The sequence below is a fragment of the Pristiophorus japonicus genome, chromosome 4 (genome assembly GCF_044704955.1).
Source record: "Pristiophorus japonicus isolate sPriJap1 chromosome 4, sPriJap1.hap1, whole genome shotgun sequence".
Classification (NCBI taxonomy): Eukaryota; Metazoa; Chordata; class Chondrichthyes; family Pristiophoridae; genus Pristiophorus; species Pristiophorus japonicus.
The window spans coordinates 174,427,937-174,559,570 of NC_091980.1; the positions used below are offsets into that span (position 1 = coordinate 174,427,937).

Here is a 131,634-nt window from a genome sequence, read left to right on the forward strand (position 1 = left end):
GAAATTATTTTACTCAGCGAGTTGTTATGATCTGGAAGGCACTGCCTGAAAGGGCGGTGGAAACAGGTTCAATAATAACTATCAAAAGGGAATTGGATATATACTTGAAGGGGGAAAACAATTGCTGGGCTATGGGGAAAGGGCATGGGAGTGGGGCTAATTAGATAGCTCTTTCCCACAAAAGGTTGTGGATGTGGGAGGGGGGGGGTCAATTGAAATTTTCAAGACTGAGATCGGTAGATTTTCATTAGGTAAGGGTAATAAGCGATATGGAGCAAAGGTGGGCAAATGGAGTTGATGTACAGATCGGCCATGATCTAACTGAATGGCGGGAGCAGCTAGAGGGGTTGACTGGCCTCCTCCTGTTTCTATGTTTCTTCTTCTCCTCCTTAGGCTGAGGATGACCCACTTCCATTAAAATGAGTTCTAAGGTGACTGATGAGACCAATGCAGGCCAGGTCCCGAACGGCATTTTAAAGAGTGGAAGATGCCTGTGCGTGAATTCTTTTATCGTGGGGTGGCCATTGCACACCAGCCACCACACGGGCTTGACAGGGCAATGACAAGGGGATCCAAGACAACTGGAGACCGGGCTCTGCTGCATGGGCCTAGCGCACACATGCACACACACACATACATATTCCTACTGAGCCCCTCCCTCCCTCCCTCTTCAGGTCCTCTCTCCCTGCTTTTCATGTTCTTCTTCTGATGTTTCTGCCCCGCACAGTTCCCCATATTGGAGGTGTTATACATTGGAGGACGTGTCCCAATGAGCAGAAGGAAATCTCCCGTCAAGAGTGACATTAATTAATGCCACAGAGGCCCATGTCTCCTGGCCGCCTGACTAAACGTGTCTGCGGAGGAGCAAAACGTGGGAGAAGGGGAAACGCAACACGTGAATGTTATGTGGCACGCATGCCTCATGAACTGAAAGTTATTGTGCTCCACACATAACGCATACGGTGGAAACTACCAGGCATGAGCTATGCGCACAGCCCAACTCAAAAAAGAATCCCCCGATCTTGGCAGTAAACTGTTCAGAACCAGAGGGCTGGGAAACTACTTCTTGCTGTTTTGAAACTGGCCTCTGGGTGGTGCAAGAGAGCAGCCCCGTGGTGGGGGAGGGAAGCATCTGTCATGGTTATTGGTGTTGCATTATTATTGGCCATTAGAAAAATCTATTTGTCATGGTTTTTAAAATATACTTCAAAATGAAGCCTAGAATAATCATTCGAAACTGCTCCGCAGTGATAGCAACCAAATCTCCCGCTTGACAAGTGTATCATCTCCACCATTTTGTGTTCATGTTCCTCTGCGTGTCCCATTCACTGTGCGGGTCCAATTTAATCCCAGGGTGACTCAGGAAAGGACCGATGGTCAGTGGAGAAACCCGCATTTTGTTTCCTCTCTTTCATTGTCCGATCTCCCACTACCTCGAACAGTAGTGCTGCATCCACATTCCCCCCCCAAAAAAGAGGTCGGGATAATATTCCTGGTGCCCAATGGGAAAACCCACGGCAACGAAGCTTGCCCCGGGGATCACAGCTGGACTGCCAAGATGTCGGTTGTAATGTCAATCAAGTTGTCAAGTCCCAAGAGGTAGCCGTCCTCCCTGTTGCCTTCCTGCCAGGGTAGCCGGTGGTTAAGAGTCTGTCCGTTTGGTAGCTTGGTGGTTTTGCCGAAGTCGATCAGCCACACCTTCGCCAGCTCGTTCTTGTCGTGAATGAAGAGCAAGGAGCTCCCGATGACCTGCGTCAAGGAGGGGAAGGTCGAAAGTCAAAAATCATGTCGACAAGGGTTGAGAAAATAACCGAGCTATTTCCGCGCCGAGATCAAATGTATTTTCACCAGGATGATACCAGGGGGCTTCGGGGATTAAATTATGAGGACAGGCTGCATAAACTTTTTTATACCCTTGAGTATAGAAGATTGAGGGGTGATCTATTTGAGGTCTGAGAAACTATTTCCTCCGGTGGGGGAAATCAAGAACGAGGAGACATAATCTTAAAATTGGAGCCAGGCTGGTCAGGAGGGAAATCAGGAAGCACTTTGTCACTCAAAGGGTGCTGGAAATTTGGAATTCTCTCCCCAAAAGGCTGTGGGTGCTGGGGGTCAATTGGAGCTTTCAAGACTGAGGTCGATAGATTTTTATTGGGTAAGGGTATCAAGGGATAGGGAGCAAAGTGGGCAAAATGGAGTTCAAGTAGTGAGCCATGATCTAATTGAATGGCGGAACAGGCTCGAGGGGCTGAATGGCCTCTTCCTGTTCCTATAAATGAAGGCTGAAGTTATAAGAATGTTGTCAACACCGGATATTAGCAGAGGGAATTACCACAAGTGATTGTTGAGGCAAAAGATTGTAATGTCATTCAATATGGAACTGGAAAAGCATTTGAAAAGGAAGATTATAAAAAGGGAAATGGGACTGGAGTAGGGAGGACCAGCTGAAGAGCTAGCCAGCAGTGCAATGGGGCTGAATGGCCTCCATCTGTGCTGTAAATTCTGTAAATCGAAGTGAATCACCTTAAACATATATTTCCTGGACTGTAAGGAGTCCTGGTTAGGAAATTGGCAGGAGACAGGTAGTAGGGATAATGGGCAGGTACTCAAAGTGGCAGGATGTGACTAGTGGTGTCCCGCAGGAATCTGTGTTGGGACCTCAACTATTCACAGTATTTATTGATGACTTAGATGATGGCGTTGAAAGCCATAATTCCAAATTTGCCGATGATACAAAGATAGGCGGCATTGTAAATACTGCATGCGCAATTTTCCAATCTAAAGAAACAGTTCCTGAATTGAGGGAACTTTGGAAGATTATAGTTGGGGCTTCTGCAATGTGCTCACTGACTTCCTTTAAAACCCACATCCCAAGATTTTGCATCCAATAAAATTGATGGATTGCTAACATCACGGGCTAGAGGTGTGCAGTCACCCAATATTCGCTCCACTCACATCAAGCGGAAATTTTCCCCTAAAGAACCCACCCGCCTCAAGATGTTCCTCTGCCTGGCATTAGGAAGCCATCCTCCCTTTTCTCTCTCTTCCTTTGCCTTTGTCTATATGGGAGATGCTCGGGGTTTCTCACTCCACTCTCAAGGGGTCCTTGTATCCTGACCAATCAGGAATGACAGGTTAAAAAGGGAAAGACTTGCATTTCTATAGTGCCTTTCACGACTTCAGGACATCCCAAAGCACTTCACATCCAATGAAGTACTTTTGGAGTGTAGTCACTGTTTTAATGTAGCAAATGCAGCAGCCAATTTGCACACAGCAAGCTCCCACAAACAGCAATGAGATAAATGACTAGAACATCTGTTTTTGTGATATTGGTTGAGAGTTAAATATTGGCCAGGGCATTGGGGAGAACGCTCCTGCTTTTCTTCAAAATAGTTCCGTGAAATCTTTTACACCCAGGGCAGACAGGGCCTCGGTTTAACGTCTCATCTGAAAGACGCCACCTCTGACAGTGCAGTTAATTTTTTGTAAAAGCTAGAATCAGTAATGGTGATCATGAAACTACCGGATTGTACCAACCTGACCCACTAATGTCCTTCAGGGAAGGAAATCTGCCGTCCTTGCCCAGTCTGGCCTACAGGTGTCGCCAGACCCACAGCAATGTGGTTGACTCTTAACTGCCCTCTGAAATGGTCCACTCAGGTTGTAACAAACCACTGCGACAAAGTCAGCACTGTGGGAATATCATCGCCACATGGACTGCAGCCCTTCAAGAAGGAGACTCACCATCATCTTCTCGAGGGCAGCTGGGGGGTGGGCAATAAATGCCAGCCGTGCCAGCCACGCCCACATCCTGTAAACTAATAAATAATTATTTTTTTTAAAACTCAATGCCAGGCTGGCTTATGTGCTCAAGTTCCTGGAGTGGAGCTTGAATCTACAACCTACTGACTCGGAGGCGAGAGTGCTACTCACTGAGCCACAGCTGACACCTAGGTTAGCTGTCTCTTGCTTGGGGTACTGACACAACACTAAGAGCCTACAAAGGTACCGACATAGAATGGCGGATAGCCCTACCCCCATCATGCCCTCACCGCGGAGCTGGAAACACGGGTTGGGAAAATCACAGGCCCACAGCTCCCGATACAATTAAATGGACAAGACGTCCAGGGAATTACAGGCCCGTGAATTGTCCACTGGTGCTTCCCGAGAGCTGGCAGAGCTTGCTCAGGGAATCGTCCCCATCCGCCACTCCCCTCAGGAACACCAGCCCCGTCAGTCGCCTGCGACCTACCTCATGCCTTTTGAAGAACTCCGATGATTCCAGGGTTTTCCGGATCTTCACCAGTCGCGTCTGGTAGGTTTTCTTCGGATTCAAGCAAACCAGAAGTTTAGGTGAGCTGTACGTCAACATAGTTTGAGCTCAAATAGACACAAAGCCTGCTCTGTTCTGGCCTGAGCTGCTCTCAGCACAAGGGAGATGGGGTGCTGCATGTGTCCCCTGCTCCCATGGACAAGGGATTGGGAATCAGGCAGAGTTCCTGCTCCTGATCCACTAGCCCCACCCTTTCTGGAAATTAGGGAATCGGTTGTGATGCTTTCCGCAGTCAAACAGCTTGGCCGTGCGAACATCCACAGCTGACATATAAAGCCACTTGCGAACATAGGAATAGAAGAAATATACTGGGTGGTAAAGGACCAGCAGGAGCCATCGCTCTCTACAGGCACGGATGGATGTGCTGTGCAACTTATTCCCATGTGTGTGTGTTTATTGGAGGTCGAAATTGCCCCTTTCTGCGATACCCGGTAGCGCCTCCGGGGGTGCTAACGGGGCGCGAAACACTTTTCGCCCGGGGGAAGGGCACTCCCGACTCCCGCCACATTGCACGGGAGTTAGCAGAGGCTCTGCTCCAGTAGCGCTGCGCCCCACCAGTAGTGCTCAGCGATGCTGCCGCGAGCAGTGTCAGCACCAGCCTCGCGGCTTGTGAACCAGGCCGACATCCGCTCGCGGGGCGGAAGTTAAAGGGGAGGATGCCAGCGGCCCGTGCTGCCATCTTGGTGGTCCAGCTGATCACCGGTCGGCTCCAACACTTGTACCCTAGCGCGGTCCGGGCCGCCATCGTGCAGCTCCGCATTCCGTTTGGGTGCCTGGCTGCGGCCTCAGCACCACACTGCCCTGGTGGCCCAGTGGAGGGCATCAGAGGCCCTCCCCTTTAACCGAAGGGGAGGGGCGTTGAACCGGGTTGGTGCTATGTGGATGCGCCCCAGCATCGCCCCAGGACCCGCCCCAAGAGGAAGTGCAATGCGCGAGCTTACGTCCACTTCCTCTGAGGGGCGGTAATTGCAATTTTGCGGCCGGGGCGGGTACCGCTGCCAATCAGAGCACTGGGGAATTCCCCTCCCACCCCCCCCCCCCCCCCCCCCCCGGGTGCTTTAGTCCTTACACTGGTCCTTTCACCCCTATATTGCTCCCTTAACCCGTTATATTGGTGCTGTAGTCCTTTTATTGATGATACGTTACCATGATATTCTTGTTTCCATCGACAAAGTCGTCAAAGACCTGAAGAATCTGTTCCTTCGTGTTGGTCCTTTTGAAGTTTGTGCTGCCCGTCCCATCTGCTTTCTGTAACAGAGAGGGAGAACATGAAGACCATTACGGCCTGGAAGGAGCACAGAAACTAGACAACACTCAAGGTCTCAATTAAATAATAGAAGCTAAGGTATAAAAGGCCAGACTTTATTTCACGACTGCACTGGAGATGTAGCAGACAGCCCCTACTCGTAACATCACACACCCCGAAACAGTTTCCCTCCAATAATGTCCTGTATTTTAATAACTCCTGCTGTGTAATTCTCCCTTGCAATGCTTCTCGTGTGTCAACATAAGAACCTAAGAAATAGGAGCAGGAGGGGGCCATTCGGCCCATCGAGCCTGCTCCACCATTCAATAAGATCATGGACTCAGCTCCACTTCCCTGCCCGCTCCCCATAACCCTTTACTCCCTTATCACTCAAAAATCTGTCTATCTCCGCCTTAAATATAATCAATGACCCAGCCTCCACAGCTCTCTGTGGCAGAGAATTGCATAGATTTACAACCCTCAGAGAAGAAATTCCTCCTCATCTCAGTTTTAAATGGGAGGCACCTTATTCTATGTCCCGTAGTTTTAATTTCCCCTATGAGTGAAATATCCTCTCTGCATCCACCTTGTTGAGCCCCCTCATTATCAATAAGATCACCTCTCATTCTTCTGAACTCCAATGAATATAGGCCCAACCTACTCAACTTATCTTCATAAGTCAACCTCCTCATCTCCGGAATCAATCTAGTGAACCTTCTCTGAACAGCCTCCAATGCAAGTATATCCTTCCTTAAATACGGAGACCAAAACTGTACGCAGTACTCCAGGTGTGACCTCACTAATACCCTGTACAATTGTAGCAGGACTTCTCTGCTTTTATACTCTATCCCCCCTTGCAATAAAGGCCAACATTCCATTTGCCTTCCTAATTACTTGCTGTACCTGTATACTAACTGCATACACTTTCCCTGTCTTGTAGTCTTGCTGTAAAACGATCTTTTGTAACACTCGTGGCCTGTTAAACACCTCTCTCTCTGCCTTGGAACATTTTCACCTCTTAACCTCTTATCTCCCTTGTGCCACTCCTTGCCTCTCAAAATCTGTAGCTCTCCCACTCCTCCTGCCTGGCCGTCCCATCTCTGTTCCTCCTGTAACACCCCATGCCCCTTGAAGATGTCCTCTCCCTGCTGACTGGAAGGCTGGTCTTTCAGCTGCGCATTTAGAATTGTGTACACCCTTCCCCAATTCTGTCCTCCCTCCGCCCCCCCCCCCCCCTGCACGCTTTGACATGGATTCTTCCAGAAGGTCCAAACATCAGGTTGCCCTGGACAACTTAAATTAAGAATGCTGCATTTTGGTTACTTTTATACACATTCTCTTGCTTTGCAGTTCGTACATTTTTAATCTTAGAAAAAGGATTGAATAAACAAGAGATGATTGGGTTTATTCATATTCAACAGACCAACCTGACCATCAACCTGACCATCACTTTCTCAAAAGCTATCTAAACTCCCCACCCCAGTTCAGAGTGGCCACTCCGGGGACTTGATCACATAATTCTAGGCTGACAGTACAGTGCTGAGGGAATGCTGCACTGTCGGAGGTGCCGTCTTTCAGATGAGACGTTAAACCAAGGCCCCGTCGGCTCTCTCAGGTGGACGTAAAAGATCTCATGGCACTATTTCGAAGAAGAGCAGGGGAGTTATCCCCGGTATCCTGGCCAATATTTATCCCTCAATCAACGTAACTAAAACAGATTATCTGGTCATTATCACATTGCTGTTTGTGGGAGCTTGCTGTGCACAAATTGGCTGCTGCATGTCTCACATTCCAACATTGACTACACTCCAAAAGTACTTAATTGGCTGTAAAACGCTTTGAGATGTCCGGTGGTCGTGAAAGGCACTATATAAATCTTTCAAAGCTCTTCTTCCTGTATCCTAGACAACACCAAATCCCATTGATCCATCACCCTGTCCACCCCAGTTCCTCAATGTCTCAAATTTAAAATTCTTGAGCTTGCATTTAAATCCATTCATGGCCTCTCCTCTTCCAACTCTGTAACCCCCCTCCCAAGCTCTCCATTCCTCCAATTCTGGCTCCTGGGCTACCCCTTCCCTTTGCCCCACCATTGGCGGCCGTGCCTTCAGCTGTCTGGGGCCCACTCTCTGGAATTCCCTCCCTAAACCTCTCTGCCTCCCCACCTTCCTCTCCTCCTTAAAACCCACCTCTTTGAGCAAGATTAATCTCTTAGTCCTAATCGCTCCTTCTTTGGCTTGCCATCCATTTTCCTTCTGCTCCATTAAAGGTGTTACACAAAATGTATCTATCTATCTATCGCGAGACTGGGAATTACCAATCGTGGCACCCAGCGCAAGATGGAGTCAAGTAGCAACATCACATTGAGAGCAGGGGCAGTGGGGCCGAGAGTGAGAGGTTTGACAGGTGACGTGCGGCTACAATATTGCCAGCTAGTTCCCTGGTGGCAACGAATCAGCCACTGATCCCTGAACTTGCCATTTTGGCACCTTAGAAGATAGTAAGTGTACATGTCTTCATGCGGTAAATAGGCCTGGCTACATCCTCACTGTAAGAATCCTGTGTGAAATGAGTCTGGGACCGTTTGAACCCATTTCCTAGTGGGTGCAGGCTGACAGCACCAAACTGCCCTGAATTCGCATCACGCGATGTCACATGGATCGTTGGTGTATTAAATAGTCCGGTGCAGAGGGTCAGGTGCTCATGGTGGGCATTAAAACACACTGGCACAGAGAAGTGGTGGTGTTATCTGAATCCAACATTTACTATACCTGATGTGGGAATGCTGGGAGCTATCACTGGGCACCTGAAATCTGCAAAGTGTTTAATTTCTGAGCAATAACATCCCTCACCTTAGCTGCAAGCAGTAAAGTTCACCGTGTGTGTGTGGTGTCCATGTGTATGTGTATATATATATATATATATACTTCTTAGGCAGTCCCTCAGAGTCGAGGGTGACTAATATGAGTTCTCAGGTGACTGATGAGACCAATGCGGGACCTACAGTTTCTGTCACAGGTGATATATACATACATACACACATATATATAAATCACTAAACTTTGCTACACAGGTTAGAAAGGCCATAAAAAAGGCAAACCAAGCACTATGGTTTATTTCTAGAGGTATAGAATTGAAAGGTGGGGAAGTTATGCTAAACCTGTATCAAACTACTGCGTACAGTTGTGGTCACCATATTATAAAAAGGATATAGAGTCACTGGAGAGGGTGCAGAGAAGATTTACAAGGATGTTACCAGAAGTGCGAGGGTATATATATATCAGGAAAGGATGAACAGGCTCAGTCACTTTTTTCTTGAAAAAAGACTGAGGGGTGACCTAATAGAGGTCTTTAAAATTATGAAAGGTTTTGATAGCGTGGATAGAGAGAGAATGTTTCCACTTGTGGGGAAGAGCATAACTTGAGGCCATCAACATAAGATAGTCACCAAGAAATCCAATAGAGAATTCAGAAGAAACTTCTTTACCCAAAGAGTGGTGAGAATGTGGAACTCACTTCGTATGGACCCGGCAAGGCCGGGATTTTCGGCCCGTTATATAAAACTCTATCACTCCTGATAACATGCTGTTTTCTAAAATGCCTGTGATGAGCTGCTGCTCTCCCTCTCACCACCAGGTGGCGGAACGCTCCAACATTTTTCCGGGCATCACAGAGTGTTCTGCTGCAGGTTATGACAGTTCCGGTTTTTCTGACAAATGGAAAGATCTGCTTGTACTGTCCTACAGTTCACACTCACCTGCTGCCGCTCCCGGGAAATGTCGCAACAAACTCTGCACACCAGACTCCTGTCCCCTTGATACTTGTCTGGTAATTGCAAAATCTGTAGAGGCAGCAGCTCTTCGAGGGCTGAGTGCAGGCAGCAGTATAACTCAGTGCTGGCAATACAGACTGTTACCGGTGTTAAAGCAGTACCTGCAGAGTCACTGCAGCATTATAGCACTCAGTTAGACCATGCCAATCCTCACTAGTACATAGGATTACATTACATCGGATTATATAGGATAAACGGCACAGAAACAGGCCATTCGGCCCAACCAGTCCATGCCGGCGTTTATGCTCCACTCGAGCCTCCTCCCATCTTTCCTCATCTAACCCTATCATAGCCCTCTATTCCCTTCTCCCTCATATGCTTATCTAGCCTCCGCTATGAGGGACTGCCTATGATGATGATGCATCTATATTATTCACTTCAACCACTCCCTGTGGTAGTGAGTTCCACATTCTCACCACTCTCTGGGTAAATAAGTTTCTTCTGAATTCAGTATTGGATTTCTTGGTGACTGTCTTATATTGATGGCCTCTAGTTATGCTCTTCCCCACAAGTGGAAACATTCTCTTTGTACCCACTCTATCAAAACCTTTCATAATCTTAAAGACCTCTATCACCCCTCAGCCTTCTGTTGTTCAAGAGAAAAGTGACTCAGCCTGTTCATCCTTTCCTGATATGTATACCCTCGCATTTCTGGTATCATCCTTGTAAATCTTCACTGCACCCTCTCCAGTGCCTCTATATCCTTTTTATAATACGGCAACCAGAACAGTACGCAGTACTCCAAGTGTGGCCTAACCAAGGATCGATGCAGGTTTAACATAACTTCCCTACTTTTCAATTCTATAGTACCTTCAGGATAGGCACAGAACTCAGGTAGAACATACCAGCTCGTCGCGAGCCACATTCCTAACTTACTGAGCCACGAGTCAGCAGTGAACAGCTGTGGGTTGTCTTTGACAATGTGTCACATGCAACACTTGCGATGGTTTTATCTTGGCACCAACAGACGTGATATTAGGAGGCGGGCGGATATTTCCTGATTTCCAGATCTGAGTTGCAATTTTATTTTCCATGCCCTTATTGCACCAATATTAGCATTACCTTCTGTGAGACAAGGTTCAGGACATGGAGCTACACTCGATGAGAGCAATGTTTTGGGGTAGAAGATAGTGTGCCCGATTCATTCTGCTTAAACTGAATACATGGGAGCATCTGGAATTGGGCACAGGGACCTCAACGGCCAATTCTCCGAGCTGAGCTCCCATTGGGCAGTGCTCCTTACCCAGAGCAGAGCCGTGCGATAATAGTAACTTACATTTATATAGCGCCTTTAACATAGTAAAATGTCCCAAGGTGCTTCACAGGAGCGTTATCAAACTTTGAGACCAAGCCACATGAGGAGAGATTAGGACAGATGGCCAGAAGCTTGGTCAAAGAGGAAGGTTTTAAGGAGGGTCTTAAAGGAGGAGAGTGAGGTAGAGAGGTGGAGAGGTTTAGGGAGGGAATTCCAGAGCTTGGGCCTAGACAGCTGAAGGCTCGGCCGCCAATGGCGGAGCAAAGAGAATGGGGCACACACAAGAGGCCAAAATTGGAGGAGCGCAGAGTTCTTAGAGGGTTGTGGGGCTGGAGGAGATTAGAGAGACAGGGAGGGACGAGGCCATGAGGGATTTGAACACGAGGATGAGAATTTTAAAATTGGAGGCGTTGGCGAACCGGGAGCCAATGTACACTGGCGAGCACAGAGGGTGATAGGTAAACCGGACCTGTGTGGGTTAGACTAAGGGCAGCAGAGTTTTGGATGAACTCAAGTTTACAGAGGATGGAATGCAGGAGGCTAGCCAGGAGAACGTTGGAATAGTCAAGTCTCGAGGTAACAAAAGCATGGATGAGGGTTTCAGCAGAGGTTGAGGCAGGGATGTAGATGGGTGATATTACAGAGGTGGAAGAAGGTGGTATTTATGATAGAGAGGAGAAAGTTTTGGATACTCAGCTCAGGGTCAAATAGGATGCCAAGATTATGAACAGCCTGAGACAGTGGTCAGGAAGGGGGATGGACTCGGTGGTGGGTGAATGGAGTTTGTGGCGGGGGCGAAGACAATGGCTTCAGTCTTCCCATAATTTAACTGGAGAAAATTGTGGCTTATCCAGGACTGGAAGTCGGACAAGCAGACTGACAACTCAGAGGCAGTGGAGGGGTCGAGAGAAGTGGTGATGAGGCAGAACTGGGTGCCATCAGCGTACGTGTGGAACTTGATATGTGTTATTGAATAATGTCACTGAGGGGCAGTGTGGAGATGAGACATAGGAGGGGCCAAGGATAGATCCTTGGGGAACTCCAGAGATAATGATGCGGGAGCCGTTGCAGATGATTCACCGGCTACGACTGGATAGATAGGAATGTAACAAGGCAATGGCAGTCCCACCCAGCTGGATGACCGCAGAGGCGTCGGAGAGGATGGTGTGGTCAACCATGTCAAAGGCTGCAGACAGGTCAAGAAGGATGATTGAGGGATAGTTTACCACAGTCACAGTCACATAGGATGTGATTGGTGACGGTGATAGGAGCCATTTCAGTGCAGTGGTGGGGCAGAAACATGGCTGGAGCGTTTCAAAAATGGAGTTGTGGGAAGGATATGCACGGATTTGGGAGCGGAAAGGGAGATTGGAGATGGGGCAGTAGTTTGCAAGGACAGAGGGATTCAATGTGTTCTTTTGAAGGAGGGGTGTGATGACGGCAGATTTGAAAGGGAGGGGGTAAAGTACCTGAGGAGAGCGGACCATTAACAATATCAGCTAACATGGGGTGGCCAGGAAGGGAAGTTGGGTGTTCAATGGTTTGATGGGAATAGGGTCAAGGGAGCAGGAGGTGGATGTCATGGACAAGATGAGCTCGGAGAGGACATGACAGGAGATCGGAGAGAGACTGGAGAAAGAATCCCTTCGATTTTTCCGTAAGCGGAACAATGGCTCACTGCCCGGCAGTAGCTCCTCCAGATGGACTGAGTCAAGCTGACGTACCTTCACCCCTTCAATGCGAAACCCGAGGGTTGCTGTGGAACTGAGCGTTTCCCTCCACTGCATGTAACGTGGTTTGATGACCGCCTGGAGAGTGTGCTCCTGAGGTGTTGGGGCCTGAGGGTCAACCTCCACCATCTTCTTGTACATGTCCTTCCGTAACTTTGGCTTCTCTCGGGCTTTCATCAGCTCTTCTTCCAGATACGTCCTGTGAAGGGGAAAAGATGGAGACATTGGAGAATGGGAACATTTCTTTTGTTAACTTCATCCCCCTTCCCCGAGGCTGATAGAACAGCGATCTTACCGCTGGAGCACTGTGACTGCAGTACGTACGATCCACAGGAGGAACTGCAGCAACACACAAACATGGTCCCTGCCCGCGCCCCACCGCTCCCGCCCACTGTGTTCTCTACCACTGACAGGGACATCAGCAACAATGTTCAAGAGGCACCAACACCTCCAAGGCCTCCTTCAAGCTGTAGGCCACATAGATCTCCATTCCATTATCACCACTAGGTCAATATCCTGGATTGCTCTACTTAATACCATCATGGTAATACCTTCATCACACAGACTGCAGCTTGTTCAGTGAGAGGGTCCTACACCTTCTCAGGCAATGAGGATGGACAATAAATGTCGGTCTTGCCAGTAGCGGCCATATCGCACGTTATAAGAACATAAGAACATAAGAAATAGGAGCAGGAGTACGCCATATGGCCCCTCGAGCCTGCTCCGCCATTCAATAAGATCATGGCTGATCTGATCATGGACTCAGCTCCACTTCCCCACCCGCTCCCCATAACCCCTTATCCCCTTATCATTTAAGAAACTGTCTATTTCTGTCTTAAAGTTATTCAATGTCCCAGCTTCCACAGCTCTCTGAGGCAGCGAATTCCACAGATTTACAATCCTCTGAGAGAAGAAATGTCTCCTCATCTCAGTTTTAAATGGGAGGCCCCTTATTCTAAGATCATGCCCTCTAGTTCTAGTCTCCCCCATCAGTGGAAACATTCTCTCTGCATCCACCTTGTCAAGCCCCTTCATAATCTTACACATTTCGATAAGATCACCTCTCATTCTTCTGAACTCGAATGAGTAGAGGCCCAACCTACTCAACCTTTCCTCATAAGTCAAGCCCCTCTTCCCCGGAATCAACGTAGTGAACCTTCTCTGAACTGCCTCCAAAGCAAGTATATCCTTTCATAAATATGGAAACCAAAACTGCACGCAGTATTCCAGGTGTGGCCTCACCAATACCCTGTGGAACTGTAGCAAGACTTCCCTGCTTTTATACTCCATCCCCTTTGCAATAAAGGCCAAGATACCATTGGCCTTCCTGATCACTTGCTGTACCTGCATACTAACCTTTTGTGTTTCATGCACAAGTACCCCCAGGTCCCGCTGTACTGCGGCACTTTGCAATCTTTCGCCATTTAAATAATAACTTGTTCTTTGATTTTTTTTCTGCCAAAGTGCATGACCTCACACTTTACAACATTATACTCCATCTGACAAATTTTTGCCCACTCTCTTAGCCTGTCTATGTCCTTCTGAAGATTTTTTGTGTCCTCCTCACATATTACTTTTCCTCCCATCTTTGTATCATCAGCAAACTTGGCTACATTACAGTCAGTCCTTTATTCCAAGTCGTTAATATAGATTGTAAATAGTTGGTGTCCCAGCACTGATCCCTACGGCACCCCACTAGTTACTGGTTGCCAACCAGAGAATGAACCATTTATCCCAATTCTCTGTTCTATTAGTTAGCCTATCCTCTATCCACGCTAATATATTAGCTCCAACCCCATGAACTTTTATCTTATGCAGTAACTTTTTATGTGGCACCTTATCAAATGCCTTCTGGAAGTCCACACCCCTTCACTGTAACACTGATATACCCCACACCCCTCACTGTAACACTGATATATCCCACACCCCTCACTGTAACACTGATTTACATCACACCCCTCACTGTAACACAATGATATACCCCACACCCTCACTGTAACAATCTGATATACCCTACATCCCTCACTGTAATATTGATATACGCCACACACCTCACTGTAACACTGATATACCCCATATCCCTCACTGTAACACACTGATATACCCCACACCCCTCACTGTAACACTGATATACCCCACAGCCCTCACTGTAACACTGATATACCCTCACTGCAACAATCTGATATACCCCACACCCCTCACTGTAACACACTGTATCAGTGTGTTACAGTGAGGGATGTGGTGTATATCAGATTGTTACAGTGAGGGTGTGGGGTATATCAGTATTACAGCGAGGAGTGAGGGGTATATCAATGTTACAGTGAAGATTGTGGGGTATATCATTGTTACAGTGAGGGGTGTGGGGTATATCAGTGTGTTACAGTGAGGGATGTGGGGTATATCAGATTGTTACAGTGAGGGTGTGGGTATATCAGTATTACAGCGAGGAGTGTGGGGTATATCAATGTTACAGTGAGGGGTGTGGGGTATGATATACCCCACACTCCTCGCTGTAATAGTGATATACCATATATCCCTCACTGTAACACTGATATATCCCACATCCCTCACTGTAACACTGATGTACCCCACACCACTCACTGTAACACTCTGATATACCCCACAGCCCTCACTGTAACTCTGATAACCCCATATCCCCCACTGTAACACTATCTGATATACTCCACACCCCTCACTGTAAAACTGATATACCCTATACCCCTCACTGTAACACTGATATAACCCACACCCCTCACTGTAATGTTGATATACTCCACACCCCTCACTGTAACACTGATATACCCCACACTCCTCACTGTAATACTGATATACCCCACACCCCTCACTATAACACGGATATACCCCGCACCCCTCACTGTAACACGGATATACCCCACACCCCTCACTGTAACTCTGATAACCCCATATCCCCCACTGTAACAATACTCTGATATACCCCACAACCCTCACTGTAACACTGATATACCGCACTCCCCTCACTGTAAAACTGATATACCCTATACCCCTCACTCGAACAATGATTAACCCACACCTCTCACCGAAACATTGATGTACCCCGCACTCCTCACTGTAATACTAATATACCCCACACCCCTCACTGTAACACAGATATACCCCCCACCCCTCACTGTAACACTGATATACCCCACATCCCTCACTGTGACACTGATATATCCCAAAACCCCCACTGTAATACTGTAATATCTAACACTTCTCACTGTAATACTCTCTAATACAGCCAACATCATGAAAACTGTTTATCTGGTTATGATCGCTTTGCTATTTGTGGGAACTTGCTTTGCGCAATTAGGGTGTTTCTATTCCCTCCAGTACAACAGTGACTACACTTAAAAAGTAGTACATTGGCTGTAAAGCTCTTTGGGACGTGTTGAGGTTGTGAAATGTGCTCTATATAATCAAGTTTTTTCTCACTCGTGTTTTCACTCGATTTCACAGCTGTTGAGTTCTAAATGTCATCTTGATTTAGAGTGTCTTTATAGCTCGGTGCCGGAAACCTGTGGTTTGGTGTCAAGGTGTTGCACAGCCTGCAGTTCACACCCAAGAAGTCAGGCCCCAATCATATCAGCAAAAATGGGCAGTGCCATCCCTCTCGTGAGGCAGCCCCTGTGTTGAGCCGGTGAAGAACTTAGCTCCAGGACCTGAATGGAATGAGTGTGGTCCCCATCCAGGCCTGGGACGGTGAGACTCCAGCACCACCCATAGGCCTCCCACCTCAAGTAGCAGATGAGGTCATGGAACATGGACGGAGCCTTTCGGTGCACAAGAATCTGTTTGACTAACTGAAGGATGGGGCAGGCTGCGAAAGGTCCCACCTAATGGAGCTGTGAGTGAGAGCCATGAAGCCATTGGAGGTCGGTTCCCTTTGGGTGCAGGGCTCAATCCCATTTGCACCGCTAGTGTTGTGACAATGTGGCAAGGTTAGGTGTCAGCCGTGGCTCAGGGGGTAACATTCTCACCTCTGAGTCAGAAGGTTGTGGGTTCAAACCCCACTCCAGGGCCTTGAGCACTTCAGTGCAGTGCTCAGTGAGTGCCGCACTGTCTTTGGGGTGAGATGTTAAATCGAGGCCCCGACTGCCCTTGCCAGTGGATGGAAAAGAACCCATGGTACTATTTGAAAAAGAGCGGGAGAGTTCTCCTGGTATCCTGGCCAACATTTATCCCTCAACTAACCTTATTAAAACAGATCGTCTGGTCATTTATTTCATAGCTGTTATTTGTGGGAACTTGCTGTGCACAAATTGGCTGCCACCTTTCCCTACAGTGACTATGCTTCAAAAGTACTTCATAGGCTGTGAAGCTAAAAATTGGCCAGGACACTGGCCTTGCTCCTCTTCAAAATAGTGCTCTGGGATCTTTTACATCCACCTAAGAGGGCAGAAAGGGCTTGGGTTCAGCCTCTCCTCCGAAAGACAGTAGAGCACTCACTCAGCGCTGCACTAGAGTATCAGCCCTGGATTGCATGCTCGTCTCTGGAGTCTACTCGAACCTTTGACGTTCTGACTCAGAGGCGAGAGTGCTCCCACTGAGCTATGGCTGACAGTGGCAAGGATGAAAGACGAGGCAGAAGAGCAGGTGTACTGCTTATTTTGTGTATTGTACTGCTGAAGGTGCAGTGTTGATTGGACTTTGTGGAATCTAGCACGGCGAATGGACACTCCTGTCTCCACATGTTCCACTCGGACCACATTTTTATGGAGGCACTTCAGATGCTGGCCATCTTGAAGATGGGACTGTTCTAGTACTTGTACTGTGCCTTGATGGACAGTTGCTGCAACATAAAATGTCAAAACTCAAAAATAACTCCGACACAATAGGGAGATTTGATGAGATCAGTAAAAGCAAACAGGCTCAACAAGACTCTTGTGGTTTCCAAGCAGTGGAGTCCTAAAGGGGAAACACAGATCCGGTGCCGATAAGGATCTACGTGGCTGTCAGCTAGACTTCTTATCTCGACTTGTGAGCTAGCATTCTACAAACCGGCCAATCAGAGAGAGAGACTGGAAGCTGCGCCACAAAAACAAACAGTGCTGGTTGCCTGTTGTGTGTGTGGGACGGTCTCAGATTCAAGAGACTCAACCATTAGTGATTTCTGCATCAGTTCTGTTTCAGTACAGTGAGTGCACTCATCAATACTCCAATCAGCTTCCAAACACTGCAAACTCAACTGACTCCGGGATTTGGAGTAAATGGAAAGCTCTCTGCATTAGATTGAATAGTATGTTCAGCAGTAGGCCGCTGTGATAATCATATTCCCCCTTGCCCATGTACCATTCCCAGCCCACTGAACTATACTGGTCCCAACCCACTTAACTATACTGGTCCCAGTCCAGTTAGTCACTATATTGGTCCTGGTCCAATTGCACACTATACTGGTCCCGGTCCAGTTAGTCACTATACTGGTCCTGGTCCAGTTAGTCACTATACTGGTCCCAGTCCAGTTAGTCACTATACTGGTCGTGGTCCAGTTAGTCACTATACTGGTCTTGCTCCAATTGGTCACTATACTAGTCCCAGTCCAGTTGGTCACTATACTGATCCTGGTCCAGTTAGTTATTATACTGGTCCCACTCCGGTTAGTCACTATACTGATCCTGGCCCAGTTAGTCACTATACTGGTCCCTTACCAGTTACTCACTGTACTGATCCTGGTCCAGTTAGTCACTATACTGATCCTGGTCCAGTTGGTCACTATACTGATCCTGGTCCAGTTAATCACTATACTGATCCTGGTCCAGTTGGTCACTATACTGATCCTGATCCAGTTGGTCACTATACTGGTCCCGGTCCAGTTGGTCACTATACTGGTCCCGGTCCAGTTGGTCATTATACTGATCCTGGTCCAGTTAGTCACTATACTGATCCTGGTCCAGTTAGTCACTATACTGATCCTGGTCCAGTTGATCATTATACTGATCCTGGTCCAGTTGGTCACTATACTGATCCTGGTCCAGTTGGTCACTATACTGGTCCCGGTCCAGTTGGTCACTATACTGATCCTGGTCCAGTTGATCATTATACTGATCCTGGTCCAGTTGGTCACTATACTGATCCTGATCCAGTTGGTCACTATACTGATCCTGGTCCAGTTGGTCATTATACTGATCCTGGTCCAGTTGGTCACTATACTGGTCCCGGTCCAGTTGGTCACTATACTGGTCCCGGTCCAGTTGGTCATTATACTGATCCTGGTCCAGTTAGTCACTATACTGATCCTGGTCCAGTTAGTCACTATACTGATCCTGGTCCAGTTGATCATTATACTGATCCTGGTCCAGTTGGTCACTATACTGATCCTGGTCCAACTGGTCACTATACTGGTCCCGGTCCAGTTGGTCACTATACTGGTCCCGGTCCAGTTGGTCATTATACTGATCCTGGTCCAGTTAGTCACTATACTGATCCTGGTCCAGTTAGTCACTATACTGATCCTGGTCCAGTTGATCATTATACTGATCCTGGTCCAGTTGGTCACTATACTGATCCTGGTCCAGTTGGTCACTATACTGGTCCCGGTCCAGTTGGTCACTATACTGATCCTGGTCCAGTTGATCATTATACTGATCCTGGTCCAGTTGGTCACTATACTGATCCTGATCCAGTTGATCACTATACTGATCCTGGTCCAGTTGGTCATTATACTGATCCTGGTCCAGTTGGTCACTATACTGGTCCCGGTCCAGTTGGTCACTATACTGGTCCCGGTCCAGTTGGTCATTATACTGATCCTGGTCCAGTTAGTCACTATACTGATCCTGGTCCAGTTAGTCACTATACTGATCCTGGTCCAGTTGGTCACTATACTGATCCTGGTCCAGTTAATCACTATACTGATCCTGGTCCAGTTAGTCACTATACTGATCCTGGTCCAGTTAGTCACTATACTGATCCTGGTCCAGTTGGTCACTATACTGATCCTGGTCCAGTTAATCACTATACTGATCCTGGTCCAGTTGGTCACTATACTGATCCTGATCCAGTTGGTCACTATACTGATCCTGGTCCAGTTGGTCATTATACTGATCCCGGTCCAGTTGGTCACTATACTGGTCCCAGTCCAGTTGGTCATTATACTGATCCTGGTCCAGTTAGTCACTATACTGATCCTGGTCCAGTTAGTCACTATACTGATCCTGTCCAGTTGATCATTATACTGATCCTGGTCCAGTTGATCATTATACTGATCCTGTTCCAGTTGGTCACTATACTGATCCTGGTCCAGCTGGTCACTATACTGGTCCCGGTCCAGTTGGTCACTATACTGATCCTGGTCCAGTTGGTCATTATACTGATCCTGGTCCAGTTAGTCACTATACTGATCCTGGTCCAGTTAGTCACTATACTGATCCTGGTCCAGTTGGTCACTATACTGATCCTGGTCCAGTTAATCACTATACTGATCCTGGTCCAGTTGGTCACTATACTGATCCTGATCCAGTTGGTCACTATACTGATCCTGGTCCAGTTGGTCATTATACTGATCCTGGTCCAGTTGGTCACTATACTGGTCCCGGTCCAGTTGGTCACTATACTGGTCCCGGTCCAGTTGGTCATTATACTGATCCTGGTCCAGTTAGTCACTATACTGATCCTGGTCCAGTTAGTCACTATACTGATCCTGGTCCAGTTGATCATTATACTGATCCTGGTCCAGTTGGTCACTATACTGATCCTGGTCCAGTTGGTCACTATACTGATCCTGGTCCAGCTGGTCACTATACTGGTCCCGGTCCAGTTGGTCACTATACTGATCCTGGTCCAGTTGATCATTATACTGATCCTGGTCCAGTTAGTCACTATACTGATCCTGGTCCAGTTGGTCATTATACTGATCCTGGTCCAGTTGGTCACTATACTGATCCTGGTCCAGTTGGTCACTATACTGGTCCCGGTCCAGTTGGTCACTGATCCTGGTCCAGTTGCTCATTGGGCTTGGCCGAGTTTAACAACAACAACTTGCATTTATATAGCGCCTTTACATAGTCAAATGTCGCAAGGTGCTTCACAGGAGTGTATTCGGACAAAACTTGACACCAAACTTGGTAGGTTTTGAGAAGCGTCAGAAAGCAGGGGAGAAGTAGAGAAGCGGAGAGGTTTAGGGGGAATCCCAGAGCTTAGGGCCCAAGCAGCTGAAGGTACGGCCGCCAATGATGGAGTGATGGAAATTGGAGATGTGCAAAAGGCCAGAATTGGAGGAGTGCAGAGATCTCGGAGGGCTGTAGGGCTGGAGGAGGGCCGTAGCCGTGGAATTTGAAAACAAAGATGACAACTTTTAAATCGAGGATTTGCCAGACCAATGTAGGTCAGTGAGCACAGTGGTAATGGGTGAACGGGACTTGGTGTGAGTTAGAATACGGGCAGCAGAGTTTTGGTTGAGCTCAAGTTTATGGTGGGTGCAAGATGGGAGGCCAGCCAGGAGAGCATTGGAACATTCAATTTTCAATAATCAGTTCAGATGGTCTCTGCTTTGTTCCCAGCACAATCGGTCACCATGCTGTGTTAAGAATGAAGGAGAACATGGGTACACATTTGCTGTTGCATTGTGAGGAGGCAGAGAGAAAAGGTGGTTTCCTGTGAACCTTGACCTTTCACCTCAATGTGTTGATGTATAAAAACCCTGGTGCTTGGTCAGGTGTGCTCCTCCCTCTAAATCAGCAAATTGACTGTCACATTTCCTACATTACAACGAGATGAGGAGTGGTGAATCTTTGGAATTCTCTACCCCAGAGGGCTGTGGGGGTCAGTCATTGAGTATATTCAAGACAGAGATCGATAGATTTTTGGATATTAAGGGAATCAAGGGATATGGGGACAGTGCAGGAAAGTGGAGTTGAGGTAGAAGATCAGCTATGATCTCATTGAATGACGGAGCAGGCTCGAGGGGCCGAAAGGTCTACTTCTGCTCCTAATTCTTATATTCTTTGGCTACAAAGTGCAATGAAAAGCATTGTATACATGCAAATCTTTCTTCCTTTTCCTTCAATGCATGATGGTCAACCCCAGTTCATCAGAAACGCCTGTGCTAAATATACAAAGACTGTCACATACCTCATTCCCATCTTACAGTCCATGACGCACGGGCTGTCAAACTCAGCCAACAAGTCATCCAGCTGAATGTACAGCTCTCCCTCTTCATCAGTAATGCCATGGTAACAAGGTACGAAGGGAGCGAGCGAATCCATTTTTAGTTGCTCAAAGCACAGCTTCTCATTCTCACAGTACTTCTTCAGGATCTTCCCACCATCCCCGGCTTTGAAACTACCTAAGTGATGAACAGAACAATGTACGTGAGTATTAGTGGCATTGCCCTGCAACGTGCTCCCTGCTTGCTTGCCATCCTCTTATGGGCGATTAGCAGAACCTCCTTGTTTCCCAGGGATCATGTTCCTTCAAGTTGATCAATGACCAACTCATCTCCGGTTTCATTCATGACAATTAGCCCACATTGGAGCAGTTTGCTCTGCAATTCACCAGATTGATACCAGGGCAAAAAGCGTTAAATTCTGGAGGACAGGCTGCATAGACTAAAAGAAAGACTTACATTTATATAGAGCCTTTCACGACCACCGGATATCTCAAAGCGCTTGACAGTCAATGAAGTGCTTTTGGAGTGTAGTCTCTGTTGTAATATGGGAAATGTCTAGGCTTGTACTGTCTTGAGTCTCGATGGTTAAGGGGTGGTCTAACTGAGGTGTTTGAGATGATTAAAGGAGTTGATAGGGCAGATAGAGAGGGACTATTTAATGATCTAATAAAGAAAAGTGTTGAGAGAGAATTATTTTTTTAATGCCCCTATGGTTTTCTCCTGGTTTGCTCCCAGCATGTCCTGGAGATTAATGTTCAATTCCTGGAGACCCCAGGGCAGCCCTGGAGGGTTGGCGACCCTACTCACAGAGCTGGCAATCACAAGCGTCGTCAGCAATGGGGGTTAATAGTGTTCATCATTCCTTAAACCTCCAGATCACCCTCAGCTCAATTTTGTCTTTGCCTCGACACACCAACTGGGACACTGATTTGTGACTGTGGGGGTTATCAGTGCTGTGCCCACACTGTCATCAGTCATTACATGGGGAGGGGGGGGGCGGGCTGGGTGGGAAGGGTGCTGGTGGGGGGGGGCAGGGTGGCTGCGTGGGAGGGGTGCTAGTGGGGGCGGCTGGATGGGAAGGGTGGGGGGGAACTCAATAGCAGGTGTCGAACCAAGGAGGTGGGGTACATGCAGGCCTTGCAGATCCTCAGGGCAGGGCCTCATTAAAATAAATATTGGCAGAGTCCCGCCTCGCCAGATTAGCAGCGGCTCAGTGGGTGGGAATAGGCAGCAGGAGGCACAGCTGGTACCCACGGCATTGGTCTTCGGCCGTCAGTGGGGGGGGGGCGTTCTAGAGAGGATTGCGGGGGGGGGTGGAGGGGAGAAGATTCTGGGGGGAGGGAAGAGGGGGCTTGGACAGGATAAGGAGGGGAAGCTCTGGGCAGGATCGGGAGCGGGGTAGTGGGGGGGAAATGAGAGAAGGGACTGGGCAGGAGCAGGGGAAGGGGGACTGGTAGGATCAGGAGCGGGGGGGGGCGGGGAGGGATTAGGCAGAATCAAGGGAAGAGGGCTCTGGGCAGGATCGGGAGTGGGGGGGGGGGCAGTGGGAGAGACTGGGCAGGAGCAGGGGAAGGGGGCTCTGAGCAGGATCGAGAGGAAGGGGTTTTCAGCGCAAGCACTCCAGTCCAACCTGATCGGTGGGAGTAAGTGACTGGCCTTATTTTAACTGCCAGATGGAGGCTGTTAACCTGGAGGCTGCTGTCAAGTGTCAATCTTAGCTCAGTGGGTAGCACTCCCGCCTCTGAGTCAGAAGGCTGTGGGTTCTGTTATGTCTGTAATGCAGTTATGAATGACTCCATGAGGCAATGTGTTGTACTCAAATGTAGTGACCTTGGTCCTTTATTCGTGGCTCCCAGAATGAGGCACAAGCATGGTGGGCAGCCTTTTATACTGGGCCCTGCACACCAATGCAGGTGACCCTCAGCTCTCCCACCGCAGTGCCCTCTGGTGGACAGCCTCTGCCACAGGGGCAGGAAACCCCGGTCTCCACCAGTTGCACCCTTTAGTGGTGCCAGCATAGTATATACACAGTGTAAACCTTTTTGATAGTACATCAGATAACTAAGTCTCCATCTTATGCAACTATACTGTGACTACACAGAGAGTATATCTATAGTCTGCATATAAAACAGGTTCAAGTCCCATTCCAGGGACTTGGGCACAAAAATCTAGGGTGACACTCCAGTGCAGTACTGAGGGAGTGCTGCACTGTTGGAGGTGCCATCTTGTGGACGAGACATTAAACCGAGGCCCTGTCTACTCTCTCAGGTGGACGTAAAAGATCCCATGAAGAAGAGCAGGAGAGTTATCCCTGGTGCCCTGGCCAATAATTTTCCCTCAATCAACATAACAAAAACAGGTTTGCTTTTCATTATGGCATTGCTGTTTGTGGGAGCTTGCTGTGCGCAAATTGATTGCCGCATTTCCCATATTACAACAGTGACTACACTCCAAAAGTACTTCATTGTCTGTAAAGTGCTTTGGGACATCTGGTAGTCGTGAAAGGCGCTATATGAATGCAAGTCTTTCTTTATCTCTGAGCACTCGACAGATCGTAGCAAGCTAGTAGGGGACATTTGAGCTGAGTTTCAGAAACTGACCTCAGTTAATGACGCTTGAATGTGAGGACAGTTTGTCCTCCGCACATCTGAAAATAACCGCTCATACCACAGACACCAGAGAAAACTGTAACCAGGAAGTGAGGCCCTGACCAAAGAGTACACAACTCTCACAATGGGAACCACTACCACATCTACCATAACAGTACGAGATGGGGATCCTACACACACAACCATTAGTTACACGCCAAAACAAACTGAGAATTTAACGTGAAGATTTTTGATCATTGTTAGCGCAACACAATTTTATGAAATTTCTGGGCGCAGTATATTATCATTGAAATCACTTTGCAATTGTTCAAGAAACTGGCCATTTTATACGGATGCGTCTATTTGTACTGTCAAAATGGCTGCCTTGTCTCTAATTGGCTCTCCAATTTCACTGCACCTATTGCTGATTGGTCCCCTTTGGAAGATATGTCACACCTTGAATTTTCTGTGGATCCATTTTGATTTCAGAAGCCAGAGGATAGATCTCCCCAAAGGCCATCAAGTGCCAACTGAAGTCCCTTGCCCCAGCGACCTTACCCCTCACCCCCCTCAATGCCCGCCCCCCCCGCCATAGATAAGCATTGTGTGCGGATTGTTAACAGGTTTATTGGGTATGAAGTGAATAGTGACAGTGTTGCGACTTCTGGATTTTATCCACTCCAACGATGTCCCTTGTAACACACACACCGAGCTTTCCAAGAAATCGGGTGTAGGTGTAAAGGGGGTTGGAAGGACCTCTCTCCCGTCAGATCCCTCCCCCCACCCCCATGTCTCTCTCCCCCCTCCCCCCCCACCCCAGGTCTCTCTCCCCACCACCCCCCACCCCAGGTCTCTCTCTCTGCCCCCGGCACCGGCTTGGGGCCCGGTCGGAGGTTCGGGGCTCGCGGCGGGGTCGAACAACCCATGGAGCAACAACGTCGGACTGATTGCAGGGCCCCACTTCCGGTTCCGGTTCCGGGCAGGAGGCATTGGGGGCGGAGTCTCGAGAGGATGCAGACACAGAAGGACAGAAAAAGCGCAGTGCAAATAGTCAGTCCCATTTTATAGAGTGTTTTCTGCAAGACACTGTCGCAGAAATGCACCAATTATTGTGGCTCAGTCAATTGTGCTCTCACCTCTGAGTCAGAAGGTCGTGGGTTCAACTCCCCACTCCAGAGACTTGAGCATGTAATCCAGGCCGGCACTCCTCTGCAGTACTGAGGAAGTGCTGCACTGTCAGAGGCGCTGTCTTTTGGGTGAGAGATTAAGCTGAGGTCTGCCTGTGGATGTAATAGATCCCAGGGCTCTATTTTGAAGAAGACCAGGGGACTTCTCCCCAGTGTCCTGGACAATATTGATCCCTCAACCAGCATCACTAAAACAGATTATCTCGCCATTATCACATTGCTGTTTATGGGAGCTTTGTGCACAAATTCCCACATTTCCCACATTACAACAATTCAAAAGTACTTCATTGACTGTGAAGCACTTTGGGACATCCAGAGGTGACGAAAGGCACTAGGGAAATGCAAGTCTTTCTTTAATTACAACAGAATGTTAGAAGGAGGCAACAAGAACAATAGAATTCTCAAATGAACGTTACTTTGGGATTAAGGTGGGTCAGAGGTCAGTTACCTGAATGGCCAGCCAATTGAATCCACGAATATCGTTTCTTGAAGGAGATCACGAAGGGTGACCAGTGCACTATCGTTTTAGCTTTTCTCCAGGGTTTATTCTGCAAAAACAAGATGAGAGAAATTGAGACCTCTCTACTGTCAGAGTTCTCAGTATTATGTTAGACTAAAGCACCAATCACATAGCAAGAGCATCCATCCGTCACAACATAAGAACATAAGAAATAGGAGCAGGAGTGGGCCAACTGGCTGAGCCTGCTCTGCCATTCAATAAGATCATGGCTGATCTGATGTTGGCCTCAACTCCACTTCCCCACCCGCTCTCCATAATCCTTGACTCCCTTATCATTCAAAAATCTGTCTATCTCCACCTTAAATATATTCAATGGCCCAGCCTCCACAGCTCTCTGGAGCAGTGAATTCCAAAGATTCACGACTCTCAGAGAAGAAATTCCTCCATATCTCCGTTTTAAATGGGTGGCCCCTTATTCTGAGACTACGCCGCCTAGTTCTAGATTCCTCCACGAGGGGAAACATTCTCTCTGCATCTACCTTGTCAAGCCCCCTCAGAATCTTATACATTTCAATAAGATCATCTCTCATTCTTCTAAATTGCAATGAGTCTTGGCCCAACCTGCTCAACCTTTCTTCATAAGGTAACCCCTTCATCTCAGGAATCAACCTAGTGAACCTTCTCTGAACTGTCTCCAATGCAAGTACGTCCCTCCTTAAATAAGGAGACCAAAACTGTACACTTATCTGCTGCTCTTAACATGCAAAACAGCTCTTTTACGTATCCCTTTAGACAAGAGTAGATTTGGTAAGCAATCTGATTGAGACAGTTGACATTGATTCATGGTCAACATCCATCCTGTCAGGTTTTAATTTTGAGGCCAAGTACAGGAAGGATGATGAATAAAGTCTCTTCACCATTGCTTCCAACAACATATCTGAAGTCCAATGTCAGAATGGCACACACTACTTTACCAGAAATACTTGAGCATTTTGCAGTGAGACAGTATAGTGCCAGTTGATGGGCAGCTTTAGATTGAGAGTGCTCAAACAATGTACTCGCCACCCTTATACTCAGGAGGTGTCCTCTGGAGGAGGTATGCTCAGGAGGAGAGGACACCACCATAGGTCGGGAGTATAAAGAGCTGGAGCATGCCACTACAGCTTCCAGCACGAGTCGACCCAAGTGTGCGCCAACTTTGAGGTAGGCGACTGGGTGACATCATCAAGGCCCAGATCACCGGTTAGAGCATGGGCTGGAACATCGGTGAGGCCCAGGTACAGCGGAGGAGCGGGAAGGTCGTAGCAGAGGTGCGGTAAATGAGGGTACGGGGCCCAGAAGAGCCGAGGGCCCAGGGGCAGCACGGGCCTGCCCACACTGCGATATGTGTGTGCACTAGGTCCGTGCAGCAGAGCAGGTCTCCAGTCGTCCTGGTTAACCCTTGCCACTGAATAAAGGCTTAGCTCTGTCAAGCCCGTGTGGTGGCTGGTGTGCAACGGTCACCACACGTTAAAAAAATCCACGCACAGGCATCTTCCGCCTCTGGAGTTCAGAACTGGAATATCGGGTTCTTCATTGAAACATCTGTGAACTCATCCCTTTTGGTGTGGAAGCAAGTCATCCTCGTTCGAGGGACCGCCTATGATGATGATGATGACTCAGGAGGAGGGAGGATTTCATCCCTTTAGCCTGGGGAAGATTGAAACACCAAAAGTCCCATAGTTATAATCGACTTCAAGTCTGGCTTTTGCTGTCAATGGTTAGAAAGTTTTGGAATGGGTTGAAGTTATGTTACCGTTGTATACCATTATATAAAGCACTGGTTAGATCCCATTTAGAGTACTGGGCATCGCAACTCAGGAGGAAGTAGTTTTTCTGAATCTACCCTACTGAATTTCTTCATCATTTTAAACCACTGGAAGAGATCATCCCTCAACCTCTGTGGAGCAAACTCCTGAACACTCTCTCCCAACACTGTCACTAACCTGTCTATATACTGTATATTAATCATATTCATCAACTGACCACATGCAATTTACCAGTTTCCACAAACTATATGGCCCTGAAATAATGCCGTGGGATATTAGCGGAGAAATTACGTCATGCTTTCATCTGGAATTCCGCTCCCCATTATTTTAAAATCACCAGGATAACATCCCTGTAAAAATCGTAGAGACAGGTACTTCAAAATTAATGTGGCCAAAATTGTCCCTTTTTATAGCGCCGCTCATGCCTCCAGAGGCAGAAGTGACCCGCCAGAAATTACCCCCGGAATGCCTCAGGGGAAAATGGGTTTGCGCCACACCCTTTACTTTCCGTCCAGGGTAGGGGCGCACACGGTGATAGCGTCACCGCCGTGAGCGCCGATCCCTTTACGCCCCATGGGGGAAATTGCCCCGCAGGAGCGAGATTGGCATGGGGCGATGCCAACGACAGCTTTGCAGGTTGCGTAGCTGTCATGGCTGGGGAGCCCCCTCCGTCCATAAAGGGGAGGGCCTTGGACTGGGGCCGCCATCTTTTTCTTGTCGGCTTTCTTTTGCAGTCGACCCGGCAATGGCAGCTGTTGGTTCAGCCGGACAGACAATTTTCAGCCCGGTGTCCCCTCCTGGGTGCCAGACCGCTGGCCAGGCCGGAACCCTCCCTGGTGGCCCAGCGGGCGCCAGGAATCCGCTGAAGAGTTCTCAGCGGCCCCTCCTTTAAAAGAATGGGAGGGACATTGTGACGCGGCCATCTTGGCGCTGAGGCTCACGTCCCGCTAATGTCGCCTCCATTACCGCCCCGCACATTTTTTAAAACAAAGACCCCAATTCCACAACATGTAACTGCCCATCTTGCCGGGCGCTAAATAATTATATCATTCAAATTATGCACGCAGGGCACGGGGCAATTCTGCCCCCAATGCAATTAGACTTCGTGTGCAAGTGTCTCTAGATGTAATTTTTAGGAGTTACGATTTATAGAATTGTTAAACAAATAGGTGCTTATGGTATTGACTCCACTGCACTGCCTTTGGGCATGAAATGCATAGTAATTCCCAAATTAAAGCAGAACGCAGCATCTTTAAATGCAGCTGCATTAGTGGTCTCGCAAAGTTAACCAGGCGCTCAGTCAGTAGGTGGAATACATGCACGCTCTGTTGCCACCTGAGGCTCGAGCTGTCAGTTTGTTTTTCTGCTATAACTTCCTCCAGACATTTTAAATGCAAATGCTGTGGTAGCGCAGTAGCTGAGCTCCACAAATGTCAGTCCATTCAAAACAGGAACTCGCTGTGCGATTGTTTCAGAACTAAACAGAAAAGGACATGTATGTTTTAGTTGTGAAACAGTTGCCTGAGGTGCTACACAAGTGCATCCAACTGAGCGAGTAGGCCTCTGTTTGACTGGTCTTCAGTTTAATGGACGATTGTGGAGGAAATAGCAATAATAGAGGCGTTTTTTCCATCACTCTACTGAACAAGCAGTAGCTCTTTGCAGCCTCACTGTATATAATGCTTACCCTGCTGAAAAAAGCTGTTCTGTATGTAATAACTTGATAGACTGAATACTGTAAACTAACACAGGTACAAACCTGGCTCTGCTTTATTAGGGCCCAAAGTGATTACATTACATGACGGCTTGCATTTTATACCTGGGCCGCGCACACGTGTGTATAGCCCAATGGCCTCCGACAGTGGCGCCACCTGGTGGCTAGTAACCCCAAGCATACATACATGATAATATCCCCCTTTAAGATATTAGTAACAGTCTTTTTACAAATTGAGACGGTCCGGGGCTTTCCGTTCCCCAGTTAATCGTCTCAGTTCAACTCCAGCCTTGGGCGAGCGTTCTGGGTCTGTTATGACTGGGGGCTGGGTAGCCGATCTGATGGGAGTGGCAATGACCATGTCAGAGATTGAAAGTCCAGATTCACTGATGACAGCGGACTCCTCTGATGACTGAGGATAGGTTGGTTGGTCACTGATTGTGTCTTCCTCAGACTGTTCCACTTCATCCGTGTGCCGCAGCTTTATCTGATCAACATGTTTCCTGCATGTTTGTCCATTCTTGAGCTTGACGGTAAACACTCACTTACCCTCCTTGGCCATAACAGTACAGGCGATCCACTTGGGACCTTGACCACAATTTAGTACATACACAGGTTCGTTAACAGAAATGTCGTGTGACACAGCAGCGCGATCATGATAACACTGCTGACTTTGACATCTGTATTCAACATGATCATTCAAGTCAGGGTGGACAAGAGAGAACTTGGTCTTGAGACCGCTCTTCATCAATAGTTCAGCAGGGGGGACCCCGGTAAGCATGTGGGGTCTTATCCTGTAACTAAGCAATATGCATGACAAGCGAGTCTGCAGTGAACCTTGAGTTACACGTTTCATACTCTGCTTGATGGTTTGGACAGCATTCTCTGCTTGACCATTAGATGTGGGTTTGAATGGTGTTGACCTCACATGTTTGATACCAGTGAGTTTCATGAACTCTTAAAACTCCAGACTAGTGAAGCAAGGTCTGTTGTCGCTTATAACGATGTCGGGCAGACCATGAGTAACAAACATGACACGAAGGCTCTCAATGGTAGCTATGGATGTACTGGGTGACATGATTATACACACTATCCACTTGGAATATGCATCCACCCCACAACTAAAATCATCTTTTCCAGGAAGGGACCTGTAAAGTTGATGTGGATCCTGGACCATGGTTTAGATGGCCACGACCACAGACTCAGTGGCGATTCCGCTGGTGCTTTACTTAGCTGCATGCAAGTGTTGCACTGATGCACACATGATTCCAGATCAGAGTCAATTCCAGGCCACCATACATGAGACCTGGCAATGGCTTTCATCATGACAATACGGGGATGAGTGCTATGTAGATCATGTACAAATTTCTCTCTGCCTTTCTTAGGCATAATACCACGATTAACCCACAACAAACAATCTGACTGAATGGATAGTTCATCTTTGCAACGGTTGTAAGGTTTGGTCTCATCACCCATTTGCTTGGGTATGGCAGACCAATCATCACTAAGGACATAACATTTCACAACCGATAATATCGGGTCCTGGCGGGTCCAGGTCTTAACTTGTTGAGCCGTGACAGGGGTTCCTTCACTTTCAAAATCATTCATAACTAACAGTAGGTCTGCAGGTGGGCAACGGCAGATGGCTCAGTGCATCGGCACAATTCTCGGTGCCAGGTCTATGATGAACGACATAATCATAGGCAGATAATGTCAGCGCCCACCTCTGGATGGGGACGATGCATTGGTATTTATACCTTTGTTTTCCGAAAGCAATGAAATGAGTGGCTTGTTGTGTTTCCAGTTCAAACCGAAGACCAAACAGGTACTGATGCATCATTTTAACCCCATACACACAGGCTAATACTTCTTTTTCAACCGTGCTGTAAGCTCTTTCCACCTTTGACAAGCTTTTAGAAGCATACGCAACAGGTTGTAGTTTACCCGACTTATTAGCTTGTTGAAACACTCAAGCAACTCCATATGTCGAAGCATCACAGGCCAATACTAGACGCTTACATGGATCATAATGTACCAGCAGCTTGTTAGAGCAAAGCAGATTAGTAGCTTTCTCAAAAGCTCTATCTTGAGACGCACCCCAAACCCAGTTGTCGCCTTTTCTTAGCAGCACGTGCAGTAAAGTGCTCAATCTAGGTAGGAAATTATCAAAGTAGTTAAGTAGACCAAGGAACGAACGCAGCTCCATCACATTCTGAGGCTTGGATGCATTTTTGATGGCCTTGGTTTTTGAGTCCGTAGGCCTGATGCCGTCAGCAGCAATTTTCCTCCCCAAGAATTCGACTTCCGGTGCCATGAAGACGCACTTTGAATGTTTCAGTCTGAGTCCCACTTTGTCCAGACGATGTAGAACCTCTTCCAGGTTGTTCAGATGTTCGGGGGTGTCACAACCTGTGACCAGGATGTCATCTTGGAACACAACGGTTCTAGGGACGGACTTCAGTAGACTCTCCATGTTCCTCTGAAATATGGCTGCAGCCGAGCGAATTCTGAAAGGACACCGGTTGTAGATTAAACAGTCCTTTATGAGTGTTGATGCACGTAAGTTTCTTCGATATCTCGACCAGCTCTTGTGTCATGTAGGTCGATGTCAGATCCAGTTTAGTGAACGACTACCCCCCAGCTAGCGTTGCAAACAGGTCATCAGCCTTCGGTAATGGGTATTGATCCTGTTTCGAAACTCGGTTGATTGTAACCTTGTAGTCTCCACAAATCTTGACAGTGCCATCACTCTTCAACACAGGAACAATGGGGCTGGCCCATTCGTTAAATTTGACCAGTGATATGACCCCTTCACGCTAGAGTCTGTCCAGTTCTATTTCGATCTTCTCCCTCATCATGTACGGAACTGCCCAAGATTTATGATGGACGGGCCTTGCATCTGGGTCCACGTGGATCTGCACCTTGGCTCCCGTGAAATTGCCAATGCCTGGTTCAAACAGCAAGGGGAACTTGCTCAGCACTTGAGCACATGGAGTATCATCCTCCGACGACAACGCTTTGATATCATTCCAATTCCATTTGATTTTTTTCTAGCCAATTCCTGCCGAGCAGCGTTGGACCATTGCCTGGAACAATCCATAACAGTAAGTCGTGAACCACACCATCATACGACACCTTGACTACTGCACTGCCAATCACCATTATGAGTTCTTTAGTGTACGTATGCAACTTGGCATTGACTGGACTCAGCTTAGGCCTCACAGCCTTAGTATCCCACAGTTTGTCGAATGTCCTCTGGCTCATTATTGATTGACTCGCACCCGTGTCCAATTCCATCGGTACCAGCACACCGTTACGTTTCATATTAATCATTATCGGTTGGCTCTTTGTTAGGAACAAATACAGTCCATACACTTCCTCCTCTGGTATCTCAGATTGCATATCCGAATTAGCGCTATACTCCACGTGGTCATCATCCTCCACGTGGTGTGTCGCAGCACGCTTGCTCAGTTGCGGACACATGAGATGCCCCAGTCTCAAACAGCCTTTACAAATGCACTGTTTAAACCAACACTGATGAGGCTGATGATTGCCCCCACAATGCCAACATGTTGAAATCTGATTCATTCCCATTGGTGGACTTTGGGCAGCCACAGGTTTCGCATACGCAGTCGTGTAGGCCTTGCCATATGCAGCTCTGCCAAATGACGATACAATCTTGTTTACAGTACTTGCCGAATTCCAATTTTTTAATGATATCTGCTTTAAGTTTTTGTCCATCATCATGCATGCCTGGGCAATCGTGATAGCCTTGCTCAAATCCAGCGTCTCCGTCGCCAGTAGCATATGCAGGATCACTTCGTGGTTGATGCAGATTACAAAGAAGTCACGCAGCATATCTCCCAATGCGTTTTTGAACTTACACAGTCCAGCTAGACGTCTTAGGTCGGCAACGAATTCCGACACATCCTGGCCCTCAGAACGAACGTGCGTACACAATCGATATCGTGAGATGATGATGCCTTCTTCTGGTTTGAAATGGTCACGTACCAGAGCACACAATTCCTCATAGTCCTTGTCCGTTGGACTTGCAGGTGAGAAGATTCTTTATGAGTCCATAGATTTTCGGACCGCGAACCGTGAGGAAGACCACCCTGCGTCTAACTGCGTCAGTGGGTCCCCCCATTTTGTTGGCCATGAAGTACTGGTCCAGACAAACTACAAAATCTGCCCAGTCCTCTCCCTCCACGAATCTCTCCAGAATTCTAATTGTGCTCATTTTTGCATGCGAAGGTTCTTAAGTTACCTCGTCACCAAATGTTATGTATGTAATAACTCGATAGACTGAATACTGTAAACTAACACAGGGACAAACCTGACTCTGCTTTATTAAGGCCCAAAGTGATTACATTACATGATGGCTTGCCTTTTATACCTGGGCCGCACACACAGCCCGATGACCTCCGACAGTGGCGCCACCTGGTGGCTAGTGACTCCAAGCATACATACATGACAAAAGCGACCGTCACTCAGTCGCATACTGAGCAGCTCTTGTCCTCCTGAATGGACAGAAAGTCACTCCATACAGCTACATAACCCACAATCCACTGAACAAATAAAAACTCTGCAAGCCTCCCAAACCCGCAATGTCTACCACCTGAAAGGACAAGGGCAGCAGGTGCATGGGAACACCATTGCCTCCGCGTTCCCCTCCAAGTTATACACCATCCTGACTTGGAAATATATCACCGTACCTTCATCGTCACTGGATCAAAATCAAAATCCCTAACAGCACTGTGGGAGAACCTTCACCACACGGACTGCAGCGGTTCAAGAAGGCGGCTCACCACCACCTTCTCAAGGGCAGTTAGGAATGGGCAATAAATGCTGGCCTTGTCAGCGATGCCCACATCCTATGAATGAATTTGTAAAAAACACAGGGTGGGGTAAAAGCCTTCACCATTAATTTCCATTGGGGCGCGGGGTCTTTTTATTCAGCAGTAAACAATCCTAAACCTGCTGACCACACAGTAACGCCATAGAGTTAGATTGTGAGTGATCCTTACCCTGTTGAACTTTAAAAAAAAATGGCGGGTTAAATTTTGGGGGGTGGAATTTCTGTGGGGACTGTTTACACCATTTCTCCAGAGGTTTTACAGATCCCCTGTCAAAGTTACAGCATGAAATTGGGAAAGAGAGAGAAAACAGCAGAAAATTCATTTTATTTGTGAAGCAGCAGATTTCTTTCCCCTGTAGTATATTTTTGCCGCTTGCCTCATTTCCTGCCTGTGCGCAGACGCTGCAATGCAGCGTGAGGTCACAGTTTCCAGCGTGACCCTGCTGTGGTTCTTGTGGGAACTTTTTTGACGTTCCACACAAAGCAACTCCTCCCTTTCGCGTGATTATCTGTAAGACCACCCGCCTTGCACAATCTCGAGCACAACGCACCTGCAGCAAGGCACATGGGCAGAAATGCTGAGGCCTTTAAATATTTCACAACGTGTTTGTGAGTAAACACACACCCGCCATTGTGTGGCTGGCTTTCTTGCTGAGCAGAGACGGGGCTGAAATTGTATGATATGCAATTATATTGAATGTACAGCACAGAAACAGCCATTCGGCTCAACTATGCAAGTGTTTATGCTCCACATGAGCCTCCTCCCACTCCTCTTCCCCGCACCCTATCAGAATACCCTTCTACTCCTTTCTCCCTTATGTACTTTATCCAGCTTCCACATACCATTCGCCTCAACTACTCCATGTGGTAGATTGTGGGTTCAAAGTCCCACTCCAGAGACTTAAGCACATAAATCAGGGCTGACACTCCAGTGCAGTGATGAGTGAGGGTTGCATTGTTGGAGATAGACGTAAAAGATCCCATGGCACTATTTCGAAGAAGAGCAGTGGAATTATCCCCGGTGCCCTGGCCAATATTTATCCCTCAATCAACATCACTGAAACAGATTATCTGGTCATTATCACATTGCTGTTTGTGGGAGCTTGCTGTGCGCAAATTGGCTGCACGTTTCCCACATTACAATAGTGACTACACGCCAAAAGTATTTCATTGGCTGTATAGCACTTTGGGATGTCCGGTGGTCGTGAAAGGTGCTATATAAATGCAAGTCTTTCTTTCTTTCAGTAAGTTTCACATTCTCCCCACTCTCTGGGTAAAGAAGTTTCTCCTGAATTCCCTATTGAATTTATTCGTGACGGTCTTATATTTATGGCCCCGAGTTTGGGACTCCCACCTCAAGTGGAAACATTTTCTCTATGTCTATTTCATTCTGATATTAAAATTTGTATTTTGAAATACTTGCTTAACCTGCAGCTTGATTATTTTAGCAATTAATACTGGATACAACAACTTGCATTCACCTTTAACATAGGCAAACATCCCAAGGAACTTCAAAGGAGCACTTACGGACAAAACTTTACACTGAGCCAAAGAAGCAGACATGGGGTCAGGTGACCAAAAGCTTGGTCAAGGAGGTAGGATTCAAGGAAGAGACAGAGGTAGAGAGGGGAGAGTTCCCTCTTCTTCGCAGTGTACATAGATTAAGAGTCCATCATCATAGGCAGTCCCTAGAAATCGAGGAAGACTTGCTTCCACTCTAAAAGTGAGTTCCCAGATGACTGTACAATCCAATATGGGAATTACAGTCTCTGTCACAGGTGGGATAGACAGTGGTTGGAGGAAAGGGTGGGTGGGGAGTCTGGTTTGCCGCACGCTCCTTCCGCTGTCTGTGCTTTATTTCTGCATGCTCTCGGCGATGAGACTCAAGGCGTTCAGCGCCCTCCTGGATGCTCTTCCTCCACTTCGGGCGGTCTTTGGCCAGCAACTCCCAGATGTTGCATTTTATCAAGGAGGCTTTGAGGGTGTCCTTGAAATGTTTCTTCTGCCCACCTGGGGCTTGCTTGCCGTGTAGGAGTTCCGAGTAGAGCGCTTGCTTAGGGAGTCTCGTGTCCGGCATGCGGACAATGTGGCCCGCCCAACGGAGCTGGTCGAGTGTGTCAGTGCTTCGATGCTGGGGATGTTGGCCTGATTGAGAACACTGATGTTGGTGCATCTATCCTCCCAAGGGATTTGCAGGATTATGTGGAGACATCATTGGTGGTATTTATCCAGTGATTTGAGGTGCCTACTTTATATGGCCCACGTCTCTGAACCATACAGGAGGGCAAGTATCACTACAGCCCTGTCGACCATAAGCTTGGTGCCAGATTCTCAAACACTCTCTTTCTCAGGTGGCCAAAGGCTGCACTAGTGCACTGGAGGCTCGTCTTCGATGTTTGCCCTTGTTGATAGTAGGCTCCCTAGATATGGAAAGTGGTCCATGTTGTCCAAGGCCATGCTGTGGACTTTGATGACCGGGGGGCAGTGCTGTGTGGTGGGGTCAGGTTGGTGGAGGACCTTTGTCTTACGGATGTTTAGTGTAAGGCTCATGCTTTCGTAATCCTCGGTGAAGATGTTGACGATGACTTGGAGTTCAGCCTCTGAATATGCGCAGACGCAAGCATCGTCCGCGTACTGTAGAGGCCAGAGGATGGGACGGTCTTGGATCTAGCCTGGAGGTGACGAAGGTTGAACAGGTTTCCACTGGTTCTATAGTTTAGTTCCACTCCAGCGGAGAGCTTGTTGAGCGTGAGATGGAGCACTGCAGCGAGGAAGATCGAGAAGAGGGTTGGCGCAATGACCCAGCCTTGCTTGACCCCGGTCCGGACGTGGATTGGGTCTGTGGTGGATCCGTTGGTCAGGATCACGGCTTGCATGTTGTCGTGGAGCAAGCAGAGGATGGTGACAAACTTTTGGGGGCAACCGAAAGGGAGGAGGACGCTCCACAGTCCCTCGCGGTTAACAGTGTCAAAGCCCTTTGTATGGTCAAAGAAGGCCATGTACATGGGTTGGTGCTGTTCCCTGCATTTCTCTAACAGTTGTCGCGCCATGAAGATCATGTCCATTGTACCCCATAGCAGACAGAATCTGCACTGTGACTCCGGGAGGAGCTCCTCAGCCACAGGGAGAAGACGGTTGAGGAGGATTCTAGCAATGACTTTTCCAGTGGCCAACAACAGGGAGATTCCTCTGTAGTTGCCGCAGTCGGACTTGTCCCCTTTTTTATGGCATCTCTGAGATCTCCCGGCATGTTCTCCTCCTTCCAGATGAGCGAGATGAGGTCATGCATTCGAGCCAATAGTGCCTCTCCACCATACTTTAGTGCCTAAGTGGAGATTCCATCCGTTCCTGTTGCCTTGTTGTTCTTGATCTGATGGACGGCTTTTTCTACCTCATGCAGGGCTGGGGTTTTGCTGAGATGGTGGCGGGTAGCATGCTGTGGGTTGGAGTCGAGGACATTCGTGTCAAAGGCAGAGTCTCGATTAAGGAGACCTTCGAAGTGTTCCTTCCAGTGGTCCCTGACTGCCTTGGTGTCCTTGATGAGTGTTTTCCCTTCTTGGTCAGCAGTGGGGTGGGGCGTTGGGTGCTTGGGCCGTAGGTGGACTTGACTGCGCTGAAGAATCCTCACACATCATGGCAGCTGCTGAATCTCCTGTGCTTTCTTCATCCACCATCTATTCTTTAGGTCGCGGGTTTTTTGTTGGACCTCGGCTTTCAGCCGTCTGTAGAGCTGGTTTGCTGCTCCCAAGTTGGATTGGTGCTTTAAGTTCAGAAATGCCCTGCGCTTGACGCAGAATGCCCACAGCGCTTGGTCTGCCCTCCAGGCCACCATAACCAGTGCCTATGAAGAGACGCTCGGTCACTCAACCAGGAAACACCAGGATTGGTTTAATGAGAATGACCAGGAAATCCGGGAGCTAATAATAAGAGTTCAGTGCCGAGTACTCTGACGATCGAGTATTCAATCATGTGAAATGATGAGAACCGATGTACTGAGTACAGTGCAGGAATCGGGAGTCAAGCACTCAACATGGTATATGGGTTGACAACTTAATACTAATAAGAACACATGGAACAACAACTTGTTACTCAAAATAATGGCCACGAGTTTCCGCTTAGGGCACAATTGACGACCCGGCCGAAAATTGCTCTTAAAATGTTCCCAGAGCAGAGAAGTTGGAGCATTGGTCAATTTGGCCAGTTTTATGTACCTACAAATGGCTGGATATAGATTGAAATTGGGAAATGTTCCTGTCAGCGAGCTAAATTGATAAGAGGACTACAACCAAAAAGAACTGGATCAAAAATCTAAAATGAATTGTAATGTAATTTGTAAGCAATGTGACATAATTACATCATTGCATCAATGTTCGTTTTGCAAAATGATTATTTTGCTCAAGTTTCCACTCAAATTCATTGGCATATCAGCAAACGTAAAATCTGCTGTTGTCCAGAGCAACCGGGCAGCGTTTTAGAAGGTAATATTTTGTTTTAAATTTGCACTAAAAACTATTCCTATGTATATTTAAGAGTGGCAACCTGGTACAGTTTTGTGAATACAGTGGAAAATGAGTTTACCACAAAAAAATGAGCATTTTTAATCAGAGTGTCTGGTCCACCTGTGAGTAACCAGTTTTTCAATAACTGAAAATGACTTTTAAAATGTGCCTATTGCCTATGTGCCTAAGAAAAAAGCTTAATTTTAAGAGCCTCCTTGAAGGCCCGTAAACGGACACAATTATCAGAAACTCCCAATGGTGATTAAAATGAGCTGGAGGAGTGGGCAGTTTTGTGAGCAACTCACCACAAAGCTATTCCAGAGGTTCAGAGCAGGGTAGATCTTGCCATAATATAAAAACAGAAAATGTTGGAAATCTCGGCAGGTCAGGAAACTCTGCTTCCTCTCCACAGATGCTGCCTGACCTGCCGAGATTTCCAGCATTTTCTGTTTTTATTACAGATTCCAGCACCCACAGTATTTTGCTTTTGTCGATCATGCCCCACATTACATCACCGTTGTTACCAAACCCCATGTTGCAACATGACTTGAAATATGTCTTTCATTTCCATTAGCACGCAGGTTGTAGGACTGACACAGCTCACAGCTATAATAAGCAGAGGCCAATGCTGGCAGGGTGTGTGGAGTCATGTCATTGCTGGTCCTCACTGCTGGTCTGACCCAAGTATGATGATTCCTCCAAAGCAGCAAGCAGAGCAGAAAGGAAAAAAAGCCTTCCATTTATATGGCACTGTTTGAAGAAGGAGGTGCCATCCTTCGGATGAGACATTAAACCGAGGCCCCGTCTGCGCTCTCAGGTAGATGTAAAAGATCCCATGGCACTATTTTGAAGAAGAGCAGGGGAGTTATCCCGGTGTCCTGGCCAATATTTATCCCTCAGTCAGCATCACTAAAACAGATTATTACATTATCACATTGCTGCTTGTGGAACTTTGCTGTGCATAAATTGGCTGCCACATTTCCTACATTACAACAGTGACTACACTCCAAAAGTACTTTATTGGCTTTAAAGCACTTTCGGATGCACTGAGGTCATGAGAGGTGCCATAGATATGCAAGTCTATTCCTTCCTTCCTTCCTTCCAACTCCACTTCTCCCACTGCTATGTGCTCTGGGTTCTTTCCGTAGTGAAGACCCCTTTTATGTAGACAGGTCGTTAGCCTGATGCACAAATCCTGACCAGAAAGACCGGCTAGATGCGATGGGAGAGTCAGCACTCCGCTTCTGTCAGACGCCACCAACCCCGCTGAATGTCGACCCAGTACTTCCAACGTTTGTTTGAGTAAGAAAAATGCCTGGGAAGCCCAGAATCAGGCACAGTAACAGTGGAGACAGGTAACCGACCTCTGGCCAAATGATGGAGTGCAACACACCAAGCTCTTGTTTGATGGCTGGGGAAGTGGAAATGGTTTTGATGGGCAGTTCACACTCTAAAATATGTAAGTAAAAGGGAATTTCCACTGTCACTATATTATGGACAACCCTTGAATGTTATGTACATTACTAACCAGGCCATTCCAAATGATATACAGAGTGCCGCAGATGCAACACAGGGGATTTTATTGTATATATTAGGATGGAAGGTATAATTTTTATCACTTCTTTGTGTGAGCGTGCGTTAGTGAATTTGTGCGAGTGTGTGTGTGAGCGCGTGTGTGTGAGAGCGCAAGCGTGTGCGTGTGAGCGCGTGTGCACATGAGTGTGTGTGTGTGTGTGTGTGTGTGCCGAATCTCTCAGAGAGATTGCCTGACCTACTGAACAATCCCAGCATTCTCTGTCTTTGAATTGGATTTTCAACACCTGTGGTATTTTGCTTTTTGTCTCTGATGTTTCGAACTCCAGCTTCGAATGCACTTTGACTGATGCAGCATTGCTTCGCAAAGCCCTGTCTTAGAGTGGAAAGCATCGAGGACATTACAAAGCGAGTTCTAATGCCACATTTACAAATTTAAAAAATTCAGCACAAGAAATAAAGCAGGAAATTTCTCACCATTGGTTCCTCATCTCCTTATGAAACCTATAATGAAAATCTTGTGACGAGATTTCAAGTATGCGAGGTAGCAGAGGCCCTGCGTTGCCCGAAGCAGCGTGTAAACATGTGTGCAAGGCCGGGTCACTACGCTGTGTGGCTGCACCAGGATTGAAATGCATTTACACCGCACCGTGATTTACACAACTACAGCACAACCCTGTCTGTGTGGAGCCCGAAAACCACCTGTACCACAGTGAACGTGCAGACAACAACAACTGATATTTAACGTAGTAAAACGTCCCAAGGTGCTTCACAGGAGAATAATCAGACAAAATTTGACCAAGCCACATAAAAAGATATTAGGATAAGTAACCAATTCAAAGAGGTAGTGTTTAAGGAGCGTCGTAAAGGAAAAGAGAAGTGGAGAGGTTTAGGGAGGGAATTCCAGAGTTTAGGGCCTAGGCAGCTGAAGGTACGGCCACCAATGGTGGAGTGATTATACTCAGGGATGTTCAACAGGCTAGTATTGGAGGAGCGCAGATATCTCGGGGGGGTTGTGGGGGTGGAGGAGATTACAGCGATAGGGAGGGGCGAAGCCACGGAGGGATTTGAACATGAGGATGAGAATTTTAAAATCGAAGCGTTGCCGTACCGGGAGCCAATGTAGGTCAGTGAGCACAAGGGTAATGGGTGAGCGGGACTTGGTGTGAGTTAGGATATAGGCAGCAACGATTTGAACGAGCTCAGGTTTACGGATGGTGGCTGATGGGGGAGGCGGAGTGGGAACGGTTCCAAGGAAACTCCCGGCCATGGCACCACTCGTGGCGCCTCCCCCCGAGTTACTGGCATCACCACACGCACTCTATGCTGAACATCCGACTGTCAATTCAACACCCTCTGCAGATTCCCGCTCTAGTTTCCCCTCCCTTCTTTTTCCGCTTGCACTTCCTGAAATATGATTTCCAAGAAACCTTTTGGAGTGTTACTCAGCTCTTCTGGAAACTCAGAAGCCTGGAGCAATGCAAGACACCTTCCTGTACAAGTGTCCACTCCAGACTCAGGGAGCAGCCAGCACCTCTCACTCTGCAACATTGGCTTCAGCCATTGCCTCCCCAAGCTGTACTTAACTCAGCTATTTACTTTTAAAAGTTTAAATAAAACCAAATAAAATTCTGTGATTGAACCCCCTCAAATATAATAACTAACTATAAAAAAATGTAAAACTTATAATTCAATATACAATTATATATTATTTCTTTACACCTTCAATCTTTCTCTGTCACTGATCCGTGAATCTCTCTCTCTGTCTCTGATCCGTGAATCTCTCTCTCTGTCTCTGATCCGTCACTGAATCTCTGTCTCTCATCCTTCAGTTAATCTCTCTGTCTCTGATCTTCTAATTACTTAAATATCAAAAATTAGGAAGCATGTCAGGCAAAACAGTTTTGGGACCCAGGATAAAGGATTTAGGACTAAAGAAGAACAATGAAGCAGACAGCGTAAAGGGGTTTGTGGGCAATGAGATCAAATTGTGACGAGAGGAATGATAGAGGCAAGTAGTGAGATGGCAGGTAGGTGGGGTCGATCTACGAGAAAGCAGACAGCTTTAGTGATTGTTGATTGTCAATCCGTGTTCCTGAAACATAATTTATTCTTAAGTCATTGCCTAGTGCATTAATGATTCATTCCTTCAGGCCCCCGAGGTACCAGATGGTAACTGAAAACAGGGATGGGCTCTTGCACCCTTTGTGTAAAGAGACAAGTGGGCTGTGCTTCTCCTGCAGGGTTGTCTGCACCGTACAAATTGACATGTTGTGGGGAAGTTACCGGATTCTATCATCTAACACATAGTGACTGAATATTTGAGAAGTATGAGCTAATCAGAGAGTCAACATGGATTTGTGAAGGGTAGGTCACGTCTGACTAATCTAGTGCAATGTTTTGAGGCAATCATTAAGAAGGTGAACAGGGGGAGTGTATTTGGATGTTGTCTATATGAACTTCCAGAAGGCATTTGATAAGGTTCCACAAAAGAGATTGGCCCTCAAACTACTATACGCAAAGGATTACAACACAAGTTTATGCAGGCTGCCCTCAATATTTAACCCCATACGCCCTGGTATTTGATTTTGTTTTTTTAGGATTTTGAAAGGAATTGATAGGGTAGATAAGAAACCTTTTCCGCTGGTGGGGGAGTCTCAGACAAGGGGACAGAAAATCAGAGCCGGGCCATTCAGGAGAGAGGTTAGGAAACACTTCTTCATGTAAAAGGTGGTAGAGGTGTGGAACAGCCTCCCACGAAAAGCCGTAGATGCTAGCTCAATTATTAATTTTAAATCTGGGATCAATAGATTTTTGCCAGCCCAGGGTACAAAAGGATATGGAGTCAAGCTGGGCGGATGGAGTTGAGATGCAGATCAGCCATAATTTCATTGACAACATTTACTGGAGAACCATCTCAATTCAACTTTGAAGTCTCCTCTATTAGGTTCCCAAGAAATAAATACACCAACCCCTCATACATTGCTTCACCATCATCCCTTCATCTGCTCCAGAAATGTGGCCCAGGAGAAATGAACTCCCAAAAATCCAAACCTAATTCCCCACATTTATTAGTGACACAGTGATTTTTTTTGTGTGCTATCAATATGTATCTCGGCCCATAAGAACATTAGAAATAGGAGCAGGAGTTCTGGTAACCACATTACAGGAAAGATGTTATTGCACTAGAGAGGGTACAGAAGGTGATTGCACTAGAGAGGGTACAGAGGATGATTGTACTGGAGAGGGTACAGAGGGTGATTGTACTGAATAGGGTACAGAGGGTAATTGTACTAGAGAGGGTACAGAGGGTGATTGTACGAGAGAGGGTACAGAGGGTGATTGTACTAGAGAGGGTACAGAGGGTGATTGTACTAGAGAGAGTACAGAGGGTGATTGTACTAGAGAGGGTACAGAGGGTGATTGTACTAGAGAGGGTACAGAGGGTGATTGTACTAGAGAGGGTACAGAGGGTGATTGTACTAGAGAGGGTACAGAGGGTGATTGTACTGGATAGGGTACAGAGGGTAATTGTACTAGAGAGGGTACAGAGGGTGATTGTACTAGAGAGGGTGCAGAGGGTGATTGTACTAGAGAGGGTACAGAGGGTGATTGTACTAGAGAGGGTACAGAGGGTGATTGCACTGGAGCGGGTACAGAGGATGATTGTATTGAGGGGGTAAAGAGGAGATTTACGAGGATGTTGCCTGGACTGGAGAAGTTTAGCTATGAGGTAAGATTGGATAGGCTGGGTTTGTTTGGAACAGAGGAAGCTGAGGGGAGACCTTATTGAGGTGTATAAAATTATAGGGGCCTAGATAGAGTGGATAGGACAGACCTATTTCCCTTAGCAGAGGAGTCAACAACCAGCGGTCATAAATTTAAAGTAATTGGTAGAAGGTTTAAAGGGGATTTGAGGGGAAATTTCTTCACGCAGAGGGTGTTGGGGGTCTGGAACTCACGGCCTGAAAGGGTGGTAGAGGCAGAAACCCTCATCACATTTAAAAACTACTTGGATTTGCACTTAAAGTGCCGTAACGTACAGGGCTACGGACTAAGAGCTGGAAAGTGAGATTAGGCTGGATAGCTCTTTGTCGGCTGGCGCGGACACAATGGGCCGAAATGGCCTCCTCATGCTGTATGATTCTATGAGGAGTAGACCATTTGGCCCTTTGAGTCTGCTCTGCCATTCAGTAAGATCACGGCTGATTTTCTGCCTCAATTCCATTTTCTTGCACTATCCCCATATCCCTCAATTCCTTTAAAATCCAAAAAGCTTAGCCCAGTACCTTCCCTTTGTGACATGTACCGACAGCCTAGTCTAATGCTCCTTCCAGGGGCTACCCTGGTGAGAGAGCATAGAAACATAGAAAATAGGTGCAGGAGTAGGCCATTCGGCCCTTCGAGCCTGCACCACCATTCAATATGATCATGGCTGATCATGCAACCTCAGTACCCCATTCCTGCTTTCTCTCCATATCCCCTGATCCCTTTAGCTGTAAGGGCCACATCTAACTCCATTTTGAATACATCCAACGAACTGAACTCAACAACTTTCTGTGGTAGAGAATTCTACAGATTCACAACTCTCTGGGTGAAAAAATTTCTCCTCATCTTGGTCCTGTATGGCTTACCCCTTATCTTTAGAAAAGGATGGAGGTGGCTGCTCTGTACCTCCTTCACCAGCTGAACCTTTGGTGTTGTGCCTGCTACCAAACAGTATTGAGGGAAAGCTGTATTCTTGCATTAATAATCGGAGGTTACAATATATTTATGGTTGAGGAAGGCCATTCAGCCCACCAGTTCATCCAAGGAGAAAATGCCTAAAGTCCCTTCCAATGCAACATCCAATTGTTCCTTAAACGATTCCAGGGTTTCACCTCCACTGCTCACCTGGAAGTTCATTCCATCTATTGATTACTCAGTGTGAAAAATGTCTTTATCAGTCTTAAATTCACCTATTACATGTGGCTGCTTGGCCTAATCTTGCGGTTTATTTTCAAATAATTTTCCAAACTTGCCTTTTTCTGCACCATTTAGTATCTTCTATATTTCTACATGATCATCTCTAAAGTCCGTCCTTTCCTGGATGAAAATTCCAAGTCTCTCCAGCTTTTCCTCATAACTCAGACCTTTGATACCATCAGTCTGATGACTCATCTCTTCACTACCTCCAAATGCTTGAATGTCTTACTATGTCTCCATGAACATATCTGGACAATACTCAAGTTGTGGTTAGACCAGAGCGCTGTGTAGTTTGATCAGGTTTTCACCTGACTCATAGTCTACTATTTTGGCTACATAGTTCAATATTCTATTGAATGAATATTGACTCCCGGTTAAGCAACGCCTTGATTTCAAAATTCTCATCCTTGTTTTTTAAACCTCTCCATGGCCTCGCCCCTCCCTATCTCTGTAACCTGCTCCAGCCCCACAACCCCCTGAGATGTCTGCGCTCCTCTAATTCTGCCCTCTTGAGCCCTGATTGTAATTGCTCAACCATTGGTAGCCGTGCCTTCTGTTGCCTAGGCCAGAAGCTCTAGAATTCCCTCCCGAAACTTCTTCGCCTCTCTCTCCTCATTTAAGATGCTCCTTAAAATCTACCGCTTTGACCAAGCTTTTGGTCACCTGCCCTAATTTCTCCTTATGTGGCTCGGTGTCAAATTTTTGTCTTATAACACTCCTATGAAGCGCCTTGGGATGTTTTACTACGTTAAAGGTGCTATATAAATAAGTTGTTGCTGTTGTTCTATTAGTTTTATTGATTGGCTGCTCTGTATTGCTTGAATATGTTGAGTGTTGCATCTGCTAAGACCCCTTAGTCCCTTACAACTTCATCCTTAGTGGTTGAAGAATGTGCATCTCCCACTTTCCCTTCCGATGTGCAGTTCCTCACAAGTATTCATATTAAATTTCATCAGCCATTTTCGGCTCTCTTGCATGCTTTGTCCAACCCCTTTCGTAATTTCTAAGCTGCATCAAATTCCATTGCTTCTCCTAGTTGGGTGTCATCTGCAAATTCGACCAATCAGTTGAGATGTTACATCAAGCCCCTATCTACCTGTTCGGTTGGATGTAAAAGATCCCATGGTACTAATTCAAAAACAGCACAGGAATGATCCCGTTCTCCTGACCAATATTTATCTCTCAACTAATATCACTAAAACAGATTACCTGGTCATTACCTCATTGCTGTTTGTGGGAGCTTGCTGTGCGCAAGTTGGCTGCTAGGTTTCTCACATTACGACAATGATTACATTTCAAAAGTATTTGTGTGGCTGTAAAGTGCTATGGGACATCCCGAGGGGGAGAGAGACGCTGTATAAATCCAAGTCTTTCGTTCTTTCTTAGCCCTGCAAATGTTTTCTTTTCAAGTATGTATCTTCCATACCAGCTTCAGGTGCTCTTCAGAGATTCACTGAATTGACAGTGCTCTGAAAGCTGTATTCTTTTGTACACAACTCCTGTGTAGTGCCAATCCTGGAACTTGGCAGCTGAAGATGGCCTCAAGCTGACCCTACAGCTAATTCCTTACTCTTACTCCGCTCGCACCTGCACTTGGCTCTTCTTCCTTGTGATACATGCCTCACCTGACACTGGTCTGACACTTGTGGGATAGGTGTTCCTGAGCCAATGCTTGCTGCAGATGCAGTATGTGCCACTGTGCATTGTGATAGAAAGAACAAACTTGCATTGGAGTTGTTCCTTTCACAATATCCCGGCAGGTGGAATCCAACGTGTGATCTTATCGTGCAAATTGTTCCAAATGGGTTTGATCAGTTTGGAGTTGCCTGGAAATTTCTAAAATGTGGGTTGTTTTGAGTTTTAAAACAGAACTTCATCATCCCCTTTATTTCTGTGTCTCTCGATGGGAGGTATGACCAGTTATTAAGGTGTTTAATAACTTTTCAGCTAAGGATATAATGCAACTCAAGCCATGATCCCACTTCCTGCCCCACTCCGACCCTGCCCCACTCCTAGCCTGCCCCATGTATAGTTGTGAAACTGGCCAAAGAAAGCTACCCAATATGCACATCTCATAGAAACATAGAAACGTAGAAAATAGGTGCAGGAGTAGGCCATTCGGCCCTTCGAGCCTGCACCACCATTGAATAAGATCATGGCTGATCATTCACCTCAGTACCCCTTTCCTGCTTTCTCTCCATACCCCTTGATCCCTTTAGCCGTAAGGGCCATATCTAACTCCCTCTTGAATATATCCAATGAACTGACATCAACAACTCTCTGCGGTCGAGAATTCCACAGGTTAACAACTCTGAGTGAAGAAGTTTCTCCTCATCTCAGTCCAACATGGCTTACCACTTATCCTTAGACTGTGACTCCTAGTTCTGGACTCCCCCAACATCGGGAACATTCTTCCTACATCTAACCTGTCCAATTCCGTCAGAATTTTATATGTTTCTATGAGATCCCCTCACATTCTTCTAAATTCCAGTGAATACAGGCCCAGTCGATCCAGTCTCTCCTCATATGTCAGTCCTGCCATCCCGGGAATCAATCTGGTGAACCTTCGCTGCACTCTCTCAATAGCAAGAACGTTCTTCCTCAGATTAGGAGACCAAAACTGAACACAATATTCCAGGTGAGGCCTCACTAAGGCCCTGTACAACTGCAGTAGGACCTCCCTGCTCCTATACTCAAATCCCCTAGCTATGAAGGCCACCATGCCATTTGCCTTCTTCGCCGCCTGCTGTACCTGCATGCCAACCTTCAATGACTAATGTACCATGACACCCAGGTCTCATTGCACCTCCCCTTTTCCTAATCTGCTGCCATTCAGATAATATTCTGCCTTCATATTTTTGCCCCCAAAGTGGATAACCTCACATTTATCCACATTATACTGCACCTGTCATCACAGGCCCACCAGGGTTGGCCTTCATCTCTTTGACCTAACAGGTCCATGCCGGTGTTTATGCTCCGCACGAGCCTCCTCCCATCTTATTTCATCTCACCCTTTCAACATATCCTCCTATTCCCTTCTCCTTCATGTACTTGTCTAGCTTACCCTTAAATGCATCTATGAAATTCCCCTCTACCACTGCATGTGGTAGCACATGGGTAAAGAAGTTTCTCCAGAATTCCCTATAGGATTTATTGCTGACTATCTTATATTTATGACCCCTAATTTTGGTCTCCCCCACAAGCAGAAACATCTTCTCTACATATACCCTATCATTTTAAAGGCCTCCATCAGGTCATCCCTCAGCCTTCTCTTCTAGAGAAAAGAGCCCCAGCCTGTTCAGTGTTTCCTGATAGTTAGAATCTCTCAGTTCTGGTATCATCCTTAGAAATCATTTCTTCACTTTCCCCAGTACCTCTATATTCCTTTTGTAATTATGGAGACCAGAACTGTGCACTGTAGCCCAACCCTGTTCCAACCATGGTTCTATGCAAGTTTAACATAACTATTTTGCTTTTCAATTCTATCCCCCTAGTTTTGAAATGAAACCTTACAGGATTTTCACTTACAGTAAGCTCACCTGTCTTGGCCCAAGCTCTGGAAGCCCTTCACTAAACCTCTCCATATCTCTCTCCGCCTTAAGATACTCCTGAAAACCTCTTTGACCGTGCTTTTAGTCACCTGTCCTAATGACTCCTTCTTTGGCTCAGTGTCAATGTTTTGCCTGATTACACTCCTGTGAAGCGCCTTGGGACGTTTTACTATGTTAAAGGTGATACACAAATACAAATGTTGTTGTTGTTGTACCTAACCCGTGCTGTAGCTGTCCTGGGAGTGTTTGATGGGACAGTGTGGAGGGAGCTTTACTCTGTATCTAACCCATGCTGTAGCTGTCCTGGGAGTGTGTGATGGGGCAGTGTAGAGGGGGCTTTACTCTGTATCTAACCCATGCTGTAGCTGCCCTGGGAGTGTTTGATGGGACAGTATAGAGGGAGCTTTACTCTGTATCTAACCCATGCTGTAGCTGCCCTGGGAGTGTTTGATGGGACAGTGTGGAGGGGGCTTTACTCTGTATCTAACCCATGCTGTAGCTGTCCTGGGAGTGTTTGATGGGACAGTGTGGAGGGGGCTTTACTCTGTATCTAACCCATGCTGTAGCTGTCCTGGGAGTGTTTGATGGGACAGTATAGAGGGAGCTTTACTCTGTATCTAACCCATGCTGTAGCTGCCCTGGGAGTGTTTGATGGGACAGTGTGGAGGGGGCTTTACTCTGTATCTAACCCATGCTGTAGCTGTCCTGGGAGTGTTTGATGGGACAGTATAGAGGGAGCTTTACTCTGTATCTAACCCATGCTGAAGCTGCCCTGGGAGTGTTTGATGGGACAGTGTGGAGGGGGCTTTACTCTGTATCTAACCCATGCTGTAACTGTCCTGGGAGTGTTTGATGGGACAGTATAGAGGGAGCTTTACTCTGTATCTAACCCATGCTGAAGCTGCCCTGGGAGTGTTTGATGGGACAGTGTGGAGGGGGCTTTACTCTGTATCTAACCCATGCTATAGCTGTCCTGGGAGTGTTTGATGGGACAGTATAGAGGGAGCTTTACTCTGTATCTAACCCATGCTGTAGCTGTCCTGGGAGTGTTTGATGGGACAGTGTAACCTGCCCAATAACTGACCTCGGAATGTTAGATGCTGACACTGGTGCCTATAATGTAAAGTTTTCCAATCCCGAGCACTAACATCCCTCACTTTGATGAGCACAATGCTCATGAGAAAGGGAAAAAAAACATGAAAGTAAAAACAGTGGTGATGTGAACACTGTGTGTGTCAGAACCGCTTAACTCAAGATCAGCTCTGTACTGATCAATATCTCTGCTCCTCCACACACCCAACGAAAGACAGATCATGAAATCAAAATGATGTAGTATTTTTTTTAATTCCCACACGATTAATTTGCAGGTTTACCCGTGGCTTAGTTGGTAGCACTCTTGCCTTTGAGTCAGAAGATTGTGGGTTCAAATCCCACTGCAGGGACTTGACCATATAATAAAGAATAAAGAAATACTTGCATCTATATAGCACCTTTCACGGACACCAAACGTCTCAAAGCACTTTACAGCCAATGAAGTACTTTTGGAGTGTAGTCACTGTTGCAATGTAGGAATATGTAATCCAGGCTGACACTCCAGTGCAGTACTGAGGAGCGCTGCACTGTCGGAGGTGACACCTTTTGGATAAGAAGTTAAACCGAGGCCCTGTCTGCCCTCTCAGATGGGCATAAGAGATCTCACAGCACTATTTTGAAGAAGAGCAGGGAGTTCTCCCCGGTGCCCTGACCAATATTTATCCCTCAATCAACATCACTGAAACAGATTATCTGGTCATTATCACATTGCTGTTTGTGGGAGCTTGCTGTGTGCAACTTGACTGCCACGTTTCCTGCATTACAACAATGACTACACTCCAAAAAGTACTTGATTGGCTGTAAAGCGCTTTGGGACCTCTTGAGGTCGTGAAAGGCGCTACATAAATGCAAGTTCTTTCCTTTTTTTCTTCTTTAATGCAGAACAGAAATAAGTCAAATGACTGTCTCGAATGTAATCCTTGTCACTTGGGGTTGGTGAGTTGCAACACACTTTGGCTGCTTGCCAGTCCTTGTTTATTTTCCACGCACTGGAATTTTTACACATGAATGATAGGCCGTGGGCGTCAGTTTTATTTAGTTGTGCATATGATTCGGGAACTGGGCAGTGACATTTCGAAAGCAATGTGCTGCACCCTGAGAACATAAGAAATGGGAGCAGCAATTGGTCATACGGCCCCTTGAGCCTGCTCTGCCATTCAATAAGATCATGGCTGATCTTCAACCTCAAATCCACCTTCCCCCTCAAATCCACCTTCCCACATGTCCTTTGATTCCCTTAGAGCCCTCGAACCACAGTGTGGTGCTAACACTGGAAAATTTAAAGCAGCCTCAGCAATCAGGACTTGAAGTTTGGTGTCAAAGAGTAAATGAATAGAGGATAAACAATCACACCAAAAATAAACTGTTGCACTAACTGTGAGGAGCTCACATTGCAGAGGGAACCACTACCATGGTTAAGATAGACGGTTTAAAAGAAAGAACTTGCATCTATATAGCACCTTTCACAGCCTCAGGATGTCTCTAAGCACATTACAGCCAATGAAATACTTTTGAAATGTAGTCACTAATATAATGTAGGAAATGTGGCTGCCAATTTGCACACAAGGTCCCGCAGACTGCAGTGTGATAATGACCAGATCATCTGTTTTAGTGATATTGGTTGAGGGATAAATATTGGTCAGGGCACCAGGGAGAAATTCTTCAAAACAGTGCCGTGGGATCTTTTATGCCCATCTTATTAACGTCTTATCCAAAAGGTGGCACCTCCGACAATGAAGCACTCCCTCAGTACTGCACTGGGAGTATCAGCCTGTACTCAATTCTTTCTAAAGGACTGCGTTTATTGTACGAGGGAGCGATGGATGCTGTGGTGATGCAGTGCTTTGTAGTTCAGTGAGCAGTTCAATGCAGACCATGACAAGGTTCACCTCCTTCAGAACAGTAGAACCAAAACACACAGCCTGCACTTGAAGGGACATAAATTCAAAACTAATCTAAGGAAACAGTATTTCAGTGAGCGAGTGGTTAATCTATGGAACAATCTAGGGAGACAGTGGAAGTCTATAGTATTGATTCATTTAAATACAAATTCATTGGATTTTTTTTAGAAAATAACACTTTGGGATAAAGTATGTGTAAATGAGACGTGACATGTTCCGGTAGGAGGAACCGGTCACTTTGGACCTCTGGTTCCGAAAGTGCCACCACTGGGAAGTCCTTCGCCACATTTCTGAGTCTAATTGATAGAGATTAATTAAGGTAATTGGAAAAAGAGCTAGGGGACGAACCAGGTACGCAATTCCACCCCCTCTGTCTTCATTTATAGCCATGGATTCCAAATGCATTTTTAACAGCCTTCTCAACTTGTCCTACCCCCTTCAAAGACTAGAGTTCGTACACAACCAGGTCGCTTTATTCCTGCACCCCCTTTAAAATTGTACCATTTAATTTATATTGCCTCTCCTCATTCTTCCTACCAAAATGAATCATTTCACACTTCTCTGCATTAAATTTCATCTGCCACGTGTCTGCCCATTTCACCAGTCTATGTTCACCTGTTGCTGCCTCCTCACTATTTACTACAATGCTGAGTTTCGTATCATCTGCAAACTTTGAAATGATGCCCTGTATACCCAAATCCAGGTCATTAATATATATCAAAAAGAGCAGTGGTCCCAACACCGACCCCTGGGGACACCACTGTATACTTCCCTCTAGTCTGAAGAAAAATGTTCAACACTACTCCGTTTTCTGACCCTTAGCCAATTTTGTATCCATACAGTTTTTGCCCCCTTTTAATCCCATGGACTTCAATTTTGCTAACAAGTCTATTATGTGGCACTTTATCAAATGCCTTTTGAGTGTCCATATACACAAAGTTAATTACATTACCTCATCAACACTCTCCCTTACTTCATCCAGGAACTTATTCAAGTTAGTCAAACACGATTTGCATTTAACAAATCTGGGCTAGATTTCATTTATCAACCCATATTTTTTCAAGCGCCAATTAATTTTGTCGTGGATTAATGTCTCCAAATGTTTCCCCACGTAAGGCTGACTGGCCTATAGTTGCCAGGTTTAGCCCTCTCCCATTTTTACCTCCTTTTGTTTCCTACATAACAACAGCAACTACACTTCAAACGTATTTCATTTGCTGTAAAGCACTTTGGGACATCCTTCGGTCGTAAAAGGCGCTATATAAAGGCAAGTTCTTTCCTTTCTTGAAGGTGCCACTCTCGCTGCATTGAAGTGACCATTTCTCAGCAGGCTGTTCAACCATGGGAGCATCACAGTCGGAGCCTGATCATGATCCTTCCTCAATGCCAAGGTATATGGGCTATCCAGCAGGCATCCCTGGATAATTGTCAGGAGTGAGAATCCTCCCTCATCAAGGGAATATGACTAATTTAATTAGCTTCTTCATCCAGAGAATGGTTAGAATTGAAGCTTGTTACTACCTGTAGTAGTTACGGGGAATAGCTTAGACACATTTGTGAGGAAGCTAAATAAGCACATGAGGGAGAAAGGAATGGGAAGTAGGTGGGAGGAGGTTCGTGTGGAGCATAAACACTGGCATTGACCAATTGGGGCAAACAGCCTGTTCCTGTGCTGTAAATTCTATGTAATTATGGAGAAACAGCTTTGAAAGTAACTGAGAGATACTCCATTGAGCAGGCAGTAGGTTGCATGGCAAGGGAACAGCTGTTAAACATGCCACTTCAGTCATGAAGCAAAATGGCATCTCCAGTCAGCAGGGAGAACTTCATTTAAATCCATCTCATGTCAGCTGTTAAGTAAAGTAGCCTTCTACAAGGACACACGGAGGCATTGTTGAAAATGGGAAATCAAGACATTTTTCCAGAATGTTTATCGGAAAGTCGGCCGGGGAACGATGACAGTAATGAGGCGGAATAACTCTAATCAGTGCGTTGTTGATCTAAGATGGCAGCACAGATAGAATGGCATTTGTGGTTAACTTAATCATGTCGTAAGAGTTGCTGTTACTCATGATCTGATTCATAGAGCCTCCATTGACACAGCTGAGGGTGTCTTTGACTAATTGCAGATAGAATGTCCACGTGCAAAATTACTCATTAACTGTTTGTTGACACAAATGTCAAATTCATTATCGCTGGTTATTTAGTAACAAGTAAAAGAACATGATTCAACAGGGAGATGGTGGTAAGTTAGGCACAGGGGGATCGTGTCGAGACCTTTGGCCTGTGCCTCCTATGAGGGTCTCTGAACTGGTAACACTCACAGTATAAGTCTGTAGACACTGAAAGGGTTCAGTCACTTTGGTGAAGGTTGGGTTATAGACACAACAATGGTGACTACATTGTTTCATGCAGTGACAGAGTAGGGAGATGGATCACAAAGTGGCAGAGTATCTGGCAGGGGGGCGGGGGGAGGGGGTGGTCTGTTCCAATGCTGGGCTGTATACCACAAGAAGGCGCTCTCTAATCCTTCACTCACTGCTAATCTCCGATCTCTCGCCCCAACCCCACATTGTCTCTCTATTTTAGTGATACGATTGCAGTGTCGGCCATGGCTCAGTGGATAGCACTTTCGCCTCTGAGTCAGAAGATCCTGGGTTCATGTCCACTCCAGAGACTTGAGCACATAATCCAGGCTGACACTCCCAGCGCAGTACTGAGCAAGCGCTGCACTGTTGGAGCTGCCGTCTTTCGGATGAGACGTTAAACTGAGGCCCCGACTGCCCTCTCGGGTGGACGCAAAACATGCCATGGCACTAGAATCATAGAATGGTTACAGCACAGAAGGAGGCCATTTGGCCCGTCGAGCCTGTGTCGGCTCTCTGCAAGAGCACTTCAGCTAGTCCCACTCCCCCATCATTTCCCCCTAGCCTTAGACATAGACATAGAAAATAGGTGCAGGAGTAGGCCATTCGGCCCTTCTAGCCTGCACCGCCATTCAATTAGTTCATGGCTGAACATGCAACTTCAGTACCCCATTCCTGCTTTCTCGCCATACCCCTTGATCCCCCTAGTAGTAAGGACTTCATCTAACTCTTTTTTGAATATATTTAATGAATTGGCCTCAACAACTTTCTGTGGTAGAGAATTCAACAGGTTCACCACTCTCTGGGTGAAGAAGTTTCTCCTCATCTCGGTCCTAAATGGCTTTCCCCTTATCCTTAGACTGTGACCCCTGGTTCTGGACTTCCCCAACATTGGGAACATTCTTCCTGCATCTAACCTGTCTAAACCCATCAGAATTTTAAACGTTTTTATGAGGTCCCCTCTCATTCTTCTGAACTCCAGTGAATACAAGCCCAGTTGATCCAGTCTTTCTTGACATGTCAGTCCCGCCATCCCGGGAATCAGTCTGGTGAACCTTCGCTGCGCTCCCTCAATAGCAAGAATGTCCTTCCTCAGGTTAGGAGACCAAAACTGTACACAATACTCCAGGTGTGGCCTCACCAAGGCCCTGTACAACTGCAGCAACACCTCCCTGCCCCTGTACTCAAATCCCCTCACTATGAAGGCCAACATGCCATTTGCTTTCTTAACCGCCTGCTGTACCTGCATGCCAACCTTCAATGACTGATGTACCATGACACCCAGGTCTCGTTGCACCTCCCCTTTTCCTAATCTGTCACCATTCAGATAATAGTCTGTCTCTCTGTTTTTACCACCAAGGTGAATAACCTCACATTTATCCACATTATACTTCATCTGCCATGCATTTGCCCACTCACCTAACCTATCCAAGTCGCTCTGCAGCCTCATAGCATCCTCCTCACAGCTCACACTGCCACCCAACTTAGTGTCATCCGCAAATTTGGAGATATTACATTTAATCCCCTCGTCCAAATCATTAATGTACAATGTAAACAGCTGGGGCCCCAGCACAGAACCTTGCGGTACCCCACTAGTCACCGCCTGCCATTCTGAAAAGTACCCATTTACTCCTATTCTTTGCTTCCTGTCTGACAACCAGTTCTCAATCCATGTCAGCACACTACCCCCAATCCCATGTGCTTTAACTTTGCACATTAATCTCTTGTGTGGGACCTTGTCGAAAGCCTTCTGAAAGTCCAAATATACCACATCAACTGGTTCTCCCTTGTCCACTCTACTGGAAACATCCTCAAAAAATTCCAGAAGATTTGTCAAGCATGATTTCCCTTTCACAAATCCATGCTGACTTGGACCTATCATGTCACCTCTTTCCAAATGCGCTGTTATGACATCCTTAATAATTGATTCCATCATTTTACCCACTACCGATGTCAGGCTGACCGGTCTATAATTCCCTGTTTTCTCTCTCCCTCCTTTTTTAAAAAGTGGGGTTACATTGGCTACTCTCCACTCGATAGGAACTGATCCAGAGTCAATGCAATGTTGGAAAATGATTGTCAATGCATCCGCTATTTCCAAGGCCACCTCCTTAAGTACTCTGGGATGCAGTCCATCAGGCCCTGGGGATTTATCGGCCTTCAATCCCATCAATTTCCCCAACACAATTTCCCGACTAATAAGGATTTCCCTCAGTTCCTCCCCCTTACTAGACCCTCTGACCCCTTTTATAACCGGAAGGTTGTTTGTGTCCTCCTTAGTGAATACCGAAACAAAGTACTTGTTCAATTGGTCTGCCATTTCTTTGTTCCCAGTTATGACTTCCCCTGATTCTGACTGCAGGGGACCTACGTTTGTCTTTACTAACCTTTTTCTCTGAAAATATTTTTCCTTCAGGTACTTATCCAATTCCCTTTTGCAAACCACGATTGAATCTGCCTCCACCACCACGTCAGGCAGTGCATTCCAGATCCTAACCACTCGCTGAGTGAAAAGGTTTCCCTCACTATTCGCAGAAGAGCAGGGGACCTCTCCCTGTTATCCCCCAATCAGCATCACTAAAAACAGATGATCTGGTTATGATCTCAATGATTTGCGTGGAAGCTTGTGTGCAAATTGTCTGCCGCGTTTCCTGCATTGCAACAGTGACTACACTTTATGTGCTTTGGGACAGCCTAAGGTCATGATAGGAGCTATGTAAATGGAAGTCTTTCTTTCTTTACATTGATCAGTACTACTCTGAACTTTCCACTTGTTCCTTCCAAGCATTTAAATACTCTTTCTCTTCCCGAGATCTTCATTGTGATCAAATCAAGACCCATCACAAGAGTCCAATAGTATTATTGATGATTACTGAAACCCTTCAAGGAGTACCAAGGTTCTCCATTCTTACCTGGTTGCCAGGCCTGGCTGTTGCTTAATGATTGTAACAGGAAGCTTGGGGGTCCTTCAGGAACAAACTGTGCTCCTTAAAACCTACTGCTTTGCCTATCCTAATGTCTCTTTCTTTGGTTCGTGTCATGGTTTATCTGATTACGTTCTTGTAAAGCGCCTTAAGAACATATGAAATAGGAGCAGGAGTCGGCCATATGGCCCCTCGAGCCTGCTCCGCCATTCAATAAGATCATGGCTGATCTTCGACCTCAACTTCACTTTCCTGCCCGATCTCCATATCCCTTGATTCCCCTAGACTCCAAAAATCTATCTATCTCAGCCTTGAATATACTAAACGACTGAGCATCCGCAGCCCTTTGGGGTAGAGAATTCCAAAGATTCACAACTGCTGAGTGAGGAAATTCCTCCTCATCTCAGTCTTAAATGGCCGACGCCTTATCCTAAGTCTGTGCCCCCTAGTTCTAGCCTTGTGATATTAAAGGCGCTATATAAATGTAAGTTGTTGTGCTGCTCTAGACCCTCTCATTTCCTACAGTTTGAACTATTCCCTGGTGTGTTTTCCAAAATATTTTCCTTGATTTGCAACTAATGGTTGACGTAACTGTCCTGATCAGTATAGAAGTACATTCAACAATCCCACACTCCCAGTGGGCGGCCACATTCGAAGGGGGGGAGTGGTTTGGATGTATAGCAATAGTGAGCACTCTTCGACCGGTGCTCCCTAAAAACTTGGGTCCCGACTGGGAGCGTGTGAACTTACCCTGCATGGAAATGATGCAGAGATTTTGATCTTATACAAGTTTCTTCAAGATGATATAGTCTCTTTTAAATAGATTCAATGAGTGCATTTTGAGTGATCACATCAGCTTAAGATCAATAAGTGACAATTGTGTGTTCCAGATTAAGGCCCATATCTACAAAGACTATAAGAACATAAGAAATAGGATCAGGAGTAGGCCATTTGGCCCCTCGAGCCTGCTCCATTCAATACGATCATGGCTGATCTGATCTTGGCCTCCACTCCAATTCCCTGCCCGCTCCCATAACCCTTGACTCCCTTATCATTCAAAAATCTGTCTATCTCCACCTTAAATATATTCAATGATCCAGCCTCCACAGCTCTCTCGGGTAGAGAATTCCACAGATTCACGACCCTCTGAGAGAAGAAATTCCTCCTCATCTGCGTTTTAAATGGGCAACGCCTTATTCTGAAACTATGCCCCCTAGTTTTAGATTCCCCCATGAGGGGAAATATCCTCTTTGCATCTACCTTGTCAAGCCCCCTCAGAATCTTATACGTTTCAATAAGATCAGCTCTCAATTTTCTAATCTCCAATGAGTATCGGCCCAACCTGCTCAACCTTTCTTCATAAGACAAAAACTTGGTTGAAATTCACCCAAAGTCATTTCACAGAGGACCCTTGTGCCCAACAATAAGATAAGGCTTCCAGCCCATCAATCTGGACTGGATTTGTACCCATATTACAGCAATGAAAGGACAACAACCAAACCGTATCATGACACCCAGATGGTCCCGTAGTACTAGGCTTCTTGAATTACAGACGCTCACTCGAATCGGAACTGAATGTATCCCATTGGGTCGCCATCTTGATGGTTTATCTGCTTTGCTCACATTCGTGGCAATTTCACATTTCAAAGTGCTGGGATCGCACTGCCCCATTAGATAGTGCATAAATAATTCGCCTGGAGGCAGGTTCCCACGTTTGATCCCTGGCCCGTTCTGATCACTCCCAATAGGGTATGCAATGATTGGCTTCTGAGCTAGGAAGAGAGAACTTCACTGTCTAGGCTCACGCCTGGGTGAGATAGGAATATAGGAATAGGTGAAGGTCATTCAGCCCCTACAGCCTGTTCCGCCATTCAATGAGGTCATGACTGATCTGTATCTTAACTCCATCCACCCACCTCGGCTCCATATACGTTCATACCCTCGGTTAACAAAAATCTAGCGATCTCAGTTTAAATTAATTAATTGGGCCAGCATCTACTGCTTTTTGTGGGAGAGTTCCACACTTCTATCACTTTTTGCGTGAAAAAGTATTTCCTAACTTCTTTCCTGATGTCCTGGCTCTGATTTTAAAGTTATCCCCCCTTGTCCTAGACTCCCCCACCAGTGGAGAATGTTTCTCTCTCTTTATCCCATCAATTCCTTCCAAAATGCTAAAAACCTTAATCAAATCACCCATAACCTTCTATATTGCAGGGAATGCAAGCTGAGTTTATGTAATCTCTCCTTATAATCTAACCCTTGGAGCACTGGTAACATTCTGGTGAATCTGAGCTACACTCTTTCCAAGGCCACTATATCCTTTCTAAGGTGTAGTGCCCAGTACTGTATACAGTACTCCAGATGTAGTCTGACCAAGGCTTTGTATAGCTGCAGCAAAACATTTCGATTTCAGCCCTCGAGTTATAAAGGCTACCATTGCATTAGCCTTTTTGATTATTTTTTTACCTGACTACTATATTTTAATGATCTGTGTACATGGACCTCTAAATCTCTTTGGACCTCCACTGTTCTTAGCTTTTCACCATTTAAATAATATATCTTTTTTTGGTCCAAAGTGGATGACCTCACACTTACCTGTGTTGAAATTCATCTGCCGTTGTTCCACCCATTCACTTAATCTATTAATGTCTCTTTATAATTTTATGCTCCCATCAGCACTACTTACTATACCATCAATCATTGTGTTATTGGCACACTTGGATATATATCTCTCTATTATATTATCTAAATCATTAATATAGTGAATAGTTAAGGTCCCAGCACAGATCCTTGTGGGACACCATTAGTCACTTCCTTCCAATTCGAGGACATACCCATTATCCCTACTCTGTCTTCTACTGCCTAACCAATCTCCTAACTAGGTCAATAAGTTATCTTCAATTCCACGAGCTTTCATTTTAGCGACCAGCCCCTTATATGGAACCTTATCGAATGCCTTCTGGAAGTCCATATATAGACATCCATTCCTGTCGACTACTTTAGTTACTTCCTCGAAAAATTCTGGTTTGTTAGATAGCAGAAATGTGTCAGCGCCCATGGAACTATACTACAGGAGAAGGGGGCCAGACAATTGTGGAGTTAAAAAACCAACAGGTGCTACTAGGAGAATTTAGGAAGTGAAATTACTGGAATTCTTTGAGGATATAACGAGCATGGTGGATAGAGGTGTACCGATGGATGTGGTGTATTTAGATTTCCAAAAGGCATTCGATAAGGTGCCACACAAAAGGTTACTGCAGAAGATAAAGGTACGCGGAGTCAGAGGAAATGTATTAGCATGGATAGAGAATTGGCTGGCGAACAGAAAGCAGAGAGTCGGGATAAATGGGTCCTTTTCCGGTTGGAAATCAGTGGTTAGTGGTGTGCCACAGGGATCAGTGCTGGGACCACAACTGTTTACAATATACATAGATGACCTAGAGGAGGGGACAGAGTGTAGTGCAACAAAATTTGCAGATGACACTAAGATTAGTGGGAAAGCGGGTTGTGTAGAGGACTCAGAGAGGCTACAAGGAGATTTGGATAGGTTAAGCGAATGGGCTAAGGTTTGGCAGATGGAATACAATGTCGGAAAGTGTGAGGTCATCCACCTTGGGAAAAAAAAAACCGTAAAAGGGAATATTATTTGAATGGGGAGAAATTACAACATGCTGTGGTGCAGAGGGACCTGGGGATCCTTGTGCATGAATCCCAAAAGATTAGTTTGCAGGTGCAGCAGGTAATCAGGAAGGCAAATGGAATGTTGGCCTTCATTGCGAAAGGGATGGAGTACAAAAGCAGGGAGGTGTTGCTGCAACTGTATAGGGTATTGGTAAGGCCGCACCTGGAGTACTGCGTGCAGTTTTGGTCACCTTACTTAAGGAAGGATATACTAGCTTTGGAAGGGGTACAGAGACGATTCACTAGGCTGATTCCAGAAATGAGGGGGTTAACTTATGATGATAGATTGAGTAGACTGGGTCTTTACTCGTTGGAGTTCAGAAGGATGAGGGGTGATCTTCTCGAAACATTTAAAATCATGAAAGGGATAGACAAGATAGAGGCAGAGAGGTTGTTTCCACTGGTCGGGGAGACTAGAACTAGGGGGCACAGCCTCAAAATACGGAGGAGCCAATTTATAACCGAGTTGAGAAAGAATTTCTTCTCCCAGAGGGTTGTGAATCTGTGGAATTCTCTGCCCAAGGAAGCAGTTGAGGCTGACTCATTGAATGTTTTCAAGTCAAAGATAGATAGATTTTTAAGCAATAAGGGAATTAAGGGTTACGGGGAGAGGGCGGGTAAATGGAGCTGAATCCACGACCAGATCAGCCATGATCTTATTGAATGGCGGAGCAGGCTCGAGGGGCTAGATGGCCTACTCCTGTTCCTAATTCTTATGTTCTTATGTTCTTATGAAAGACAAGCAAGTGTCTGCGAAACTCTGAACTACTGATTTGAAGGGCGGCTAAGTGTGGGACAAGCCACATTTTATGCAAGCACCTGGTTAGTTCACTCATGAAGAATATGTTTCTAGGAGTGGTAATCAACAAATACCATCTGTAAGCAGTGGCTGACATTTCAAGGTGTGTCACACGGTAAACAGACAGCACTCGCCAAGTCAGAGTGAAAGAAATGTTACTCATCGTTCTTAAATTGGCATAAAAATCCCAGGGTTGGCAGGGAGGAGGCTTCCTCCCGCAGATACCAGAGTTTATATCTGGCAAACAGAAATAACTAGACATTGCCAACTTAGTGCCCAAATGGGAGAGGGAAGGTGAGGATTCTGTATAAGAAATGGTGGCCACTATTTAGATAGCTAAGGACTGCCTTGGAACGTCGATAGTCTTGAAATGAGGTGAAGCAAATTCAGCTAAATTTCTGGTAGTTGTTAGGTTTGTATATCATGGGAACAGCCTGGGACAGTGTAAGGGCCAGGGTAAGAGTTAGTGCTCTCTCCTAGTGAGTGTGGGGACACTCTGGGGTAGTGAGAGAGGCAGCGTTCTCTCCTAGAGAGAGCGAGGCCACAGGAGCAGCCTGGGGCAGTTTAAACTAATCCCCCAAACGGTGATAGGTAACAACACAGAAACACACGGCAAGCGAATCACCTTTTTTTACTTCGAGCTATCTTGCAACATTTAAAACAATTCCAAAGGAAGATTTAGCCTTGAAGCGCTTAGCACCAGCTGTGGAATGATGATCTGTGGCTGGTGAGCAATGCTGTTTAATTAGCATTATTTGCCCTTGGGTGTGATGATTATGATGCCAGCGTTAACTGTTGGGAACTAAGGTAGACACTCTGATACAGGATACTGAGCCTTTTAGAGCAAGCGCAAAGGTAAATGTTTAATCTAGGTGTTCCGTTTACCTTTCTAGGCACTGCAGAGGAGAGTCCACTGTCACTAGAAACTAATAATAGTCTTAATTGTTAGCTGTGTTGACATTTTCACTGTCGAGGCTACTGTGGTGGAAATCCTGGCTTGGTATAAAGTTGAGGGGGAGTAAGATTCAACAAGGCTTTGGGGGAGGTTGTTTCTCGAATGAAACAGAACCAGACAGAATAGAAAGAAAGACCTTGCATTTATATAGCGCCTTTCACTACCTCAGGACATCCCCATCACCTACGTTAATGCCGCTATATAAATGCAAGTTGTTGCCCAAACCAGGCTCCTCGATGTACCTCGCCTTCAGAAGGAGATTCCCCCACATATGTAATAGTCCAGAGACTCCAGACTGAGTCTCCACAAGGGCAGTCGGCAGTAAAGTCTACAGGAACTCTCTGGACAGATTTGAGTCCGCCACTGTGAAACCTGAGCTCGGCACAGTATACAGCAGGGAAAACTCTTTCAGATACTGAGACACTCCTGGGAATTCCCCCTTCCTAATATCTGACAGACACAGTCAGCTTGCGTCTTCACACATTCAGAGGCTGAACTCCAAGTCATAGTCGACGTATTTACTGAGGTGTACGAAAGTATGGGCCTTACACTAAACGTCCACAAGACAAAGGTCCTCCATCAGCCTCGCTGCACAGCACTGCCCCCCCCCCACCCCAGGTCATCAAGGTCCACGGCACGGCCATGGACAACGTGGACCATACCTCGGGAGCCTCTTATCAACAAGGGCAGACATTGATGATGAGATTCAGCACTGCCTCCAGTGTGCTAGTCCAGCCTTTGGCTGCCTGAGGAAAAGAGTGTTTGAAGATCAGGCCCTCAAATCTGCCACCAAGCTCATAGTCTACAGGGCTGAAGTGATACCTGCCCTCTTGAATGGCTCAGAGACGTGGACCATGTACAGTAGACACCTCAAATCACTGGAGAAATACCACCAACGATTCTCTGCAAGATCCTGCAAATCCCCTGGGAGGACAGATGCACCAACGTTAGCGTCCTCGATCAGGCTAACATCCCCAGTGTTGAAGCACTGACCAGCTCCTCTGGGCAGGCCACATTGTTCGCATGCCTGACACAAGACTCCCAAAGCAAGCGCTCTACTCGGAACTCCTTCACGGCGAACGAGCCCAAGGTGGGCAGAGGAAATGTTTCAAGGACACCCTCAAAGCCTCCTTGATAAAATGCAACATCCCCACCGAAATCTGGGAGTCCCTGACCAAAGACCGCCCAAGTGGAGGAAATGCAGCTGGGAGGGCGCTGAGCGCCTTGAGTCTCATCGCCGAGAGCATGCAGAAAACAAGCGCAGGCAGTGGAAGGAGCTTGCGGCAAACCAGACTCCCCACCCACCCTTTCCTTCAATGACTGTCTGTCCCACCTGTGACAGAGACTGTGGTTCTCACATTAGACTGTTCAGTCACCTGAGAACTCACTTTTAGAGTGGAAGCAAGTCTTCCTCGATTCCGAGGGACTGTCTATGATGATGGCTTCCCACAGATAAACCAGTACAGTATTCTCTTTATATAAGAACATAAGAAATAGGAACAGGAGTAGGCTATACGGCCCCTCGAGCCTGCTCAGCCATTCAATACGATCATGGCTGATCTGATCATGGACTCAGGTCCACTTCCCCGCCCATTCCCCATAACCCCTTATCGTTTAAGAAACTATCTATTTCTGTCTTAAATTTATTCAATGTCCCAGCTTTCACAGCTCTCTGGGGCAGCAAATTCCACAGATTTACAATCCTCAGAGAAGAAATTTCTCCTCATCTCTGTTTTAAATGGGCAGCCCCGTATTCTAAGATCATGCCCTCTAGTTCTAGTCTCTCCCATCAGTTTACCCGGAGAGTGGTTGGAATGTGGAACTCAGTACCACAGGGAGTGGTTGAGGCGACTAGCACAGATGCCTTTAAGGGGAAGCTAGATAAGTGCATAAGGGAGAAAAGAATAGAAGGATATGCTGATACTGTGAGATGAAGTCGAGTGGGATGAGGCTCATACCGGCATAAACCAGTTGGATCGATATAGAAAACGACTTTATTTGCATACAAGAAAGGAAATAACCTATCAAAAGATGCAGGAAAATCCCGAAATCAAGTCACGGTGGAGATCCTCTGGTATCCCCAAGTGGATTCCTGGGTTTGAGGACACCGGATTTAAAGCCTACTCTGTACAGTAATTTAAGGGTAACCTGGAGTTATATGGACCACAAAGCCACAGCCTATTCTGAAATAAAGAAAACTTTTATAGCACCTTTCCCGACCTCGGAACGTCCCAAAGTGTTTTACAGCCAATGAAGTACTTTTGAAGTGTAGTCACTTTTGTAGTGTAGGACACACGGCAGCAAATTTGCACAGCAAGATCCCACAAACAGCTGTGTTAAATGCCCAGATTATCTGATTTGTAGAGATGTTGCTTGAGGGCTAAATATTGTCCAGGACACCGGGGAGAACTTACCTATTCTTCTTCGAAATAACAGCATCGGTTCTTTTATGTCCACATGAGATAGCAGACGGGGCCTCAGTTTAACGTCGCATCCAAAAGGCGGCACCTCCAACAGTGAGATACTCCCTCAGTGCTGCACAGGAGTGTCAGACTGGATTATGTGCTCAAGTCTCTGTTACAACAATGACTACACTTCAGTCGTACTTAATTGGCTGTAAGGCACTTTAGGATGTCCTGAGGTTGTGAAAGGCCCGATAGAAATTCAATTCTTTCTTCCTATAATGCAACTTTTTTCATTAAAAATTATGTTTACATGAATGCAAGTGGCCAAGTACCCTTCTATCCAAAGTTTGAGGATGGCAACGACTTTGAAAACGGATCTACACCATGTGGGATGAGTCACATACGATGTGACTGTTTGAATGCACTTGAGGCAAAGTCAACAGCAAATACAGATTCTTAAGAAATAGGCTAACAGTGAATTATATTTTTCTAAGGATATTATATCAGGCCAAAGGACTTTTGAAAATACCTTTTCTTTTAATCTGCAAATGTATCATTGCATCCTAAAGAACGCATGAAATGTACAGGAGGGTTTATTTTGCTGGAAGTATATTCAAATATTAAAAAGTCAAAAAATAACAACACTAATTTGACCAGATTGCAATGAAGAAATTGCTACCGGGATCAGAAATGATAACCTGCTTCACCAATGCTTTCTTAAGCACTTCAATTCTTTCTTCATCCAAAACTCTGCTGTCCCATGTCTTAACTCACACCAAGTCCCGTTCACCCATCACCCCTGTGCTCACTGACCCATTGGCTCCCAGTCTGGCAATGGCGTGATTTCAAAGTTATCATTCTTGTTTTCAAATCCCTCCATGGCCTCCTTGTCTCTGTAAGCCTTCACCAGCCCTACAACCCTCTCTGCGCTCCTCCAATTCTGGCCTCTTACAGATCCCTGATTCCCTTCACGTCACCATTGGTGGGTGTGCCTTCATCTGCCTAGACCTTAAGCTTTGGAATTCCATCCCTGAACCTCTCCCCTTCGTTCCTTCTCCTTCTTTAAGACGCTCCTTAAAACCTATCTCTTTGATCAAGCTTTTGGTCACCTGTCCAAATACTCCTGCTGAGTATTTCCAGCATTTTCTGCTAATAGCTTATGTGGCCCTGTGTCAAATTGTGTCTGGTGAAGCACCTTGGGACGTTTTACTACGTTAAAGACGCTATATAAATACAAGTTGTATTGTTGTTAAGTTGTTCAATGCTTTATTAAGTGCAAAGCTTTATTAAGTACTTCAAAGCTTACTTAAGTATTTCAATGCTTTCTGAAGTACTTCAAAGCTTACTTAAGCATGTCAATGCTTTCCTAAGGAGAAACGTAAGAATGGCCACCTGGGTACTCAGCAAGTCGCTACCTTGAGCAAGGCAGGATGTTCTCTGCTGGCGTTCAACCATTGCTGGTGACAACTGTTACATCAGCACGATTTGGGGACATTTATATTGGTTGGCTATGTGAAAAAAAGTTAAAGATGAATTGTGGCTGACTCATTCTTATTATTAACAAATAAACTTTCCTACAAACTGTTAGTTTCAATCAGTGATCAAAAATAAAGGACTCTCCCCCCCACTTATCGCCAAAAGAGAAACTAACAGCGTCCAGGTGAGGGAAGAGCAGAGTCTGCTGTGATGCCCAACATGGTAGAATAACCAGGTGCCGCTCACTGACTAAGGTTTGGAAAAGACGCATAGCCACTTGGACAAGCTAGCGAAGGGTTGCTTGCCGCCTGTGGAGCTGCACTGCAGCATCATTCACTGCCTTTAGCAAGGAAAGGGAAGAAAATAAAATAGGGAGATGCCAGCTTACTGTGTCTCATTTTGAAGTATAAACCTTCATTATATGTACTTGTGTTTCTGTGTTTGTGTGTGTCTGCATGTGTGTGCCTGTGTTTGTGTGTCTGTGTTTGTGTGACTGTGTTTGTGTGTGTCTGTATTTGTGTGTGTCTGTGTTTAGAAACATAGAAACTTAGAAAATAGGAGCAGTAGTAGGCCATTCGACCCTTCGAGTCTGCACCGCCATTCAATATGATCATGGCTGATCCTCTATCTCAACATCATATTCACGCTTTTTTTCCATACCCCTTGATGCCTTTTGCGTCTAGAAATCTATCCATCTCCCTCTTAAATATATTCAGTGACTTGGCCTCCACCGCCTTCTGTGTTTGTGTGTGTCTGCATGTGTATTTGTTTATTTGAGTGTGTGTGTGTCTGTTTGTGCGTGCTTTTTTGTGTCTGTGTATGTGTGTGTCTGTGTAAGTTTGTGTGTGTGTGTTTGTGTATGTCAATGTCTGTTTGCACGTTTGTTTGTCAGTGTGTCTGTATGTGTGTGTCTCTTTGTGTGCCAGTATGTGTTTGTGTTAGTGTCTGTGTGTTTGTTTGTTGTGTCTGTACACGTGTCCTCTGTGTGTGTGCTGTGTGTTTGTATGTGTGTGTTTGTGTGTTAGTGTCTGTGTGTCAGTGTTTGTGTGTGTTGTGTGTCAGTGTGTGTGTTTGTGTGTCAGTGCCTGTGTGGGTTTGTGTTAGTGTCTGTGTCTTCAGTGTGTGCTCTGTGTGTGTGTGTGTGTGTGTGTGTGTGTCAGTGCCTGCGTGTGTCAGTATGTGTGTGTGTGCCTGTCTGTCTGTCTGTGTTGTGCGTTGATGTCTGTATGTGCATGTGTGTCAGTGTGTGTGTGTGTGTGTCAGTGTGAGCATCCCTGAGTATAACTGCTCAACCATTGGTGGCCGTGCCTGCCTGGGACCAAACCTCTGGAACTCCCTGTCTAAACCTCTCCACCTCTTTCCTCCCTTTAAGACACCCTTAAAACCTACCTCTTTGTCCAAGCTTTTGATCATCTGTCATAATTTCTTCTTATGTGGCACGGTGTCAAATTTATTGTTTTGTCTTAGAACACTCCTGTGAAGCACCTTGGGACATTTTACTACATTAAAGGTGCTATATAAATACATGTTGTTATGTGTCAATGTGTGTGTGTGTGTGTGTGTGTGAGTGGTGTGTATGTGTGTGGTGTGTGTGTGCGCAAGTGGTGTGTGCGAGTGTGTCAGTATCTGTGTGTTGTGTGTGTGTGTCAGTATCTGTGTGTTGTATGTGTGTCAGTGCCTGTGGTTTGTGTGTGTGTGTGTCAGTGTGTGTGTGTATCAGTGTGTGTGTGTCAGTGTGTGTGTGTGTCAGTATGTGTGTGTGTGTGTGTCAGTATGAGTGTGTGTCAGTGTGTGTGTCAGTGTCTGTGTGCGTGTGTGTCAGTATGTGTGTGTGTCAGTGCCTGTGTTTTGTGTGTGTCAGTGGTGTGTGTGTGTGTCAGTGACTATGTTTTGTGTATGTGTCAGTGGTGTGTGTGTGTCAGTATGCGTGTATGTCAGTGTGTATGTGTGTGTCAGTGTGTGTGTGTGTGTCAGTATGTGTGTGTGTCAGTGTCTGTGTGTGTGTGTCAGTGTGTCAGTGCCTGTGTTTTGTGTGTATGTCAGTGGTGTGTGTGTGTCAGTGCCTGTGTTTTGTGTGTGTCAGTGGTGTGTGTGTGTCAGTGTCTGTGTTTTGTGTGTGTCAGTGGTGTGTGTGTGTGTCAGTATATGTGTGTGTGTGTCAGTGCCTGTGTTTTGTGTGTGTCAGTGTATGTGTGTGTGTATGTCAGTGTGTGTGTCAGTGGGTGTGTGTGTGTGTGGGTGTCAGTGGGTGTGTGTGTGTGTGTGTGTGGTGGTTGTTCTGCCTGCAGTAAACAAAACAGACCAGATCTGCCTGTAAACCACGTAACAACAGTTACTCACTCACACCTACTCCTCCCACTTTGCGAACAATTTTCGTTCATTTATTTCACATTGCACCTAACCAGGCAAAAGTGCTTCTCACAGCATTTGTGTGGATAATAAACACAAATTCACAGTTTGCTGTTCTGTTAAAAAAACAAAAACAGAAATGTCTGGAAATACTCAGCAGGTCAGACAGCGTCTGTGGAGAAACATGAGTCAGTCACACTTTGAGTTCTTAAGACCTGAAACATGGATAGGTCACAGAGGCTGCCTGAGCTGCTGAGTATTTGAAGATGTTTGTCCTCAGTTTTGCAGTATAGATTCATACAGCACAGGAGGAGCCCATTCCACCCATCACGCCTGTTCTGGCTCTTCCAATTAGCCCCACTCCCCCCTCGCTCTTTCTCCATATCCCTGCACATTTTTCATTTTCAAGTATTTCTCCAATTCCCTTTTGAAAGTTACTATTGAATCTACTTCCACCACCCTTTCAGGCAGTGTATTCCGGATCATAACTCGCTGCATAAAATATAAGTTCTCCTTATCTCCCCTCTTCTGCCAATTAATGTAAATTGAAGTCTAGTTATCATTCCTTCCGCTGGTGGAAATAATGTCACCCTATGTACTCTATCAAAACCCATCATCATTGTGAACACCTCCATGAAATCTCCCCACCAGGGGAGTGGAGGTAATTGGATTGTTCTTTCCTCTATGGAGAACTACCCAGCTTCTCCACATAACTGAAGTCCCTCATCCCTTGTATCATTCTGGTGAACCTCCTCTGCAGCCTCTCCAAAGCCTTGCTTGACTTTTTGGGGTCCTGCTGGGGGCGTCTTGCCATTCTCCCTGCGGCAGAGGTGGAAGTTTGATGCACTTGTACTCACCAGATTGAGGTCCTCTTGCTGCACATCGCCGTGGCCTTTGATGTGGTTGTCACTGTCGGCGAGGAGGTCATCCTCAGACTCTTCGAAGAGCGAGGAGCCGGTGGACGAGAGAGACGAGTTGGAGAGCTTGCGGCACACTTTGATGTTGGAGTTCGGGTCCAGGTCCATCTCCAGCTCCAGGCTGTCCTGGGTTGTCCCTTCGTCCGAGGTGATGGTGAGCTGGGGGACATTGGGGAGCAGGTGGAGCCGGGGCTCCAAGTCAACGTGCTCCGGCTCTCCGCGGGACGGTCGAAGTCTGCAGACGGAGTTTTCACCCTGCTCGCTTGCGGGACTGGCGGAAGTCTGAGCGGCGGAGCTCAGCTCCAGCATGCTGAACCTGCCTTGCGGCGCACCGTGAGGGCTGCAGTTCCTCTTCGCCCTGGAGGACTCGGTGATGGTGTAGGACTTTCGGTGGAGCATCGCACGATGCTTCTCATGGGTGACCTGCGAGGTTATAAGACCCAGGCAACTCTGCATGGAGATCCTGCTGTGTGAGCCACTTTGAATCGGTCTCTCCCTCGATCTCCGCCCAGCGCTGCAACTGCTGTCACATGCGGAAGTTGGCTGTCAGCAAACAGCTCGCAACTCGCACTGAGACGGGGCAGCCACCCAGCTGACTCAGTCGCTCACAGCTCTTGCCCGTCCCAACCAAAAGCAAACGTCAGCTTCATCACCGGCTGGGAAATAAGGCGTTTGGAATCCTCATTCTGCGTATTACCCTTTAAAAAATGTATATATCTGACAATTATTTAAAGATCCATTTAGTGTAATGTTTACTTATTTCTATGTATTCAGACCAAAAGAAGTTCACTAAGTTAAATTGTTTATTGCAGGTTTAAAAAAATCATTCTGGAGGATGACATTATTAAGACCAGCATTTATTGCCCATCCCTTGTTGCCCTTGAGAAGGTGGTGGTGAGCCTCCGCCTTGAACCGCTGCAGTCCGTGTGGTGAAGGTTCTCCCACAGTGCTGTTAGGTAGCGAAATTCAGGATTTTGACCCAGCGACAATGAGGCAACAATATATGTCGAAGTCAGGGTATTGTGTGATTTGGAGAGCAAAATTGGAGGTGATAGTGTGTCCATGTGCCTGATGCCCTTGTACTTCTAGGTAGTGGAGTTGTAGATTTGGGAATTAAATCCAGTATAAATGTCCTCCCCCACCACAAACACACACAATGCAATTCCAATATCAAAATATCAACCCCAAGATTCGCTCATAAAGACTGGCACAATAGGACACATTCTGTGAAGGACAGAGCTAGGGTCAATTGGACAAGTGGAATTTAAATTACAAGGCCAGTCGGTCTTGGGTGTTTTGCTCGCCCAAAGCGTCCCACCATCCATTATATGTTCAAGGAGTGGGAAACAAAGATGAGGAGTCATCTTCAATCTCGCAGACTGCCTATCTCCGATGGTTGAATTACCGGTTGATGATGTGTGGCATCAGCAGGCTGGGGCCATTACAGGGAGCAGCGTGTGGCGGCCCGTAAATCGGCGCGGTCCCGGCCTGCAAGACCATCAGCAGGCCGGGGCCATTACAGGGAGCAACATGCGGTGGTCCGGCACAGAAATCGGTGCGGTCCCGGCCTGCAAGACCATCAGCAGGCTGGGGCCATTGGAGGGAGCAGTGTGCGGCAGCATGCCACTGCAGGGAGCAGCGCGTGCTGCTGCAGGAGGGCGACGGCTGCGAAGCCAGGTCGCTGATTGCAGTGCGGGCAGGCACAGCAGGAGGGGCGCAGGAATGGCAAGAGTTTGTAGATGGAAGTAACCAGGGCCCAGGAGAGGCGTGAGTCTGGGGCCCAGAAACAGCGAGAGCCCAGGGGCAGCACGGGCCAGCCCACACTGCGATGTGTGTGCGCACTAAGTCTATGCAGCAGAGCTGGTCTCCAGTCGTCTTGGGTAATCCTTGCCACTGGACCAAGACCTAGCTCTGTCAAGCCCGTGTGGTGGCTGGTGTGCAACGGCCACCACACGTTAAAAAAATCCACGCACAGGCATCTTCCACCCTTCAAGATGTAGTTCAGGACCTGGAATATTAGGTCCTTCATTGAAACACCCGTGTACTCATCCTTTTTTGGCATGGAAGCAAGTCATCCTCGTTTCGAGGGTCTGCCTATGATGATGATGATATGTCTAGGCAGTGACGTGGGAGCTAAGTGCTGTGACCCTTCGTCTGTGATCTGTGCACTAAAAACATTCAGAATTCTTATAAAATGGGTGCTCCTTTGAACATTTTGGTGATTGTTCTCTTAAAAAAGGAAAAACGAAACACCTGGATTTTATATGGTGCCTTTCAGGACGTCCCAAAGTGCTTTACAGCCAATAAAATACTTTCGAAATGTAGTTACTGTTGCAAAATACTAAAGTCAATTTGTACACAGCAAGGTCCCACAAATAGCAATAGTAATGACCAGTTAATCTGTTTTAGTGGCATTGGCTGAGGGATAAATGTTGGCCAGAATAATGTAAAAGATCCCATGGCACTATTTCAAAGAAGGGCAGTGAGTTCTCCCGGGTGTCCTGGCCAATATTTATCCTTCAACCAATATCACTAAAACAGATGATCTTTTTCATTATCTTATTGTTGTTTGTGGGATCTTGCTGTGTGCAAATTGGCTGATGTGTTTCCTACATTACAACAGGGACTACACTTCAAAAGTACTTCATTGGTTGTAAAGTACTTGGGGACATCCTGAAGTTGTAAAAAGTGCTATATAAATGCAAGTTTTTCTTTTTTCTCTCCATTCACTTGGAATCCTATTAGGTATGGGTTCTATTTGCTGTTTCTGAAGGAGGAAGGCTTCCTTTACATCTTAGGCGGTCATCTATCGGCCATGGCACAACCACCCATTTGCACAGACCAAAGCCTGGTATCCCTAAACACTCCACTCAACTGTGGCTTGATCTATAAATTGCCAAAGAGATTTATTAAAGTAAAGTGAACTGAAAATATGAGATGTTGCAGATTTAAAGTAGTTACGAACTTATTTATCTCTATTTAGAAGATAGGAAATAATAAAGTCATGCTCGATTGCAATGTAAACGGGACTGGATATAAGGTTCTATACATGGTGGTTTGCTGCTGACTGTCCATGAAATGTCTCACTGAATTGCCCATCTCCCTTTGATGGCTTTAGACAGACTTAGACAATTTGAACAGGCTGAGAAATGCTTTTCACACTTTGACTGGGACGAAGAATTTTAAATTTGTATCTCTTCAACTCAAAAATAGCTACTATTATATAAATATTTAAGTATTTATTTTAAACGTATAGATATTATATTTACTCCAATTGGCAGGATGTGACTAATGATGTCCCCCCAGGGAATCTGTCCTGGGGCCTGAGCTTTTCACTATATTAATCAATGACTTAGATGAAGGGATAGAGTGTCATATAACCAAGTTTATCGACAACACTAGGTAAGTTGTGTAGATTGGAGCAGAAAATTGCAAACGGACTTAAACAAATTAAGTGAGTGGGCAAAACTGTAGCAGATGTAGTTCAATATGGAGAAGTGTGAAGTCATCCACTTTGGACCCAATGACAGTAGATCAGAGTATTTTCTAAATGGCAAGAAGCTGGGAACTGTGGAGGAGCAGAGAGATTTAGAGCTCCATGTACACAAATCACTCAAAATTAACGGATAGGTATACAAACTTATTTAAAAGGCTAATTGAATGTTGGCCTTTCTCTCAAGAGGTCTGGAATACAAAGAGGTGTAAGTTATATTACAGCTGCACAGAGTCCTGGTCCAACCCCATCTGGAGCACGGCATTCAGTTCTGGGCACCGCATCTCAGGAAGGGTATTTTATAAGAGTTCTAAATGTTTTTAGTGCACTGATCACAGACAAAGGGGCACAGCACATGGGATCACCCTTAGCCTTGAAGGGGATGCAGTGCAGATTCACCAGAATGATACCGGGGCTTAAAGGTTTAAATTATGAGAACAGGGTGCATAGACTAGGCTTGTATTCCTTCAGGTATAAAAGATTAAGGGGGTGAATAATAGTGATGTTTAAGATGATTAAAAGATTTAATAGGCTAGAGAGAAACTATTTCTTCTGATAGGGGAGTCCAGAACAAGGGGGGCATAACCTTAATATTAGAGCTAGGCCGTTAAGAAGTGATGTTAGGAAGCAGGTCTTCACACAAAGGGGTAAAGGGAGTTAAGATACATATCAGCAATTAACTTATTAAATGGCTTGAGAGGCTGAATGGCCTCTTCCTATTCCTATGGTAGCATCATCGTTCTATTAGTCTGTTCCATCATGATGCTAGTGGCAGCATTTTACTCTTTTTGCTATTCTATGGGGGTCAATGCAATGGAAACATCACCAGACAGATTACCATTCTAATAATGTGTATTGATCAATCTTGGATTATGTTATGTCCTAAGCATCAAATGTGATTCTCAGTAGGACAAATAACTGATTATATGAGTGCTAGGAAAACACAAGTGTCTTGCTTTATGCTTCTTCAGCTTCAGACCAGGTGAGAATTTGACACAGGATCTGGATGTTTGATTTGTGTTAAATTTGCCTTTCACCCATCCCTTATCATAACACTCTGAATTATTCTTGTATCGATTAAGGTAAAAAGAAGCTGTGAATAAGGTGCCACTTGCAGTCCGGCTCTTAACAATAATTAACGTCAACTGTATGTGACAGGGATTGACTGCTGTCTCAACAGCTTCTCTAATCAGGACAGCCTATCTTAATGCCCATTATAACAAGTTATCAAGTTCAGAAAGAGTCCTTAAACAGTTGTAACATGAAAAGAGACAGTTTATTAGAACTCAAGGACAAGGAGACGATTTACCTCTAAAACACCTCAGCACACAGTTCATAGCAGAGTTTATTTTACTGTCTCTATCTGGCGAGCAACCAGTCTGGGCTGATTACATAAATGGATACTCTGTCCTTGTGAGAACAACAATCAGTATCATTACTCAGATCACTCTACATAACATCTTTGTCACAAAGAGGATTGGCTACATATTGTGGGAAAGAATATGTCATGCATTACATCCATTCCTGCAATTTAATAATTCCCAATAAAATGCCCATAAAAGTAACATTGCAATAATGGCTACATGTGAACTAATTCTTATGCATTCGCACTTATTTAACTTGGCCACAAGGCAGAGAAGAAAAGCTCATAGTTTCAGTGTAGATGGCATAAGGCATTACAAGTAGCAACACTCAACATAGCCTTAAATCCAGCACCTAACATGGCATCTTCACAGTGAGTGCTTACTCGTGGTCAGGTCTAATATTATATCAGCCTCTAACTGAGAGAAAACATATTGTGCAGTTTCATCAGTGCTTATTTCATCCTTTCCAGAGAAAACACTGAACAGTATTGATTGGGTAAAGTTAACTGATTAAATCTGGTGTGGATATGCTTGTTGTGCCCTGCTCTCAAGCACCTGTGGCATCCTTTCATCTAGAAAACGAGATGTTTCACTCCTGAATCCAATATTATTACAATTAGTTTTTGTGTTATGTTGGCTCAGTTGAAAGCACTCTTCCTTCTGAGTCAGAAGGCTTTACGTTGAAGTCTCGGACCATAACTTGAGCATCTAATCTGGACTGACACTTCAGTGCAGTACGTATTTTTTGGATAAGGCCCTGTCTTGATGTTGAAGAACAATACTTGATGATAGTCATCAGGGAAACCTGTATATCCGGAGCCTCTGTGTGAATGCGTACACCTATACAGACTATAAGGGTAGATCTTGACTGGGGGACAGTATAAAACGGATGATAGCAACTCAGCAGTCTGTTTTACATCTGTCCTGATTTTTCCGTTCATTGTGGAGAGCTGTAAAACAGGCTGCTGACTCGCTATCACCCATTTTACACTATCGCACAAAGTCAAGATCTACCCCACATTTGTTAAAAAAACTCAGAATCCTATCACTACTGACAGATTTAATATCAGAATATGTTTTAAAGAAAGACTGGATTTAATAGTGCCTCAAAGCACTTCACATACAATGAATTATTTTGAAATGCATGACTGTTATGGAGGCAATCACAGCAAGCTTCCACAAAAAGCAATGAGAACCGCCATTTCATCTGTTTTGGTGATGTTGGCTTGGTTCAATATTGGCCAGGATACTTGGAGAAGTCTTGCTCATCTTCAAGTATTGTTCTTCAACATCAAGACAGGGCCTTATCCAAAAAATACGTACTGCACTGAAGTGTCAGTCCAGATTAGATGCTCAAGTTATGGTCCGAGACTTCAACGTAAAGCCTTCTGACTCAGAAGGAAGAGTGCTATCAACCGAGCCAACATAACACCATAATTTCAGGATATAGAACTAATTGGTTCAAATCAAAGCTCACCACCCAGTTATTAAATCATTAAAGACTGACAGAATTGTGTCTTTCTACTCTTTTGGTCATCTGTCCTAATATCTCCTGTGTGGCCCTATGTTAAACTTTGTTTGATAACACTCCTGTGAAGCGCCTTGGGATGTTTTACTACGTTAAAGGCGCTATATATAAATGCAAGTTTTTTTTCAATTTTGATAGTTTGTGTTATGGGTCTTTCCACTGTTGTTAGGTTCCTCAATAATATTTACCAATATGTTTTTCTAATTCCAAACTTAGATAAGTTAATTATGATCACAATGAGAAAATATTAATAAAAATAAAATAGGACCTGAGTAGACAGCTGGTGTTATTTTGAACTTCTTAGGATATATTTTAAATGATCGTTTTCCCTGGCTGGGATACCTCCTGATGATGTGACGTGGCGATTGTATAACAATTGTGCTCGGTATAGTTAGAACTGGGCCTTATACCTAGTCACTTAACCAAGTTAGAACAATGTAATTACCTACTTTTGTGGGATTTATCAGATGATTCAAACTGCAGAGACAGAAGCATAAGCCTCATCATAACAATGTCTGATATGTTACCATTTAAGAACGCTGTGTCTAGAATTTGTTTACACAATTTTCTTTTCTTTCTACCTGAATCATTGATTGTTGGAGGCACTGGTACTTTACCCAGGTTTCCCTTCGACATATGTGTGCGTGGACAGTGAGGATTGGTCGGTTACGTGACTACGGGGATATCACGACCAAGCCTGTCCTTGCCCAACTTCTGCACTCATACATTTCCAGCAGGCGACATTGGATAGCAATCTGGAGGGGGAGTCTGGTCAATTTTCATCCTTTCTAACCTAAGGCATTAAGGTCGATCGTAACTTCACATCTGTGACCAGCTAACTCGGCACAAACTTGGGTCTATGAATTGAACCTGGAACTTCCTACCATTTCAAAGCAGGTTCTTGTGTTTTGAATTTTGCTTGACTATGCTGAGAAGCTCCCTCTCAACTCCCCCTTCCTTTTCTGCATCAAAAGAAAGTCCTTGTACTCCCTGGAAAAATGTTCATCTGATTGCTAGTATATCGGTAAAAGAACAGGTAATGAGTTTTACGATATAAGCTTAAATACCTGTCATGGCCCTACTGAACAAACGCCCCTAGTTTAGCACAAATTGGCATGAAATTGACAATCTCACTTCGGAAGCGTTAGAGGATGGACAGCGTAGTAGTTTTACTCTCTATCACTCTTGTGCTGCCTTCATGCTACTCCTTTTGCCTTAATGTGAAACTATTTCTGGTGTGGATCCATTCGAGAGTGCAGGAAACGATCTTAACTTTCGAGTATCCTGAAACCAATGATGTGCAGTCGGCGGTATAACTTAACTCTGCCATCTGCGAATCACCCTGTACTGATCTCAGCCTGGAAACTGTCGGCTACGTTGAATAATGTGCCAGAAATGGGAAAGTGTTCCATTTCCTAGCATCAACATTCTTTACCAAAATAAGCCCAAAATTCACCAAAAATAAATCCAGATTATGAGTTCCTGAGAATAAGCTGTGGTTACTCAAAAGTCGTTCAGCTGAGGCCTCCTTGTGGCACTACTTGCAACTCCTGAATTTGAAACCAGGACCAAATTCTGTTGTGCTTTTTTAAATGGATTGTTTAAACCACTTAGTGACTATTCACTGTTTATTATTTAACAAATTTGTAAACCATATTTAGAAAATGGTTGCAGAGAACATAAGAGATCTCTGCTGGAATTAATTGTGTCTTTTGGGTAGTGTAATATCTCAGGTTGGTGTACTGACGGATCTGGACTGGTAAGTGGAGGCACCGATCTACATATAATAAACTATTGCAATAAAAGAAAAGGTAAATATTATCGCTGATCAGTCTGTGAAAATATAGCACCTCCTTGGTTTTGTATACTAGTTTAAAGTGTTAATTCATATTAAAATCTCTTTGTATACAAGCTCTTCCCTGCGGCTATGTAGCCACTCAAATGTTTTTGTGCTGAGTGTAGTAGTGCCCAAGTGATGTACAATTCAGAAATCAGTACATAAGGACCAATTATGAGCACGATTGCTTTTTAAGTCTCTGCTAAATATCTGAGCTAGCTCTTTAGCAAATACCCAAGGATGAGCCAAACAAAACACAAGCATTTTTTTTTTAATTAAAAGGTTAAAAATTAAAAGTGAGACCCAGAAGGATGCTGTTTGGGTAACTCATTATCAGTGACTGTGCTTACCAGAGTGAGGAATGTCAATGCTAGGCGATAGGAAACATTCGTATTTTCTGTGCCCACTGTCAACATCAAGCACTCCCAAGATAGGTGCAAAGAAAGAATTCCCTCTACAGTGCCTCATCAAGCACTCCTAGATTAAGAACAGCATGACACATGTGGAGACTAAAGTTCCTTCTACACTGTCCCATCAAATGTTTCTCAGTCAAGAACAGCACAAGTTACATGCATTATAAAGCTTCCTTTACTTTTTACTAACAATGTACCTTAGCAGAGCATTACCTACCGTAACAGTGTGTTATTTCTATTTCCCACACCAGTTTCTGTAAGGAAGTGAAATTCCTCTTAGCAGACAGATTGCACTTTCAATGGGAACTCATTCTTTTGAGTAAAGCCCCCATTAAAATAGCAGGGAAGAATTTACATTGAGCACCGTAATCATTTGTGCAATAAGATCTCTGACAGTAATTTCTACCCTTCAGTAAACAAAATAGTTAATAAGTATAAGAAACTGATAAACTAAGGTTATTTTCTTATATCAGTTTTAAAACATGGAGCAATAAAAGATTCTACAATAAATATTCAACATTTAGTGCTTATTTCTGATTACTTTATAAGGTATTCTCTAAATCTTAACTTAAAATAAGAAGCAGTTAATCTAGAGCATTAGAACGTTCAACACATTAAACATCTTAAAAGTGTCGCTTTTGCAGTATTTGAGATGTTTTAATTTCTTTAATTTTTGCAATATAATTTTTAAAGTCATTTCTAGAATTGATGCTTGCACTATTTGATGCTAGTTTCAAACATGTAGCTAACCATAATGTTCCTGCTTTTTGGATCAGATGCACACATGAATGTACAGTTAATTAGATTAGCTGTGTAACTGTTAACTGGGCTGACATAACTTCAGAAATCATCTTTATATACAGGGTCCAGCATATGTCAGCCACCATCTTCACCCCCAGCAGGATACCTATGCAGCAATGAGACAGAAATGAGTGTCTATTTACAGATAGATTATTTAGTACAAAGTCAAGGCCAGTAAGCACAATGAACTGGGCTTATGGCTGAAACTGGCCATCTCACAGATAGTATCAGTTATTCAGTACAATGTTATTGATGTGAATCGGCTAGGTTGATCTATTGTTACTAACTATACGAAAACGTGTACTTAAACCAATAGCCTTAATGTTCGAGGATACATTTCTTGTATAAAGTTCTTAATTTGTCACCTGAAAATATTTTCTTTTTAGAGATAGTGTGGGTTATTCAGTGCTGTGGTACAGGGACTGAGACTGGCTATTTTCAGATAGTGTACGTTATTCAGTACAATGTACAGGGACTGAGACTGGCTGTTTACAGATAGTGTACGTTATTCAGTACAATGATACAGGGACTGAGACTGGCTGTTTACAGATAGTGTGGGTTATTCAGTACAATGATACAGGGACTGAGACTGGCTGTTTACAGATAGTGTACATTATTCAGTACAATGATACAGGGACTGAGACTGGCTGTTTACAAATAGTGTGGGTTATTCAGTGCAGTGGTACAGGGACTGAGACTGGCCGTTTACAGATAGTGTGGGTTATTCAGTACAATGATACAGGGACTAAGACTGGCCGTTTACAGATCTTCCCAGCTCTGCTAGTGCGGATTTGGAGGTGGTCCCACTGTCAAAATGGCCCTGATTGACAGCGGGTCAGGATCCTGCTCCAAACCCACCTCCGTGTGAGTTTCTGAACCGTCACATTTGCGTTCGGATCACAGATCCGACAGCAAGTGGCGAGACAGGTAATTAACATAATTAAAAGGTACTTAAATGCTAGTTAAGAGGCTGAAAAACAGGTACCGTATATACTCGCGTATCATGCGACTTTTGAAGACCTAAATTGTAACCTAAATTTGGGGGGTCGCATGATACGCGAGATACAAAATTTGCGGGTGTGAAGTGCTGGCCAAGATTAGGCTGTTAGGCTGTTAAGCAGACCGTATCCACGCTGAATCTCGGCAGGTATCTCCTGGGCTGGATTGCAGCCTCTATTGTCACTTGTACTGTATCTTTGCTGTGGTCTAGAGATCGCCACCCACAACTCCCTCTGAAGTTTGCTGCATTATTAGAGGCTCCATCTATCTCAGCCCATGCTTCTTTTACCCGCAAACACAGTAGAGGCTGTGGCTGAACGACGCGAGTCAAGCCAGCTGGAATGATTGCTATATCGGTGTTCGATTCGCGAACAGCTTTCACAACAGAATCCACTCGATGTTTCATGATTCGGTTGTTAAGGTCTGTATTCGATCGTTGTTATGTGTTAGGGTACTTGTTACGTGTTGGGTACTTGTTAAACTTGTTTGAAAGCCTAGCCTAGTGGCATCTGGTATCTCAAAAAAGTGACTCGCATGATACATGAGATATATGATAAAATCATGTTTTCGGGATGAAAATTTAGGGGTCGCATGATACGTGAGATCGTAGGATACGCAAGTATATACAGTACTTACAATTTTACCAATCTTTTAATGCGTTTGTCGTTCCTCGGAGAAGATACCAGGTAAGTGGAGTTGGGTTGTTAGTGACTCTCTATTGCTTTGGCTAGTTGACAGCTGCAGAAGTGGTATAAAAGCTACCATTTCACAGCTGTTCACTTTCTAATGTCAGAATCTGAAGCCTTCAGGATTTGGAAGATGTTGTGTATCTGTAAAGCAGGGAGCGCATCCCCTGCAGTCCCAAGGGATCCCAGCATCCCTTGGGAGCACTGTATATAAGCTGGCCCCTAAGGCCTGTTCCTCACTCTGGAGTGTCTTAATAAAGACTGAGGTCACTGTTACTTTAACCTCCCTGTGTGCAGTCTCATCTGTGTTAGGAACACAATAACTGGCGACGAGTATACGAATCCAACGCAAAGATGCAGCAAACTGTGGGCATCCTGGAGAAGTTCTCGGAGGGTGAGGACTGGGAAGCCTATGTCAATAGGCTAGACCAGTACTTTGTAGCCAACAAGCTGGATGGAGAAGGAAGCGCTGCAAAAAGGAGAGCAGTCCTCCTCACGGTCTGCGGGGCACCGACCTACAGCCTCATGAAGAATTTTCTGGCTCCAGTGAAACCCACAGATAAGTCATATGAGGAGCTGTGTACACTTGTTCGGGAGCATCTTAACCCGAGGGAGTGCGTGCTGATGGTGAGGTATCAATTCTACATGTGCCAGCAATCTGAAGATCAGGAAGTGGTGAGCTACATCGCCGAGCTAAGGTGACTTGCAAGACAATGTGAGTTTGATGGCTACCTGGAGCAGATGCTCAGAGACTTTTTTGTACTGGGCATTGGCCACGAGACCATCCTACAAAAACTTTTGACTGTAGAGACACCGACCCTCAGTAAGGCCATTGCGATAGCACAGGCGTTTATGTTCACCAGTGATAACACCAAACAAATCTCTCAGCACACAAGTGCTAGCAATGTTCATAAATTAACTGGAACTGTGTTTGCGAGCAGAAATGTACAGGGCAGAAATCATGAGTCTGCAACTGCCAGCAGGCCTCAGGTGACCCAGATGACTCAGAGTCCGCAACAAAGGATGAATGCAAGGCAATTCACACCTCATTGGTGTTGTGGAGGCTTCCATTCAGCCTATTCATGCCGCTTCAAAGGGTATGTTTGCAAGAGCTGTGGAACAATGGGGCACTCCAACGAGCTTGCAGATGAGCTGCTAACCACCACGTGGCAGAGGACGATCGGTCCATAGTGGATCAAAGCAATTTCGAGCCTCAGAGAGAGGAGGCAGATGCTGAAGAACACAGGGTGCACACATTTTCGACGAAATGTCCATCTATAATGCTAAATGTAAAAATGAATGGCTTACCTGTAGCCATGGAACTGGACACTGGCGCTAGCCAATCCATCATGAGTAAAAAGATGTTTGAGAGACCGTGGTGCAACAAGGCACTCAGACCAGCCCTGAGCCCCACCCACACGAAACTGAGAACGTACACCAAAGAGCTTATCACTGTCCTGGGCAGCGCCATGGTCAAGGTCACCTACGAGGGCACATTGCACGAACTGCCACTCTGGATTGTCCCGGGCGATGGCCCCACACTGCTTGGAAGGAGCTGGCTGGGCAAAATCCGCTGGAACTGGGATGACATCCGAGTGCTATCACATTTGGATGAGGCCTCATGTACCCAGGTTCTTAACAAATTTCCTTCCCTTTTCGAGCCAGGCATTGGAAACTTTTTTGGGGCGAAGGTGTGGATCCACTTGGTCCTAGAGGCACGACCCATTCACCACAAGGCGCGAGCGGTACCTCACATGATGAGGGAGAGAGTGGAAATCAAGCTGGACAGGCTGCAACGCGAAGGCATCGTCTCCCCAGTGGAATTCAGTGAGTGGGCCAGCCCGATTGTTCCAGTACTCAAAAGTGATGGCACGGTCAGGATTTGCGGCGATTACAAAGTAACTATTAATCGTTTCTCGCTACAGGATCAATACCCACTACCTAAGGCAGACGACCTATTTGCGAAGCTGGCAGGAGGCAAGACGTTCACCAAGCTCGACCTGACTTTGGCCTACATGACGCAGGAGCTGGAGGAGTCTTTGAAGGGCCTCACCTGCATCAACACGCACAAGGGACTGACATCTACAACAGATGCCCATTTGGAATTCGGTTGGCTGCAGCGATCTTCCAGAGAAACATGGAGAGCCGACTCAAGTCGGTACCACGCACGGTGGTTTTTCACGACGGCATATTGGTCATGGGTCGGGACACCGTCGACCACCTATAAAACCTGGAGGAGGTCCTCCAGCGACTGGACCGCGTAGAGCTGTGGCTAAAGAAGTCGAAATGCGAGTTTTTGGGGAGAAAGATCGTGGCGGACGGCATTCGGCCCACAGGCGCCAACACAGAGGCTATCAGGAACGCGTCCAGGCCACAGAACGTCACGGAGCTGCGGTCATTCCTGGGACTCCTCAACTATTTTGGTAACTTCCTACCTGGGTTAAGCACCCTCTTAGAACCCCCACATGTGTTATTGTGTAAAGGTGAGAACTGGGTATGGGGAAAAAACAAGTAATTGCTTTTGAGAAAGCCAGAAACATTTTATGTTCCAACAAGCTGCTTGTATTGTATAACCAATGTAAAAGACTCGTACTAGCATGTGATGCATCGTCGCACGGAGTCGGCCATGTATTACAACAAGCTAACGTTGCAGGGAAGTTGCAACCTGTCGCCGATACCTCCAGGAGCTTGTCTAACGCCGAGAGGGCCTACAGCATGATTGAGAAAGAGGCATAAATGCGTCCTTTTCGGGTTGGAAATCGATGGTTAGTGGTGTGCCACAGGGATTGGTGCTGGGACCACAACTGGTTACAATATACATAGATGACCTGGAAGAGGGGACAGAGTGTAGTGTAATAAAATTTGCAGATGACACAAAGATGAGTGGGAAAGTGGGTTGTGTAGAGGACACAGAGAGGCTGCAAAGGGATTCAGATAGGTTAAGCGATTGGGCTAAGGTTTGGCAGATGGAATACAATGTCGGAAAATGTGAGGTCATCCACTTTGGGGGGGGGAAAAAAAACAGTAAAAGGGAATATTATTTGAATGGGGAGAAATTGCAACATGCTGTGGTGCAGAGGGACCTGGGGGTCCTTGTGCATGAATCCCAAAAAGTTAGTTTGCAGGTGCAGCAGGTAATCAGGAAGGCAAATGGAATGTTGGCCTTCATTGCGAGAGGGATGGAGTACAAAAGCAGGGAGGTGTTGCTGCAACTGTATAGGGTATTGGTGAGGCCGCACCTGGAGTACTGCGTGCAGTTTTGGTCAGCTTACGTAAGGAAGGATATACTAGCTTTGGAGGGGGTATAGAGACGATTCACTAGGCTGATTCCGGAGATGAGAGGGTTACCTTATGATGATAGATTGAGTAGACTGGGTCTTTACTCGTTGGAGTTTCAGAAGGATGAGGGGTGATCTTATAGAAACATTTAAAATCATGAAAGGGATAGACAAGATAGAGGCAGAGAGGTTGTTTCCACTGGTCGGGGAGACTAGAACTAGGGGGCACAGCCTCAAAATAAAGGGGAGACAATTTAAAACCGAGTTGAGAAGGAATTTCTTCTCCCAGAGGGTTGTGAATCTGTGGAATTCTCTGCCCAAGGAAGCAGTTGAGGCTAGCTCATTGAATATATTCAAATCACAGATAGATAGATTTTTAACCAATAAGAGAATTAAGGGTTTCGGGGAGCAGGCGGGTGAGTGGAGCTGAGTCCACGGCCAGATCAGCCATGATCTTGTTGAATGGCGGAGCAGGCTCGAGGGGCTAGATGGCCTACTCCTGTTCCTAATTCTTATGTTCTTATGTTATGTTCTTATGTATTAGCGTGTGTGTTCGGGTAAAGAAAATGCATCAGTACATGTTTGGCCTCAAATTTGAGCTGGAAACCGATCACAAGCCCCTCACATTCCTGTTCGCTGAAAACAAGGGGATAAATACTAATGCCTCAGCCCACATACAAAGGTGGGCACTCGCGCTATCAGTGTATAACTATACCATCCGCCACAGGCCAGGCACCGAGAACTGTGCAGATGCTCTCAGTCAGCTACCATTGCCCACCACGGGGGTGGGAATGGCGCAGCCTGCAAACTTGTTGATGGTGGCGCAGCCCGCAGACTTGTTGATGGTCATGGAAGTGTTTGAAAATGATAAATCACCTGTCGCGGCCCGCCAGATTAGTACTTGGACCAGCCAAGATTCTCTGCTGTCCCTAGTAAAAAAACTGTGTACTGCATGGGAGCTGGGCCAGCTTCCCCGTTGAAATGCAAAAGTTAATCAAGCCGTTCCACCGGTGAAAGGACGAGCTGTCCATTCAGACAGGCTGCCTGTTGTGGGGTAACCGCGTAGTGCTACCCAAAAAGGGCAGGGAGACGTTCATCTCGGATCTCCTCAGCACACACCCGGGTATAGTAATGATGAAAGCGATAGCCAGATCCCACGTGTGGTGGCCCGGTATCGACTCTGACTTAGAGTCCTCTGTACGGCAATGCCACATGTGTGCTCAGTTGAGCAACACGCCCAGAGAGGCACCACTAAGTTTGTGGTCCTGGCCCTCCAGACCATGGTCGAGGATCCATGTCAACTATGCAGGCCCATTTCTCGGTAAAATGTTCCTGGTGGTGGTGGATGCTTTTTCAAAATGGATTGAATGTGAAATAATGTCGGGAAGCACCACCACCGCCACCATTGAAAGCCTGAGGGCCATGTTTGCCACCCATGGCCTGCCTGACATACTGGTCAGTGACAACGGGCCATGTTTCACCAGTGCCGAATTTAAAGAATTCATGACCCGCAATGGGATCAAACATGTCACCTCGGCACCGTTTAAACCAGCCTCCAATGGGCAGGCAGAGCGGGAAGTACAAACCATCAAACGGAGCCTTAAACGAGTCACAGAAGGCTCACTCCAAACCCGCCTGCCCCGAGTACTGCTCAGCTACCGCACGAGACCACACTCACTCACAGGGGTGCCCCCGGCTGAGCTACTCATGAAAAGGACACTTAAAACCAGACTCTCGCTAGTTCACCCCAACCTGCATGATCAGGTAGAGAGCAGGCGGCAGCAATAAAATGTAAACGATGGTCATGCCACTGTGTCACGGTAAATTGATCTGAATGACCCTGTGTATGTGCTAAACTATGGACATGGTCCCAAGTGGATCGCGGGCACGGTGATAGCTAAAGAAGGGAGTAGGGTGTTTGTAGTCAAATTAGACAATGGACAAATTTGCAGAAAGCACCTGGACCAAACGAGGCTGCGGTTCACAGACTGCCCTAAACAACCCACAGCAGACACCACCTTTTTCGAGCCCACAACACACACCCAAAGGATCAAAGACACCACCCCGGACCAGGAAATTGAACCCATCACGCCCAGCAGCCCAGCAAGGCCAGGCTCACCTAGCAGCCCTGCAGGGCCAACAACACGCCAGCCCAGCGAGGCCACAGCCAACACACCAGAACAGACATTTGTACTGAGGCGGTCCACCAGGGAAAGAAATGCTCCCAACTGCCTCACCTTGCAAATAGTTTTCACTTTGACTTTGGGGGGCGGGGGGGAGTGATGTTGTGTATCTGTAAAGCATGCAATCCCATGTTCCGCCACCAGGGAGCACATCCCCTGAAGTCCCAAGGGATCCCAGCATCCCTTGGGAGCACTGTATGTAAGCCGGCCCGTAAGGCCTGCTCCTTACTCTGGAGTGTCTTAATAAAGACTGAGGTCACTGTTACTTTAACCTCCCTGTGTGCAGTCTCATCTGTGTTCGAAACATAATAGAAGAGACTTTTGAGCTTTATGCACTTTGGAAGTGTTTGCAGTTAATTCTCCATTCACTGCCGCCTCCTTGGAGCAATGTCTCTCACCATTGACAGAGCACTTCTGCCATCTATTCCAGCAGCATTGGTCCCTTGAAAAAATTTCACCTTGGTCCTTTGAATCCTACCATGATCATCCCCAACACCAACATCACTAAACATACCAGCATCACCAGCACCAACACCAACCTTCTCTGCAATCACCTGATGCTGCACAGTACACAGGGCATCAGCACCCGACCACACTGCTGCCCGGGAGGCCAGTGATGACCTCACCATGCTCAGATTTACTTCATTTCACGCTGTACACCCCGACTGCCACATGATGAGCCAGGTTGGCACCACCCCACGCCAGCTCCATAAAGCATCCCTGCAATCTATTCCTTTCACACTCATCACCATTCACTACAACTCATTAAGCCACTTCCAAAGGTGCCCACAAATCTGTCCAATTACACAAAGTGCTGAAAATAAAAACTTCAATGTTTGGCAACACATCAACAGAAACTTTACATGAACATTGGCTAAAGAACCCAAGTGCCTACCCTTGTGTGTTGTTAGTTGGTGTGATTGGACAAAGATGACGTTGAGTGTGAGGGGTGGCTAGTGAAATGGGGATTTGATAATGTAGATAGGAATGGGTAGAGGTGCAAGGTAGTTGGTGAGAGTAACGATGTGCAGAGGTAGAGTAGGGAAGACAGAATGATGAAGATGTGATGAGTGGCACAGCAGGATGAGGTTGAGTGTGGCTTTGCAGTAAAGTTTTGTGATCTACTGAGATCATTGAAAGGTTTGTGCCACAATAGCCAGGTCCTGCTTACGACATCTCTGCTTGTGCCCTCCTGTGCAATGTGCAACCAGGCTGAGTTGGTCTCCTAGGGGGCCCCTTCCGCTCATTGGAAGGGAAGAGAGCCACCCTGTGTACAGTGACTCCCTCCATAAGCATGGGAGTCATGGGAGCGCCTGGGTGCAGCCGTGCACCTCCGTGCAATGCTTCTCAGTGTTTGCAGCACTCAGTGCTGCAAACACTGACAGAAGAACTGTCAAAATTACTGTGGGCATGGTCCCTATAAGGAAATCGGCTGATGATTCGTCATCAAATGATGTCATCAAACCGGTTTCCTCTTAATTGGCCGAGAAGTCCTGCGGGCAGGCTTAACAAGCACAGTCATCGGAAGATTCGGGACAGAGAGCGGGCTTGAGTCGGGAACGGGCTTAGCACACACCATCAACCCCGGCCGCATTGATCCTGTCACGTGTGGTGAAACCGCAGCCATAGTATGGGTTATTCAGTACAATGGTACAGGGACTGAGACTGGCTGTTTACAGATAGTGTGGGTTATTTAGTACAATGATACAGGGACTGAGACTGGCAGTTTACAAATAGTGTGGGTTATTCAGTGCAGTGGTACAGGGACTGAGACTGGCTGTTTACAGACAGTGTGGGTTATTCAGTACAATGTACAGGGACTGAGACTGGTTGTTTACAGATAGTGTACGTTATTCAGTACAATGTACAGGGACTGAGACTGGCTGTTTACAATAGTGTACGTTATTCAGTACAATGTACAGGGACTGAGATTGGCTGTTTACAGACAGTGTGGGTTATTCAGTGCTGTGGTACAGGGACTGAGACTGGCCGTTTACAGATAGTGTACGTTATTCAGTACAATGATACAGGGACTGAGACTGGCCGTTTACAGATAGTGTGGGTTATTCATTGCTGTGGTACAGGGACTGAGACTGGCCGTTTACAGATAGTGTACGTTATTCAGTACAATGATACAGGGACTGAGACTGGCCGTTTACAGACAGTGTGGGTTATTCAGTACAATGTACAGGGACTGAGACTGGTTGTTTACAGATAGTGTACGTTATTCAGTACAATGTACAGGGACTGAGACTGGCTGTTTACAATAGTGTACGTTATTCAGTACAATGTACAGGGACTGAGATTGGCTGTTTACAGACAATGTGGGTTATTCAGTGCTGTGGTACAGGGACTGAGACTGGCCGTTTACAGATAGTGTACATTATTCAGTACAATGATACAGGGACTGAGACTGGCCGTTTACAGATAGTGTGGGTTATTCAGTGCTGTGGTACAGGGACTGAGACTGGCCGTTTACAGATAGTGTACATTATTCAGTACAATGATACAGGGACTGAGACTGGCCGTTTACAGACAGTGTGGGTTATTCATTGCTGTGGTACAGGGACTGAGACGGGACGTTTACAGATAGTGTACGTTATTCAGTACAATGATACAGGGACTGAGACTGGCCGTTTACAGATAGTGTACGTTATTCAGTACAATGTACAGGGACTGAGACTGGCTATTTACAGACAGTGTGGGTTATTCAGTGCTGTGGTACAGGGACTGAGACTGGCCGTTTACAGATAGTGTACGTTATTCAGTACAATGATACAGGGACTGAGACTGGCCGTTTACAGATAGTGTACGTTATTCAGTACAATGATACAGGGACTGAGACTGGCCGTTTACAGATAGTGTACGTTATTCAGTACAATGATACAGGGACTGAGACTGGTCGTTTACAGATAGTGTACGTTATTCAGTACAATGATACAGGGACTGAGACTGGCCGTTTACAGATAGTGTACGTTATTCAGTACAATGATACAGGGACTGAGACTGGTTGTTTACAGATAGTGTGGGTTATTCAGTGCAGTGGTACAGGGACTGAGACTGGCCATTTACAGATAGTGTGGGTTATTCAGTACAATGATACAGGGACTGAGACTGGCTGTTTACAGATAGTGTGGGTTATTCAGTACAATGATACAGGGACTGAGACTGGCCGTTTACAGATAGTGTGGGTTATTCAGTACAATGATACAGGGACTGAGACTGGCTGTTTACAGATAGTGTGGGTTATTCAGTACAATGGTACAGGGACTGAGACTAGCTGTTTACAGATAGTGTGCGTTATTCTGTGCAGTGGTATAGGGACTGAGACTGGCTATTTCAGATAGGTTATTCAGTCTAATGGTAAAGGGACAGAGATTGAATATGTTATGCTTCATACAAGGTCAATACTCACAGCAATTCTGTATTTCTGCTCCCAATAAGACGCTATACTAACTGGGAGTACCTATCAGAAAGCTGGGCTACAATGTTATAGCCCTATCTCCAAACTGTACAATCCTATGAGTGTGGCTCCCTTCTGGGGGCTGCAGATGGTGGAAACTCTCAGGGCTGGATTTTCTCGTCCTTTGTGCTCCAGGTTTCGTCTCGGAGCGGTGTGAAAGGCGGTGTTCAGGTCTCCTGCGCCCCGTCGCGATCCTCCAGTCCCGTTTAGCGGCAGCGCTGAGTAGCACCACCGGGAAGAGCTGCGCTGGGTGTGCAACGCAGGCGTGTTACGATACTGGCAGTAGTTTGGACTTTGCCCGATCCGGTCCGGCCCACAATGACCACCTGGGAAATCAGTGCAGTCCAGCATAGCCGGCGGTGCAGAGGAAGGTAAAGTACTCCAAAGGTAACCCCCCAGGTCTCTCTCGGAGCGCACCTGTTTAGTTCGCGAGTTTCCCATCCTTGCGCCACAAAAAGTGTACAACGTCTCCCTTCGTGCTGCCCCCCCTGGTGCAGGGCCCAGATGCCGAAACTTCCTTACCAAAGTGCAAACTATTCCCGGCAGGTAACTTTCCCACCCTGCAAATCAAAAAGCCTAAAATCCAGCCATTTTTTATGGAAGGAATGTGCCCATGTTACTGATCTAAAAATGTCCTAAGCTGACAACTATCCCAGTGAACTTCCCAGATAGGTTTATGTATTTGCCCTTGTTATGTGGAGCATGTCTTTATTCAAAAAGCAAAGGGTACTCCAATGGTGAATGATTACCCTTCTTACCCACTACACTAGTATATTCACCTTCACTATATTCCTACTTGTTAAAGTAGTCTGCTTCCTATTAAATCAGAGGCTATGCTCTGATTCAAACTGTGCACAGAATACCTTGCTTATCATACCAGCTCGGAATCTGTTATCAGTATATATACCAGAATACTTGCGCTGTCAATCAGATACTTAGCCAGTTAAAAAGAATACTATACATCATTCTATTGGACATACGTTCTTTTTCTTTTGGATTTTCTTGTTTCTCCTCTGGAACCTTGTTAGCTGTAAAATTGTGTGGCTGTTCCTTCAGGAAAGAGAACATGTGAAAATGTGAGTGATGAAGCAATCTGCACCATATTAGACAGCAGAGATTGAGATAGAATCGTAGACTAGAATAATACTGCACAGAAGAAAGCCATTTGTCCCATTATGCCTTTGAAAGAGCTATCCAATTAGTCCCACTCTCCTGATCTTGCCCCATAGCCCTGCAAATTTTTCCTTTTCAAATATATATCTAATTCTCTTTTGAAAGTTACTATTGAATCTGCTTCCACCACCCTTTCAGGCAGTGCATTCCAGATCATAACTCACCACATTAAAAAAATTCTCCTCACCTCCCCTCTGGTTATTTTGCTAATGACCTTGACTCTGTGTCCTCTGATTACTGACCCTCCTGCCAGTGGAAACAGTTTCTCCTTATTTACTCTATCAAAACCCTACATATGAGCAACTATATGTCAACACTGATATAGGAAGTGCCCATGTCCAAGCAAATCATACATGTGAATCATCCATACTTACTTATCTGCACTCCCCTCTTCCTCAGAATCTTCAGCCTCACTGACACGTGAAGAATTAATTTCTGTCTCTGAACCCTACATACAGAAAGGGCATTATTTTAAACATCTCTCTTCCTCTAGTTTTTCCTCTTCTGTGAAGAAAATGACTCACACTGGACTGTAGCCTGAAGTTAGGCAGCAGCTCTCCAGTGTCAGTCCCAAGTGACCACACATGGGCCTGGGCACTGAGAGTTTGTGGGCTATTGATCAGTGGGGTTTATTGGAGCCAAATCCCCTTCTGTCACCCACACACACATTGCAGCAGCAGTTGCTGGATAACCTATCCAATATTTACAGGCTCCAGCCTTGACACTGAGGCCAATTGAAGCGGCCTCACTTTCTCGCAACTTTACTGAGATTGGCTACCTCTGCGCAGATCATGGTCCAACAAGCGTAGGACCCTTATTTCAATATTTTAATGAACATTTTAAATGATTCTGGTGCACTCTGGATGTCTACAGAGGAGCCTTTTCCAATATGGCAGGCAGTGAACTTCTGGGGCGGAATGAGTTCTCTCGCACGACTTGCCATATTGGCTACTTAGTCGTCCATTTTATGCCTGTAAAACGAGCGTGCTGCCAACATGTTGCTAGGCCGATGTGTTGTTGAGCATTGAAGATGAGCCTGTTCCTGTCCTCACTTTACATCTACACATATGTACAATCCAGCAGGAGTCTGTTTTGCCAATCAAAAGGCATTTTTGCAATATTGCTACCACATCCAAATGGATAGTAAGAGCAGGGAGGCAGAAGAAAAGAGGCAAATTAAAGATTTTAAAAATAAAGACATGTAAGGTCAGAATAAAAGAGTTAGAAATGGAGTAAAATTACAATTCAAATAAAATATAAAACAGAGAAGAGATGACAAGACAACCACAGGCTATGTGTTCAAATGCTTTTTTATATATATGTAAGGTAGCCTTTTTAATATTTATTTAACAACTTATGATTAATTCCTGATACATTAACAGCTTTATTACTACAATATTAATTTTTTAAGAGCATAACAGTGTACGAGTTGAAAACAAACAAAATAGTTAACCAGGGTGTCAGGAATGTCCCTGAATCTGCCAACAGTCCAGCAACATAGGAACAGGATTAGGCATTTAACCCCTCGAACGTGTTCCGGCATTCAATGCGATCAAGACTGATTTGTGACTGAACTGCCTTTGCCCCTTATCCCTGAATACCTTTGGTTAAAAGAAATCTATCAATCTCAGATTTAAAATTAACAATTGGCCTAGCATCAACTGCCATTTATGGAAGAGAGTTCCAAACTTCTACGACCCTTTCCTAACTTCACTCCTGAAAGATCCGGCTCTAATTTTTAAGCTATGTTCCCGAGTCTAGACCAGCGGAAATAGTTTCTTTTCATCTACCCTATCAGTTCTCCATAATATCTTGAAAATTTCAATTAAATCACCTCTTAACCTTCTAAATTCCGGGAAATACAACCTTAGTTTGTGTCATGTCTCTCACACTACTGTATAATAACTGTATCTTACCATGCTATACATGACTGTAACTAGATATGACCTGTAACCACAAGCATACCTTACCACCAGGGGTGCACTTGCAGGAGACACTGCATACCTGTTCCACACAGGTATATAAAGGCAGGTCTCAGGCAAGTGCGGCATTCGAGAGCTGTGAAATAAAGGTGCAGGTCCTGAGTGACCTTGACTTCAGCATGTGCCTCATGTGAGTCTGTATTGCAGGGACAAGACTTTACAGTGGCGCCGAGTTACGGGATCACAGAATCCACAGAATGGCGACCAACGGCTCAGATGAAAAATACAATGCTGGAGATAATTGGGGGGACTTTATAGAAAGGCTCCAGCAAAGCTTTGTAACCAAAGACTGGTTGGGAGATGATAAGGCAGACAAGAGAAGAGCCCATCTCTTGATCAGCTGTGGCACGAAAACATAAGCCTTAATGCAGGACCTGCTGGCACCCGAGAAACCAGCAAGCAAGTCATTTGAAGAGTTGAGCACACTGGTAAGAGACCACCTGAAGCCAGCGAGCAGCCTACATATGGCCAGACACAGGTTCTACAACTACAGACGTTGTGTGGGCCAGAGCATATCCGACTTTGTGGCGGAACTTTGGAGGCTGGCTAGTTTATGTGAGTTCTCCGATGAACTAAGGAGAGAAGTACTGAGAGACTTTTTTATTGAAGGAATAGGCCATGCAGGCATATTCCGAAAACTCATAGAGACCAAGAACTTGACCCTAGAGGCAGCAGCACTGGTCGCACAGACATTCTTGGCAGGAGAAGAAGAAATGAGGTTGATCTATACTACGGGTACGACAACTAACGAAACATCGGAACAAGGGGTTCACAGCGTGAAACGAGCCGCTACCCCCACACACAGACAAAGGCAGGAGAGCAGGCCCTCAACAGCAGGCAGTGGCTCCAGAAGCCATCAAGGGCCACATGAACGGCCGTTCACACCTCATCAACCCAGAATGTGAGCAATCAACTACAAACTGAGAGAAGCTCAAGAGAGATCAGCCAGACGCAGCTCATCCTTCGGAAACAATGGAAGCGGTCTGTGCTGGAGATGTGGGGGAAGGCATTCTACAAGGGGGTGTCGATTTCAGCTTGCCGTTTGCAGAAATTGCAACTATGCAGGGCATCTGGCCCGCATGTGCAGAAAAACAGCAGCTCGGCTGATATACGAATCGGATGGGTCGAAAAGCGGACCAGAAGACGGTGTGGACAGTACCCGGGACACCGAGGTACAGCGGGTCAACACGATTAATGGCCACTGTTCTGACAACAAGATGCCTCCAATAATGATGAGGGTCCTACTCAACGGGATACCCGTCAACATGGAACTGGATACGGGAGCGAGTCAATCTCTCATGAGCATTCAACAATTTGAACAGCTGTGGCCGCACAAAAGCAACAAACCAAAACTCACAAGGGTCGACACCAAACTAAGGACCTATACCAAAGAAATCGTCCCAGTCCTTGGCAGCAACATATTCTCAGTCACACACAAAGGGATGGTGAACCGACTTCCCCTGTGGATTGTCCCCGGAGATCTCCCAGCACTGTTGGGGAGAAGCTGGCTGGCAAAACTAAATTGGAAATGGGATGATGTTCATGCCATGCTGTCAGAGGAACGGATCTCCTACTCAACAGTTCTAAGTTGATTTGAACATCTCTTTCAGCTAGGTGTAGGCACCTTCAAAGGGGCTAAAGTTAAAATCTACATCACACAGGATGCTAGACTGGTCCATCACAAGGCTAGAGCTGTGCCCTATGTGATGAGGGAAAAGATTGAACATGAACTGGACAGGCTTTTGCGGGAAGACATTATCTCACCCGTGGAATTTAGCGACTGGGCAAGTCCCATCGTTCCAGTCATGAAGCCTGATGGATCCGTACGAATCTGTGGGGATTACAAATCTACCATAAACAGAGTCTCCCTACAGGACCAGTACCCGCTGCCCAGAGCGGAGGACTTATTTGCCACATTGGCTGGAGGAAAACTTTTGTCGAAACTAGATCTCACATCTACGTATATGACGCAAGAACTGACCGAAGAGTCTAAGCTACTCACCACCATCAACACACATCGAGGCCTTTTCATGTACAATTGATGCTCATTCGGCATCAGGTCGGCAGCTGCTATATTCCAGCGCAACATGGAGAGTCTGCTCAAGTCCATCCCGGGGACGGTTGTGTTTCAAGACGATATACTCATCACGGGCAGGGACATTGACTCCCATCTCCGCAATTTGGAGGAAGTACTAAAGCGGTTGGATCGGGTAGGCCAAAGAGTTAAGAAATCCAAGTGTCTGTTTCTCGCGCCTGAGGTTGAATTTTTGGGCAGAAGGATTGCCGCTGATGGAATCCGCCCAACAGAATCCAAAACAGAAGCGATTCGCCTGGCACCCAGGCCCCGGAATGTCTCGGAACTGCGCGTCTTTCTCGGGCTATTCAATTACTTTGGGAACTTTATGCAGAGATTGAGCACGCTGCTGGAGCCTCTCCACGTGCTCCTCAGAAAGGGGTGCGATTGGTTTTGGGCGGACGCCCAGGAACGCGCCTTCAATAAGGCACGCAACCTTCTATGTTCCAACAGTGTTTTGGCTTTTTTTGAACCAGGTAAAAAGCTAGTTCTTACATGTGATGCGTCAGCGTACGGGGTCGGGTGCGTTTTACAGCATGTCAATGGTGAGGGTAAATTACAACCCATTGCTTATGCCTCCAGGTCACTTTCGCGGGCGGAGCGCGGGTACAGTATGGTGGAGAAGGAGGCGCTCGCGTGCGTGTACGGTGTTAAAAAGATGCACCAATACCTTTTCGGGGCCAAGTTCGCGTTAGAAACCGACCACAAGCCCCTCACGTCCCTGCTATCCTAGAGCAAAGCAATAAACGGCAACGCCTCGGCGCGCATTCAACAGTGGGCACTTATGCTGGCCTCTTACGATTGCACAATAAGGCACAGACCAGGCACAGACAACTGTGTCGACGCACTTAGCAGGCTATCCCTGGCGACCACGGAAGGGTCTGACGAACAGGACTGTGAGATGGTCATGGCAATCAATGCCTTTGAGTCCACAGGTTCGCCCATGACTGCTCGCCAAATCAGAGCCTGGACGACCAGCGACCCCACGTCATCCTTCGTCAAAAGATGTGTCTTAACCGGTGACTGGGCAGAGGCTTGTGATGCCTGCCCTGAGGAGAGCAAACCTTTCCATAGGCCCATGCATAAACTATCACTACAGGCAGACTGCCTGATGTGGGGCAGCCGAGTAGTTATGCCTCTGCGAGGCAGAGAGGCGTTTGTCCGGGAGCTCCACCGCGAGCACCCGGGGATCGTTCTCATGAAGGCCATAGCCAGATCCCACGTCTGGTGGCCTGGCATTGATGCGGACTTGGAGCTCTGCGTTCGACGGTGCACCATTTGTGCCCAACTCAGTAATGACCCCAGGAAGGCCCCCCTGAGGCCCTGGCCCACCAAACCGTGGTTGAGGGTGCACGTAGACTATGCGGGCCCATTCATGGGCAAAATGTTCCTCGTAGTCGTCGATGCATTTTCAAAGTGGATCGAATGCACCATTTTAAACTCGAGCACCACCTCCACCACTGTGGAGAGCCTTGGAATCATGTTTGCAACGCACGGCATTCCTGACATATTGGTCAGTGATAATGGTCCGTGCTTCACCAGTGCAGAATTCCAAGATTTTATAATTGACCACGGTATAAATCACCTCAAGACGGCACCTTTCAAGCCGACCTCCAATGGCCAGGTGGAGCGAGCAGTGCAAATCATTAAACAAGGCATGCTTAAAATCCAAGGTCCCATGCTGCAGGGCTGCCTGTCGCGACTGCTGCTGGCATACAGATCTCGTCCGCATTCGCTGACTGGGGTTCCCCCCGCGCAACTATTGATGAAATGGACCTTGAAGACAAGGCTCTCGTTCATCCTCCCAGACGTGCATGAAATCGTTGAGGAAAAACGCAGGAAGCTGACTGAGTACCATGACCGAAATTCGAGGGGGAGGTGGAATGAGATAGGGGACAAAATGTTTGTGCTAAACTATGGCAGGGGTCCCAAATGGCTTGCAGGGACAGTAACAGGCAAGGAAGGAAACAGGCTACTGGTTGTACAAATGGACAATGGCCAAACCTGCCGGAGGCATGTAGACCAAGTCAAAAGTAGATTCACCAACAACACTACAGAACCAGAGGCAGACTACAATGTGGAACTCACACCACACCTGGTGGACAGACAGAGGGAACAACCTGAGGAAAGGGCAATCTTGACAGCCCAGGCGAGATACCAACAATCATACTGAACGAAACAGACAGCCCAGGCCAGATACCAGTAATCACACCGAAAGAAAAACAGGCACCAAGGCAAACAACTGAACCACAACTAAGACGCTCCACGCGAGAGCGTAGACCGCCTGAGAGACTGAATCTATAAAGACAATAAGACCTTGGGGGAGAGTGATGTCATGTATCTCACACTACTGTACATAAATGCTATACATGACTGTAACTAGATATGACCTGTAATCACAAGTATACCTTACCACCAGGGGTGCACTTGCAGGAGACACTGCATACCTGTTCCACACAGGTATATAAAGGCAGGTCTCAGGCAAATGCGGAATTCGAGAGCTGTGAAATAAAGGTGCAGGTCCTGAGTGACCTTGACTTCAGCATGTGCCTCATGTGAGTTTGTACTGCAGGGACAGGACTTTACAGTTTGTGTAATCTCTCCTCGTGATTTAGCCCTTGGAATCCAGGGGGCCGAAATTCACCCCCACCGAAAACAGGGCGCACTTACCGTGTTTCAGCTGTTTTCACTGCCGTGGTGGATGCGGTGGCCTCTTGCGTGAAATTCAGCTTTGTCTTTTTTTTCCAGCGGGGCGGAAGTCAGTCATAATGGGGACGGAATTGGGGGGCGGGCGGAGTGTCCATCAAACTGGGGGTGGAGGTGGGGGGCGGGCGGAGTGTCTGCCGCTGTCAGTCATCAGCATGGCACATCACCACGTCTCGGCCCTCCACTTAAAGGGCAGAGCCGCCGCGAGCTCTGCGATTTTTATAGTTACGTCCACTGGGCCACCAGGGAGGGTTTCAGCTGGACCAGCGGCCTGTCACCCAAGAGGGGGTGCTAGGCTGCCTGTTGGCGGCCCGGCCGAACCCGGGGGCATAGTTGTCGGGTCGACCTGGGAGTCGGCCAACAATAAAAAATAAGATGGCAGCCGCGGCAGTGCACCCTATGGTGGCCGTACTGCCATTTTGCATGCAGTGCAAACACAGTGCACCGACAGAAAAAACTGTTGGGGGTACCGAACGGCGGCCGCAAGATTTTTAAAGCTAAATTTGGCTTCGCGACAGGAGACCGGTGATGCGCGCTTTGATGATGCACTTAGGAGGGTTCAGCAGCAGCGGAGCGGAAGTGGGGACCGCCGGAAAAAGCACCAAGGTTAATTTCGCGAGCGCCAGCCATTCTACAAAAAATTGGCTGCCATTCGACACCACCATGTGGCCGCCGCTTTCCAGCGGTAACAAGGCTTATCGAGTGGCTGAATTTTGATCCCCGGGTATCATTCTGGTCAATCTTTGCTGCACTCCCTCCAAGGCCAATATATCCTTCCTTAATTGTGGTGCCCAGAATTGAAGAGTACTCCAGGTACACTTTAACTAGGACTTTGTATAGTTGTAGGGTAAATAATCTTACTCGCTTGTGCCTCTTTAGTTTTAGGCGTATGTTTTCCAAGTCCGTTTCTTCATCTTCCTGCTCGCTACGATTGTCTAGAACTGATTGGTTGTTTGCTTTCGGACTGAAATAAAACAGATTAAAAATGACTATAAAATCTTTGATTCGCGGGCCACTGTTGACACTGTTGATATGACTGTTGCACACCTTGATATACTTGCCAGTAAAATTCATATGTCACAGAATCAGAGGGGGTGGTATTGCCCCTTTTTATAGCCCCGTTAGCACCTCCCGGGAAATTGCACCGGAGGTTTGGGGGGGGCGCTGTACTGGTTCGCGTCCCAGGCCGTTGAACTACCAGTGATGATGTCATCGCGTGCGCAACAACCTCTTAGCGAGGGAATTTGCCCCCGGGTCGCGAAGCTGCTGGACATCCACTCCCTGGGCGCAGTTTAAAGGGGAGGTCTGCAGCACCCCGGGCCACCATCTTTGTTGGTTGGCCAACTCTTGGGTCGGCCCGACCATGGCAGTCCTCGTGAATTTCTCAGATTCTAGTTTGTAAACCTAACCCAGAATATGACAAGAACCTTTATAATATAGTAAGTGAATGGGATGAATGCCCCCTCTGTTTGGAGTTTGCAAGGATTCTATGGGAAATGAGTTTAGGGTGTCAAAGAGAGATCAAAGATTTGCTCTTTCAGGAAATCATCTTTAGTTCAATTTCCTTCAGTTTCAATACTCAGTTATTTCACATCTACTGAGATTTGTGTGAAGCCTTTGTATTTGGAACAAAGTACTGTCACTCCATTACCAAGGAACCACCCTGTGTATCATTTTCTTCATTAATGAGAGCCAGTTTTCAGACCAAATATTGAATCGTGACCAGGTGGATACTCTACCAACAGGTATTGGATTATGCTTGCAACTAGTCACATTAACCATGTTACGTGCCACAACATCTACTCACGTGAATTCAGAAATTCCTATTGGAAACTGTCCATTACTGCCAGCCTCACTGCGTGGCCATGTGCTAAGAAAAACAGAAGAAGGTCCAATAAATATCTACCAATTTTTCACAGGAAGTTATACCAAGAAGACTAAGGTTCTCGACCCTAAGTACACCTCCGGACTGCCATACAATGATAGTATTGTTCCAAACGATATCCTGTGCTTTTTTTACACCATGGGGTCAATTTTGTTCCTGGTCACCTGAAGTGCACTTCACCTGTGAAGAGACGCCCATGATTCTTACGGCCTATCTATAGACATGGCCTGGGCGCACTCTCACCCTCTGACAGGGCATTGCGTCGAGAAGCCTGCAACCTAACTTCTGGCTACCAGCATCTGGCTGCTGCTCTCAATCGAAGACTGCCCCAGTGTACACTAAAAACTAGCAGTACCTTTTGTACTGCCACCATCTTCAGACTCCCCTGTGACAGAAGGTCCTGTGTAAGCCTCACTGCTGGGTTTCTTGGAGAGATCTCTGCTTCATGCGTACCATGAATTAACAAAGAGGAAATCGAAGCAAGAGGTTGGAAATGCCCATCCTGCCTCATTAGCAGTCTTCTGTAAGGTTTGAACCTAGTACAGGCACACACAGGCTCAGTTATGTCATTTTGGGACAGTACCAAAAATTCTGAGGCAGCATTTTGGGTTGGATACCTGACACACCAAGTCTTTATCTCCTCTCATATATCTTCAGGCCACCATCAGTGGTAAAATGCTTAGCTTTTTTTTAAATAGATTTTTATATTACTACTCACTAGGCAATTTCACTCCTGGATATAAGTCCTGTTCTAGTTCTGATCCTTCTATTTCCTAGTAGATAACCATTGGAGAAATAAAAAATAGTGATTACTGTTCAATGCAAAGAAAAACTCAGCCTCAGTCTCACCACTCTTACCAGGCTGAAACATGCACTCCTCATTTATATAATTCATTGCTTCAGCGAGATCAATCCACATCTTCGCCAAATTTGTGGGAAAGATGGAAAAGTAAGGATCCTGTTTACAAAGGAAGGAAAACTCGGGAAGGCTATTGCAAAATGGAGGGCTCAATCAAATAGGTAAATAACAAGAGACTTGGGACACTGAAGAACTCAATGAAACCAATGTGAAATAAAAGTCTCAGGGACACCACTATGGAATAAGGGACTCAGGGACACCACTGTGGTACTCAGGGACACCACTGTGGAGTAAGGGACTCAGGGACACCACTGTAGAGTAAGGGACTCAGGGACACCAGTGGTACTCAGGGACACCACTGTGGAGTAAGGGACTCAGGGACACCACTGTAGAGTAAGGGACTCAGGGACACCACTGTGAAGTAAGGGACTCAGGGACACCACTGTGGAGTAAGGGACTCAGGGACACCACTGTGGTACTCAGGGACTCGGGGACACCACTGTGGTACTCAGGGACTTGGGGACACCACTGTGGAGTATGAGACTCAGGGACACCACTGTGGTACTCAGGGACTCAGGGACACCACTGTGGTACTCAGGGACTCGGGGACACCACTGTGGAGTATGGGTCTCAGGGACACCACTGTGGTACTCAGGGACGCCACTGTGGAGTAAGGGACTCAGGGACACCACTGTGGTACTCAGGGGTTCCGGGATACCACTGTGGAGTAAGGGACTCAGGGACACCACTGTGGAGTAAGGGACTCAGGGACACCACTGTGGAGTAAGGGACTCAGGGACACCACTGTGGTACTCAGGGACTCAGGGACACCACTGTGGTACTCAGGGACTCGGGGACACCACTGTGGAGTATGGGTCTCAGGGACACCACTGTGGTACTCAGGGACGCCACTGTGGAGTAAGGGACTCAGGGACACCACTGTGGTACTCAGGGGTTCCGGGATACCACTGTGGAGTAAGGGACTCCGGGACACCACTGTGGAGTAAGGGACTCAGGGACACCACTGTGGAGTAAGGGACTCAGGGATACCACTGTGGTACTCAGGGACTCAGGGACACCACTGTGGAGTAAGGGACTCTGGGACACCACTGTGGAGTAAGGGACTCAGGGACACCACTGTGGAGTAAGGGACTCAGGGATACCACTGTGGTACTCAGGGACTCAGGGACACCACTGTGGAGTAAGGGACTCAGGGACACCACTGTGGAGTAAGGGACTCAGGGATACCACTGTGGTACTCAGGGACTCAGGGACACCACTGTGGAGTAAGGGACTCCGGGACACCACTGTGGAGTAAGGGAGTCAGGGACACCACTGTGGAGTAAGGGACTCAGAGACACCACTGTGGAGTAAGACTCAGGGATACCACTGTGGTACTCAGGGACTCAGGGACACCACTGTGGAGTAAGGGACTCAGGGATACCACTGTGGTACTCAGGGACTCAGGGACACCACTGTGGAGTAAGGGACTCTGGGACACCACTGTGGAGTAAGGGACTCAGGGACACCACAGTGGTACTCAGGGACTCAGGGACACCACTGTGGAGTAATGGACTCCAGGACACCACTGTGGAGTAAGGGACTCAGGGACACCACTGTGGTACTCAGGGACTCAGGGACACCATTGTGGAGTAAGGGACTCAGGGACACCACTCTGGTACACAGGGACTCAGGGACACCACTGTGGTACTCAGGGACTCAGGGACACCACTGTGGTACTCAGGGACTCAGAGACACCACTGTGGAGTAAGGGACTCAGGGACACCAGTGGTACTCAGGGACACTACTGTGGAGTAAGGGACTCAGGGACACCACTGTAGAGTAAGGGACTCAGGGACACCACTGTGAAGTAAGGGACTCAGGGACACCACTGTGGTACTCAGGGACTCGGGGACACCACGGTGGATTATGGGACTCAGGGACACCACTGTGGAATAAGGGACTCAGGGACACCACTGTGGAGTAAGGGACTCAGGGACACCACTGTGGTACTCAGGGACTCAGGGACACCACTGTGGAGTAAGGGACACAGGGACACCACTGTGGAGTAAGGGACTCAGGGACACCACTGTAGTACTCAGGGACTCAGGGACACCACTGTGGAGTAAAGACTCAGGGACACCACTGTGGAGTAAGGGACTCAGGGACACCACTGTGGAGTAAGGGACTCAGGGATACCACTGTGGAGTAAGGGACTCAGAGACACCACTGTGGTACTCAGGGACTCAGAGACACCACTGTGGTACTCAGGGACTCAGGGACACCACTGTGGAGTAAGGGACTCAGGGACACCACTATGGTACTCAGGGACTCAGGGACACCACTGTGGTACTCAGGGACTTGGGGACACCACTGTGGAGTATGAGATTCAGGGACACCACTGTGGAGTAAGGGACTCAGGGACACCACTGGGGAGTAAGGGACTCAGGGACACCACTGTGGTACTCAGGGACTCAGGGACACCACTGTGGAGTAAGGGACTCAGGGACACCACTGTGGAGTAAGGGACTCAGGGACACCACTGTGGAGTAAGGGACTCAGGGACACCACTGTGGAGTAAGAGACTCAGGGACACCACTGTGGAGTAAGGGACTCAGGGACACCACTGTGGAGTAAGGGACTCAGGGACACCACTGTGCAGTAAGGGACTCAGGGACACCACTGTGGAGTAAGGGACTCAGGGACACCACTGTGGAGTAAGGGACTCAGAGACACCACTGTGGAGTAAGGGACTCAGGGACACCACTGTGGAGTAAGGGACTCAGGGACACCACTGTGGAGTAAGGGACTCAGAGACACCACTGTGGTACTCAGGGACTCAGGGACACCACTGTGGAGTAAGGGACTCAGGGACACCACTTTGGAGTAAGGGACTCAGGGACGCCACTGTGGAGTAAGGGACTCAGGGACACCACTGTGGTACTCAGGGACTCAGGGACACCACTGTGGAGTAAGGGACTCAGGGACACCACTGTGGAGTAAGGGACTCAGGGACACCACTGTGTAGTAAGGGACTCAGGGACACCACTGTGGTACTCAGGGACTCAGGGACACCACTGTGGAGTAAGGGACTCAGGGACACCACTGTGGAGTAAGGGACTCAGAGACACCACTGTGGTACTCAGGGACACCACTGTGGAGTAAGGGACTCAGGGACACCACTGTGGAGTAAGGGACTCAGGGCCACCACTGTGGAGTAAGGGACTCAGGGACACCACTGTGGTACTCAGGGACTCAGGGACACCACTGTGGAGTAAGGGACTCAGGGACACCACTGTGGTACTCAGGGACTCAGGGACACCACTGTGGAGTAAGGGACTCAGGGACACCACTTTGGAGTAAGGGACTCAGGGACACCACTGTGGAGTAATGGACTCAGGGATACCACTGTGGAGTAAGGGACTCAGAGACACCACTGTGGAGTAAGGGACTCAGGGACACCACTGTGGTACTCAGGGACACCACTGTGGAGTAAGGGACTCAGGGACACCACTGTGGAGTAAGGGACTCAGGGACACCACTGTGGTACTCAGGGACACCACTGTGGTACTCAGGGACTCAGGGACACCACTGTGGAGTAAGGGACTCAGGGACACCACTGTGGAGTAAGGGACTCAGGGACACCACTGTGGAGTAAGGGACTCAGGGACACCACTGTGGTACTCAGGGACTCAGGAACACCACTGTGGAGTAAGGGACTCAGGGATACCACTGTGGTACTCAGGGACACCACCGTGGAGTAAGGGACTCCGGAACACCACTGTGGAGTAAGGGACTCAGGGACACCACTGTGGAGTAAGGGACTCAGGGACACCACTGTGGAGTAAGGGACCCAGGGACACCACTATGGTACTCAGGGACACCACTGTGGAGTAAGGGACTCAGGGATACCACTGTGGAGTAAGGGACCCAGGGACACCACTATGGTCCTCAGGGACACCGCTGTGGAGTCAGGGACTCAGGGACACCACTGTGGAGTAAGGGACTCAGGGATGCCAAAAGGGATTACAAAGCTCCAGGACATCATTATGGAAAAAAAGGGCTCAGGGTTGCCACTATGGATAGAAGGTTTGGTTTTGGGACACCACTAGGGAAAAGGAACTCAAAGACACCAATCTGGAGTAAGAGAATCAGGGATACCAGCATGGCATAAGAGGCTCAGGATCACCAGTATGGAGTAAGGGCCACGTGGATACATATGGAATAAGGTGCTCATGAATACCAATATGGAATACATTGAACTTTATAAATAGAGACATAAAGTACAAAAGCAAGGAAGTTACACTAAATCTTTCTAAATGACTGGTTCGGCCTCAGTTGGAATGTTATGTCCAATTCTGGGCACCACACTTTAGAAAGGATGTTAAGGTCTTGGCGAGGGTGCGGAGAAGATTTACCAGAGTGGAGAGACCAGAGAAGCTGGGACTGTTCTCCTTCGAGCAGAGGTTAAAGGGAAATATAATAGAGGTATTCAAAATTTTGAGTGGTTTTGATAGACTAAATAGGGAGAAATTGTTTCCATCAAAAGGACACAGATTTAAGATAATTGTCAAAAGAATCATGGAGGAGATGGGGAACATTTCTTTTATGCAGCAAGTTGTTCTGATCCAGAATGCACTGCCTGAAATGGTAGTGGAAGAAAATTCTATAGTAACTTTCAAAAGGGGATAAGATATACTTGAAAAGGAATCATTTGCAGGTCTATGGGGAAAAGGCAGCGGAATGGGACTAATTGATATCTTTCAAAAAGCTGGCACAGGGACGATGGACCCAATGGTCTCTTTCTGTGCTGTATGCCTCTACATTGCTATAATAAAGGGCTCATGGATACCACTATGGAATAAGGGGAAGACACGAGGAGTACAAAATGCAGTGTCAGTATAGCCAATAAGAAATTTAGGCCGAGGGAGGATCATTTTTCAACTTTGTGCTCTTGACAGGTGGCCTCGCCACTGGAAGTACATTTCGTAAATTCAGATGTAGCTCTACGCATGATTTCCCAGCCTTTGGTGCAGACCCACATTTCTGACATACACTGCTACTGGGCAAGAAACAGCATAAAGGTGGAAAGCAATCCTTATATCTGAAAGCTGATTCAAAGAAGAGAAGACGTTTGGAATTCTGCATATCAGCAATTAAAGAAAGAAAAACATCAGGACACTGAAGGAAGTGAAGGAAGAAACTGCAGAGGTACTTGCCATAATCTTCCTATCCTCCTTAGAAATGGGGGTGTTGCCAGAGGACTGGAGAATTGCAACTGTTACACCCTTGTTCCAAAAAGGGTATAAAGATAAACCAGATACTACAGGCCAGTCGGTTTAACCTCGGTAGTGGGGAAGCTTTTAGAAACAATAATTAGGGACAACATTAACAGTCACTTGGACAAGTGTGGATGAATTAAGGAAAGCCAGCACAGATTTGTTAGAGACAAATTGTGTTTAACCAACTTGATCGAGTTTTCTGATGAGGTAACAGAGAGGGTTGATGAGGGCAATGCGGTTGACGTGATGTAAATGGATTTCCAAAAGAAGTGTCACATAGTAGGCTTGTCTGCAAAGTTGAAGCCCATGGAATAAAAGGGACAGTGGCAGCATGGATACGAAATTGGCTAAGTGACAGGAAAAAGAGAATGGTGGCGAACGGTTGTTTTTCGGATTGGAAGAAGGTATACAGTGGTGTTCCCCGGGGGTCGGTTCTAGGACCACTGCTTTTCTTGATATGTATTAATGACTTGGATGTGGGTGTACAGGGCACAATTTCAAAGTTTGCAGATGACACGAAATTGGAAGTAGTAATGTTATGTATTGATGTGTGTATCGTCCTGGTACCTTAAATGTAATATAAGCACAATGATACACCACAGAGGGCGCTATGGTGGGAAACCTGGCAGTACCTGCAACAGGCAATATAAAAGGCTGACCACCACACCTGAGAGGCACTCTGGAGCTGAACAATAAAGGACGAAGGTCACAGCAGTTAGATTAACACCAGACTGTGTGGAGTCAGTGATTTATGTGCTACATACACCACATTGGCGACAAGGAAGCGGACGAACTCCACGCAACCATGGCTACTCTGGGCTCGCTAAAAGATTTTACGGTGGGCAATGATTGGGAGGCCTTTACGGAAAGGCTCGAGTACTACTTCACAGCAAACGACCTGACGGAGGACACGGACGCAATGAGAGATAAGCGTAAGGCGATATTGCTCTCCAGTTGTGGAGATGAGGTTTACTGTCTCGTCAGGGATTTGCTGGCACCCGGGAGCGCCAGGGACAAGTCATACGAGGCGCTGACTGAACTCATTCGTGACCAGTTGAAACCGAAGGAGAGCATCCTCACGGCCAGATACAAATTCTACCATCACTGCAGACCTGAGGGCCAGGATGTCACCAAATATGCTGCGGACCTCAGGGGACTCGCGGCGCCGTGTGATTTTGGCGCACACCTTGACGAGGCCTTGCGGGACGTTTTCGTTATGGGGATTGGCCATGAGGGCCTCCTTCACAAGCTGTTAGCCACGGAACCCACAGTCACTCTGACAAAGGCCATCACCATCAGCCGGGCATATATGACCTCGACTTGAAGCACCAAGCAAATAATCCACACAGTCTCGAACCCGGCCACCACGGACAAAACTGCAGAATGTGGCTCTGCCCAGGGCAGAGAGCACGGACCTCGGAGTCCTGGAACTCAGAGTCCGCTGAGGGGGGCCAATCAAGCAGCACCATGCTGGCACTGTGGAGGAAGCCATGGGGCTCACCGGTGCAGGTTTGCGGAGTACACGTGCAATACCTGCCACACGAAATGCCACCTTCAGCATTTGTGTAAAAGAAATCAGACTCACCATGTAGCTGAGGAGATGGGGGATGATCCACTATCCAGCGAGGAGCAGGCAGAAGATGATGAGGTGTTGGGACTACACGTGTACCGACGATTCGCCCCCACTGATACGGGAAGTAAAAATCAATGGGGTCCCTGTGAGTATGGAAGTGGACACAGGCTCGGGTCCGTCGTTGATGAGTCGGAGAACTTTTGATAAACTGTGGATTAATCCAGCTGCACGACCCAAGCTGGTCCCGGTCACGGCGAAGCTGCGTACCTACATCAGGGAACTAATACCTGTTCTTGGCAGAGCGATGGTGCAGGTATCCCACGGGGACGTGACGCACGGTTTACCTTTGTGGGTCATTACAGGCGATGGGCCGACACTCCTCGGCCGGAGGTGGATGGGGACGGTCCGTGGGAGCTGGGAAGACTTCACCACTCCACAGGCTGCTGCTCCCCAGGGTGCTGCCATGCCCTGGGTCCCCAGATAGCAATGCCGACCGAGTTGGAGCTGCAGCCTCACTCCACCCACAGGCAAGCCCCAGCCCCGGACCTCACACAGAGATCCTGCAGCGTCAGCCCCACAGGCAAGCAGCCCTGCACAGAGGGGCCTAGTGGGGGGGGGTGGGTGAGCCGGCGGGGCGCTGCGGGCGGGATGCGAGAGATCCAGGATGGCCAGCAGATCGGAGGGGCCCACGCAGAGGGAGAGTCGGGCGGCGGCAGCAGCTAGAGGTCGGCGGCCACAGCAGCCACATGGGAGGCGGCTACGGAGGCTGCGGGGGAGGCATCAAGTGCGGCCGCTGGAGAGGCCACGACGGCCGCAGGGGAGGTGGCTACAGTGGCCGCCGGAGAAGCGACGACAACGGCCGCAGGAGAGGCGGCAAGTCAGGTGGCAGCGGAGGGGAGCGGAGGCTGCAGCGGCGGAGGGCATCCGGAGCGGCGGAGAGCAAGCTGGTGGCGGCCTCGGTCCAGAGCAACAGAGCATCAAAGATGGCGGCGCCCAAGGAGAAGCCTCATGGAATCCTCCTGCATCAAAGATGGCGCCTTAAAAAGGAAATGCACCCGGGAGTCTTAAAAGGGCCTTACCAGAGCGAGTCTAAAATGAGCTATGTTAATGTGAGATGGCGAATCTATAATAAGAATTAATATTTTAATGCTGAATGGCCTCTGTATTTGTGTAAAATAATGGAAATGAAGTACAATTAATGATAAGAGCTAACAAGGAAATCAGGGATCCGTTACCAGTCAATAACTAGTTAGTGTACCAGATAACATGTACCATACTAATGCACTGTCTTAACCTACCTGCCTTTCGTTGGACAAGTGTGATGTTATGTATTGATGTGTGTATCGTCCTGGTACCTTAAATGTAATATAAGCACAATGGTACACCACAGAGGGCGCTGTGGTGGGAATCCTGGAAGTAACTGCAACAGGCAATATAAAAGGCTGACCACCACACCTGAGAGGCATTCTGGAGCTGAACAATAAAGGACGAAGGTCAGAGCAGTTCGATTAACACCAGACCATGTGGAGTCAGTGATTTGTGTGCTACATACACCACATTAATGACTTGAATGTGGGTGTACAGGGCACAATTTCAAAGTTTGCAGATGACACGAAATTGGAAGTATAGTGAATAGTGAGGAGGATTGGGATTGACTTCAAGAGGACATAGACAGGCTGGTGGAATGGGCAGACATGTGACAGATGAAATTTAATGCAGAAAAGTGCAAAGTACATTTTGGTAGAAAGAATGAGGAGAGGAAATATAAACTAATGGGTACAATCTTAAAGGGGGTGCTTGAATAGAGAGACCCGGGGGTATATATGCACAAATCATTGAAGGTGGCAGGGTAGGTTGAGAAAGCGATAAAAAAGTTTACGGGATCCTGGGCTTCATGAATAAAGGTATGAGTACAAAAGCATGGAAATTATGATGAACTTGCATAAAACACTTGTTCGTCCTCAACTGGAGTATTGTGTCCAATTCTGGGCACCGCACTTTAGGAAGGATATGAAGGCCTTAGCGAGAGTGCAGAAAAGATCTACGAGAATGATTCCAAGGATGAGGGACTTCAGTTACGTGGATAGACTGGAGAAGCTGGGGTTGTTCTCCTTAGAGCAGAGAAGATTGAAAGGAGATTTGATAGAGGTGTTCAAAATCATGAGGGGTCTGGATAGAGGGAAACTGTTCCCATTGACAGAAGGGTCGAGAACCAGAGGACACAGAGATTTAAGGTGATTGGCAAAAGAACCAGAAGTGACAGAAGAAAAAACTTTTTTACACAGCGAGTGGTTAGGATTTGCCTGAAAAGGTGGTGGAGGCAGACTCAATCACTGCTTTCAAAAGGGAGTTGGATAAGTACCTGAAAGAAAAATATTTGCAGGGCTACGGGGAAAGGGTGGGGGAGTGGGACTAGCTGAGGTGCTCTTGCAGAAAGCCGGCATGGACTCGACAGGCCAAATGGGCTTCTTCCGTGCTGTAACTAGTCTATGATTTTATGATCTTTTTAGATAGTACTGTATATTTCTCAGAAGCATCCCAAAGTACTTTTCACATAATGAATTACAGTGAAGTGCACCGATTTCCATTTTGTGCACATCAAGATCCCAAAAACAGAAATGATATAAAAGACAAGTTAGTCTGTTTTTGGTGGTGTTGGTTGGGCAAAGAATATTGCCCAGGACACAGAGAATTAATTACTTTTCTTCAAATAGTACCATGGGATAATTAACATTCACATGAACTGCTGGATCAGATAGATGGTGCCTTGGTTTAATATTTCATCCAATGACAATGCAGAGCACCCCCAGTACTAGCTAGAATATGTACTCTAGCCCTGGAGTGGGACTTGAACTAATAACTCTTTGGTTCAGAGGCAAGAGGGCTACCAGCAGGGCCAAACTGACAATTACAAAAACAAGATTCCTACCACATTAAAAATGATCAAGAACTGGTTGCAATTGAAGGATAAAGATCCACAGTGGAACCTCCGTTATCCACTAAAATGGAATGGACCATTTCTGGTGAGCAATAGAATTTTGTGGATAATCGACAGAACTCCCATTTTGCCTATGCATGGCATAGCATGAAGTCAAGTGCAGTACATAGAAACATAGGAACAGGAGTAGGCCATTCAGCTCCTCGAGCCTGTTCTACCATTCAATGACTGATCTGTAAATTCCATCTACCCGCCTAGGTAACGCAACCCATAATACCCTTGCCAAATAAGAATCTATCAACCTCAGTTTTGAAATTCTCAATAGCTTTTTCGGGGAGAGAGTTCCAGATTTCCACTACTCTTTGTGCGAAGAAGTGCTTCCTGACATCACCTCTGAACGGCCTAGCTCTAATTTTAAGGTTATGCCGCATTGTTCTGGACTTTCCCACCAAAGGAAATAGTTTCTCTGTACTTACCCTATTAAATCCTTTAATCATTTTAAACGTCTCAATTAGATCACCCCTTAATCTTCTATATTCAAGGGAATACAAGCCTAGTCGATGCATCCTATCCTGTTAGCCCCGGTATCATTCTGGTGAATCTGTGCTGCACTCCCTCCAAAGCCAATATATCCTTCTTGAGGTGCAGTGCCCTGAACTCAATGCAGTGCTCCAGATGGTGTCTAACCAGAGCTCTGTACAGCTGTAGCATAACTTCTACACTTTTGTATTCCAGCCCTCGTTGAAATAACGGCCAACTTTCCATCAACCTTATTAATTATTTTCTGCACCTGTAGTACATACATTAAATTGAATTGAATCTTTGATTGTGAGCTTGATTTGTTAGGCAGGAGGAGACTGGTGTTGATGGTCTGTGATATCTTGTCTCTGAAAATTCTGGCAGATAATCAGGAAGGCAGATAATAGAGGTTTCACTGTATTTTTAAAATAATAATACATTGTTTCAATTTCTAAAGGACATGTAGTATAATTCTTACCATTCTTTCCAACTTCCTCAGCATAGTCATTATTTAGCTGTTCCTGCTGAGGTACAATGAGGACTGGTTTCTTACATCGCACTGTTGAAATAGAGTTCTGCTGTTTGTATAGATGGACTCCAGGTTCTAGATGCTGCTTTGTCCCACCATAAGAGCTGTCCCTGTGAATCTCCATGTTTTCTCTCCGAATCAAGGCTTTTATGGGGCTACTCTTGGGGTGCATGTATGATTTTGCTTGTGTAGAATTATTTTCTTTTGCACTGGGATTGTCCAGTTGTACTGCTGCTGCTTCCTTTGGTTGAGCTTTCTTTTTTTTTTTCTCCTGTTGGGGAAGAGCAAAAATCTCCGTGTGACAAGAAAAGTAACAAGAAATGCCCCAGAGATTCTCCGTAATTCTTAATATTAATCTTTCTGCTGCAACGCCTGAACAGCATTACATCTAGCTATTACAACTAAGAAGTTCTACCACCATTAAAAAGCCATTTATACTTTACTCTTCTAGAAAACTGCATTATATAGCATTATGAAATGATCATTAATCTACTACATTATTTTTAACTAAAAATATACTTTCCGACTCCCATCCCTTATTAGCCAACATTTTTCATTTGTACAGAGATTGTTAGCAATCTGTATTTGATTTGTAAATATCTTTCAACAGCTTACAGATTCCTAGATAGCATACCTCTGTTACAGAAGATCTTGAAGAATATTTGCCAGATTTGTTATGCTCATTCCCTTGACCTTTCATTGACGGAAATGCAATTGAGAGGTTATTTATGTTTCTGTCCTTATCAGACTTCTGATCAAGTAAAATTACATTGGCAAAAGAATGATCTGACGTTGACGGATGCAGATGTGGCCTGTTAGGATTTCCTGGTGTTGAGTCTGCAGCATGCCTATGTACACACCAAGATATCTGATGACAAGTTTCTTGATATGGATAAGGTAGGTATCTGGCATCCTCTGCACATGGAGTGAAGGGTTGGTGAACTGGACTGCTAGTTCCCCCGGGTGGCATCTTAAGTCCATGCATTCTTTCTGAATTTCCAATAGTAACGTTGTCCTTTTTGTCAACTACTGTTTGTACGGAAGCAATGTTGTGATTGGGTTGGTCCTGCATATTCTCACAATGCATAATATTTGCATCATGAGACTCCTTCAGCAGGTGACAATTGTGTTTATCATTTTCAATTCTGTCATAATTGAGAGCAGCATCGAGGCCTTGAACAGACATCTCATAATACTTTGTATGCTTATAGTTATTTTTCAGTTGCCCCATAGTGATGAACGGATGCTTTAAAGCAGTTCTTGGAGAAATGCGCTTTTTGGGGTCAATGTTCAGCATTCTCTTCAGAAGAGCTACCATACTACTGCGATCATGCAACTCAGCTATGTCCTCATCATTTGGGAACAAAGTTTGGAAGATACTGAATGTTTCAAGTTGATCGAGTGACTTCAAAGTCCGTCTTCTTTTCTCCAAAGGTTGAGTCAACATGTTCGATTGGTACTCAGACAATGATTTAAGTTGCCACTGGCGAGCTGAATAAGGACGAGAGTTTCTTTTGAAGAAAAGATGGGCTTTACTTGCCTGGTTGAGCAGATAGTCCTTAGGTTGTCCTTGGGTTTCAACAATGATTCTGATCTGATCGTATTGATTTTTACCAGGATACAGAGGGGTACCAAGGCGAAGCTCAGCCAGCACACAACCGAGGGACCACATATCCAGCTTTTCACAGAAAGGCAACCCTAAGAGGATCTCTGGAGATCTGTAGTATCTGGCCTGGATATATGGGTCTTTAAAATGAAAATTACATTTCTCTATTAATAAAAAATTATATTTAAATATAAACAGTTTTCTTTGGAATCTTAGAGACTTAATTAATTTCAAAAATCAAGAGTTGTGATTCTTAAAAGTGCAGTGGGGTAGCACACTATCTTTTCACTTCTAAGATTTGGATCAGAGAACAGCATAGAATGATGAGCTGAAAGGTACCTGACTACAGCCCCATGGCATAGTTTGTTACAGGTTCCACCCAGTTGCTAATGGACATCAGTGTACAACACAAAACTGCCCAAAGTGCAGCAAGAGTTGGCAATCACATAAAAAAGCGACATAAAGATAACACCTGAAAACATATTGGAGTAACCTTGACATCTGCTGTGGTAGAAACATTATAGCGTATCCCGAAGGAGGGAATGATGAAACACCAAGAGTAATATGAAGTAAAGGAGACTCAGCATGGCTATATGGGAGGGAGGTCATGCTTAAAAAATGTATTGGATTTCTTTGTGGAGCTCTGAATTTACTCCCTCCCAGTCCCCACCCTCCTGTGCCTAGGCACTGGACAGGTGAAGTATATCTCAAATATGATGCATCATCCTGAGCTGATCATGCCTAAATTTGGTACATTAGGTCAGTAGAATGGCAACCAAGGTGCAAGTCCACCCTCTAGCAGGACCATGTGCTGAAAACTAAGGTTTGGAAAACAACAGACAGAAAATCTGTGGGCAGGCTGAAAGATAAAGGTAGGATTTATCTATTCAGTCCTCCATTGCTTTGTTGCCTGCCCCCACAGCACTTCCGATCTGAAGGGGCCTGGGTGGAGACCCAATGCTAGCCTCTTCGGATGCCCCTCAAAATAGGAGTCTCTTTGGTGAATTGAGGACAGGATCACTACCACCCATCAAATTTACATGGCTACACCTGTGCTTATTTGGACGCAGACATTCTATATCCCCTCGGTAGACACCGCAGAAAACCTGGGTCAATGTAAATGGGGTGGAAATGAATTGTCACGAGAATGCCTGTGCTTGACGCCTGAGGATTAAGCGTTCTTTATTGGGTATAAATGACAGGACAATCAGCCTTCACAGATCTAGTGGATAAGAAAAATTAACTCGAGATTATGGTTCTGAAGAACCGCAGTGGGGCACAACTTCTACGTAAGTTCCAAGATGCTTCCACTAGGAACCTTTGTTGCACACTTTCCACAGTTGTGTTTCTTTAATTTGGCTGCCAATGGAGGCACCTGTGCCAGTAGGGTGACAACTAGGGTTAGGTTAAGAAGCAGTGAAGTCCGACTGATAGTACATTTGTAGGAAGGGGAAGGGGCACTTTGGTCTCCCCAGAAACATTCTTTAGCTGGTGCCACTGTGAGGAGGCCTCTAGAGAATCATAATCTTCATTTTATTCTCGGGGTGGAGGCCACCCCCAGGCTAAACACCCAGGTGGTCCCCGCTTGATCAGTATGCCCGATCTGACTAGCCATACCTCTGCCAACCATATGCTGAGTCCCACTGATGTGTCTACTCCTGAGATATCGAGTCCCCCTCCAGGCTATTCTTCAGTGATTGGCATGTTTGGGGCAAGCCGAGGCTCAGCACCCAACAGGTCATTAAGGGAGTTTCAATGACAATCAGGGCCTGACACATCTGTGTCCCAGCCTATGTGCCAGCCGTTCCAGTGAACTCCTGCTGAAGTTATGGCAGGAGTACACTGGAATGTACATAGATTTTTGGAGCCTGTACATAGTTATAATTTAGCCAAACTTTTCATGCAGTGCTGCACAGGTGTTTAGTCCACAAGGTTGAAAATTGTGGAAGAGGGGATTAGAAATCGTCTCAAACAGAGGTAATTTTGCATGAAGCTGCATTCTACCAAAATGGTAGATTGTGATTAGCAGGATGCTTCAAGGGTCAGTACTAGGGCCAATATAACTTAAGTTGCTTAAAAATAATTTGGACGAGGCCACCATGGTTAATAGCACTGTCATTTTCTCATCAATGATTTGGAGAATTTGGGCTAAGATTATCTGGGTATAAGGGCTGATTAACATTTGGACATCTATTTGCAAAGATTAATGGGGATAATCAGCACAGATTAAACTTAAGCTGCTTTTTTACTTTATGAGAATTAGCACTACAGACACTAACTAGAAACAAGAGAATCACTGAACCAATCAGAAACAATAGAATCAGAGCAAATTAGAAACGGTATAATTGCTGAGATAATTGGAATCGCTAAGCCGATTGGAAGTAGGAAATAGATATCACTCAACCCGTTAGAAAGAGTAGAAACACTGAAACAATCAGATTGCTCATATATAGGTACAATGTCCCAGAACTCCGAAAACCAGACATTTTGCGCATAGCTGATGGAGTCGTCCGGAATCTGGAATTATTGTTCGAAAGCCGGACATTTTGCACATCCCGGGTGGAGTCGTCCGGAATTATTGTCCTAAAACCGGACATTTTTGAGATGGCCAACAGTGGGATGGTTCAGTTTGGTAGGAGGAATAAGGAGGCTACGTACCGGTAAAAAGCGCAGCGCCGGAGGGCCGTAGGTGGAGGGAGGTGAGGAGCGGCGTGAATCGGCGAGGTCTGAAATCCGGCACGGATTCAGTTGAGGATTCCAGATTTCAGACAAGAAAATCAATAGTCTGAAATACGGAATCCTCAACCGAATCCATGGTGGATTTCGGGTTTTGCTGGATTTCAGACCTCGCCGCTCAAAACCCGGCATGGATTTGGTCGAGGATTCCGGATTTCAGACTATTGATTTTCTCGCCTGAAATCTGAAAAACCCAAAAATCGACACGGAATCAGTCCCGGGGACTCCGGATGTTGTACCAATATATATATAAATACTATAAACATCAATTATTACATAGATGTACAATTATTTGCTGATTCAGATGAATACATTTCACCTTTAATTATCATATATAATTGTCTTATTTTTAAAAGCGATGCCAAAGCTGCCTTGATGTCTGCTGGATAAAGGCACTGCAATGTGTAGCATTAAGTCAAATAAATGAGAAGGTCACAAGTTTGATCTACAGTCAACGCTAGGTTAGCTCAACCAGGTCACTGTATTGGCACTACAATTGCCACCAGCATACATCAGCTAGCTAAAGGTAAGAATGTGTAGCTGTCTCATTAATGGGTGTGATCCAGTAACTTGCCCCTTCCCCAGAAAACACAAATGTGTGGGTAAGAACAGTTTGGGCTTGGCCAAAGTCCACATAAGTTGAAACGTGGAGAATGGCTACTTCACTAAGATACCAAAGGGGTGCCATACCTTAGTAAGAGTCAGAGCATTTGCAAGAGAGTGGGGAGAAAATGAATAAAATAAATAATAGTGGTGTGTATGGTGGGGCCTTTCCTTAGAGAAGTTAAACAAATCCCAAACATTCAACATCAAAGTTATTAAGAACTGGATTATAAAAATGTATACCTCGAATATGTTGAACCTCAGGCAGGATACTGGCTGAACCAAAGTCGATCACTTTGACCCTGAAAGGAAATCGCATGTGTTCTACTAACATGATATTGTCTGGCTTGATGTCTGTGTGGATAATCGACAATTCCTTCAACTTATCCAAAGCCCTCAGCAGCTGGGTAGCAATGGTCCGAATATGCTTGGCAGGGAGAGGGGAAAATTTGTTAGCCTTCTGGAAGTCCAGCAAGTTCTGCTCCAGAAGTTCAAATACCAGGTAGGACCTTGCATTTCTATGGAAGCATTCGAGAAGTTGTACAATATGAAACTTGTCTGTATCCACGTTTTGTAAGAGTTTTAACATCCTTATTTCTGTGGCAATGCAGCCATCGTATTTTAGGGCCTTAATAGCAACAAACCTACCAGTGCTTCTCTTACGACAGCACATCACCTCCCCATATACTCCCTCGCCTATCAATTGGATAATGTTATATGTGTCATTGTAAGACAAGATTGCAGACATCCTCGTATGAGAGGGTTCCTGAAGGTTCCGGGAGTATATGATATTCTGTGTGATAGGGTATCCGGTAGATCTATCAGTGCTCATGTTCGGAATGTTGTCTCTTTGATCATCTAGGCCATCTTCATTGTCAGTAGACCTTTGGATGGAGGTAATGATGTGAGTCTGTTGTACTTGGCCACATTCGTAGCCTTTCTTAACCATATTCAAATCTTCTTTAACTCCTTTGCCCTTCTTTGTGTTGCTATTGAGGCCCTGAAGTAACCTTTCAGAATAACATGCATTTTTATAGGTCATGTTCCGTTATTGTATAATGATGATTGGATACTTGACAATTAGGGACGATGCTCTCAACAGAATCCAAAATCAGATTTTGCACCACATTCACGCAAACGAGGAAATACCTATAGGTTATAGACACCAAGCCTATCAAAACTAACCTAAATTGCTTGGGTGGTTGTGTAAGCTGTACTGGATTGTCATGCTGCTTAGTAACATTATATCATAATCTGTTTGAAAGGGTTTATGTGCTCTGATGTCATAATTATTTTGTGATTTCATCAAGATATTTTGTAGGCAAGGGTATTTAACCACTGTAATTTCTGTATTTGAAGGATCCTCCTCCACATTAATACAGTGGACTTATCTCTGGATTTCAGCATGTCATCAGAATCTTTTTAAACTTTCAAATGTTCTTCAGTACTCTCGTAACTCCATCAATAACCCTCATTTATAGAGGGCATTCCACACTGGCTTTTGACAGCTCACGCTTGAAATATTAGCTTTCTGATAAGAAAGTCACTAAGTCTAGGCCCTGTAAGTAAGCAATCTAGGATAACAGGAATGATTGTAGAATGATTGTAGGTGTCACAGCTCTCCTGTAGTCTGCTCACCCATAGATCCTCAACCCGTGCCCATCCTGTTGCCAGTAAGCCAGCTGGGCCAGACTGTCCGGTAGTTGGCAAGAAGGCTGCTGTTTGTTCCAGGACCTCTCAAGTCTGAGCTTCAAGGTCACTCACCACAGCTCTCTCAAGAGCCCTCATTGGAAGCACGGTAGCTTTCCACCTTCCATGCTGAAGCCACTAAGATAGCACCCTGTAGGATCGCTAGAGAAGATAGGAGGGTGCCTAAAGCTGGTACTAGGGTCTTGCACCAAGTTGATCATTAGTATTTGGATGCATTTGTGTCAATTTTAAATAACATTTTTATGGAGCTTTTGGTATGCAGAGTTTGTTTGGTAACTATTTGTTGACCAAGAAACGTGATTTAACACATACCCAACTGATGTTTGGGTAACGTGCAGTCAATCCAAAGGAATATGGATGGTCTGGGATTAATATTAGGAAAAACTTGATGCAGGAGAATAGGGATAATTTAGCCAAAGTGCTCTTTTATGACTGGCTGTTGAAGAGCTCTCAGCTGGCAGGATTGGTGGACCTTGCTCTTCCTTGGTACATTCTGTATCCTACTATTTCTCATCTTGGCATCTGTATATGGGCTTCTGACAGGTGTCATGAACTAGGTGTGCAGGGGACAAACCCTTATCCCAGGCAGCCAAGTCTCTAACTGGATTGTCGAGGTGAAAGAGAAGCATATATAGGACTGGCACAGGATGACAACTGCCAGAATTCCAGGCACATATCTATATGATCAGCGAATAGAATCTATGTATTCTCCAGGGTCTTGTGTTGGAGCATGCAAGGCTATGTGTGTGTAGTCAAAGGCGCCCTGAACCTGGTGAAGCCTGAAATCTTGATGAACTCCAGAGCCCTGTCTACCTGCTTCGTAGCCTCCATAAGCAAAAAGATAAGTCATTGGGGGTCAAATTGGGTATCGCCCCGTTTGGGGCACTAACTTTTGAAAGTTTAAAAAATTAGCGGCAGGCGTTAATCATTTCAAACTTTGAAAAAATTCAGCATTTGTGCTTCAAGAAGGAAGTGGAGCACAATTCAAGCTTCCACTTCCTTCTCGGACGCGCAATCGGCAGCAGGCGGTGTGATGAGTTCGGCAGCACTTCACACTGGGCAATGCAAAGGAAAACAAACGAACCTTCTCGACGACGGCAGCCGCGAACCCACTCGATCAGCCCGGCATTCGGCTGATCGATCGCGGGCAGGAACCCGCGAATAAAACTGCAAGAGAGAAGGTAAGTTTTTTTTTACTTACCTCAGACTACTCGCCTTTAAGCATCGCCCCCGAAACAGCCGGCCGCGCGATGCACGCCTCCTGCAGATGTTTTCGCCCGGCGCTGCTGCAGGGGGCGAAACTCAATTTCGGGCCTGGGGCGCTATGCACGGCGATGATGTCATGATTTCTGGGCGAAGGAGATCAGGGCGCAACGGTCGTAGCACCACGGCAAAACTTCCACTGAATACGGCAGGAGTCGATGTTATCACCGTGCCCAGTCGCAAAGCCATTTGCGTCCCGTTAGCGCCGCGCTAATGGGAGGCACAATGATACCCAATTTCACCCCCATGACTCTGGTGAACAGTGCATCAGTCACCTGCTTGATGCAGGCACGCACATCAGATTGACTGCTGTTGCGAATATCACCTAGAATGGCCTGGAATAACCTTAAGACATAAAAAAGCAGTGCCATAGCCACCTACAGTCACAGGCAAGGACAATAATTACCTGGTGCTTGGTGTGGTAGCTGCTGCAGCAGGTGACATATTCTGTGATAATCTTCCTGGTCGTGACAGTGCCTGCTCACACACTGATCCTTGCCAAACTGCAGGTATGATAGTCTCCATGAAACACCTTCCTTTAGTTGACTATTTTCAGCCACAAGGTGGTGCTCTTCAGGTTCCAACAGACATGGGGCTAGAATCTCTACTTTTTTTGCATGCTTAACGCCCATTTTACCGCTGAAATGACGTATAATGCCCATATAGTCACAAAATGGAAACTGAAGGCATTTTTCTGAAACTTATCGCCGAGTGTTACTTTCCCCATGTGCTTAACACTGGGAAAAAATATTACTGCCTGCCCAATTTTTTTGGGTGGAATCATCAGAATGGGCAAAATCAACGCCCATATCGCCCAGTGTTACTTTCCGCACTGATTTAACGCCGAGATTCAATATTAACGCCCACCCACTGTTTTTTGTCATAAAGAGCATATTTACCGAAACTAGCGGCCATGAGATCGCCCAGCGTCAATTTCACCACTTCGCACACATATCGCCCACAATATCGCTTGCCCAAAAAACCGCCCAGAAAAAGTGGAACTAACCGGAACTAATCACAGCGTTATGGACGCCATGTTCTAGATCACATGTCGCATCCTTTAAAAGGCTGCTATGCTTCAACCTCGGTGGAGTTCGGATGTAGTCTGCAGGTCGTTGGAGTTGATGTGAACATCTCTACAAGCATTTTGACCATACAGTGACCGATTGGAATTTAATAGGTGTCTTCATTGGACATTCCTTATTTGTGACCAAATCGGTGGAAAACAGAGAGCTACTGCAATGGGACCTGTCCTTTCTCACCCTCTCTTGGTGACCAATTACATGCAGCAACTTGATCAGCTTCCCTATGATCAGGAGGCACATCGCGATTCGGGCACCTTTTCAGGATGCAGAGGTTTTCAGGAATCGTAAGGGATTCCACTTCCTGAATGTCCAACTGGTTGTCGACCACCAGCAAATTATACTGGCAGTGAATGCTCAATTTCCGGGCAGCATCCATGATGCTCACATCCTGCGTGAGAGCACTATATCTGACTTGTTTAACAATCAACCACAAGGTCAATGCTGAATGCTTGGTGACAAAGGATACGGCCTCACCACCTGGCTGATGACCCCCCTGTGTGACATCCACACTGAAGCCTAGAGGCGATACGAGAGCCACAGAGCAACTCGCAATATCATGGAGAAAACCATTGGAGTGCTGAAGCAGCACTTTAGATGCCTGAACCACTCAGGAGGCGAGCTCCAATACCACTCTGAGCAGGTAGCTCAATTCGTGGTGGTGTGCTCCATGCTGCACAACTTGGCTATCAGGAGGGGACAAGAATTGCCTGATGAGTCTGACAGTCCATCTCACCAGAGGAAGAGGAGGAGGATGCTGACATCGGCCCAGACAATCAGACTGACGCTGAAGCCATGCCCCCTCCCCCCTGTAGACTGCATGAAAGGGCCCGTGATAGCTGCAAGAGCCTTACGTCAGGAGCTCACCAATGATCGTTTTGCCTGAAAGAACGTTGGTGTTATTTACAAGGCTGACACACTGCTGGGTGTGCAGGTCATATATCAAAGGTGGGCATCACCTTGGTGACAGTTAAAGTTAATTAAAGTTAAGTGTAATAATACCCTTTGATGTTAAGGAATCACCAGCGTGTAACGGTGCAGCTATCTGAGCCAATGCACTACAAGATTTTGTTAAATAAAAAACATTTAAACCGAACATTAGTCTGAAATCATCAGTATTTCTGTACAAACCAACCCTCCTCCCCGTTTCTCCTCCCCACCGCTACCCCTTCCCCTTCCCCTCCTGACTCCAAGCCGCCTGGCCGAGGAGCTCCTCAGGTGATGCTTCATTGGGGGGGGGGGGGGGGGGGTGGCACGGCGGGGGGTGGGGGGGGGGGGCCGAAATGCTGCTTGGACGAATACAGGAGAGGGCAGTCCCGAGGTGGGAACATGCTCCGAGTCAGAAGCAAGATGTGTGGTTGGCAATGGGGGTGCAGTGCCGCACTCCGGGACCACTGGGAGCCCTCTGCCACCAGTGTTCCTGGCTACCAGGGCCTCCTCCATCCCTTCCATGTTGTATCTTATTTGTTGGACAAAATCTCAGTGCCAACTACGTTCTTGGTGCTTAGTAGGCTTTTTGCTACTGGTGAATCTCCCTCGTGCCTCCCACAACAGCCAGACAAGCACACACCACAGCCACACACGCTTTCAGTGTCTCTGAGCTCCCTCTCTGTCTCCTCTTCTGCGCATGTCATGATGACCCTTGACCTCCTGAATCGTGGGAATCGAGCGTTGCCATGCCGTTGCTAAGGGCGGCGACACTTTACGGCAGAAGGTCAAAATAATTTAACGCTACCACCCATTTCATATCGCTCTAACGCCCATTTTCAAAAATGTAAACTAGGTGCTTTGAGAATGGGCGAGAAGCCGGCGATCTGAAAACCCTTTTTTACTGTCCACACCGGAAATAATACCCATTTTTGGGCGATAAGCATAAAAGTGGAGGTTCTAGCCCATGGACAGAGTAGACACTTTGCTCCTGATCATAATATACAATTCTTAATTTGATCCTCACTTACTGAGACCAGATCTCCAGAACCAGTTAATTCACCGCATAAAGAAAGGATTTGGAAACTGAAGCCCTGACCTTTACCCATATTTCTTTGTGTTGCAGTTGACACTAGCTGGCGGAATTTGAGTTATTACTTGCCTCAAGCTACACTCTCACAGAAACCAGTACAGTGAACTAACTTTGATGAACTGACTTAAGAATTACTCCTGAGTAATTTCACAGTGGTCACTACACAGAACGATCATCATGTTAGATTTCCCCGAGACTACGTTGAGTCGCCCTGATGGTGAAACTCAACACCCAGAGCATGATGAAATCTCTCCCAGTATTATAGACCCTCCGGGTCGATCAGAGAGAGAAAGACATCCCACTTTGAAAGCTCTCAACAACGATATAGAAGCAAGGAAAAGAAAACTACATGAACAGTGGGAGAAAATCAAACAAATTCTCGAAAACCTACAAGATGCCCCAGATGACGAAACCATCCTTCAAATGGACTTCACTGATGCTCGTGCTGCACACCAGATGTAAACTAAGCTATGATCTGTGTTCAAGGACCTCTACACTTAAAACAAAACGGAAACGTTCAAGGAAGATGTCCTACAAACTAACACAACCTTTCTCGAAAACTGTAAACTCACCAACAGTGCCATCACTCATGCGATGGAGTGGGTCTACATCATGGTCCTAGAATCGCGCTCAAATATCAGCAGATGGTCGGGACACTCGGCAAGGAGCTCAAGATCATCATCCTCAGTTCTGAGTGCTCGGACCCAAGCAATGGCCAATGCTGCTGCTGCAACTGAGAACGCAGCCTATGAGGAGGCCATAGCGAAACAAACAGCTGAGCTGAAAGTTGAACAGGCAGCTGAAGAAGCAGCAAGAGCAAAAGCGGAAGCCGAACAACTAGCAAAACGAGCTACAGCCTAGCAGACCTCCGGATACTTCGTGCTAGACAAACCGCCGCCATAGAGAGAGCAAGGTCAGATGCGATACTGCAAGCCGAGCAAGATGAACGGACGGATGCGCCCCAAGCCTCACCAGAACAGACCTCAAATGACCAGGCCTGGCAATTCCAGGACCTCGTTGACATGTCACCTAGGTCTGCCTCAATAAACCAACTTTGGGCATCATCCCCAATCTTTCAGCAAGCCGTAACGTAACAAACAGCTGTCCCACCGAACATCGATGCAACACTAGAGTACTGTGTACAGTTTTGCTCTCCTTATTTAAGGAAGGATATACTTGCATTGGAGGCAGTTCAGAGAAGGTTCACTAGGTTGATTCCGAAGATGAGGGGGTTGACATGAGGAAAGGTTGAGCAGGTTGAGTCTATACTCATTGGAGTTTAGAAGAATGAGAGGTGATCTTATTGAAATATATAAGATAGTGAGGGGACTCGACAAGGTAGATGCAGAGAGGATGTTTCCATTCATGGGGGAATCCAGAACTAGGGGGTATAGTTTAAGAATAAAGGGTCGCCCATTTAGAATGGAGATGAGGAGGAATTGCTTCTCTCAGAGTCTTAAATCTGTGGAATTATCTGTCCCAGAGAGCTGTGGAGGCGCGGTCATTAAACATATTTAAGGTGGAGATATTTGAACGATAAGGGAGTGAAGGGTTACGGGATGCGGGCAGGGAAGTGGAGCTGAGCCCAAGATTAGATCAGCCATGATCTTATTAAATGGCGGAGCACGCTCGAGAGGTCAAATGGCCTACTCCTGCTCCAAATTCTTATGTTCTTAAATGCTTATACCATGACAGGCAAGGTCATCATTTGTCGGAATGCATAGCCTTCAGCAGAAAGCCCATTCAAGAGAGAAGAGAATTTTTCAAAGCCAAAGGCCTGTTTTTCCCAGTGTGGCAACATTCACAGAATAAAAGCCTGCGAGACCAAGATGCAATGTAAGAAATGCAAAAGCATAGAGCATGCCTCCTTCATGCAAATGACGCCGAGACAAAATGGCGGGGAGACCCAGACCGAGACGCCAGTAGACGATCATAAGACCATAGATGCCAACACAAAATGCACCAGATATTTGGCTTGCCCTTCTGCACGATTTTGCTCTAAGCTTGTTCTATGCAAAATCTACCACAGAGATCATCCCTCAAATTTCTCCTTGGCTACGCAGTGCTAGACGATCAGTCCAATGCTTGTTTGAGAGACCCTGAAGTCTTTAATGCTCTAGACCTCCAAGTTCCAGTTTTCCCAGATGAGCTTTCCACCTGTGATGGAGACAGAATCACAGCAGAAGGGAGACGAGCAAGTGGTCTGGTTGTAAAAGCAGCAGATGGAAAAACAGAACAGTTGCCCATTGTCATCGAGAATGCCCATATCTCTGGAGACAGAAGCGAGATCCCACGTCCCGATTTCTGGGAGAAGTTTCCACACCTCAGGTCAGTGGCAGAAAAGATACCCGAGCTGAGAGAAGATGCTAACATCCTCCACATTGGAAGAAATTGCTGCAAACTCCTCAAGATCAGCCAGTCTCGCAATGGGCCGAGAGAAACACCATGGGCACAACGTCCCGACCTAGGCTGTACAGTCTCCGGACAGGTTTGCATGAGCAGTGCAAAGCGGAAAGTCCATGCCTCCGTCAGCCGTACCATCCTTCAGCCACAACCAGATGACCCAGATGTCTGCAAGGATTACATTTACATGAAAGAACTTCTCTCCATGCCTTGCTGAGACGAAACGATGCACGAGTTATATAGAGAAACTCCCGAAAATAACATGAAGGCCATGTTCATCCAAGACCGACACTTCATCAAGATCTTGACAGAAGGTGCCCACACCAACTCGGAAGGAAACTTGGAGTTCCCTCTACCCCTCAAGAAGGACCAGATGACACTTCCTAACAACTATTCCCAGGCCCAAAGCAGATGCAAAGGCCTCCTGAGTACTCGCCGGCATCAACCGAAGATGATGTCAGACTACATCGCTTTCTTCAACAACATCCTGACCAGAAATCATGCCAGCCCTGTGCCAGAGAATGAACTGATCACCTGAAAGGGGAGCACGAGGGAGACAGGGAAAAATAAGACAATAGCTCAGCAATAGCTTGTGTGGCAAGAAACCAGTGATATCTTGGACAACAGCTTATGTGACGAAACAATGGACAAGGCTAAACAAGACAAAGCGAAATATGATTAAGCTAAATGAGCTGACCTCAAATGTCTATAGAGCGACTGTTTAACTGTTATCTAATGCTGATCACAACTGCCTACTGTCTAACTGTTATCTAAACTAAGGTGGACACCTGGTAGTTACAGGAATTAAGACTAATGATGAACGATGGAATGTTCTAGAAGGTAGGCGGGGACATTGTACAATGCGTCATTTAAATATATAAAAATCATGTACATGCTGTATCAATTTGGAGAAACTTGGCTATAATCAAACAGCAGGCTGTCTCCCCACGCTTGCAAATAAAGAATGTTTGAACTCTCGATACCAGACTTTTATTGAGTATTTTTAAATATTCCACAACAATTGGTGTAGTCGGCAGGATCTCAAGTGCTGGAATGACCTCGTTGCGTCTGCGAGAGTAAGTAATAACTTTAATCATGCACTGACTCATTACTTAAAATTAAATCTGTCACATCGTAATGTTAAGCTTGGTCAGCTTGGTGTTACACATTATTTCCTAGCCACGATCTGATTACATTGTTTTTCTGTACTTAGATGTGTTCATCATGCATCACTTGCATCCTAACAGTATTAACATGTAACATTAATGGGACATTGATGAAAAGCATTAATGATGGCTAATCGTGGATGTCTATCTGTGTGTTCCGTACCTGGGCAATTAGCTTAAACCATACTCTTGTCATCTTTGCAGAATATATCTTCCAATTGCACTGAGCGTCAGCGCACGGGAGGAGGGCCAGCAGATTTGTTGGAACTCACCGACCTGGAGGAGCAGGCCGCAGCCCTCGTAAGGGCGCATAATCACTCAGACACCCATGGTGGTGCAGATCCAGTGGTAGCGGCAGGTAAGTCAAGTATAATCCCCGGGCCGTGCAGCAGTCATGTAATTTAATGCTATGTGAATATAATGTATAATGTGAATATAAATGATGTAATGTAATGCTGGGATCATGAAATCTTCTTATAATGCAGTATAATAAACCGATACTTCTCCAGAATCCCCACAAATGACGCTGCCACTATCACCCCTACAGGAGCAGCGCTCGAGGTGCTCTGCTGCACAACTTGGTGTCAACGCGGGTAGGGCCAGGGGCAATGGGAGGTGGAAAGGGTGTGTGAAGATTGGGGGGGGGGAGTGGTAAAGGCGGTGGGAATGGTGGCCGCAGGTAGAATTTTTGCCAGGTGGGGGATTGTTGTGGGTGTTTTTTAATTGTTATTCTAAAATTGTTGATTGTTGGGGGGGTTTTCAATGTTTGTTCTTGTTGCTGGTAATTGGTTGTTTTGTGTAAATTATGTTACATTTTTCCTTTAAAAAGAATTATTTACTAATTTATTTCAAAGATTATAACGTTTTTCAATTTTCTTAAATGATAAAAATTTTCTGTATATTCTGTTCATGTTAATTGCATGTAATGTCTCTCAGTGAATGCAGTTGTGTTGCTCTTCTACATATGCCTGCGCAACGTAAGCGTTCTCATGTCATCTCTCCCCTCCCCTTTTACTAACCTCTCATATTATGTTTTCTAGTTGCCCAGGTGCATCGGAGACCTGCTGAGTCCCCTGGAGCTTCACCAGTACTGCTTCAAGTGGCACTCACCGGAGGGGAGACCATACAAGTTGACGACCCTCAAGCTGCGTCATGTGCAGGGGGATGTGGAAGAGGGGGAGTTGGGGACTCGGGTCCATTCTACCTGCGGCCACCTCTTCCTCAGCCGAATCCATCTTTCCTGGATTTGGTTCCGAGGAACTAGCGGGACCAAGTGGCGTGCAGCAGGGCACACCGAATGTTCCAGCCCCTGTGTTGAATCCGTGGAGGTTGATTTGGTGGGGCAAGTATGCTCGACGACAGGCAGACGTCAACCTGGACATGGTGGGACTGTCTAGGGCGAGTGTCGACATAGGTCGAGAGTTCCTTCAGGCTATTGGTGGCTTAGCCAGGAACATCGCCACGCTATTAGCATGTCATTCGGAGGCCGTGGCGGAACTGATTGCGATGATGTGGCGAACCGCCGATTCCGTTGATGCCATACGGCAAATGCTGGAATCGGTATATGGCACTGCACCCCAAGGTGTCATATCATCTATGTCAGCAGCACCTGAGAGTCGGGAGCAAACAATTACTTCTGACTCTAAAGATGGGTCTTCAGAAACCGCTACTTCTCCAGAATCCCCACAAATGATGCAGCCACTGTCACCCCTACAGGAGCAGCGCTCGAGGTGCTCTGCTGCACATCTTGGTGTCAACGTGGGTAGGGCCAGGGGCAATGGGAGGTGGAAAGGGTGTGTGAAGATCGGGGGGGGGGGTAAAGGCGGTGGGAATGGTGGCCGCAGGTAGAATTTTTGCCAGGTGGGGGATTGTTGTGGGTGTTTTTTAATTGTTATTCTAAAATTGTTGATTGTTGGGGGGGCGGTTTCAATGTTTGTTCTTGTTGCTGGTAATTGGTTGTTTTGTGTAAATTATGTTACATTTTTCCTTTAAAAAGAATTATTTACTAATTTATTTCAAAGATTATAACGATTTTCAATTTTCTTAAATTATAAAATTTTTTATTCCACTTAATAATTCTTGTACAGTGTCTCACTCACTTTTACAAAATGAGGGTTAACAATTAATAAAAGGGTTGCAAACAATGGCCAGGCAAGGATGAAATGTAACTTTCACCGTTAAAGCAAAGCGTTCATTTATGAGCTGCTGACGTAACAGTTTTGCAGTTGCATAACGGGGCTTCTCCTGTGGTGTCGGGGGATGGTGTACGGGGTTCAAGGCCAGGCTGCTCGTCCTCCTCGACATCCTCCTCCCTTCTCTCCTGAGGTGGTCCGGCAGTCCCATCTGGCAATTCCTGTCCCCTCTTGATGGCTAAGTTGTGCAACATGCAACACACCACAATGAGCTCAGCGACCTGCTCAGGGTGGTATTGCAGGCTGGCTCCAGAGTGCTCCAGGCATCGGAAGCGCTGCTTCAGCACTCCAATTGTCTTTTCGATGATATTGCGTGTGGCTATATGGCTGCGATTGTAGTGATGCTCCGTATCTGTCTGGGGCTTATGGAGGGGGGTCAAGAGCCAGGGGGTGAGGCTGTATTCTTTGTCACCCAGCATCCAACACTGACCTTGTGGCTGACTGTTAAAGTGGTCGGAGACAGTGCTCTCAAGCAAGCTGTATGCATCATGAATGCTCCCTGGAAAATTGGCATTTACTGCCATGATTATTTGCTTGTGGTCGACAACGAGCTGCACGTTCAGGAAGTTAAATCCCTTTCCGTTCCGGTACACCTCAGGCTCCTCTAAAGGTACTTGCAAAGCGATGTGCATACAGTCTATTGCACCCTGGACCTTGGGGAAGTTTGCTATTCTCGAAAAACCCAAGGTCAGTGGGAAGTTTATAAAATTCATCCTGCGTGTGTAAAGCACTTCAATCACCTGGTGATGTAGCGATGTGTGGTGTGTTGAGAAATGCAGCAAATGTCACCAGCTGATGCCTGGAAGGAGCCCGATGCATAGAAGGAAAGTGCCGCAGTCACCTTAATCTCAACAGGCAGTGTGGTCCTGATGGTGCTGATAGGCTGCAGGTCTCCCTTAATCAGCTGGCATATCTCATTGATGATCTCTTTTCGGAAGTGCAGCTTTCTAACGCACGCTGTGTCGGACAGGTGCAGGTATGACCGCTGCTCCCTGTAAATGCGTTGGGGGTAAGGCCTCCTCCTCAACAGTCTGCCATCTCTTTGATTGGGCACATAATGCTCTTCAATGAACCTTCTTTCATCTCTATTCTGCAGCATGTGAATAGTCAGCAATATTAGCTGAGAAATTACAGGCCCCATTCCTTAAAATGTCCTGAACTGTCATCAAAATTCTTTAATTGTACTTAGAACAACCACAAATGTACCCTAAACTGACCACAATGTGCTCAGATAGGCGGAATGCTAACAAATGGTCTTCACAGCCGCAATCCTTGCATGGCTAATCAATGCTGGAAGAAGTCCAATTACCTCAACAATTTAGCAAAGGTAAGAGAGGCTAAACAACTTGAACCAATGCACTGTTAGAAACATTTTATTTCACATTTCTATCTATTTTGCCTCTCCCATCTTTAACACCATGTACTACTTCCCTGAAATATCTAAAAGGTTCTCCAAGACCATTTTCTCACCTGGTAGTATTTCTTCCCTCACAGGAATGAAGATTCATCTAATCTGGATTTACTTGTTTCCTGCACCTATAGCAGTGAGCACTAGCCTAAAAATGCAGTGGAGAACTGATGTAATTTCAAATTGTGATGTGATGTGTAGAAATCTGATTTTTAATTCAAGTGTTATTCCCAATGAGTTTTATAAAGGAGTTGTTATTGCTTCAAATGGGCAAATATTATATAAATCATATATATGTGATGAAGTATAAGTGCGCACGAGCTGTAATTGCCTGAAATTGGGTGGAGTGGAAGAGGATGATTGGGCCTTCGATCTTTCAGACCTATATGTGCAAGATTTTCAGATTACCACCCAAGCATAAGATTGATGTTGCATCAGTTTAAGATTTCAATGAAAATCGAGCTAATTTCTATAATGGGTGGCCGATACATAACGCCAGGTTTAAAGCCCAATGGCAAGTTGAAACATCGACTTCATAATGAGTGATTGAATATAATTTAACTTTCTTTACCCCTCCCGCTCTCAGAACTTAATATTGCATTAACCTTGTGACATCCTACAGGAGCCGAAATTGCCCCATTGCACAGTGCCAGTTAGCGTCAATGAGTTAGCGCGCGGGCACAGCGGCCACATCGCTCCGTGCAGATTTGCCCACTTCTTCGCCAATGGTGCTACAGCTTTGCGCTCCGCCGTCGCTCACAATGCTTCTCTGCACACGGCGTGATGAGGTCATCATCATGCGCACCGCCTTGTGATAGCCCCGGAAGCTTAATTTGCCCCGTGCCCCTCCAAATAACACTTGGCGAAGACGACGACAGCTTTCACTGTCGGTTTTACGTCGTCAGGCTGCAGCGCCGAGAATTAAAGGCAAACTGGTCGAGGTAATTTTTTTGTCGGACAAATTTTTGGACACTTTGAAAATTTTGTTTTTTGGTTCAGCCACAGCCAACATTGATTGCTGGCCCTCAGTTTCCTTTGGCTTCCATCGCTCTCCCTGCTACAGTCAGCTCCATTTGCATAGCACAACATTCTGTGCAAATCATGGGCTCAGTGCTGGCAGTGGACCACCTCCTGCATCTTCACCATCAGGCGATAGTTCGGAGAAGACAACAGCACCGTCATTTAGCCAGGCAGAGGCATCGGGAGAGGGAAAGAGAAAGGCTGCCACTGGGAGAGGCACCGGCACTGGGAGAGGCCCATGCTCCGAGGATCAGAGGAACAGGGAGAGGGACAGACAGAGGCAGATGGAAAGGCGCATGGAGAGGTTAAGGGAGCAAGAGCAGCAGGCAGAGGCACAGCAGCAGGAGGATGCACAGGGACAGCAACAACAGGACTAACATCAGGTGGTCCGTGAGGATGTTGGCAGAGAATAACGATTATACAGACGTGCAAACAGAAGACCGTACACACCCAGGGTGTTTTGCCAACAGTTTTCCTACGTCCACTTCACTGAGGAGCAGTGTGTCCGAAGGCTGCGATTTACAAAAGACGTGGTGACGGAGCTATGCTATCTGTTGCAACCAAACCTTGAGCCTCGAACAAGGGTGAGAACAGCTCTCTCAGTGACAGTGAAGATCACCACTGCCCTCAATGTTTATGCCAATGGATCGTTCCAGGGAGCCACAGTAGACATCTCCAACATCTCCCAGTATGTCGCCCATTGCTCCATTCATGATGTCACAGATGCTCTATACAGAAGGAGGATGGACTACATCTCATTCCCCATGACAAGATAGAAGCAGCTGGAGCGGTCAAACTGTCTCTGTGATGATGGCGTGGTTCCCCATGGTGCAGGGTGCCATAGCCTGCACACGCGTTGCCTTGAGGGCTCCGCACCTGAATCCTGAGATCTTTCGAAACCAAAAAGAATACCACTTACTCAATGTCCAGTTGGTGTGCAACCACACATGCACAATAATGGCCGTTAATGCCCACTTCCTGGCAACAGCCTCGATGCCTTTATCCTGCGCTAGACCGGGGTGCCAGATCTGTTCCAGCCACCCAGTGCAGCTCCCAGCTGGCTCCTCGGCAACAAGGGATACCTGCTATGCACCTGGCTCATGACACCTCTCCACAACCCCACCACTCCTGCCCAGCACTCTTACAATGACAGTCTTGCCGCCAACAGGTGCATCATTGAGCAGACCATCGGAGTGCTGAAGCAACGGTTCCGCTGCCTTGACCGCTCAGGAGGAGTCATGCTATCCCTCTTTGTCGTGGTCTGCTAAATGTTTCACAACCTGGCAATCATGAGGGCACAGTCATTGCCCGA

The 131,634-nt window shown here is 46.3% G+C and overlaps 1 protein-coding gene across 1 annotated transcript; it reads right to left on the reverse strand.

Moving 5' to 3' along the window:
- Positions 1-680: 680 nt before the first annotated feature.
- itpka (inositol-trisphosphate 3-kinase A) lies at positions 681-70,067 on the reverse strand. The gene is made up of 7 exons (XM_070877405.1): positions 69,489-70,067; positions 25,744-25,843; positions 21,484-21,697; positions 12,391-12,595; positions 5,480-5,581; positions 4,253-4,324; positions 681-1,749 (listed from the first exon to the last, which is right to left on the reverse strand). The coding sequence occupies exons 1-7, from the start codon at positions 70,002-70,004 to the stop codon at positions 1,540-1,542; spliced, it is 1,419 nt and encodes a 472-aa protein (XP_070733506.1). The 5' UTR covers positions 70,005-70,067; the 3' UTR covers positions 681-1,539.
- Between the last annotated feature and the right edge of the window lie 61,567 nt (positions 70,068-131,634).

Excerpts from the sequence above, each read along its gene's own strand:
- itpka (XM_070877405.1), bottom strand. The coding sequence starts at position 70,004 with ATGCAGAGTTGCCTGGGTCTTATAACCTCGCAGGTCACCCATGAGAAG. Across the intron at positions 5,582-12,390 it reads TTCGCATTGAAGGGGTGAAG|AAAGCAGATGGGACGGGCAG; the intron begins GTACGTCAGCTT and ends TCTCTGTTACAG. Across the intron at positions 1,750-4,252 it reads AGTTCTTCAAAAGGCATGAG|GTCATCGGGAGCTCCTTGCT; the intron begins GTAGGTCGCAGG and ends TCCTTGACGCAG.